Below are 123494 nucleotides of genomic sequence, written 5' to 3' on the forward strand. Positions count from 1 at the left end.
CTTTATCTGTTTGTCTTTATACAGTGTTTCTAATTCTATAAGGTTCAGGGTTCAAAGTGAGGGGAGGTGGAAGAGCAAGGCTTATTTGGTGGTAGGGAGCCCGTAGCATGTGCTGGTACTGTACCATCAAGCCCATGCAGATTAGTCAGAGCCCACCTTTGGAGTTAAGTAGAAAAACCAAAATGGATTTTTGTTTTAGGAGATTTATCATAGGGTTCAGACATCATAGGAATATTAGGAGTTGCCTCCCTGTGGAGGTATTGATTTATAGTCTTGTTTTCCTTTAAAAAAAAAAAAAAAAAAAAGGCTGGGCTGGCTTTTTGGGATATAAACATGTTTTCAGATGCAGTAAGGTTTAATGTGGTACAGCCTCCCTGACCCAGTGGCATGAAAACCATTACAGAATTATTAGTTCTCCTATTTCCACAATGTGCCAAAAGTCCACATCCCAGCATTTTGTTTGTTGGAGAACTGATGCCATTCCTGAGAGCTGGGCTCCTTGTTTCTCTTTATCACAAGGAGAAGGAGTCCAGACTTTAATCACTCCACTGTATGCTCCCTTAGATAAAACAGTAAAAAATTTGCAGCCATAGTTCACTTAAAACAATTTCAAGCTCACTTGAAAGTAATGGGGGCCTGGAATGCTAGGTGGGCATGAAGATAAACCCTTGCTACTATGTAGCAACAAAATTGGACCTTTTTGGAGGAATAGGTCTGAGTCTGGATTCTGGGGGACATCAATAAGAAGCCCTTCTCATAAATATAGAAATCCAGGAGACCACTTGAGTGCAACACAAGTTCTCAGTATTTGGAGGGTCCTCTCAAAATTCTGCGGCCTTACTTTGATTTTGACACCTGCACTGTGCCATTCCTGATGATTCCATTCAGGATCTGTATCAGCAGGACGGGGCACGGTCCCCAGCACAACTCTTCTGGATTAAAAAAAAAAAAAGCCAGGTGATTCATTTGTGTGTGTGTGTGATAAATGGAGTGACTTCATCAGATATTGAAGAAGATTTCTATATTCAGCTCTTTCTGCAGGTTGGAGTTAGCATAGAGTTGGAAAATCAGCTTTGGCGTTCTTTCCTGACTGTCTCTGATTTCCTCTAGTGTTCTCCCTTTTCTGGTCATCAGCTCTCAACAACTCTGCCACTTTTGTGTCCCAAGGTAATAAGAAGTAGGAAACGAAACATTGCAAAGTGGAGCAAGAAAAGTTATCGGTTACCGTATCAGAGTCAAATGTCTTGGGTGACACTAAGGAGGACATGGGCAAGGTGATACCAGAGTGCTTTATCTTGTGATGCTGATACAGTAGCAGCCTCTCAGACATATAACCAGGTTGGATTTCTCACAAGTTTCTCACCTAGTTTTGAATCCTATCCCATTGGTTTCTGCAGAGAAAAAAAAAAAGTTACATGGTTTTTAAGTTTGTTCTGGGTGGGGAAAATCTTACAGGGAATGTACTACTTATCAGGGGCTCAGCTTCCCCAAGCAGAGCCAAAAGATACCAAAATGAGTAAACTGGGAAGCTTTTTCTCTCTTTCTGTCTTCATCCCAGATCAAAGAATCCCGAGTTAGGATCTGGATGAAGGATAAGCCCCTGAATTGTCGATGGGCACACCCCACACACTGACCCAGCATCTGAACTTGCTTAACAGGGAGCCGGGGCTAACCTGCTTCACCCTGCCTGAGAACCAGGGAGCACTGCATTTCTTCACAGGGTGGAGGAGAAGAGGCAGAATAAACCAAGCCTGGGACACCTCCCTCCTGTCTAGGTGTACTCATTCTCCTGTTTCAAAAGACTGCAAGGACATGAAGTCAACTTCCACCTATCTTCTGCTGCTGGTGTCTTGTGTATTCTTAGTTTGACTTGATTCCTCTTTGTCTTTTGGCTCCATGTTAGGGGTTTTTGGTCAAAACCTGCTCTGATGTACATGAAGATTTCAGGTTCAAAATCCTTGTGTTTTAAAACGTATTTTAAAGAAGGGGGGAGAAATGAAGCAGGACATAATTGCCAAAACTGGCCTTGAGGTTGGTGACTCTTGGGAATATTTTCCTTAAGGCTAAGGTCTGAAAACTTAGTGCAGCAGTACCATGAATTCTCAGAAGCAACCCTTTCAAGGGAGCCAGTGAGTCATACAGTATCCAGTCGAGTCACTTGAAGCAGATGCCAGTATAGGAAACTCATTCACAATCCCTGGGCAATCTCATTTTCCTTTTTTTTTTTTCCCCCCCCCTTTTCAATCTCCCTGCCCCCTTATTTCTACCCTTGAGTTAGTTTTTTGAGGGGTAGGAAGTACTTAACATCTCAGAAGCTAGGTTGGGAAACATGGTCAGCTGTAAAAGCTGGGCTTTATAAATTTTGTGTTCTAGAAATGTACATCAGGAGCAGCTGGGGAGGGTCTTTTCTAAAAAAAAAGAATCAAATTTGATTTTCTCTGTGTATGGCCGTTCTGTAAATACTTTGGGGTTTTTCATTTTTTTGAAAGTAGACAAAATCTGTGGGATTTTTTCCCCCAAAACATTACAAAAAAACCTGTTTATTACATTAAAATAAACTTCTTTGATAAAAAGTAATATACCTTTGTGTGGTGATTTTTTTTTTTTTTAATGTATGTTTATTTTGCTAGAGAGCAGGGGAGGAGCGGGGACGTGGGACAGGATCCAAAGCGGGCTCTGTTGATAGGAGAGAGCCTGGTGCTGGGCTCAAACCCATAAACCAAGAGATCATGACCTGAGCCAAAGTCTGATGCCCAACCGGCTGAGCCTCCCAGGACCCCTGTACAGTTAATTTCAAACCTTTTGAGTGATTTTCATTCAGCTTTTTAAAAATACACCACTCAGGGAAAAAAAATGGAAGATGTAAAAGTCTTCCCTGATTATTACTCAAATAGGTTAACTGGAAAAGATAATTGAAAAAGGGAAACAGACCTGTGAAAGTTTTCTTCATTTATCTGTTTGAGCCAGTTTTACTCTCTTTTGCAGGCCGTAGTCATCAAATTCATTAATAGTAAAGTCAAAACTGCTCTTAGATCAGACAGAACTAAAAAGCTGTTTTTATATGGCTGAAGTGAAGTAATAACATTAAAAGTGTCAGGTAGGAGAGAATATAACCTCTAGACCACTGAGTTTGTGGGCCTGAGAATGAGGTTCCGTAGCTAGGTTCCTTGCTCAGTAAGCCCTTTCTAGGATAAACACGAGAAAGTTTATTAAAAAAAAAAAGTTGGGTAATAAAGCTTCAAACATGAATATCCCCATTATAAAAAGATCTCCAGCATAAGTTTTTAAATAAGTTCCTCTCTTAAATCACATAACAAGCCAGTCACTAAAACTGCGATTTAAAAACGGTATGAAGACAAACACAAACTTTGTAATGGAATTAGGAGCGATGATGTTGCCAGGACTGCTCGAATTCATGATAGTTTCTAATATTTCATCTTCGGTACATGATTCTGCCGTCTGTCGCTCTAAAAGAGTAAACGTTTTTCTTAATTCACATAAATTCGATCATAAATTTCGAGACCTTGAGGACTGGTGTTGCTAAAGTATAATAATATGATGACACAAACTAGCTTTTATAGAAGGAGCCAAGGAGTCAGCTGAATGTCGTAATTTCCACTCCGCCAGCGCCTCCGCCTACTCGTTAAGACACGCTTGTTTCTCCCGCCAAAGTGGCGTCAGGATCAGGTTCTCACCAAACAGAGCCCTGATTGGAGGACGGGCAGGCACTAGAGCCCATTGGGTGCCAGCGGCGGTCTGGTGGCAGAGGGGCGGGGGAAGCCAAAGGCCCTTCAGCCTCGCCAGGCACCCCCCCACCACCAAAGCTCGCCCCTCCCCCAGCTAAAAGGAAGGGTCGCCCAGCTCCTGCACTGCACCCCCTGACCCCAAGGGGCGAGGTGGGGCCTCGCTGCATATTCCAGGAGCAGAGGGTAGCGCGATTACCCACTCCCCACCCGCGTCCTCCCGATCACGCACAGGGAGACCCACGCCCTGCGGCGGCCCCCCAAGCCTCCCTGCAACACCCGGTAATGCAATCCACGGGGGCGGGGGAGGCGGCGGCAGCGACAGCAACAGCGGCGGCGGCGGCAGCGGCAGAAGCAGCACTGCCTCAATCTAGAGACAACCAGAAAGAGGAGGAAAATGGCTCCGAGCAGGGACCGCCTGCTGCACTTTGGGTTCAAGGCGACAGTGAGTGATAGGGGAAGGGAGTTGGGTGGCCGGGAAGGACATGTGTGGCTGCACAGGCTACTGGGGAAGAAGCGACAAGACTTAGGATACTGGGAGGACTCGACAGAAAGCTCAAGTGCTTGCTGGGTTGGTGCGTGCTGTTTGCCCGCGAAGGGGATTAGACGGGCTCCGGTGCTGTCTGCAGTTGTTCTGCTTTCCTCACTCGCGGGTCCGCGAGCACGCGCGCACTCGCACCCTCCCCACAGCCCCTCCCATACACAAATACACAGACAGATAGGCACTTCCCTGCCTCTCCTTCTCGCGGTGGACTTGCGTGCCTTGGAGGCAAGAGCGGGCTTGCGCCGCCGTCGCGCTCCAGCTGCTCCCGGGCGGACTGTCGCGGGCTGCGCCCGGGAGTGGGGGAGGGGTGGTCCCGCGCCGCCGCCGCCGCCGCCGCCGCGCGCTCCTCCTCCTCCCCTCCCCACGCCGTTCCGAGGCCCGGGCGGCTCTGCCCAATGAGGAGCGGCGTTGCTGGCAGGTGGGGAGTGTTTTTGTTTTGGGTTGAAGTTGAGGCTGTGGGGAGAGAAGAGCTAGCGACGAGCAGTCGTCGCAGCCACCGGCTCTGCGGGAGGTGGAGGAGGCCCCGCCGGAGCCGAGAGGTTTCCGCTCCCCGCTGACCGCCCCTGCCCGCCGCTCCCCCACCTCCTCCCGGTCCCGGAACTCCCGGGCCTGCCTGGGGCCCCCAGTCTTTGCACTCCGCACGCCGCAGCACCCGGCCCCGGCCGCACCCGCCGACCCCATGAGGAGGGACGTAAACGGAGTGACCAAGAGCAGGTTTGAGGTGTGAGCCTGGGGAGGGGGCTGGGGCGGCGTGAGCAAGGCGATTCCCGCTCCTGTGTCCCGAAAATTTCGCTCCGCTCAGAGCCTCCTCCCTTGCCTGGCGCCGTCACCCACCGACCGCTGGGGCTGCCAGACTTCTTCCCCCTTTTTCTCGACCCGAAAGCCCAGTGCAGCCCAGCTTCTCTAGTGCTCCCGGCTGGTCGCCTCCAGCCTGTTCCACCAGCGGGCCCCGGCAAGGGATTAGCTCTGGCGCCCTAATTCCCCCCTCCCCCCAGTATCACTCAGCTTTCCATTCTTTACACAACCCTTGGCTTGCCTCCCTCCACCCGGCAGAAAAAGCATCACAGCTCCGATCTGCCGGGGCGTGCTCGCTTCTTTCCTTTCTGCCACTTTCTTCGTGAAGCGAGAGGGAAATTATGGGCCAGGGGGCCATTTCTCCGAGTTTGAGAGACCCCGGTTACACTAGGGAAGTGGGGGCGGTAGACTGGGACGATAGAGACGAACACGGGTTTTCGGTGCTGTGTTTGGTTTGGGTATTGTTCTGATACTTCCTCTTCTTTCCCGTTTAGTCTGTACTTTTGTAGCTCATTGTTTCTGGGAACTCTCAGATGTGTGCAGGCTTTGAGGTCGGGATGAAGGTCTGAGAGACTTCAGAAAATCCGTTCTTTAAGAACTTTTCCTCCTCTGGCAAGAGGTGTATGGCTGTGAAATTGAGGACTGGGATGAGGAAATAGGAAAACCTCTAAAAGCGTCTTTAGTGAGTAGTCCGTGTTAGGGAAGGGATTTCTTTGGAAGTGAAGTCTAACTATAGACAAATTGCAGTAGTGTGGTAGTATACCACAAGGTTTATTGAGGCTTATTGATAAGAGAAAGAAACCTCAACAGCAAGAAGAGTAAATGTTACCTGGCCCTTTCTGGCAGAGAATCAACCTGACCTGGGATCACTCGGAGCTCAGTGTCCGTCTCACTTGGTGTTTTTCTTCATTTCCATTTGAAGGATGAAATTGTAAGACGGTGAGACAAAAGTTTCAGGAAACTTGCCAGCGAGGTGCAGAGGGTGAAATTGTTACCTGAGGGTCTTCAGTTTAGTCTGTTCCTTGGTTTCTTTTTGTGATTGTGGGGAAAATATTTTAATTTACTCACAGAGACGTAGGGAGGAGGTGTTTGGGTGAAGTTTAAATTCAGAGCAGGTGACTATTACTGTTGCAGGTGAGGGGTGGAGAAAATCAAGGAATTGGCCTCCTTAGAATGTTCATACTTAATCGTAGGAAGGAAATATCATAGTAGATATGATTTGGTGTTTAATAGAACTTTAGCTCGTCTTAATGTAGAGAGACCCAGTAAGCTTCATTTTTGGTGATTTGCCATTCAGCACTACTGTAAAAGTCAAGGCCATCCTTAAAATTACTGAATAGAGTTTTAGCAGTTAACAGGAATCTTGAAAGAGAAACCCAAATACTGAAGATCTGAGAGGAGAATAGCCTTTTGCCATTGAAGTCTGCTCTTTATCATTTTGCTCTTTTCTTCTAGATTGCATGAGTTATTGTTGGAAGGAGTTCTTTTGTATTGTGTGTTTTAAAATTACATTGCTACATCCTATTTTTATAATTATCTTATATTTTAATTTGTAGTTTACCTTTAGTCGTGGTACTATAGTAATAAAAAACGTGTTGCCTTATTAAGTATATCTATTACCTTAAACTAAAGCAACTGAAGCTTTCTAAAGGTGTCTGATAAGATTAAAAAGCGGGGGGAGGCGGTGCCTGGGTGGCTCAGTTGGTTAAGCATCAGACTTCAGCTGAGGTAGTGATCTCACAGTTCACCGATTCCAGCCTTGTGTGGGGCTCTGTGCTGACAGCTCAGAGCCTGGAGCCTGTTTTGGTTTCTGTGTCTCCCTCTCTCTCTGTACCTTCTCCACCCCATGTGCTAGCATGTGTGCTCTCTCTCTCCCTCTCTCAAAAATAAACATAAATTTAAAAAATAATAAGGGATAAAAAACCCTCCTTGTACAGTATTTGTGATTAGCTTTTGGTTTATAAATAAACATTTTAGTCCTTTATTATGATGTGAAGTGGTCCTTGCCAGAATACAAATAGGAAGGGGTGGAAATGATATGTGTTAATGAATTTCATTATCTGAATATTTCTTAAAGTCATTTGCCTCTTTTTTTTCCCCTCCCATCTACCTCTTTACTAACCTAATTTATAAGCAGTAAAACAAACTGGTCTCTTCAGAAGTAGTAAACTTATTGCTATGTCATTGAAAACATTTTAATATTTAGTTCCAATGGATAAAAGATAATAGACAAGGTAAAACAATCTCTTCGTATCTAAAATATGTACATCAAATTACTTTTAGTGTTTAAAAAATTTTTTTTTTATTTTTTGAGAGAGAGAGAGAGACAGAGCACAAGTGGGGGAGGAGCAGAGAGAGAGGAAGACACAGAATCCAGAGCAGGCTCCAGACTCTGAGCTGTCAGCACAGAACCCCACACGAGGCTTGAACCTGTGAACTAGATCATGGCCTGAGCAGAAGTCTGATGCTTAACTGACTGAGGCACCCAGGCACCCCTCAAATTATTTTTTTTAATTCTCAAAATTACAGAATGGTTTTTAAAGGACTGATAATTTTATGATTCTAAGCAGATAGCCAATCTCTGAAGAAATTTTTGTAGCAAATAATAACTAATCTCAGATTAATTATGGTTAATACAGAAAGTGAAAGATTGTTTTCTTTTTCTTAGCCACGTTGTTTTCTGGGTGAAAGATTAAGTTTATCCTTTTATAGTTGATTCATTAAAATCTTTCTATAAGGAATATTCCGTGTATTATTCTTTTGGGTGTTGTAACTGTAAGCCACACACTTTAAATCTGACGCTCAGGGCTATAGCTGTAGAAAAAAAATTTAAGTTAAAACGAAGGGATAAGAGTACTTGTTAGCCAGATATGTAGCTGTAAAACAGCCAAGTAGATGACAGCTGGGTAAAAGTTAAAAAGATACAGAGATGTGAAAATTATTGTTGTTCTTTGATGTATCATTTTGGCATTAAATTTCTACAAAATAACCCTTATAAGCTAACATAGCTCTGAATGTGTCTCTCAGTTGAAATTCTTCATCCAAATACCTTTTATTACATAATTTACAGTGCACATTGTTTTGTGGGAAATTTTGATAAATTTTCTTTCAAACATAATACTAATTATTGAATCCTACATGCCAGACACTGAGATAGATGTTATACTTCAGTTACTCTTTTACTATTTTTTTATTTCTTAATTTTTATTTTAAGTAGGATCCATACCCACCATGAGGCTTGAACGCACAACCCTAAGATTAAGAGTCCCATGCTCTACTGACTGAGCCAGCTACATACCCCTACCTCAGTTACTTCCAATTCTCATGGTTCTGTTTCACAGTTGAGGAAAGCTAGGGCCTGAGAAGTGTTCAAGTTGCACAGCTAGTAAGTGGGGGAGCCAAGATTCCAATCTGCATTTTTTAAACTTCACTCTGTCATTCTGCTCTGTTTTTAGCATAACATAGCATCAAAGCCCATAAAAAGTGGAAAAGAGCTTTCCTAAATTTCTTCTCCCGGTATATTTTATTTTGTCTTTGCTATCAAGAATGGAGCTGTCCTTCATTTTACGTATTATAACGGGTTATCTTCACACTCAGTGAGATTAGTGATAGACGTGTGTAAATAAGCTAGCCCTTGAATCTAAGTTTAGATTTTTTTTCAGTAAAGCCTCTCCATTTTGTTGTTTCTCTTGGTAGCTCCGTTATAAGATTATAGTACTGTTAAAGGAAAAATTCTAACTTATTTGAGTTTATTAAAAAGTCTAGCATTATCTACATTGAAAACATTAACTGACATCACAGATACTATTTACAGTTTAATCAATGCCTGGAAATGTTAAGATTCACATAATTAGGAAATTATAAGCTCCACTTTGGGTACTTTGAATCCCTGTTCACTATTGTTTTTCATTATTCCTTACTGCTGCTTTGATAAATGTGTAATATTATAGTCTGTAAGATAGTACTTATTTGTCTGCTTCATTTTATCAAGTCATTTTATCCAAAATAAGAATAATCATAAAATGTGGTATGGCAGAAAGAACATACTGCGTTAGGAGTCGAGAGAACTGATGTTAAGTAATCTTCATGTTTGCCACCAGCTAATTATAACTTTGGTCATTTCTTTTCACTTCTCCAGTTTGGTCATTTCCCTCCTTTGCAAAACAAGGAAGTTAGAGTCCATTATTACGGTTCCTTTTGTTCCAGAATCCTATGAATCTGTAATTTTTTAATAAAAACAGAGGACACATTTCGTTGGCTGTATCTTCTAAAACAGCCACTCCAGTATATTGTTAAAGTTTGCAAACAGAGTTGCACAATGCTGGTAAGGCTGCAGTAATTACCTTTTTTCTCTCTTAAGGATTTGTCTTCTAATCTAAAGAACATTCTGGATAGTAAATAACCATATTTTCCAAATTGATAGATGTGGAAAATGTCACATATTTTTCCAGTGAGTGACAGCCATTTGTTTCATGCTATTTGAAAAGCCTTGCAGTGGGAAAGAGTACTAGTAATAGTAAGCAGTAAGGGATTTTTTTTTTTTTTTTTTTTACCACTTTAGAGATTGGTCTGACATTATACAAAGTCCAAATTAGAGGTCTAGGATTTGGGGCCCATTCAGACAATCTTTTTTTTTTTTTTTTTTTAAATAGTGTTATTGATGTTAGGGTGCCTGGGTGGCTCAGTTGGTTAACTGTCGACTTTGGCTCAGGTCATGATCTCACGGTTCATGGGTTCGAGCCCCCCATCAGGCTCTGTGCTGACAGCTAGCTCAGAGCCTGGAGCCTGTTTCAGACTCTGTTTCTCCCTCTCTCTCTGACCCTCCCCTGCTCATGCTGTCTTTCTCTCTCTCTCAGAAATAAATAAAACATTAAAAAAATTTTTAAATAGTGTTATTGATATTTATTGTATAATTATGTCCCTTTTACCTTTGAAACATGGCACATTGTTTCATGTATTTATATTGTAGTCATTCATTATTTAAAAATCAGCATGTCGCTTCATACAGTCTACATAAGCCATTACACTTTGAAAATTACGTTTTCCATTAAGTTGTTAAAAATATTTAGCTTTTCAAAAACTTTACAAAGTATTCCTTTTTTTTTTTTTTTTTTTTTTTAAGTTTATTTATTTACTTTGAGAGAGACCATCCCAAGTAGGCTCTGTACTGTCAGCATAGAGCCCTATGCGCGGCTCAAACTCCGGAGCCATGAGATCTCGACCTGAGCTACAGTCAGATGCTTAACCAACTGAGCCACCCAGGGGCCTCTGTAGACTGTATTCTTGGTATTTAAGTCAGACATTCTTAGATGTAATCTATTTCTACACTGAAGATTTTCATTCATTCAATCAGTATTAGAAGTGTTTAGAAGTATTTACACTTTTAAATTCTTACGTTCTTATGTTTTAGGTCATTTGTCAGTTTTAGCTGTTAGTGTTGTCACTTTTTAACCCTAATTTCTAAAATCCCTTCTATTTAAAACAATTTCTTTAATGTTTTATTTATTTCTGAGAGAGAGAGAGAGAGAGAGAGAGAGAGGGTGAGCAGGGGAAGATCAGAGAGAGAGGGAGATACAGAATCTGAGGCAGGCTCCAGGCTCTGAGCTAGCTGTCAGCACAGAGCCCGACGTGGGGCTCGAACCCACAAACCGTGAGATCATGACCTAAGCCAAAATCAGACACTTAACTGACTGAGCCACCCAGGTGCCCCAAATCCCTTCTATTTTTATCCCCTGAGTGTCTCTTTCCAAATCTTGGTTGAGTTTTTCTTGCGAATTATTAAGTACTTTTGTTACAGGCCAAGGATTCCATTCCCAGGCCTTGGATTACCATTTCCCAACTGGTGACAGACTGGGAACTGAATTAAAATTTTTAGTAATCTAACTAGTCCTGTGGTTTTGGAAGAGTATTTTTAGATGTTCAAAATAAAATATTCCGTTACACCAGGAAAATCCAACGGAGGGAGGAAGAAGAAAGAATGCCCTTAAACTGACCAAATTTAGCTGCTTGTGCGTAGTTGTCTTTACACTGTTTTCCTATTTGGTCTTCCAGGCTTGGTGAATTCTTAGATCAGACCCCTACTGAAAACTGACTCGGAAAAATAAAGGCATACAAGTTGGTTTTATAGTTTCATGTCTTAGTGCACTTGTACCGTTTGAAAAAGATTTTAACTTAATAGCAACTAACAATAGGTGGTGGTATTGAACTGTGCAATGGTATTTGTGCTTGATTCATCTTGCTTAATTATATAACTTTTAAAAACGAAGATATGTATTCAAATGGAAATAGATCCAAAATGTATTTGCATTAGCTTTTGAAGACTTTCTGTTAAAAGAATGACTTTGCTGGGTAGTTATTTTTAGCACACATCTAATAACTACTTAGCAGGCATATGAGTGATAGCTATAGGTTAAGTAACATCTATTCCCTAATCATTTTTCCTCCAATTTGATTTTATGGTATTCTCTTGGATTTAATAAGCCTCATATCTGACAGTTGTAATCAGATGGAAACGTCATTAATCTCAGTCATTGTTGCTCAGTCTTTTAAGTTGCTGTGAGGTTAAAGTCACCAATTAAATTATGTTGGATAAGAATTTAGCCAATTTTGAAGCATGTATTGGCAATGTCTTCTGTCATTTTTGTCCTTGATCCCAGGAATTTCTAGTAGAACCTTAAAAAGGGAAATAGAATACCGTGAATCAGTAACAAACTGATCTCTTTTTAAATTTATTTTTTATTGTTTATTTCTGAGGGAGAGACAGTGTGAGCAGAGGAGGGTCAGAGAGAGAGGGAGACACAGAATCTGAAACAGGCTCCAGGCTCTGAGCTGGCAGTCACCACAGAGCCTGACATGGGGCTCGAACCCATGAACCATGAGATTGTGACCTGAGCCGAAGTCGAATGCTCAACCGACTGAGCCTCCCAGGCGCCCCATAACAAACTGATCTTATATTACTGTGGTACTAACAGTAATCGTATCTAACAATATGGAGGTGAAGGTTAGCAACATATCAGATGCATGCCCAATTTTATATAATCATATATACCAGCTATTATGGTATTTATTGGTTACTGTGACTTTCTGATCAACTAGAAGATGTAGACAGATATAATTTCATAATCGTTTATAAGGGAAAAAGTGGAAAAGCATTTTCAGTTGTGCTTATAATTTGGAATAAGGTGAAGTCATAGGTGTACCTATTCTGGGTGCTTCAGTGTTTGCTTTACTATCTGCAGAATAAGATAATTTATGTGGCAGGAAAGACAGGCAAAAAGAAAACAGTGAAATTTCCAGATTAGGGCAGGTTTTTTAATATGGAGTACCTGTTCTTATGTATATGTCATACATACACCTTGGTTGACGGTTTAGGTCCTGGGAATGTCATTCCCAACCCTTGTATATACCGAATTGTATATACCGAATTGCATTTACCAGTTTAGGCCCTGGGAATGTCATTCCAACCCTTGTATATCCTGAATTGCATTTACCAAAAAAGAGCCTGTTTTGTTTGTTTCTTGTTTTCTTTTTTCCTCTTTCAAGGTGGGTGGAAGAAAACGATTTGCAGTCAGATTAACAATTTAATGTTAACTGTGTTAGCTGTAAAGCTTTCCTAAGTTCTCTGTTAGAATGTCATCCTTTTTTTGGTCAACTTATTTTTGTTTTTTTAAATCATTTTTTGTCCTTTTATTTCTTGAACCAGATCATTTATATATTTTAATGTTCTAATTTTGAAGTTAATTTGAGTAGAAAGAGAATGAAACTGTTAAGGTGATGTCTTAAGGATTTTACAAATAGAAATAATACAGTTCTGAACTATGAAATTAGTGCTCACATACATATATTTTATAAATATGTGTTATATGTATATATAATATATGTATAATATATGTTTGTTTACTGGTATCTGTGTGTCCTTTCTGGACCTCCATTGTTGCAACCATAGGGTTCTTTTTGGCATGGAAATTCTGTGATTCTCTGTAAATAAATCCCTCAACTTGCTCTAGGTTAGAGATTAGATATTCAGCTTATTGCCAGTGTTCTTACATTTGTTTGCTTCCAACTGTTAGTAAAGACAAAACAACTTGTGTGATTTTAACCCATATTCTGCTTTGTAGGTTTTCTCTTTGCTTTTTTTTTTAGATTTTTAAAGTTTTTAAATCTCTGTACCCAATATGGGGCTCAAACTCATGACCCAGAGATCAAGAGTCGCATGGTCTACCAACTGAGCCAGTCAGCTGCCCCACCCATATTCTACTTTGGATTCCTGCTTGTTTTTGCCCTGAATTCTGATGAAAGTGGAGGTAGACACTGGAGAGAAAACAAAACAAAACAAAAACTGGTGTATCTATCCAAATGAATACCTTTGCCAAGAGGGCAAGGAAGAATGGATATGATTGCGTGATATCCTAGAGTTTAGTGTGCCAGGATTCATTTTCTTAGGATGTATGGTGTTTGTATATTTCTATATCGAGAGAGAATCTAAGAGCATTAGCTTTGAAGGCTGAGTTTGAACCCTGCCTTTGCCCCTTACATTTATCTATGTGACCTTGGGAAAGTTACCTAATCTCTGTGAGTCTCAAATTTTCAGTATCTAAAATGTATATAATGCCTGCCTCACTGGATTGTAAGGATTTAATTCTGTAATGTTTACGTAGCACTTAGCAAGTTGTCTACCGAACAATAAGGGCTCAATGATGCCTATTATTATATTACTCTGTGGAGTCTACCACACAATAAGCACTCAGTAAGTAAATGACGACTCTTATTATATTACTTTGTGGAGTAGAGTGTTTTTAATTAAACTTTTTGTAAATCATCATTTTAAGTGCTTTAAAGGAATTCACTATTTAAAGGAAAAATTCTATTATAAAGGAAAGAGTGTAACTAATTATCTCTTTATTCACCTGATTCAGTTTTATATATTGGGTTTATTAAACAGGAACAGCTATGAATTTTAATCAATCTAGTTGAAGAGTAGTAATTTAGCAGTGTTTCAATCTGAAGTTGATACTGCAACCGTTATTGTATTCATTGTTAGGCAAATGTGGGTAAATGTCTCCTAAAATGAGAATCTGGCACCAAATTGCAAGTTGACATTTAAAACACTAGATCAGTCAGCTTTTACCCAGAAACTGGTCATTCTTTCTTCACTGATTTGTAGAAAATAAAGCTATGGTGTGACTGCACATGGACAAGTAGAGATGCATTTATTTTTGAAAAAGAACTCTGCATCGCTAATACCCTTTCCCCACACTCATCCTTATCAGCTTTTTGAAAATTGTTTACATGTCCTTTATGTAAAGAAGCCCATGTTGAAAAAAATCACATCATAACTGTTTCTGCAACGCATTCATGGGAAGGAAATCTGACATATATCCAAATTCTTCTTGGATAAGTTAACATTTATTTAATATTATAACTTTCATAACATGTTCAGAATGGTGACTTCAGGAAGATAACGGACTTAATATTCATTATTCTCAGTCACAGCTGACTGGAGTACACAAAAGAATTTTCCAAAATCTAGATCTCTACGACAAAAAAATGCAGTCTCACTGAGGTCAAAACATTCCTTAAGAAAGAATAATTGTATTTAGATCATATGTCTCAAAAGGTGGATTATAGGCCCTATGTGACTTAAATTTCACCTGAGCTCATCAGTCTCTGGTCCAGACAGAAAAATTTGGCCAAATATAGGAATCAAGATCTCAAGGGATCTAATGTTGACACTGTTGTGAACTCAGTGAGCCCTGGGAAAATCCACTTACCTCTCTTTGTCTTTAGAACTCTAGAATAAGATTTCCAATATGTATTTCCCTAACTTAATACAAATTAGATCAATGTTAAAGATGAAACCTAATATAATGTTGTATGTCAGTTATAGCTCAATTAAATAAAATTAAACCTAAAACTCTTTCTAATAGTATTCCTTTGAGTTAAATGGACATTATTAAGAAGGAATACGTGAAACTAAATTTCATTTATAACAACTGAATGTCACAGTAGAGCTAAATAAGGAACAACCTGAATGTCAGAACCACCAGTGAAGTTTTTGCCCAATAGTGATGCCTTGAAACTGTCATCTCTAGCATGCAAGTTTCCTAGGAATTCCTAAGAGACAATGATGTAAATTTCTGTTAAAGAAACACTGGGATGAGGGATTTCAAGGTAACTTGTATTTGCAACCTGAACTCTATGGAGAAATAGACTTAACCTACCATGAATTTGACATCTTAAAATCAATATACACCTTCTATCAGGTTTCTGTCCTATCCTAGATATTTTTAGCCCTAGAAACAAGATGTAGTATCTAATATATGGCACCTAAAATATAGTCATTTTATAATTTGTATGTTTTACGTGATCAGATATTCAGTTTCACAATGAAACCACCAGAACACACTATATAGCCTCTCAACCTATGAAGAACATCAGAGAGCTCAGGAAAGCTTATTTGACCTTGTCCAGGGCATAGAGAATCTCGGTATAGAAAAACCAAGGTATACTGTTGGAGTTTATTACTATTCAAAATTTACTTAGCTACCAACTGTGTGTCATATTAGAGGTACTGAGCAGCTCTAAAATATTGTCTCTGCCTCAGGGAGTTTAGAGTCTAATTAGGAAGAAAGATAATTAGTGGGTTCTGGTAAATGCAGTGTTAGAAGTATGGGAAAGTGATAAGAACCAATTTCATGAAAAGCATTCATAATGCTTTTTAAAAGAAAACAAAATCCATTGACCCTACCTTTTAAAAATATTAGCACTTTTAAAAATACTTATGCTGTCAGGTGTAAAATTTTAAACATACAACTACTTATCCTTCTCTGTGACATTCTCTCCATATTTACAAGAGGGGACCAAGGGAAAAGATAGGCAGGACTTTATCAGTAATTTCTTCAGGTTTGCTGATACGTCTTTAGGGAAACAAAACAGTAGCACCACTAAATGGTACAGCTAATCAGAGTAACTGCTTCTCTCTAAAGCCAGACATTCCTCAGAGATTTAAACAGAAATTAAACAAGGTTAGAAAAAGAGTAACAGGAAAGTAACTCTTTCACCAGTAGTTCCAGGAATTCATTATATAGTACGTAGTTATACAGTGGTGCTCCGTTTGTTTTTCAGGCAATAAATAAGTCTTGTTAAGGAATTTATGAATGATTCTGCGTAATGCCAACCCTTCTATGTGTAGGGCATCTTGCTCACCCCCCTTCAGTAAGAGATATTTGAACTTCTCAACAAATTAATATAGTGTTTTACATATTAAAGAACCTGTTCTTTAATTTGATCTCATATGAACTTAAAAAAAAATCTTCTGTGTTAGACGGAGACTGTTTCTCTGCTATTTTATAGATAAGAAAGCAGATGCTCTGAAAGGCTGTTATTTTCCCAACATTAAATAGCTAAGTATAAAAGCCAGAACTTGAATCCATTTGACTTGAAGTCTGTTATACTCGTCTCTAGCGTATGCTAAGAATGGGCTGTTTTGAACAATTTATTCATTATTCTTCTTTTGATCCATAACAGGCATTTATAAGATGTTGGTTAGAACTGATTTTTAACACTTGAGTTTATGGCCATAGAATTGAGCAAAGATAAATGTGTGGGGGATTGCCAAGAATGGGAATTGAACCTGTACTTTGGCTCATTAGCTGTACTTACTAGCCTCTTAGCCATATTCTCCTAAACAGCCATGAACAAATATTCTGTGTAAATAATACCAAGATACCTCTGTAATAAATTACAGTTGGACCAAAAACTGTTAGTGTACAACCCATACATCTAATAAGACTGATCTGGGGTGCCTGGGTGGCTCAGTTGGTTGAGTATCAGACTTCCGCTCAGGTCATGATCTCGCAGTTTGAGATCCACATTGGGCTCTCTCCTGTCAGTGCTGAGCGTGCTTCCAATCCTCTGTCCCCCCCCTCTCCTCTCCTCACGCACCTTCCCTCCCTCCTCACGCTTTCTCTCTCAAAAATAAGTAAAAACATTTTTAAAAAACCTGATTTGATTACTTTATTGTAATTCTTCACAAAGACTGGGAATGAGATATGAAAACAGTCTAATAAGTGTAGAACCTTGAAAATAAGTTCATAAAGCCTTTTGCAAGTTTTGTTCTTGGGTGTTTTGACTTAAAATGTCTGGGCAACATTTTACTCAATTTCATGTAATGAATTATTATAGATGAAAAGTAGCAAAACAAAAGTAGCAATATGCTACTATTGAGTTAAAATAAAAATTTTGGACATAGTATTTTATGAACAGGCATTTTTAGATAAAAGATCAAGTAGGTCTAGTATAATCAAACTATTAAAATTTTTTTTATTTTTTATTTATTTATTTTTTTAAAATTATTTTATTTATTTTTAGGAGAGAGAGAGAGACAGCATGAGCAGGGGAGGGTCAGAGAGAGAGGGAGTCACAGACTGAAACAGGCTCCAGGCTCTGAGCTGGCAGTCAGCACAGAGCCCGACGCGGGCTCGAACCCACGAACCGCGAGATCATGACCTAAGCGAAAGCCGGACACTTAACCGACTGAGCCACCCAGGCGCCCCTCAAACTATTTTTAATATCAGAAAGAGGACTAAGAAACTGTCATTTCCTAGAGCATTTACATTATTTCAGTAATGTAAAAAAAGTTGCATTAAAAATGATCCCATCCATAAAATACAAGCTGTTCTAGAATTATGGCCAAGATCTATCTGACCCTTCTAAGCGCTATCAAATATATGTTAAAATGAAATGTGTAATTAAGTCATTACAGTACCTTATTAGTCTTTTGGTGTTTGTTTAAGTAAACTCTACACCCAGCATGGGGCTTGAACTCCTGATCCTGTTGCATTATGGTCTAACTGATTGAGCCAGCCAGGCACCCCATCCCTTTTTAGTTTTGACAACACTACATCCCTACCTAGGATCCAGTTTTATTCTTTTATGTGTTTAACATGTTCTGGCTGTTGTCAGGTGGCTGGGGTTTTGTTGGTATTGCCATTAACAGTATCGTTTCGTGAAGAAATTCAGTGAATTTCTAATGTTAATCTAATGAATTAACATTAGAATGATCAACCGCTGGATTCAATGCAACATTAGGCTGGGAACTAGGGGAGAATAGCTGTGCTCCTCATTTTCTTAATTGGACTCAGTGTTTTTCTTCAGTGGAATTTAGCCTGGGTACACATTCAGGTTGAAGGTACAACCAGTCAAATAGTATTTGTAGGGAGTTATTATGCTTAATGGCAGTAGTGTTCTTAAAAAAGTAAATGATCAGATGTAAGTCTAAGTAAAACTTAACCAAAAGTAGCTCAGTAAAAACTTTCTTGTAGCTTTTATTTACTATGACTGAGTTGGACTATGGCTGATTAAGTGAAATGTGAAATGTTCCCATTATTTTAGCCAAGGGAAACTAATATCAACCACTTTGGCAGTCCTAAACTAACTTCAGGTCCCTGAGTTTAATGTGTTTCAGGGACAGGTCTTCTGCCCACTTCTGTCTTATAGGCCTATGGTCTAATTTGGGACTGGAAATGGAGGTTAAATTAAATTATTGCTTTAATATTTATTCTTGGAAGAAAAATCAAATTATAATATTCGATTTACCTTGAAGTGAGTTTTGAGTGAAAAGTAATTCCTCCATCCCCTTCCCCCAGTCTTCAGAGGTTAATCATTATTAACTGTTACATATGAATTATGAATCATGTATCTTTTTATATATGGTTATATTAATTTTTTTCTTTTTTTAATTTAAACTTTAGTTAACATACAGTACCATATTGATTTCAGAGGTGGAATTTGGTGATTCATCACTTACACACAACACCTAGTGCTCATCACAAGTGCCCTTTTTTTTTTTTTTTTACAAATAGTTTATTGTCAAATTAGTTTCCACATAACACCCAGTGCTCATCTCCACAAGTGCCCTCCTCCATGCCCATCCCCCCTCCCCCCCACATCCATCAGTCCTCAGTTTTTGTCAGCATTCAAGAGTCTCTCATGGTTTGCCTCTCTCCCTTTCCCCCACACAAATGCCCTTTTTTAATACCCATCTCCCATCTAGGCTATCTCCCACCCTCCTCCCTCCATCGGCCCTCAGTTTGTTCTTTATTGTTAAGAGTCTCTTGTGGTCCCTCTCTTCTCATCCCCCCCTTCCCATGTGTTCATCTATTTTATTTCTTAAATTCCACATATGAGTGAAATTATATGGTATTTGTCTTTCTCTGATTTATTTTGCTTAACATAATACATTCTAGCTTCATCCATGTCATTTGAATTGGCAAGATTTCATTCTTTTTGATGGCTGAGTAATAGTTACGTATATAAATATATATATATATACATATAAATTCATATATAAATATATATTTACATGTCATATTTACTGTATACACACGCACACATAAACCACATCTTTTTTTTAGGTTTAAGAGAGAGACAGGGAGGGAGAGTGTGAATGAGGAAGGGGCAGAGAAAGAGGGAAAGAGAGAAATGCTAAGCAGGCTCCACTCTGTGAGTACAGAGTAACATGGGGCTCAGACTCACCAACTTTGAGATCCTGATCTGATCTGAAATCAAGAGTCAGATGGTTAACTGACTGAGCCACCCAGGTGCCCTTCCCCACTGATTTTGAGATGCCATTTCTAACATTAAACTAATTAAATGAATTGAGAGGTCTGTTTTTGAACTGTATTCTGTTTCTTCCATCTATTCTTTATTGCCAGTACCACAATTTTAATTAATTGGCTTTACACATTAACTTGGGGGAATTCATAACTTTACAATATTTCCCTTCCCATTCATGAACATTATGTATATTTAACTTTTATTAGCAGATTTGTATAGAGTTCTTCCTTGAAGATCTTACACAGTTTTTCTTAGTTTGATTTCTACATACTTTATAGTTTTTCATATTACTACAAATGGGGGTCACATCTTCTAACCACCAATTCAGTCAGCAAATACTTGTTGAGTGCATTCTACACGCCTGATATTGCTGTTAATGCTGAGGGTATAAAAGTGGACAAAACAAAATCCTGCCGTAAGGTAGTTTAAAACTTAGTGAAGGGAACTTGGCATGATACAGATAAAAAAGTAATTACATAATATGTCTGATGCTGATAAGTACTGTGGACAAAAATGAAGGAAAGGAAAAAGAGGAAGAGAGCTGGGCATGGTTTATAATTTACATAGAATGGTTAAGGAAGACCTCACTGTTACAGTTAACATGTGAGCAGACTTAAAGAAATGATGGAGCAGTGTCACCGGGCTGATTTAGTCAGTGGAGCATACTACTCTTAATCTTGGGGTTGTAAGTTTGAGCTCCGTAATGAGTGTAGAGATTACTTAAAAAATAAAAATCTTTTTTAAAGAAGAAAAAGAATTGATGGAGCAAGGAAAGAAGACCAGTTCAGACAAAGGAATGCAAAAATGAAGGTGAGAATGTGTTTATATTCTATGAATGGCCACTAGGTAGGTTACTGTGGCCAGATAATGGTGAAGTTGGGTTGCTGTGGGAGGGAAGGAGAGGGGAGAGGTCAGAGTTAGGAGTGAAATGGGGAGGTGGTTGATGGAGAGCAGGGCAGATCATGAATGTCCTCATTTGCCATTTTAAGATCTGAATTTTATTCTGACAAGGGAAACCAGAAGGATTTGGGGGCAGACGAGGAACATGATATAATTCACATTTTGGAAGGATCATTGTTGCTTTGTGGAGAAGTAGTGTATAACTGGTGTTTAAGTTTCTTGCAGTAATTCAGAAAAGTAATAGTTGTATCTTGCAAGAAGTGGATTGTGGTGGAGGTATAAGAAGTAATTGGATTCCGGATGTATTCTGAAAGCAGAATTGATACGATTTACTGTCATTAGAAAGCTGTAAAGTTTGTTGATTTTTGTGTATTTATTTTTGTATCCAGTTAGAATGCTCTCAGCTACAAGGAATAGAAAACTTGTTTAGTAGCTTAAACAATAAGGTGATTGTTATCTCACATTATAAGTAATCCAAAGCAGAGCTTTTTCCAGGGTTAAGAACCATGGTTTAGAGAGAGGGGGTTTTCAGACTTCAGTTTGCTTAACAATCACCTGGAAAACTGGCGAATCACCGGGGCCCACAAAATTGCATTTCTAGGAAATAGTAAGGGTGATATCTAAATGAGTACTACACTTTAGATAACACTGGAGCATAATAATTTGAACAATAATTTAGTGTTCAGTGTTTGAGCAAAACTGTGGAATCAAACTACCTGGATTCATAGCTCTGCTATTTTCTGTCTGTATTTTAATTTTTTTAATATTTTATTTTTGAGAGAGAGAGACAGCATGAGTGGGAGAAGGGTAGAGAGAGAGGGAGACACAGAATCAGGCTTCAGGCTCTGAGCTGTCAGCACAGAGCCCTACGCGGGGCTCAAACCCGTGAACCATGTGTGAGATCATGACCTGAGCTGAGCTGAAGTCCATGACCTGACCTGAAGTCAGACACTTAACCGACTGAGCCACCTAGGAGCCCTCTTTGTCTGTATTTTAAAATTTCAAAAATATTGACCTTAGGGGACTGGTTATTGTTGTTTTTGTCATTTCTAATTGTATTATGCATCATATATGTGTATTAGTTACTTATAATAGGTGTTTGGAATTTCTTTGTGGCCAAGAACATCAATTTTTGTAAATATTCTGTGTTGGAAGAAAGTAGGATTTTCTGTTTATTGAATGCTTGGGTTTGATGTGGAAAAAAGATCACAGACACAAAATTTTACAGTGAGACTGCCTTTTTGAAGGACTGCATTGCAGAAAGGAAGAAGTGCTTACCAGTCAGAGGCTATTTTCTTAATATCTCAAAATTGCGATATTTCTGTTTATATCTCACTTTGAAATTGTGATGGATCAGCAGAAGAGGAAGGTCTCAGGACCCTTAAATGGAGGAAACAAAAGGCTTTTACGTGGAGGAAGAAAAGCCTACTGATTGCCCTCTCCTAGGGTAGGGGAAAGTAGACCTTGTATTTTGAACTTAGGAAAATTTTTTAAAGTCTATTTAAACTTAGAAAACCTCAAAAGGGCCGATCATAGTTTTGAAAGGGATAATAGTGTTTGTCCAACAAAACGTTAGGGATCCATTATTTTCTTAAGATCTTATTTTCTAATTAAAGACATGCAACACACTGTCTAATTATGGTAAAGTTTTTTCATCAGTTCATATTTTGGCTGAGGTCACTGTTTAATGTTGTGTGACCTTGGACTACATTTAATCTCTGCACCTCCATTTTCTTATTTATGAAATGCAGTTAGCCATAGAATCTTCTTTCCAGAGTTATTCTAAGAGTTAAATGATGTAACATATAAAAAGTGCTTACAAGGTTGCCGGGTACATAAAGTATATCAGTAAGTTTAAGTTGTTATTTGACTCAGTTCATTAAACCTCTTTTTGATCAAGCTTGTTATATATGTTATTTAAATCCTATAGGTCTTTATTAACTTTTTGCCTATTTGTCTCTTGGTTTTAAGAATATTAAAAGTTTTGGGGCACCTGAGTGGCTCAGTTGGTTAAGGTCCAACTCTTGATTTCAGCTCAGGTCACGAACTTACGGTTTAGGGGTTCAAGCCCTGAAGGGTCTCTGCACTGACATTGTGGCATCTGCTTGGGATTCTCTCTCTCCCTCTCTGCCCCTTCCCTGCTCTCACTCGCTCGCTCCCTCTCAAAATAAATAAACATTAAAAAAAAGAATATTAAAAATTTCCAGCCATGTCTAAATTTGTTTCTTTTTATACTACAGTTCTCCATATATTTTGAAGCTCTATTGTCAGACATATAAACTTTAATGAATGTTAATTTTCTTTGTGAATTGTTTCTATATCTAGAAGAAAAACTTTAAAATTAAAAAAGTTTTTTTTATTTGAAAAAGTTTTTTTTAACATTTATTCATTTTTGACAGCGCGCGAGTGGGCGAGGGGCAGAGAGAGAAGGAGACACAGAATCCAAAGCAGGCTTCAGGATCTGAGCTTTCTGCGCAGAGCCTCATGTAGGGGTGGAACCTACCAGCTGCAAGATCATGACCTGAGATCAATGACCCAAGCTGAAGTCAGTGCTTAACTGACTGAGCCACCCAGGTGCCCTTAGAAGAAAAACCTTTTTGACTCTTAATGATTTTGTCCCTGGGTTTATTTCTTTGGGCTCTCATGTTCTAGATTTTGGGTTGATAGTTCTTCATACTTTTTTTTTTTTTTGCTGATCCCTGCTTTTAAAACGTTTATTATTATTATTGTCATTTTTAATATTCCACCCAGCTTTTTATTTTTTATTTTATTTTGTTTTTAAAAATTTTTTACATTTATTTATTTTTGAGAGACAGAGCACAAATAGGGGAAGGGCAGAGAGAGAATGAGACCCAGAATCTGAAGCAGGCTCCAGGTTCTGAGCTGTCAGCACAGAGCCTGACATGGGGCTTGAACTCATAAACCGTGAGATCATGACCTGAGCCAAAGTCGGATGCTTAACTGACTGAGCCACCCAGGCGCCCCTCCACCCAACTTTTTAGTGGCCCTTAGTAGGAAGGTTCAGTGAAAATAATCTGGTCCATCATTCCTGTAAAAAGAAGCAGAAGTATTCTGGTATACTTTGCTGCTTCTAAAAGTAGCTCCTTTTAATGTTTATTTATTTTGAGAGAGAGCGCTTGTGCGTATGCACATGTACACATTGGGGAGGGACAGAAAGAGAGTGAGAGTGAGAGAGAGAGAGAGAGAGAGAGAGAGAGAATCCCAAGCAGGCTCCATGCTCAGCATAAAGCACATGAAGCCCTACATGAGGTTTGATCCCACAACTGAAAGATCATGACCAAAGCCAAAACCAAGAGTCCAGTGCTCAACTGACTGAGCCACCCAGGTGCCCCTGTAGGTAGATCTTTTTAAAAGTTCTTTTACTGTGGATTTATGGGTGATGAACTCTCCTAATTACTCTGTATGTGGGAACATCTTTCTTTTCTCCTCATTATTGGGGTCACCTTAGGTTACAGAATAGTTCTCAGTTATAGTTATTTTCCCTCAGCACCCTTAAGATATTCCTGTTACCTTCCTTTCCTTTTCCTTTTTTTCTTTTTTTTTAAGTTTATTTGAGAGAGAGAGTAAGCTCGAGAGAGACAAACAGAGTGGGGGAGCAGCAGAGAGAGAGGAGAGAGAGAATCCCAAGCAGGCTCCAAGCTGTCAGCACAGAGCCCAACAAGGGGCTTGAATCATGACCTGAGCCAAAATGAAGAGTCAGAGCTAAACAACTGAGTCACCCAGGCACCCCCACATTTTAATTTTTTATTGAGATATTCACATAAATATGTTTCCCTTTTTCTAGTATACAATGCAGTGGCTTTTAGTATATTCACGGATATGTACAAACCATCACCACAGTTAATTCTGAAACACCTTCTATACTTTAGGAAGAAACTTGTACCGTTTATTACCCACTATCCCCCCACAACCCCTTTTTCCTAAGCGGCCACTGATCTACTTTCTGTCTCTGTAGAGTTCTCTTTTCTGGACTTTCCAATGAATTGAATGATCTAGTATATAGTCTTGTGATTGGCTTCTTAGCCAGCAGCTTTCAAGGTTAATCCATATTGTAGCATGTATCAGTACTTCATTCCTTTTTATGACAGAATAATTAATTGTATTGATATACCACATTTTGCTTATCCATTCATGCGTTGGCAGATATTTGGGTTGTTTCTGCCTTTTGACTGTTGTAAAGTGCTCCTATGAATATTCATATGAACAAATATGTGTTTGAAACCTGTTGTCACTTCTTATGCATATAGATTTTAAGAGTGGAAGGTCATGTGGTAATGCTGTGTTTAACATCAATATTTGCTGCTGGACTGTTTTCTGCAGCAGCTTTATCATTTTCCATTCCCACCAACAGCATACAGTGGTTCAGATTTCTCTATGTCCTTACTAACAGTTGTTCCAGTTCTTTTCTTTTTCCTTTTTTTTTTTTTTTGTTAGCATCCTAGTGGGTATGAGGTGCTGTCTCATTGTATTTTTGTTTTGTATTTCCCAAATGACTAATGATGTTAAGCATCTCTTCATGTGCTTTTGACCATTTGTATATCATTGGAGAAACATCTATTCAAATTATTTGCGCATTTTAAAGTTTATTTATTTTGAGAGAGAGAGAGAGAGAGCAAGCTGGAGAGGTGCAGAGAGACAGGGGGAGAGGATCCGAAGCAGCCTCTTTGCTGACAGCAGAGAGCCCAGTGTGGGGCTCAAACTCATGAACTGTGAGATCATGACCTGAGCCAAAGTCAGACACTTAACCAACTGAACCACCCAAGTGCCCCTATTTGCACATTTTTTAATTGGGTTACTTATATTTTTATTGTAAAGAGCTGTAAGAGTTCTTTATTTTGGATGGACCTTTATCATCTATGTAATTTACAAATAACTTCTTTGCATGCTTTGTAGTTTTTGGTTGAAAACAGGACATTTTGAATATGAAAATGTGGCACCGTTAGAAATAACATTCTTTCCCCTCCAGGGCTTGTTGGTTTTGCTTATTCCTGTAGGATTGTTTGTTTAGGTCTTTTCTGAACTAATTCTGTAAAGTCTGTATTCTTTGTCGTGTGTAGCCATTAGTTTAGTAGTCAGATAATTATATGACAGAGATTTCCTTAAAATACCTGTAACCAAAAATTCTTAGTCTTTGCTGAGGGGCTGTTTTTACATGTTAGGACATGCCTTCAGCACTCAGCCAGACAATTTATGCTTATGCCTCAGCCTTCACTTCCTGCTTCTGCAGACCCTTAAGATCAGCCAGTGACAGCTTAGGAACTTCTCAGGTCTTTCCTGAGCACTTGTACAACACTGGGCATGCATGGGACCTTTAGATTTCCAGGAATATGTTGGGGCTTTCAACACCCTTTTGGACATCTCTTTCTCTGACCCTTTCCTCATTAGCTCTTTGGTTAGTCTGCTGTTTGCTCTGTTATATATCTCTTGGACAGCAGTGGCTAAAACATTTGCTTGTTAATGCTTTGGACAAAGTAGGGTAGTTTCTTTAGTACTAGGCTTCTTTTTTTAATGTATATATATTTTTAACGTTTTATTTTACTTCTGAGAGAGACAGCATGAACAGGGGAGGGTCAGAGAGAGAGGGAGACACAGAATCTGAAACAGGCTCCAGGCTCTGAGCTGTCAGTACGGAGCCCAACGTGGGCTCAAACTCAAGAAACTTAAGATCATGACTTTAGCTGAAGTCGGATGCTTAACCGACTGAACCACCCAGGTGTCCCAGTATTAGGCTTCTTTTGAGTCCAGCAAAATAAAGGCAAACCTTTTGAGCCAGTCTTTCAGGGAGCAACGAGACAGATCAAGACAAATGGTTACAACACACTGAAAATGAGGCCTCTTCTGGTTTTTCACTAACAAACAATGCAAACTGTTATTTTCAATGGTACTGCTGATCTGGGGATTGGGATAAGTTAAAATGACACAAAACTCTGTTCTTACTGAGATTCAGCCTTTTTTCTTAAATGTACACTCCTCGGGTTGTTGTATACCTTTAGTTAATTTCCAAAGTTCAAAAATGTTTGTTTTGCCAGTGTTTTTGGTTACATTTATGGAGAGATGGGACTTTTAAATTCTTTATTCACTATAGGCTCTGATGTTGTCTCTGAGTACACTTGTGATCTGAGGTTTTTTTTTTTTTTTCAATGATTATTTGTATTTGAGAGAGAGAGAAAGAGTGTAAGCTGAGAGGGGGGGGAGAGAGAGACACAGAATACTAAGCAAGCTCCAGGCTCTGAGCTGTCAGCACAGAGCCTGACATGGGCTCAAACTCCCAAACCATGAGATCATGACTTGAGCCGAAGTTGGACACTTAACTGATTAATCCACCCAGGTGCTCCTGATCTGAGGTTTTTAAAAGGACCCTGTCCTGGCTCCCTGAGTTTGAAATACACTCAATTATACTAAAAATGTGCTTTCTCAATTTCTAATTTTTATTCTGCAGAAGAGTGACTACAACCACTAGTTTGGCTATGTCTTCTCCTAATTATTAAAAAAAACCTTTTTTAAAAAAGTTTGTTTATTTTTGAGAGAGACAAAGAGGAGGGGCAGAGAGAGGGAGACCCAGAAGCTGAAGCAGGGTCCAAGCTCTGAGCTGTCAGCACAGGGCCTGATGTGGGGCTTGAACTCACAAACCGTGAGATCATGACCTGAGCCAAAGTTGGATGCTTAACTGAGATCCACCCCCCAGGAGCCCTTTCTCCTAATCATTTTTATGTACTACTCATTTTTTACCACTAAAGCCACTGGTGATGATATACATACAGTGAATACAGTGAATAAGACAGTGAATTCAGGTGATTATTGTCTTTCTCTTGTATTATAGAAAGGTAACTTGAGATAGAGGCTTAGATTCCATCCATTTCATTTGAATTTCTCTCTTTAATGTAAACTGAATTATTTTTTGTTTCAGGTGTGTAGAATGTATAATTAACTTTTAAAAATCCTAGAAAATACAGACAAAAAACCAGAAACAGTGATAATGAACCAACATATTGTAGAGGAAATTTGGCAAAGAAGAGCAAAATCTTTTAAGATTATTTATAATCTAGCAATACTGATATTTGTTAGCTATGACTTTAGAACGAATATAAACTGAAATAGCAAGAACCATAAAATAATCTTTACTTTTAATTAAAAAAACCATTTGCTGCTTTAGTCATTCAACAAATATTTATGTTCTGGCTTGTCATGTGTAAGGCAGTGTGGTTAATCTCCCTTCTAAAAGCTTACACAGCCTAGTGGGTTAGAAGACAGTCAATACAGGAAGCAAAATTTAAGCTCCATAGTAGTACTATAAGCAATGTGCTATGGATTATGGGGAAGCAAGATAATTTATCTATTAGAGAATATTGGGATTTCTGAAGAAGTCTCAAGTAAAGCATCCCCCTTATACTTGTCCCCTTATACTAGAAAACAGGAACGGCAGATAGGGCCCAAAATATTGCTTCTGTTGCTAACAGAGACAGGTTAGAGGATACAGCTTTCAGTGTGTGAGTCAAAATTTCCTTTTATTTTTTTTTTTAGGTTTATTTGAGAAAGAGAGAAGAGAAAGCAAGCATGAAAGGGGCAGACAGAGAGAGGGAGAGAGAGAGAATCCCATCCAGGCTCCATACTGTCAGCACAGAGCCTGATATGGGGGCTCAAACCCACAAACTATGAGGTCATGACTTCGGCTGAAATCAAGAGTTGGACGCTCAACTGACTGAGCCACACAGGCGCCTCTCAAATTTTGCCTTTTAACTTAAGTTCTTTAAGTAGACCCTCTTGGCTCCCAGTAGTGCTGTACTGGATTGAGCCTTCTGACACACAGAGAGTCTGACCCTAAAGAAGTTGAGGATGTTTGGTCCAGGCCTTAAAAAGGTAGAAACACAGAGAATGAGCTAAGTTTGCTCTCTGTTCTTCTAAGATTAACTAGTCAGGTAGATTCAGATAAATTACTCTGCCTCTATCAGTAAAGAAATATAGAGAAGCCAGGAGTGGATTTTGAAAAGTTCTTCCTCATGAAAATCTGAAGTGAGAGACATTTCTGTATAACAGAGATGATCAGAGTTAATTATCAAACATAAACATTTAGCCCTTGAACAGTAGTTGGCTCATTTTCAAGGTTATTTGAACTTGGAAGATTATAAAAGTCACCCCTTTCTGGTTTTAAGACAGCAAAGTAAAATTATTTCCACGTTCTTTCGGAAATCACATTAAAAACAGGAACATAAACTCTACCTTTTGAAACTATGAGATATCTGTAATCCTCCTTGTATGGAAGAAGAAAAAGCAGAAAAGAGTGACCTAGCAGAGGAGAGGAAGGTTAAACCCAAGTACCTATAGAGGAGAATACTGGCAAGAAGCAGATCATGATTTGTCTACAGAACACCTGCCTCAGAAACTCAGAGCGTGGAAGTACTGTATTCCACAGATGGAGGCTGAGAACAGGGGGTTTTATGAGTCTCTAATGGGAGATTGATCCCTCTCTGTTCCCTTCCCTTTTCCCACTACTTGCCCCCTTCACCCTGAGCAATTGGGCAACTGTCATCAGCCTTACAGAAGTCAGGAGATTATTCCTTGAAAGAGTTGAATGTGAGAAGTTCAGGACCTAGGACCCCAAGCCCAGAGGAGGATCGGGCTAATCTGCCACACTGAATTTTGGAGGTTCCCAGTCTCCTTTCCTCACCTAGTTCCAGAATTCTGTGAACTAGGTAAAGGTTTAGAGAATCTTCCTCCTATTAAAAGAATGGCTCCAAAGAAAAGATAGCTGAATTTTTTTTTTTTTTTTTTTTATTTCTAGGAGAGAGAGAGAGACAGCATGAGCAGGGGAGGGTCAGAGAGAGAGGGAGATACAGACTCAGAAACAGGCTCCAGGCTCTGAGCTGGCAGTCAGCACAGAGCCCGACGCGGGGCTCGAACCCACGAACCGCGAGATCATGACCTAAGCGAAAGTCGAACGCTTAACCGACTACGCCACCCAGGCGCCCCAAAGATAGCTGAATTTAATAATTTTGCTTATGTTATCAACAGGCTCATGTCTGTCAGTGTTGATTTAAAAAAAAAAAAGATCTGTAAGCCTGTTTTTGTTCTTTGTGGTTGATGGCAGGCAACCTCATAAAGTCATTCACGACCAGACTTTCTAGAACTGTTACATAGAGGGGCACCTGGGTGGTCCACACCAACAAAGTGGAACCTGCTGGGATTCTCTCTCTCTCTCTCTCTCTCTCTCTCTCTCCCCCTCTCTCTCTCTCCCTCTCCCCCCCCCCACTGTCTCTCTCAAAATAAATAAACTTAAAAAGAAATGTAAAAAGTATGAAGGCTAGCCCAACATTTAACAATGGAGTGCGTGTAGATATGTGGAAAATCTCATTGTCCTCACTTTTTTCAGTTTGCCTTGGAATCCCCACTGGTTTGGGGAGATAGGATCAAGCATACTGCCAGAGAACAGAGTTATCAAGCTTATGATCTAGGTTAAGTCCTACTTTGATCATGCATACAGTAATGACACTGGTCTGTTTCTTTCCTTGGTCTGTATTGATATTAATTTTGATTCTTCTTTTATACTTAGGAAAAATAACTGTAAATGTAAACCTATATTTTAGTACATTCTGTAATCCTTAGGTAAATTACATTTATTTCTGTTGGTTCTCTTTTTGGTTTCTTTATTTTTTTTTTTAATTTCCAGCTTTATTGAGATAAAGTTGACATATAAATGTGTTTCAGGCATACAGTGTGATGATTTGATATATGTATATTTTGCAGAATGATTGCCACAATAAGGTTGATTAACACATCCATCACCTCACAGAGTTAATGTTTGTGTGTGGTGAAAACATTTAAGAATTACTCTCTTAACAACCTTCATGTAAAAAAAAAAAAAAACAAAACAACCTTCATGTATACAGGACAGTACTGTTAACTATATAACATGCTATACATTAGATTCACAGAACTTACTCATTTTGTAAGGAAATTTGTAACCCTTGATCACCTTCACCAATTTCCCCCAGTCTTCAAGACCCTGGCAACCACCACATATAAGCAGATTATATAGTATTTATCTTTCTCTGACTCGTTTTACTTACCATGTTGCCCTCATCCATGTTGTTGCAAAAGCAGGGTTTCCTTTTTATGGCTGAATAATATTCCATTGTGTGTGTGTGTGCACTCACCCAGAAGTAGGATTGCTCCATTATAGGGTAGTTCCATTTTTAAGTTTTTGAAGAACTTCCGTACTGTTTTCCACAGTGGCTGTACCAATTTACATTCCCACCAAGAGCACACAAGGATTTCCTTTTTTCTACACCCTCACCAGCACTTAACTGTCTCATGTGTTTTTAATAACTGCCATTGTAACAAGTATGAGAGAGATCTCATTGTGGTTTTGATTTGCATTTCCTTGATGATTAATGATGTTGAACACCTTTTAATGTACCTGCTAGGCATTATAGATCTTCTTTGGAAAAATGTCTGTTTGGGTCCTTTGCCCATTTTTTAATTGGGTTACTTGGTTTTTGGCTATTGTATATGTTTTAGATATTAACCCTCTTATCAAATAAATGGTTTGCAAAAATTTTTCCTATTCTGTTGGTTGCCTTTTCATTTTGGTGATCATTTCCTTTGCCATACAGAAACTCTTTTTTATTTAAAAAGTTTTCATTTATTTATTTTTTTATTAAGTAAGCTCTATGCTAGCCCAAGGTGGGGCTTGAACTCATGACCCTGAGATCAAGAGTCATGTGCTCTACTGACTGAACTAGCTGGGTGCCCTTGGAAGCTTTTTAGTTTGATGTAGTCCCACTTGTTAATTTTTACTTTCCTTACTTGTACTTTTGGTGTCATAAAAAAAAATCATAGCCAAAATCCAATGTCAGGGAATGTTTTCACTATATTTTCTTCTAGGAGTTTCATAGTTTTGGGTCTTACCATTTATTCAGTCTTTAGTCCATTTTGAGTTAATTTTTCTCATGGGTGTAAGATAGATGTCTAGCTTCATTCTTTTGCATGTGAATATCCAGTTTTCCCAGCACCATTAATTAAAGAGACTACCTGTCCCCCAAGTATTTCTAGGTACATTTTCAGATATTAATTGACTGTATATGCATGGGTTTATTTCTGGGCTCTTGATATGTTCTGTTGGTGTATGTGTCTGATTTTTTTTTTAATTTTTTTTAATGTTTTATTTATTTCTAGGAGAGAGAGAGAGAGAGAGACAGCGTGAGCAGGGGAGGGTCAGAGAGAGAGGGAGTCACAGACTGAAACAGGCTCCAGGCTCTGAGCTGGCAGTCAGCACAGAGCCCGACGCGGGGCTTGAACCCACAAACTGCGAGATCATGACCTAAGCGAAAGTCGGATGCTTAACCGACTAAGCCACCCAGGCGCCCCTCTATGTGTCTGTTTTTATGCCAGTGGCCTGCTGTTTTGATTACTGTAACTTTGTAATGCAGTTGCAAATCCAGAAGTATGATGACTCCAGCTTTGTTCTTTCTCAAAATTGCTTTGGCTGTTTGAGGTCTTTTGTAGTTCCATATGAATTTTAGGATTAATTTTTTCTAGTTCTGTGAGAGAATGCCATTGGAATTTTGATAGGGATTGTATCGAATCTATAGATCACTTTGGGTAGTATGGACATTTTAATACGATTAATTCTTACAGTCCATGAACATGAGATATCTTTCTATTTGTGGCTTCAATTTTTTTTCATCAATGTCTTGTAATTTTTAGTGTATAGATCATTTACCTCCTTGATTAAATTTATTGCTGAGTATTATTTTTGATGTTGTAAATGGGGTTGTTTTCTTTATTTTTCAGTTAGTATGTTGTTGGTGTATAGAAAATCAATTGAGGAACACCTGGGTGGCTTAGTCAGTTAAGCATCCAACTCTTGGTTTTGGCTCAGGTCATGATTTCATGATTTGTGAGATCAAGCCCCAAGTCCGGGCTCCGTACTGACAGCATGGAGCCTACTTTTTCTTGCTTAATTGCTCTAGTTAGGACTTCTAATACTGTGTTGAATAGGAGTGGTCACCCTTGTCTAGTTTTTTATTTTATTATTTGTTTAAAGTTGTATTTATTTATTTCAAGAGAGAAAACAAACAGGAGGGGGGAATAGAGAATCCAAAGTGGGCTCTGTGCTGACAACAGATGTGGGGATTGAACCCACAAACTGTGAGTTGAAGACCTGAAACAAAGTCACATGCTTAACTGACAGCCACCCAGGCACCCCTTGTTTTTTATTTTAGAGGAAAAGCTTTCAGTTGTTCACTGTTGAGTGTGATATTAGCTCTTGGCTTGTAATATATGACCTTTATTATGTTGAAGTGTATTTCTTCTATATCCAATTTGTTGACAGTTTTTATCATGAAAGAATGTTGAATTTTGTCAAATATTTTTTATTTGCTGAGATTGATCATATTTTGTCTATTAATGTGACATATTAATGTGGTATCTCACATTGACTGATGGTGTGCTAAACTATCATTGCATCCCAAGGATAAATCCCACTTGATCATTGTATATGATTCTTTTAATGTGCTGTTGAATTTGGTTTACTATTATTTTGTTGAGAATTTTTGTATCTACATTCATCAGGTATATTGGCCTATAGTTTTCTGGCTGTGGTAACAAGGTAGTACTGACTTCATGAAATGGTTTGGGAAATTCTTTTTTCCTCTTCAATTTGTTGGGAAGAGTTTGAGAAAGATTGGCATTGATTCTTCTTTAAATGCTTCCTGGAATATAACAGTGAAACTTTCTGGTCTTGGGCTTTTATTTTGGAGGAGGTTTTTAGTTACTGATGCAGTCTTTTCAGTAGTTAGTAGTATGTTCAGATGTTCTACTTTGTCGCAATTCAGTCATGGAAGTGTTAAAAAAAATAAACTGATGCACATTAAAATTTTGAATAATTTCTTTGAGCACACATTGCTTCAAATCGCACAGTGCCAACCCAGATCATGTTTTAGGTGTGCTCCACCCACAGGACCAGGGGCAAAGTTTTTATAGATAAGATTCAGAAGAAAATTAAAGAAGTTGTTTGGCTATCTCTTAAATGGTTGCCTTATTTGAAATTGTTCTTATGTTTGATTTTTTTTTTTCCCAGATTCCAATGCATTAACTCTGGCTTCAGTTTTGGTTTGCATACGGAGGCTACAGAGACATTTTGATTTCCATACCAAGGCATTAGAGCCACCTCAGTCTAATGGCCTTGTTGTTTAATTACTTTAACAGTAGCTTGTCATGTTTCTAGAAATTTATCCATTTCTTTTACGTAGTCCAGTTTGTCAGGATATAATTGTTCATAGTGGTCTCTTATGGTCCTTTGTATTCCTTTGTTATCATTTGTAATGTTTCCTCTTTCATTTATAATTTTATCTATTTGAGTACTCTTTTTTCTCTTGGTTAGTCTAGGTTTGTCAGTTTTGTTTATCCTTTCAAAGAATGAGCTCTTAGTATTGTTTATCTTTTTTTTTTTTTTTGAGTATCTTGCAAGCAGGGGAGGGGCAAAGAGGGGGTGGGGGAGACAGAATCCTAAGAAGGCTCTGTGCTGTCATTAGAGCCCGATGCAGGGTTCAAGCTCACAAACGGTGAGATCGTGACCTGAGCAGAAATAGAGTCAGAAGCTTAACCGACTGAGCCACCCAGGCACCCTTCTATTGGTTTCTTTTATTTTGTGTATTTCTTCTGTAATCTTTATTATTTCCATCTACTAACTTTAGGCTTAGTTTTTTCTTTTTCTGGTTTCTGCAGGTATAATGTTTGCTTGTTTATTTGAGACCTTTTTTGTTTTTAATGTTAATTTTTTTGAGAGAGAAAGAGCAAGCTAGGGAGGGCAGAGAGAGAGAGGGAAAGAGAGAGAATCCCAAGCAAGTTCCACACTGTCAGCACAGCCCAGTGTGGGGCTTGAACTCAAAACTGTGAGAGAACGATTTGATCCAAAACCAAGAGTTGGATGTTTAACCAACTAAGCCACCCAGTCACCCCTCTTTTTTCTTAAACTTTCTATAACTTTTCTTATAGTTATAACTATAAGCTTTCATCTTAGAACTGTTTGTACTATGTTCCATACTTTTGTTATGTTGTGTTTCCATTTCTGTTTGTCTCAAAATATTTTTTGACTTCCCTTTTGATCTCTTCTTTGATCCATTGGTTGTTCAATAGTGTGTTTAATTTGCATGCATTTGTGAATTTTCCAATTCTCCTCCTGTGACTGATTTTTAGTTTCATTCTTGTTATATTATGATTTATAATGAATAAGTGTTTTGATCTTTGCCCACAATTCCTGGCTCACAACTCCCCAACCCCTTGGAATTTCCTAAATTATAAGAGCAATAGAAACATCTTCTGTTACAATATTTTATTTTTTGTCCTCAGTTTAGAGCCATAAAGGAGAAATAGCATGTTGTTATTCATAACAAGCCCCTTTCAACCACACCTGAGTTTATGTTAATAAGGGGACTTAAAAAAATTTTTTTAATGTTTTATTTATTTCTGAGAGAGAGAGAGAGAGAGACAGCGTGAGCAGGGGAGGGTCAGAGAGAGAGGGAGACACAGACTCTGAAACAGGCTCCAGGCTCTGAGCTGGGAGTCAGCACAGAGCCCGATGCGGGGTTCGAAGCCACGAACCATGAGATCATGACCTGAGCCGAAGTCGGACACTGGACGCTTAACCAACTGAGCCACCCAGGCGTCCCAATAAGGTGATTTTGGAAAGCCTCTAGTAAGCCTTTAAGGGTGGAGGCTAGTTGCCAAGGAAACCAATCATAACTGGAAGGTTGGAACTTTCAGTCCCATACTTCTATTCCCCTAGCCCCACCTATGGGGAGGAGAGGGGGACTGGGAGTTGAATCACTCACAGATGGCCAGTGATGTAATCAGTCATGCCCGTGTAATGAAGCTTCCATAAAAATTCAAAACTGATGAGGTTTAGACAGAGTTGCACACCCCACTTCTTATGGGGACAGTAGCACCGGTGCTCGGAACCCTTTTGGACCTCATCCTATATACTTCTTCATCTGGCTCTTCATCTGTGTCCTTTATAATAAATTGGAAAATTTAAGTTAATGTTTCTTTGGGTTCTGTGAGCCTTTCTAGCAAATTGATTGAACCTAAAGAGGGGATCATGGGAACCACCAATTTATAGCCAGTTGATCAGACACACAGGTAACAACCTAGGTCTGCAACTGGCATCTGAAATGGGGAGTCTTGTGGGACTAAGCCCTTGACCTGTGGGATATGATGCTATTTCCTGATTGATAGTGTCAGAATTGAGTTAAATTTGTAGGATACCCAGTTAGTGTTTGCTAGGATTGGAGAATTGCTTGATGATGTTGGAAAACACACATCAGAATACAATTGTGGTCAAGGAAGATACTTGATATGATGTCTTTATTATTGAATTTGTTGAGATTTGTATTGTGCTGTAACACGTTCTGTCCTGGATAATGTTTTGTGGGCACTTGAGAATGTGTATTCTACTGCTGTTGGATAGAATGTTCTGTATATATGTTTAAGATTGATTTGGTCTGTGGCGTTGCTCACATCTTCTGTTTCCTTATAGACTCCCTGTCTTACAGTTCTGTCTGTTGTTGAGAGTAGAAATATTGCTGTTTATTGCTCCCTTTAGTTCTGTTACTATTTGCTTTATATATTTAGGTGCATAAAAATCTACAGTTATTATATCCTCTTAGTGAATTGACCCCTTTATCATTATATAATGACCTTCTTCATCTCTTGGTATCTGTTATTTCTACTGGTTCTTTTAGTGGTACAGAACTTAATTTCCTCTAGTTCAGGCTCCTTCTTAATGAGAGAATCTATTCTATGACATCCTTGAATTTGGGAAGGCTGGCTGACCAGTAATGGAGGGTGCTCATAGCTTTATAAGTTTACTTAAGCCTTGTTTGTCTTAATACAAATTGCCTTCATTCATCTAGGTTGGCTATCTGGAATACTATAGAACTACTTGATTCTAGGGGACTGTTCTTCAGATATTCGATAGCAATTATAAATCTTCCATTCAAGATTTTGAATGTTCATCTTTACCATTTTCCCTAAGACTTAGTTTTAGAACCTCTCAGTATCCTGGGATCCATCTTCTAAATGATGGATTTAGAATCCATCAGTTTTCTTTCTCGAATGTGACATTAGAGTTATTGATAACCATTTAAATTAAGAGTAAGATATTTTTCTAGCTTGATACAGTCCTTGTGCTTCCCCGTTAATGTCCTAAGACATAGTCTTTCTTTTAAAATTTGTCACAGTAAGTTACATAAATGACTCATAATAAACTGAAACAGAGTTTTTTTGTGAAACCAGGTTTCCTGTTTTGTATTTATGTAACTGGTAATTGCTTAATCTAAGTGCAAGATTTTTTTCCTTTACAATATTGTATAGATTCAGTGTTTATTTAGACTTTTTAAAATAGTTTATTGTCAAATTGGTTTCCATATAACACCCAGTGCTCATCCCCACAAGTGCCCTCCTCCATGCCCATCTCCCCCCTTCCCCTCCCTCCCACACCCATCAGTCCTCAGTTTGTTCTCAGCATGCAAGAGTCTTTCATGGTTTGCCTCCCTCTCTCTCCCCAACTATTTTTCCCCTTCTCCCCTATGGTCCTCTGTTAAGTTCCTCCTAATCCACCTATACGTGCAAACATATGGTATATGTCCTTCTCTGCCTAACTTATTTCGCTCAGCATAACACCCTCAAGTTCCATCCATGTTGCTACACATGGCCAGATTTCATTCTTTCTCATTGCCATGTAGTATTCCATTGTATTGATAAACCACATCTTCTTGATCCATTCGTCCATTGATGGACATTTAGGCTCTTTCCATGTTTTGGCTATTCTTGAGAGTGCTGCTATGAACATTGGGGTACGTGTGCCCCTATGCATCAGCACTCCTGTATCCCTTGGGTAAATTCCTTGCTGGGTCATAGGGGAGTTCTATTGTTAATTTTTTGAGGAACTTCCACACTGTTTTCCAGAGGGGCTGTAAGTGCAAGATTTTTTAACTTATCCCTATTTAATTTCCTCTTGACACTGTCCTTTAGAAATCATATTGAATCCTAATTCTAAGATATTATTTATCCTGATGGGTTTTGTGGACTCTACAATTTTAGTAAATGTGCTTAATGATTTTATCCTAGACATCCAAAACTAGAATTTTTATCAAACATGGTGATTTGATTGAGAACATGTATTTCCTTTCCTCTTCAAAGAGTACTAAAATTACAATAAAGGAATAAAAAGAGGCATAAGACCTCAGGGACAAAAATGAGTGGAAGACAAAGAAACCACCATAGTTGAGAAATTTCATCTACTTTTTAGAAGATACAAAATGGATAGAAGAGTGTTAAGTAATTTGGCCAAATGGAAGAAGTTACACCCTGGGTTTTCTGCAGAGACAACCAAGTGAGTTTACCTAGGACAGCCTTCCCAGAGACTCAGCATTGGTAGCAAAATGTCTCTGAAAAGACCAGGATGAGGCTTGAGGTTAAAAATAGGTAATGTTAAAAAAAAAAGTAGGTGATATTTGAAAGTTTTATATGAAGTGGTTGAATCATGCAAACTACTTCTTCCCCCTCTAGGAAACTGGGGATTTTTTTCTCCAAGAAAATGGAAGCTGAGGGTTCTGGACCCAGGAACATCAGATGCATGAAGAGGATAGGGGTTTGGAGCCAAGGAATTAAATGAAAATCTGCATACAGACTGGTGGGTCTACGAAATCACAATGAGCTTCCATTTAGCTTCTTAATGCCATTAATAGGAATGTACAGCCAAGGAATAACCAGATTGTTGAGGAAAGCATCTAAAATGAGAGGCCAAACAAATAGACAAGGCAGAGATCAAAGGGGAAAAAACTGGGGTGGAGGGGGAAAAGGGTTTTAATCTCTAAGATTTAAATGTTGCATCTTCAGAAGAATAGGATGTTATTTTGAAAATCTTTCAACAAGAAATAACCTTTAAAAATGAAAAGTAGGGGTGCCTCAGTGGCTCAGTCGGTTAAGCGTCCGACTTCAGCTCAGGTCATCATCTCACGGTTCATGGGTTTGAGCCCCTTGTCAGGCTCTGGGCTGACAGCTAGCTCAGAGCCTGGAGCCTGTTGCGGATTCTGTGTCTCCCTCTCTCTCTGACCCTTCCCTGCTCTCGCTGTCTCTCTCTGTCTCAGAAATAAATAAAACATTAAAGAAGTTTTAAAAATCAAAAGTATTCTAATTTCCCCTCCCCCAACAGCATAAGGATTGTAGGTAAAATTCAAGCAATTTCCTAGGAATTAGAACAAAAAGATTAAATGAGGGAAATAGGAGAAAACTAATTTTTAAAAAAAATATTTTTATTTATTTCTAGGAGAGAGAGAGAGAGACAGCGTGAGCAGGGGAGGGTCAGAGAGAGAGGGAGTCACAGACTCCGAAACAGACTCCAGACTCTGAGCTGGCAGTCAGCACAGAGCCCGACGCGGGGCTCGAACCCACGAACTGCGAGATCATGACCTAAGCGAAAGTCGGAGGCTTAACCGACTAAGCCACCCAGGCGCCCCTGAGAAAACTAATTTTTAAAATTAAAGATAGACCAGGAGTTTCAGTGTTAGACTAACAGAAATATAAATATGAGAGGACAGAGAAAATAGTGAGAAATGATACCCAAAATATATCCAAACCGTTTTCTAAGTCCTAGGTTTGCAAATTGAAAAAGCTGAAAGAATGGTAAAAAAGACAAAGACCAAGAGGCTTGATTATGAAATTTCGGTAAACTTAGAATACAGAGACTTTACTAAAAGCTTCTGGAAAGAGTATCTAGAGATTGCATTCAGAGGACCAATCAGATGGCATTACATATCACAGTAGTGATATAGACAGATAGAAATGCATAAAACTGTGTCTTCATGTCCTCAGTGGGAAAGATTTCCTACCTGTAATTTTATTCCCAGCCAAATTATCAATCAAATGGGAGTCTAGGATACAGATATTTTTAGACATGCAAGTGACTTAAAAATTTCATTTTTTTTTTAAAAAAGTGTTTATTTATTTATTTTGAGAGAATGAGAGCATGCATGCATGGGGGAGGATCAGAGAGAAGAGGAGAAAGAGAATCCCAAGCAGGTTTCACACTGTTCAAACTCATGAACCATGAGATCATGACCTGAGTTGAAGTCAAGAGTTGGATGCTTAACCTGAGCCACCCAAAACTTCAGTTCTCATGAGCTGCTTTTGTTTGCTTGTCTATAAGTTGCCCTTACGTACCAAGGGAAAAGAAACCAGATTAAAGAAGCAGAATTCAAAGAGAAGAGCTAAGGAAGAGCCCAAGGTGACAAGTGTGTAGCCAGTCCAAAGAATCAACAGAGTGAAAGAGAAGAAAGAACAAAGGGTTTGGGGAAGGTACAGCTGCAGTAAAAAACAGTATCTGATATGTCTGAGCTTATATTGATAGACATGTGACAGATGTTGGAGCTTTTGAGGAAAAGTTAAACATCTATAGAGGGGTACCTGGATTGCTCGACTCTGATCTCAGCATAGGTCATGATCTCACGGTTCGAGAGATCAAACCCCACCTTAGGTTCTGCACTGACAGCATGGAATTCTGTCTCCCTCTCTCTGTGCCCCTCCCCCACTCATTCTTTCTCTCTCTCTGAAAATAAATAAACATTAAAAAAATAGAGAAAATAGAAAAAAATGAGGTAGACATTAATTTGTAGAAAAAAAGTACATTGCATTGTCTTGTTTTACCTGGCTTAGCACTGACTAGTATCTCTCTAATCATAGCCACACTGACTCTTCATTTAAACAAAGACTGCATTAAAATTACAGTGGATATGGAGGGTGGGGGTAGAAGTTGAAGCTAGATACTTATATTTTATGGCTAAATAAAAAGGATGCAGGGATAGGGAAGATTCTGCTGTTTTTCCAAAGTCCTTTTGGCTTGGTTGATTTTTTTATGTAAAAATTCAATGGGGGCACCTGGGTGGCTCAGTTGGTTAAGCATCGACTTCACCTCAGGTCATGATCTTGCAGTTCCTGAGTTCAAACCCTGCGTAGGGTTCTGTGCTGACAGCTCAGAGCCTAGAGCCTGCTTCAGATTCTGGGTTTCCCTCTCTCTCTCCCGCTCCCCTGCTCGCTCACATACTCTCTCTCTCTCAAAAATAAACACTAAAAAATATTTTAAATAAAAAATTCAGTGAAATTCTATGGCATATTGTAGAGACCTCTTTTCAGATATTTATCAGTTAATTAATCCCAGCCAAATATCTAGCTATATCATACATCCTTTGTTTAGCTGTCTTGTTCATAATAGGGCCATTGTCTTGCTCATATCATGGCCTAAGAAGTCTAATAGGTCTCCTTGGTCTATTAACTTGGTATCACTTTCCCTTAATGCCTTTCTTGCAAAATTATTTCTTCACTTCTGCTTTAAAGAATCTTTGTTCTAATTTAACATTGTTTCTCTTGTTTCTCTTGGTTCTTTTTAAATTTAAATATAATTTCTGGCATGCAGTTAGGATATCTAGGGTGCTGTGTACTTTGTTTGTTTCTTATGTTATCTAAAACAGGGGAATACTTTTTCTACAAATATATACCATGGCTATGTTAAAATACTATTGCTTTGGAAATATTTCCATAACAGTAAGATGATTTAGAATGTGTGTTTGTCAGTGAATTGTAAAATTACTATCTGACATATGTCTTGGAAAATTCCACAGCTTCTGCCAGTTTTCAATTGTTGGCACATTGACTAGAATTTGTACATGAGGAAATCAAACTCTACTTTCCTTTGATTTACCAACCCCTGTGTGGTTTTGGAATATGAGATTAGAGGTTAAATACTTGGTAATCCTGCGTCAAATCCCATATTGCCTGCCTGTGTCTACTCTTAGTTCTCTAGTGTGTATACAGATGAGGTGGGGCTAGAGGAAGTGAAGGAGGAGGAGGAAGAGGGACAAGTAATTATATTGCTACTTTGAATTTTCCGTTCTTTCCTTTCCAGTCATGACCTTGAAAGAGGTTTTCAGTAGGGCATGGAAGATTTCCTGGATTTAGCAGCACCCAAAATGAGTTCCAGTCATACCCAGTAGTCCATCAAAGTTCACGAAGTCCTCAGGACCCTAGAATGTTGCTGGGGATAGTTAAAACTGAGTAAGTGAAAGAAATAATCAACAGGAAACAGAATGAAAATGTTTACTTATTTTATACTGAGAGCAATGAATAGTGGAGCAATGGTAGTGGATATAGATTTTGGTTAGTAAACAGGACAGAACTCAGGATGAAAGAAGGCTTAGAATGTTGAGTCAGATGTTAGAAGGTGTCCAAAGCAGAAAGTTTGACCTATTAAGTAATGTGTCTGTTTTCTAAGTGTATCCCTTCTGTGGTATTTTTAATCTAGGAATTTTTCTTATGATAAATTTACTCATGAAATGGTAATGTACTGGCAGTAGTTTTCTTTTAAAGTGCAATTAAATGTCTACCAAGAACAAGATGTTAGGCAGAGAAATTACAAACTTACTTTGTTTTAGGTTTATTTAGCCATTCAAAAATGTTTTTCCTCTTAGATTCTGGCAAGAAAATCAGCCAATCGGAAAAACATCTGGTGTTAGTTGAATGAAGGAATGTCATAATCAGTAAAAATTACTTATAGGAAAAAAATAGTAAAAAGCTTATGTAGTTTTAACTCTTGGTTTCTTTATAAAAATTATTTTATTTACTTAAGACAATTTTTAAAGTTTATTATTTTTTTTAATGTTTATTTTTGAGAAAGAGAGAGAAAGTACAAGCAGGAGAGGGGCAGAGAGAGAGGAAGATACAGAATCTGAAGTAGGCTCCAGCGTCTAAACTATTAGCACAGAGCCCAACGCAGGGCTCAAACTCACAAACCATGAGATCATAGCCTGAGCCAAAGTCGGTCGCCCAACTGACTGACCCCACCTACGCACCCCTATTTTTAAATTTTTTTTAAAAATCTGTTTATTTTTGAGAGAATGAGACAGAGCATGAGTGGAGGAGGGGCAGAGAGAGAGGGAGGCACAGAATCAGAAGCAGGATTCAGGGTCTGAGCCTGACACAGGGTTCAAAGTCACCAATCGCAGGATCATGACCTGAGCTGAAGTCAGACACTTAACAGGCTGAGCCACCCAGGCACCCATGAAAATTAATTTTTTTTAAGGAGAGGAAGAGTTCTTTATTTTCTTTTAATTAATTTATTTTTAAGTAATCTCCACACCCAACATAGGGCTCAAACTCATGACCCTGAGATCAGGAGTCACATGCTCTACTGACTGAGCCAGCCAGGCATCCTAAAATATTCTTTTTTTTTTTAAACATGAAGGACCCTTATTTTTTATTTTTTTCAAGTTTGTGTATTAATTTTGAGAGAGACCGAGCACGTGTGTGCATGGAACAGGCAGAGAGAGGGGGGAGAGAGAGAATTCCAAGCAGGTTCTACATGTCATTGTAGAGCCCGATGTGGGGCTCAGTCTCACAAGTGGTGAGATCATGACCTGAGCCAAGATCAAGAGTTGGTCACTTAACTGATCCACCCAGGTGCCCCCTGAAATTTCATTCTTAATCTTTTACTGAAATTTTCCTCCCACCAATATATTTGACCCATGTTGGACTACCCTTGTGTGTTTCAAGTTTTACTCAAATAAATGCTCATGAGCCTAAGCTTTAAACATAGTACCTGTTTTTTTTGTGAGTTGTTTTTTTTTTTTATAGTTTTTGCTGTTAACAACCACTCTAAAACTTAGTGTCTTAAAACAATTAATTATGTCAGGCAGGACTTTACATTGGTCGCTGGAAAAGTCACTCATGAAGCTGCATTTATCTAGTGACTTGACTGGGGCTTGCATCGTCTAAGACAGCTTCACTTAACAGTCTGACACCTGGGTGTCACTGTCAGCTGGTACTCTTTTCCACATGGCCTCTCATCATTCAGAAAATTGGTCTGGGCTTTTTCTTACATGGTGGCATGAGTGTTTCAAGAAGGTAAAGCTTCAGTGGTTTTTAAGGCTTAGCCTTGGAAGTAAACAGTGTTACTTCCATCACATTGTTTTGGTTAGATCAAGTCACCATGTCAACTCAGATATAGAGAGTGGGGAAACAGACTCCACCTTGTGAACGGAGGTGCAGTAAAATCCCATTGCAAAGAGGCATTGCCACAAGGAAATAAGATTTATTGAAAGCTGTTATTAAGAGTTTCTACAATGGTCTCCCTCTGGCTCCAATGCTTCACATTCTTTTTTTTTTTTTTTTTAATCTTTATTTTTGGGAGAGTACAAGCAGGGGAGTGGCAGAGAGATGGGGACAGAGGATCTGAAGCAGGCTCTGCACTGACAGGCTGACAGCAGTGAGCCTGATGTGGGGCTTGAACTCACAAACCGTGAGATCATGACCTGAGCCGAAGGAAGGTGGATGGACGCTCAGCCTACTGAGCCACCCAGGGTGCCCCTCCAGTGCTTCACATTCTTATCACATGCAGAATATCCCCTCCCAGCGCTCATGTGCAGTTCTTCTTGATCCAGAGATCTATGAACTAAAAAGACAATTTATCTGCCCCATATACACAATATACACTGTTGTCACAGGAATAGAATAATGGCAATAGACATTCTCCTTAAAAGGGGGACATAACACCTAGCACATGGCACATAACAGTTGTTGGTTTATATCGGTTCTGAAATCTAGCTGGGCACATGTTGTCAGGGTCATCTACTCCAGGAGCAGGAAATGTGACTGACTAAGGAACTTCATGGGAGTGGGTCCCTAATCCATTGTTCTCTGTGATTCTTGGTACCACGTTCTGGACTCTTAATGATGCTTTCTAAGAAGTCTCTCCTTCTACATAAGAAATATCTTATGAAGCTGAATAGCTTTCTCAGCATACTTCTTGCCTATAGAAAATTGGGATCCCATAGGCCTTTTTTCATTTTGAATAGTCTTTGTCCCTTTTAATCTAGCTGGTACATCTTTCTTTAAAATCTCTGGGATTTTTATGAATCCGATTTGTGTTATACTGTGTCCTCCCAAACTACAGCATTTTAGTTCATTTTAAGACAGGCCTCTCTCTACTTTGGTTGTGTCAGACTGTTGTAGCATAATTCCCTTAAGCTTCTTAGAGGACTTTTTGTCTAGTTGAGAGAGTCAAGTAGGCATAGCTTTAAATTTTTCTGAGGTTTGGGGTTTCTGGTTGGCTCAGTTAAGCGTCTGACTCTTGGTTTCAGCTCAGGTCGTGATCTCCTGGTTCTAGGAGTTGGAGACCTGCACTGGGTTCTGCACTGGCAGCACAGAGAGTGCTTGGGACTCTGTCTCCCTCTCTCTCTGCCCTTACCCCAGTTGCACTCTCAGTCTCTCTCAAATAAAAGAATTAAAAAAATTCTATAATGAAGTAAGATTTTCTGAGGTTTTTAAAAGGTACTTACAGCCACATCTTTGATCTAATATTATCCTGTTATTATCCTGTGGGTAGTTCTCATTTTGAGACTTTTAGGGCTTGAGAGACAGAAGATGAAGAATAGTTTTATTTTCCAGTGTAGTAAGTTCTAGATCCTCTATGTTTCTTCTATTTTTTTTTTTTTTAACAAGCTCTACAATTCTCTCTTTGGTGTATTTCTCACCATCCTTTATCATATGCAGCTAAAAGAGATGAATTACCACTTTGAAAGCAGCTGATATAAACATGTTTAATGACGAAAGAAAATCAGGTTTAAATAAGTTAAGAGGAATATGATGACAGTGGTTTAAATAGAGAATGTCAATAAATAGAAATTATAAAAAAAAAGAACCAAATGGAAATTCTGAAGTTGAAAAGCAGAACAACTGAAAAAGTTACTAGAGGAGGAACTCAGAATCCATACATAGAGAATCCATGAACTTGAAGACAGAGCAATAGAAATTATCAAATTTGAAGAAAAGAATGAAACAATTTGAGCAGAACTCAGAAATCTGTGGGACATCAGCTGTAACAACAATACATACAGTAAAGTCTCAGATGGAGGTGGTAGAAAGAGAAAAAAATATTCGAAGAAATAATAGCTGAAATTTCCTAAGTTTGATGAAAAACGTATATCTACACATACAAACATATGAGTGAGTAGGATTAACACAAAGCCATCTATACCTGGGTACATTTTTACTGAATTGTTTAAATCCCAATACAAAGAAAAAATATGGAAAGCAAGACAAAAAGAATTCATGATGTGCAATATAATTGACAGCTGACTTTTCACCAGAAACAATAGAAGCCAGAAAGCACTTGGAAGACCGTTAAATTGTAGAAAGTAAAAATTGTTACTTAAGAATTCTATATTCACACATCAAGAAAATGAAAAAACAACCTAAAGAGTGGGAGAAATTACTTGTCAATAATATAAGCGTCTTATATCCTGAATATTAAAAAAAAAACTTATAAATCAGTTAAAACAACCCAATTTTATATAGGGCAAAGGACTTGAATAGACGTTTCCTCAAAGAGATATACAACAGGCCAACAAACACATATGCTCAACATCATTAGTCATTAGGGAAAGGCAAATCAAAACCATAATGAAATAGCACGTATTCACTAGGATGGGTACAATTAAAAATAGAAAAAAAAAGAAAGGAAAATAAGAACTATTGGCTATGATGTGGAGAAATTTGGTTTGTTTGTTTTTTTAAGTAAACTCTGCCCAACTGACTCAAACTCAATGCCTCGAGATCAAGAATTGCATGTTCTGGGGCGCCAGAGTGGCTCAGTCTGTTAAGTGTCCAACTTTAGCTCAGGTCATGATCTCACAGTTTGTGGGTTCGAGCCACGGGCTCTGTGATGACAGCTAGCTCAGAGCCTGGAGCCTGTTTAAGATTCTGTGTACTCTCTCTGACCCTCCCCTGCTCACGTTCTCTCTCTCTCTCTCTCTCTCTCTCTCTCTCTCTCTTTCTCTCTCTCTCTCTCAGAAATAAATAAAACATTAAAAAAAAAAAAGTTAATTGTTTTCACTGCCTAGCCATCCAGGTGCCCCTGATGTGGAGAAATTTAAAACTTTTTACCTTGTTGGTGGCAATGTAAATTGCTGCAGTTACTGTGAAAAACAGGTTGACAGTTCATTTACAAGCTAGACATACCATACTACCCAGAAATTCCACTCCTAGATACCAAAAGAATTGAAAGCAAATATTCATAAAAGTACTTGTGCACAAATAATGTTCACAGCAGCAGTATTCGCAAGGCCAAAAGGTTGAAACAATCTAACTGTCCATTGACAGATGAATGAATAAGCAACATTTGGTATACCCATAAGATGGAATATTGTTCGGCCATAAAATGATTGGATCACTGTGATATAGTTCTATATAGATAGACCTCAAAAATGTTATAAAAATGAAATAAGCCGGATATCAAAGGTCACATATTGAATGATGCCATTTATGTGAAATATCTAGAATAGGGAAATCTATAGTGATAGGAGAGTAGTGGTTGGTTAGGCCCTGGGAGTGGGAGAATATGGGGTGGTAAGTCTTGGGAGTGATTACTTAATGAGAACTGGGTGTCCTCGAGGAATGAAAACTTTGAAATTAGAGAGATGTGGTAGTTGCACAACATTGTAAACACTCAATGCCATTGAATTGTGTATTCTATGTGAATTTTCTTTCAGAAATAATTTAAGTGAATTCCTTATCCAGCAGAGCTATTATTGAAAAATACAGACAAAATAAAGACATTCCCAGAATAGCGAACACAGAGAATTTGTTGTTAACAGACATGAAATACTGCTTTACATGAAATACTAAAGGAAGTCCTTCAAACTGAAAGGATATGATTCCAGATGGTAACTTGAAGGAAAAGTACTGTAAAAGTTAATTACAGGAATAAATATAGAAGGCTATAAATAGTTTTTCTCTTATATTCAACGGAATTAAAAGACAGTTGTGTAACACAATAATTATAAAACTGAGTTATTGGGATTTTAAGATAAATATGTAACATGTGATAATAGCGAAAAGCAGGAGGGAGAAATGGATTTCTGTTGGAGCAAAGTTTCTATATTTTACTAGAATTAAATTAGTAACAATCTAAAATTGTGATAAGATACTTTTTTTCAATAACAAAAAAATAACAATGATACTCTAGAAAATACCTGCGTAAAAGAAAATCATAAAAGAGGAACAGAAGAACAAAAGACACAGACATATAGAAAACAAATAGCAAAATGAGAGACACACCAAACTAAATCAGATAATTACATTAAATGTGAATGAGTTACATACTTAAAAGGCATAGATTGTCAGACTGGATTTTAAAAAAACAAACACAAGATTCAACTTTATGCTGTGCAGAAGAGGCACACTTTAGATTCAAAGCCTCAGATAGGTTGAACTTATATGAATAGAAGATATACTACATACTAGCCTTAAACAATCTTAGAATGAAATTAAGAGTACAGTTTGATTCACAGTAGCGTCAAGAAGCATACAATACTTGGCAATAAATATAATAAATGACTTAATACACTGAAAATTATAATTAAGTAGACTTCAAGCCCAGAGTGGGGCTTGAATTCCTGACCCTGACATCAAGATTCCATGCTCTACCAACTGAGCCAGCCAGGTGCCCTAACATTGAAAATTATAAAATATTGCCAAGAAAAATTAAAGAAGACCTGAAAACAAAAGCATAAGAAACCAACCAGACTTTCCAAGTTCATGGTTTAGAAGACTCAGTATATTTAAGATGGCAGTTTTCTCCAAATTGATCCATAGAATCAGTGTAGTCTCTATCAAAATCTCAGCAGGCTTTTTTGCAGAAATTGGCAAGCAGGTTCTAAAATTTTTATGGAAATGCAAAATGAAGAACACAATAAGAGGAGTTATAGTTTCTGATTTCAAAATAATATAAAGCTATGGTATTCAAGGCAGTGAGTTATTGGCATAAAGATAGACCTATAGATTAATGTAACAGTATTGAGAATTTTAATGTAACTGTATTGAGAATCTAAAAATAAGTGTTTACATTTGTGGTCAGTTGATTATTTTTTTTTTAACGTTTTATTTATTTCTTAGAGACAGCATGAGAAGGGAAGGGTCAGAGAGAGAGGAAGGGTCAGAGAGGGAGGCACAGAATCAGAAGCAGGCTCCAGGCTCTGAGCTAGCTGTCAGCACAGAGCCCGATGCAGGGCTTGAACCCGAACCGTGAGATCATGACCTGAGCCGAAGTCGGCTGCCCAACTGACTGAGCCACCCAGGGGCCCCAGTTGATTTTCTTTTTCTTTTTTTCTTTTTAAACATTTTCTTTATTTCTGAGAGAGAGAGAGGGAGATACAGCATGAGCACGGGAGGGTCAGAGAGAGAGGGAGACACAGAATCTGAAACAGGCTCCAGGCTCTGAGCTGGCAGTCAACACAGCCCAATGCGGGGCTCAAACCCACGAACTGTGAGATCACGACCTGAGCCAAAGTCGGCCACCCAACCGACTGAGCCACCCAGGTGCCCCCCTAGTTGATTTTCAATAAAGGCAATTTAGTGGGAGAAGAATAGTGTTTTAAACAAATAGTGTTGAAACAATTGGATATCTGCATGATAAAAGATATACAACTGCACCTCCAACCATATACCAGAAATAACTCAAAGTGGATCATACATTTGAATGTAAAAACTAAAACTATACAACTTCTAGAATAAAACATAGCAGATAATAATTATGACCTTTGGTTAGTCAGTTTGGTTAGTCGTATACAGTTTTCCTCTGCCATCTGAAAGTAGAGCGTTCCTGTGAAATCTTTTGTATGCTGAAATGGTGCAAAGTAAAGAAGCAGTTATCATTAATCTATATGGGAAATTTGTTGAGTGTTCTAGACCCCCCAAAAAAATAACATCTCTTCAGCTTTTCTGATTCTTAGGATACATCTTGCTAATGGATGCACAAAATAAATCAAGATAAAGTACAGAGGCTCAAAGACACAGTTCAAGGTAGCAGCTTGATACTGAGATGCTGACTGTAGCTCTTGGAGAACCTGAGCTCATCCCAGCAAGTGCCCCCTCAGTGCCCATCACCATTTCTTTAAAAGTTTAAAATAAACCGAGGCACTTGGCTGGCTCAGTTGGTGAGCATGTGACTGTTGATCTCGGGGTTGTGAGTTTGAGCCCCATGTTGGGTGTAGAGATTACTTTAAAAAATTTTTTTAGTTTAATTTTGAGAAAGAGTGTGAGTGAGAGAAGGGGAAAAAATCTTAAGGGGCCCCTTAATGGCTTAGTCAATTGACCATTCAGCTCTTGATTTTGACTCAGGATATGATCCCAGGGTCCTGGGATCGAGCCCTGCATCAGGTTCCACATTGAGCATGGAGCCTACTTGGGATTCTCATTCTCTCTTTCTCTCTCTCTTCCCCTCTTACTCCCTCTCTCTTTCCGTTTCTTCCCCTCCAGCTCTCCCCTACTTACATGCTCTCTCTCAAAAAAAAAAAAAAAAAAAAAAATCTAAAAAAATTTAAAAGTTTAAAATAAACTTGGGGCACTGGGTGACTCAGTTGGTTAAGCATCTGACTTTGGCTCAGGTCATGATCTCACAGTTCGTGGGTTCGAGCCCTGCATGGGGCTCTGTGCTGACAGCTCAGCCTGGAGCCTGTTTCAGATTCTGTGTCTCCTCTTTCTGCTTCTCCCCCACCCATGCTCTGTCTCTCAAAAATAAATAAAGTTAAAAAAAAATTTTTAATAAACAACATACACTACAGCCCAGCAGTTCTCCATCTTAGATCCTATATATAAGAAATTAAAACATATTTAAACCCAAAGACTTAGAATAATCATAGGAACATTCATGAGGGCCGCCTGGAGGGCTCAGTCGGTTAAGCGTCTCACTTTGGCTCAGGTCATGATCTCACGGTTAGTTGGTTTGATCCCTGCGTCGGGCACTGTGCTGACAGCTAGCTCAGAGCCTGGAGCCTGTTTCAGATTCTGTGTCTCCCTCTCTCTCTGACCCTCCCCTGCTCATGCTGACTCTGTCTGTCAGAAATTAAAAAAAGAAAGAAAGAAAGAAAGAAAGAAACATTATTCATGCGAGTTAAAAAAAAATTGTAGCAGGGGTACCTGTGTGATGGCTCAGTTGGTTAAGTGTCCCACTTCAGCTTGGGTCATGATCTCCTGGTTTGTGAGTTCGAGCCCCACATGGAGCTCTGTACTGCTAGTGCAGAGCCTGCTTGGGATTCATTCTCTCCCTCTCTCCCTCCCTCTCTCTCCCACTCCCTCTCCCTCTCCCTCCCTCCCCCCCAACTCCTCTGTCCCTTCCCCACTTGCACTCTCTCTCAAAATAAACTTTTTAAAAAAAAAATTGTAACAATCTCAGTGTTTGTGAGTTGAGAATGGATAAACAAAATGTGGAATTCACAAACTGAAGTAGTATTCAACAGGATAGAAGGAATGAACTATTGGTGCATGCTGCAACATGGATTAGCTTCAGAAATTAGGTGCAGAATAAAAGAAGCCAGATGCAAAAGATGACATGTTTTATGTTCCCATTGTTTTTGAATGCCCAGAAAAGGAAAATCTATAGAGACAGCCAATTAGTGGTTGCTTGAGGTTGGATATCAGCAGTTGGGTGGATTGCAGACAAGCATGAGGGATATTTTGGGGGATGATGGTAATCCATGGAAAATGTGATGGTTACACAGCTTTACAGATTTACTAAAAATTATTGAATGTACACTTAAAACCAGTGAATTTTATGATATGAATTATTTAAAGCTGTTAATAAATACTATATGCATATAAATTGCATGATGATAAAAACTTAGTAATTAACAACTTTTTTTTAACAAGAAATTTTTTAAAAATTTATTTCTGAGAGAGAGAGAGAGAGAGAGAGACGATGTGAGCAAGGGAGAGTCCGAGAGAGAGGGAGACACAGAATCCGAAACAGACTCCAGGCTCTGAGCTAGCTGTCAGCGCAGAGCCCGACACGAGGCTCAAACCCCTGAACCATGAGATCATGACCTGAGCCGAAGTCGGACACCCAACTGACTGAGCCACCCAGGTGCCCCTTAACAAGAAATTTAATGTAGCTCATATTCCTTGAAATAAATGGGCCATAAGTGGAGTCTCCAGACATTTTGTTTCTTCAGATATTTTTCCCCCAGATATTTCAGTTCTTAAGTCTTTTTTTTTTTTTTTTTTTTTTTTAATAATTATCAGTCTGTTACTGTGCTGATGTTATATGTGTCTTAATCACCAAATTTAGGGTCACATTCAATTTATTATTTTTATTTTAAAAATTTGGGGCAAGGCACTCTACTGTAGAGATACAAAGTGATAGAGTCATGGAAACCTGCCGGGAATTTATAGTCGGGAGTATTACCAGATCCCTACAGTATAAATAGCATCCACTGGCTCACCTATTTCTAGGCACTGTGTGTTGGTTGCTGACTATACAGTGGCCCCTGTATAGAGGAAAGGCCTCTTTCCTCTTAGATCTTATAGTCTGATATAAGGAGTTCTACACTAGCTCAGAACTGGTATTCTGAACTTTGGAGTGCTTTGTGGCTTCGTAGGGAAAGAAACAGTTACATTCTGTTAGGGAGATTGGGAAAGGCTTCATGGCTTATGCATGTCCAGTGGACGTCAGTCCATTTCTGCTGATAGAATGGGCAAATTTGGTTGCACAGGTGCTTTAGAGAAAATAGTATAGACAGAAGCACAGAGTCTGCTTGAGGAGAAGCACATGGTCCTTAAGTTCTCTTTTATTTCTGTTTTCCTCCATTGGTTATACATTACTATATATAGTTAAAACTTGCTTTGAATTATAAAATGTATCATTATTTTATAAAGCACAAAAGATGCTTTAGATTTAATAGTAAATTAAAAATTAGTGATGGGGCGCCTGGGTGGCTTAGTCGGTTGATCGTCCGAATTTCGCTTAGGTCATGATCTCGCGGTTCGTGGGTTCGAGCCCCACGTCGGGCTCTGTGCTGACAGCCAGCTCAGAGCCTGGAGCCTGTTTCGGAGTCTGTGTCTCCCTCTCTCTCTGACCCTCCCCTGCTCGCGCTGTCTCTCTCTCTCCTAGAAATAAAAAAAAAAAAAAAAAAAAAAAAAGTGGTGCTTGGGTGTCTCAGTCAGTTGAGTGTACAACTTCAGCTCAGGTCATGATCTCATGGCTCGTGGGTTTGAGCCCCCATTGGCCTTTGTGCTGACAGTTCAGAGCCAGGAGTCTGCTTCAGATTCTGTGTCTCTTTCTCTCTCTGCCCTTCCCCTGCTCATGCTCTGTCTCTCAAAAATAAATAAACATTAATTTAAAAAATTGAAATCATTTTTAACTGTCCTAACTAAATTCAGAAATGTTAAAATTTTAGATTTAAAAAAACCTTAATTTTTTTAATTGGAAAAATACATATTGCTTAAAATTTGCCATCTTACTCATTTTTAAGTGTACAGTACCCTCACAGTGTTTGTGTCCTAGGTCTCCAGGACTCTTCATTTTGCAGAACAAAGAGATGCCATTTGTTTGTTTGTATTTAGTAGGCTTCATGTGCAGCACAGAGCCCATCATGGGGCTTGAACTCATAACCCTGAGATCAAAACCTGAGCTGAGATCGAGAGCTGGACACTTTAACTGAACCACCCAGGCACCCCAAAAGACGTCTTTTAAAAATCTAAAATAAGTAGGGGTGCCTGGGTGGCTCAGTCAGTTAAACGTCCAGCTTAGGCTCAGGTCATGATCTCTTGGTGAATTCAAGCCCTGCATCTGATTCTGTACTGATAGCTCAGAGCCTGGAGCCTGCTTTGGATTCTAGGTCTCCTCCTCTCTCTGCCCCTCCGCCGCTCATACTCTGTCTCTCTGTCTCTCAAAAATAAATAAATGTAATTTAAAAAATTAAAATCTAAAATAAGTAAGTTTAGCTGTATGTATCAGAGACCCAAATTAAAAGTGGCCTAAATATGATAGAAGTTTATTTTTCTGTCATATAAAGTCCAGACGCATGGTGTCTCTGCAGTCATTTACAGGCTTTTTCTCGTTTTCTGCTTGTCCTTTAAACTGTGGCCTTCAACTTCGTGATACAAGATGGAGTTCAGTCGTCATAACCAGATTCCAAGCAGGAGAATTAAGGAAAGAGTGAGAAGGGGCATACTTTCTCTCTTTTAAGGACACTTGAAATTGCACACCTCACTTTTTCTTCTACCTATTGGCCAGAATTTAGTAGCCTGGCTTTATCTAGCTAAAATCTTCTTTCCATATAGCCATATACTAGCTAAAAATTGGGAATTCTGTTACTCTATAAGAGAAGAATGGATAACTAATATTCTTTACCAAAATAGTCATTAAATTTTGTATTTCTTCTGTAAAGCTGAGTCAGATCTTTAGAAATCTAAAAAGATTTTCTTTTTTGGAGTTAGTAACCATACTCTGATATAATCAGCAGGGGTCACTGTTAAGCAAGTAGTTTCTTTACTATTCCCTTTGCTAAACCTATCTGCCATTGTATTTCTCAGCTATATAATTTATAGAAAAATAATTATAGTTGTATACAAAGCAACAATAAATGACAGTGTATGACAAACCACGCCACTTAGATTTTTTTAAACCTGAATATTTAAGAATGTCCTATATCTAGATAAATGTTTTTGCAGTGTCTGTTCAGGGGATGATGTCCTGCCTTAAGGCAATTAATGGAGAACAATCTAGTTGTTTTCATATTTTCCCCATGACCACATCCTTGTAATTGTGGATAGCTTAGAAAAATCCATAATGATCTATTCCTATGTTAAAAATGCATAATGATCTATTCCCATGTTAAAACCAGGTTACCCAGGAGTGTCAAATACTTGTACAGTCACTTCCCCTACAACAATTATATCTACATAAATTTGTTGTAATTCCTTATACCCTGGATCTAATTTGTTTTGAAAACCTTTATATTTTACATGAGAAACCTAAAGGTTAGATTCAGCTAATAGTAAAATATCTAAAACATAGATTCTGTCACTTCTGTGAAACATTTTACCAGCAATGCCATGAACTGGAGGAAAAGACATTTGGGTTTCCTAGAAAACATCTAAAATTATCGTGTCTACCTCTTGGATTGTTTTCTAAGCTCCTGCTATGTCACTGCAAATATTAAAATATTCTGATTATGTTATATAGATCTTATAGAATTATGATTTTTTAAATCCTGAGATCAGTAAGCTGCTTCATCTGGTCCATTGGTTCTCATACTTTAGAGAGCATTGGTGTCACCTGAAGGGCTTTTAAAATATGAATTGCCCTGGGGTGCCTGACTGGCTCAGTCAGTTAAACCTCTAGAACTCTTGGTTTATGCTCAGGTCATGATCTCATGGTTTGTGAGTTTGTGTTGACAGCTCAGAGCCTGGAGCCTGCTTGGGATCCTCCCTCTTTCTCTGTCTGTCTGTCTGTCTGTCTAAAAATAAACAAACTTAAAAAAAATTGTAATAAAAAATACAGCTCGCCCTTGTTTCTCTCCACCTCCTCCTCATCCCATTTCTGATATTATAGGTCTGGGGTACAGTGTAAGAATTTGCCTTTCTAACAAAGTCCTAGTTGATGCTGATGCTACTGGTCAGATGACCACAGATTTGAACCACTGATCTTATCCTTTCTTGTAAGCTTGGGGTAGAATATATATGTACAGAAGGAAAAGGAGAGATATGGAAATCTGGACAGATTTCCTATAACCTGGTTTCCCAAATCCTCCCAGGACCCTGTCTGTTCTTTTCTCCCCTTGCTTACCTTCATGCTCCCACAGAGACCACACCATTCAGTTACTTCAGGAAAGAAATTAGTTTCTGGGTGTGATTTTTGTTCCTTTTTATATCTAGAGTTCTAGAAATCCTGTGAACAACATATGGCAGGTTTATGGGGTTTTTAAAAATCAATTTAATTATTGTGTATATTCAAGAGAGCAAAATGCCTTACTAGGTGAGATATGTATCATTTAATAAACACTTTGAGTATATAGTATAAAGAGGTTAGCATTTTGGGGGCTCCTGGGTGGCTCAGTCGGTTAAGCATTCGACTTCAGCTCAGGTCATGATCTCACGGTTCGTGGGTTCGAGCCCCATATGTCCGGCTCTGTGCTGACAACTCGGATCCTGGAGCCTGCTTCAGATTCTGTATCTCCCTTTCTCTCTGACCCTCCCCTACTCACGCTCTCTCTCTCTCTCTCAGAAATTAAAAAGAAGTTTAGCACTTTTAATATATAAATAATTATCTTCTTGTGGATTTGAGTTGGGCAAAGTCTAGTAGATTGGGTGTTTAGTGAGTCTATTTTGTACTTAAAAACTTTTTTTTTCCAAAGATCTCAAGTTTAAGATCTATTTTGTGTGCTAACTCTGAAAAGGCTTCCAGGTCTCCATTTCTTATATTTTAGTTTTCTTTGCAAGACATTTTTATTTATGTCATCAACCCTTGATTATTCATTCCACTTTTTAAATGCATTATAGGGGCGCCTGGGTGGCTTAGTCGGTTAAGCGTCCGACTTTCGCTTAGGTCATGATCTCATGGTTCGTGGGTTTGAGCCCCGTGTCGGGCTCTGTGCTGACTGCCAGCTCAGAGCTTGGAGCCTGCCTCGGATTCTGTGTCTCCCTCTCTCTCTGACCCTCCCCTGCTCGCGCTGTCTCTCTCTCTCCTAGAAATAAATAAAACATTAAAAAAAATTTAAAAAATAAATGCATTATAACTCCTTCATGCATTCTTTTCTCTAAGAGTACCCAGAGAGGACTGATCATAATGACATAGCATTTTAGAAGCCATATCATAGCATTTTAGAAGAACTTAAAGTTGTTTAGGAGGTGGGGCACCTGGGTGGCTTAGTCGGTTAAGCGTCCGACTTTCGCTTAGGTCATGATCTCGCGGTTCGTGGGTTGGAGCCCCACGTCGGGCCCTGTGCTGACTGCCAGCTCGGAGCCTGGAGCCTGTTTCGGTCTGTGACTCCTTCTCTCTCTGACCCTCCCCTGCTCACGCTGTCTCTCTCTCTCTCTCCTAGAAATAAATAAAACATTAAAAAAAAAAAGTTGTTTAGGAGGAAATATGATGGCTTCATTTTCAAACATTGCATTCTAGGAGGAGGGTATGAATTTTTAATAGCTGCCATTAATGGGTAGAAATTATGGGGAAGTAGATTATTGTTTGATGTCAGATAATTTCCTAAAACATGTTATTGTCAGTTAATAGCATTACTTTTATTATAACATTGTCTGTTACACTGAAACTTGATAGATAGTCCAACTTTCCACCACCAAGTCCTTTTGCTTCTTCAAAAATCCTTTTTTCCAGTTTCTTTTTTTTAAATTTCCACCAGCCTTGTAATCTCACAGAGACCTTCATCATCTTTTACTTGAACTATAATTTCAATATACTGTTAGTTTAAGTCCTTGCCACCAATCCAAAGTTTAATTTCCTAAAGTTTTTCTTCTCTGCCAGATTGTTTCAGATTTCTAGCTTGACGTACAAGTTTCCTTCATGACCAAACTCCACTATCCACGTAACAGTTCATTCATTAGATTTATTAAGTTCCTACCATGTATCAGGCTCTGTGCTCAGTCCGGGAAATAGCATGAGCAAACATGAAAGCCATGGTCCTTGCCCTCACAGAGCTTTCCATTTAACTGGAAGATAGGTTGTTAGAGTTACCAGAAAATACTTATTGTAATTTCTCTGAATGTCTGAGATTCTGTCCACTACTTTACCCTACTCTTTATTTCCCTTCCATTACTTTTTCTACTTTGAATCATGAAATGCTAAGGCCTTCATGTATGACTTCATGCTTTCATACATCTTATCTCCCCCTTTTTTCCTAGTTAATTAATTTCTGGCCTTCCTTTAAGAGTCAGTTTAGATGTCAGCTATGGGCAGAATTAGTTATTTCTTCCCTTGCTCTTGCATACCTCTTGTCATTTATCTCTAATGATAAAGTATTTACTTACTTCTGTGTTCACTGTAGAGCAAGAGCTCCTGAGTAATAGAGATAACATCTCCTTTTCTTTGTATCTCATTGCCCTGAAAAGTGCCTGATTTGACAGAGTGTTCAGTAAATGTTCATTGCCTCAAGACAAGAGGCATCTATGTAATACTTAACAGCAGGGACTGTACATATTTCTTTCAGCTTCAGTGATGTGTGTTTGCTGTTTTTACTCTGCTTTTTATTGAGTATCGGTATTTGTTTTTTTATGTGGCTTACTGGATAAGCTTACAGTCTTGATCTCCTTTGTAGAAGAAATGGTAGCTCTGTTTAAAAGTGCCCGTTGTGGAAGGCGCCTGGATGGCTCAGTTGGTTGAGCATCTGACTTCGGTTCAGGTCATGATCTCATGGTTTGTGAGTTTGAGCTCTACATCAGGCTCAGTGCTCTGGCTCTTCTGTCTCCCTCTCTCTGCCTCTCCTCTGCTCTCTCTTTCTCTCTCTCAAAATTAAATAAAACATAAAAAAAAGTATCCATTTGGATTATTTGATTAATTTGTTAAATGATCAGTTTGTGCATCAATATTGCATATGGTTGTGAAGCCTTACTCGTTCTCTGCATGTTCCATAAAACTCAGAAGAGAATATTCCCTATCCCAGTTTCTGGCCATTTGCTTAAACAAGTAAATGTGACTTAGATTTAGAGAATCACCTTGTCTTATTTATTTTTGAGAGAGACAGAGTCTGAACGGGGGAGGGGCAGAGAGAGAGGGAAACAGAATCTGAAGCAGGCTCCAGGCTCTGAGCTGTCAGCACAGAGCCTGACATGGGGTTTGAACTCACAGACTGAGAGATAATGACCTGAGCTGAAGTCAGATGTCCAACCGACTGAGCTACCCAGGCGCCCTTCTTAATGACACTTTTAAATGGTCACTGTGCAGTGATGTGATTTTAAGCAAGCAAACCTTTTGCAATTCAGTTTCCTTACATAGAAAATGAAGATTATGGATAATGTGAAGATTCAGTACATTAATACATGAAAAACACTTAAAACAATACTACCATGTAATGTCATCCCTCTGATTGCTATTAGTTAATTTTTTCTAAAGCCAGGGGAAAAGTTAAATGTCTCAGATGTTTTTCAGGCTAAAGAGGCTTTGAAAATATGACTTTGCTTATAATACCCACTATACTTATTCACTCCTCTCTTTAGAGGATTGCCTCTAAACTTTGAGTTGAACGTAATAAAATGTTAAGTAACACTAAATGATTTTGTTTTTGCAGATGTTCTCAAATAGTGATGAGGCTGTAATCAATAAAAAACTTCCCAAAGAACTCCTATTACGGTAAGTCTGCTGATTTTAGTTTGGTTGTGTGTGTGTGTATCATATTTGTCTGTTAAAAAATTTTTAGACTTGTTGAGAATTTTCATGTATGTATAGGATCTGGATTATCTGAATTTGTAAATTTATTGATTTGTTAAACAGCATTAACTCTGTATTTTCTAGATATGAATCAAAAATTTAAATGTTTAATTACAATTCTTTCCTCTCTGATTTGAACTTATATCTGATTTTGTTTGCTTGTTTTCTTTTGCCCTCTTCTTAGATAGAATGTGAAAGAGATGATACATTTTATTTTATTGTAGTTTTGATCTTTTTAAAATGTTTGTTTATTTTTGAGAGAGATACACAGAGAGAGAGATAGGGCATGAGTGGGGGAGGGGCAGAGAGTGAGGGAGACACAGACTCTGAAGCAGGCTGCAGGCTCTGAGTTGTCAGCGCAGAGTCTGATGCGGAGCTGGAACCCACCAACTGTGAGATGGTGACCTGAGCCAAAGTCAGATGCTTAACCAACTGAGCCACCCAGGTACCCCAGTGCTGATTTGTTTGAAGTGATTCTAATCCATCTCTTGTCCCCACTTCCCATTCCTAATATCAAATATGACCATGGAGTAACTTGTATTTGCAACAAAATATTACATATATTGAGGTACTGTAAAGAAGAGTTATAGCCCTTGATTTTTAAAGATAAAAAGGTAAAAGTGATTTGAAACTCTTTCCTCTATTACAGTTATAATTTTACCCTCCTTATTTTTAATTCTTTAGAATTATATCTGGGGGGCACCTGAGTGGCTCAGTCGGTTAAGCGTCCAACTTCGGCTCAGGTCATGACCTCACGGTTTGGGGGTTCGAGCCCCACATCGGGTTCTGTGCTGACAGCTAGCTCAGAGCCTGGAGCCTGCTTCAGATTATGTGTCTCCCTCTCCCTCTGTCCCTCCCCAGCTCTCGTTGTCTCTCTCTCTCTCTCTCTCAGAAATAAATAAAACATTTTTTAAAAAATTAAAAAAAAAAAAAGAAATTATATTTGGGATCACCCACACCATAAAACACAAAGCTCCCAGTTTACATGCATCTGACCTAGGGAAAAAAACTAGGAGAGTTGTTTTCAGTGCCCATTATTTCAGTACTTAGTCATCCCATTCTTTGTTCACTTATAAAGAATATCATGATTTGGAAAGAAAGGTACATTCTCTTTTGCAAATGTTAGAAGATAACAAGTTATACCAGGACATCTGCTTCTTGCTTTTAGCTGCTACCACAGTGTAGCCCATAACCAGCCCAGCCCATGCTCATGGTAGAAAATCTTGCCCTGTTGCTGGTAAAGAAGAGTATTCCTGGCATTTCAAAGGATTTGCACATCTGACTCCTTCACTACATTGCAAGTACCTTGCAAGCAGGGACTGTCTTCTTCTAAATCTTTGTGTAATACTTTATACAATAGAGATACTAAGAAAAAATAACTGAATTGAACTTGGAATGGATTTTTCCATGGAGGCAATGCATTCATACATGCTGTATAGCTGAAATAATAGCAGTGTACCCTAGGCTACCCACAACTATTGGAGATGCATCCTGGATATCTTGAGTATCCCTCAGATTTTGGCAAAAATTTAATGGCACCATCTTAAAGAGAAATTTTTTAATTTTATTTTTAATTGTTATATTCTTCTTATTCTTCTTCTTCTTCTTTTTTAACATTTATTCAGTTTTGAGAGACAGAGAGTGAGCAGGAAAGGGGCAGACAAAGAGGAGACACAGAATCAGAAGCAGGCTCCAGGCTCTACGCTGTCAGCATAGAGCCTGACAAGGGCTTGAACTCACAAACTGTGAGATCCTGACTTGAGCTGAAGTTGGCCACTTAACCAACTGATCCACCCAGGTGCCCCTAATGGATTATATTCTTTATTGTTATTATGAACCGAGTACACTAAGACATACTTCAATTTTTTAAATAATGGCATTATTTTGTACTATAGTAGTTAAAAACTCACTAAGATTCAGGGAAATTAATTCTTTGGTAATTGGCTGCAACCTCTTTTGGTTTACATTTTTTTAATTGGAGTTTTTTCTCCATGGAAGACAGACATAAAGGCCTCATACTATATAATTCCACTTATATGAAATATCCAAGATAGGACCATGGAGATAGAAGTTGCCAGGGGCTGTGGTGAGGGCTGATGGGGAGTGACTGCTAATGGGCATAGGGTTTCTTTTGGGAATGATGAAGTGTTCTGAAATTAGTGATCATGGCTGCACAACACTGTGGACATACTAAAAACCACTGAATTGTGCACGTAAAAAAAAATTTTTTTAAGTTTATTTATTTACGTTGAGAGTGAGAGAGCATGCAAGCAGGGGAGGGCACCTGGCAGGCTCAGTCAGTCGAGCATGGGACTCATGATCTGGGAATTGTGAGTTCAAGCCCCATGTTGGGCATAAAGCCTACTTTAAAAAATATATAAATTCCTTGAGATAAATGGAGATACTAGTATGTTACAAAATGGAGGTCAAGAAGCACTAATTTGTTAAGAAAACAAAATTTTGTTGTTTAGTGATTAGAGGCTATCTGTCACATAACTTGGAATAAACTGAGTTAATTACATCAGACAAAAAGTAATTCGCATTTTATATTTTGTTTTTTAAAACTCTGTTTTACTTGGGTAAAATATACATAAAATTTACCGTTTTAATCATTCTTTATTTTGTTAAAAAAATTTTTAACGTTTTATTTATATTTGAGAGAGAAACAGAGACAGTGTGGAGCAGGGGAGGGGCTAAGAGAGACAGAGACAGAATATGAAGCAGCCTCCAGGCTCTGAGCTGTCAGCACAGAGCTCAACATGGGGCTTGAACTCATAAACTGTGTGATCATGACCTGACCCGAAGTCGGACACTTAACCAACTGAGCCACCCAGGTGCCCCCAGAAACTCTGTACTCCTTAAACAATAACTCCTCATTCTCCTTTCCCCTGTTGCATAATATTCCACTGTTTGTATATACCACATTTCGTACATCTGTCCATAGAGAGAAAGGGTGGATACCTTTCTTGTTGCATTGAGGGAACTTCCATGATGGCTGTTCTTTATAGAATAAATTTCCCATCTTCTTCAATACAGATTACTAACCACTCCCAAATAAATATAGATACCCCCAACTTCTGTGGCTCAGTTCCTAAAACAATAAGTTTAATGCAACAAACATTCTTGAATTGCTAAAATGCCCCTGCTTTTTCCTGTCATCTACTATATAGTACCTTTATGTGGAGTTTCATAATCTAAGGATCCTGTTTCTACAAACACATCACTAATCTCTGAGCAGTTTGTATAAATATAATATTACACCTAGGGGGACACAGGTGAGAAGCTTTACAGCTAATGATCCTAGTTAGACTTTAGTAACCTTTTCTCCACAAAAGAAAGCACTGTAGACAGACATGGCTGGAGGCCAAATTCAGACTTAGAAGACTCTGAAGCATGTGTCTCAACAATCCTAATTCCATTGTTAAAATGTACTGACTGGGGTTCTGAATATCAAGATCCCAAACGAGTTAGCTTTTCACCTGGATTTTGACATAAATGACAGTACATTTAAAAGAAAGAAAGAGAGAAGACAAATATAAGAGCTTGGTCCTTAAAGTCCTGATTTGGCTCCTTAGTAAGATGAATGTGATATGTATCAGTGCTTAAATCCCTTCTTCCACTCCATATGCAGTCTGTCCAAATATCTGCTATTATTTTGTAAACCTTGACTTCTATTTATTCTACATACTTGACAATGATGATAATTATCTTTAGAAACCCAACATAAGGATTGATGGGATAGGGTGCCAGGGTTTTAGCGAGAGCAGTGTTTTTTTTTATTGCTGGGTGAGCTCACAATGAACATTTATTCTTCCAAATATCATAACATTAACTTAAATTCAAAAAATGCCAGGGAGCCTGGGTGGCTCAGTCACTTGGGCATCTAGCTCTTGATTTCAGCTCAGGTCATGAGCTCATGGTTGATGATGGGTTCAGGGTTCGAGCTCTGTGTCTGACTCCACATTGACAATGCAGAGCCTGCTTGGGATTCTCTTTCCTTCTCTCTGCCCCTCTCTTGCTCTCACTCTCTCCCCCCTCTCAAAATAAATAACTTGAAAAAAATCAGTAGAGTTATAAATATATATCTGTAGCATAAATCAAGGGGAAATTAAATTGTTATGTCTATAATAAGCCAGAATAATAAACTACATATATTTAGCGCCTTCCTGCTTTTCGTCATCTTCAAGGTAAGTACCTAAGATCATGTTGACAGTGGTCCTTTTCTCCACACTATAACCCTTTAAATAATTCCTTCTAAAATACCCAAGTCCATAACCAGAATGGTTAAGTAACACATGATAACAACACTTACTGTGGTGAGCATTTCATAATGTATACAAATCACTATGTTGCTCTCTCTCTCTTTTTTTTTTTTTTTTAAGTAGACTCCACCCCTAGTGTGGGGCTGGAACTCACAACCCTGAGATCAAGAGTTGCATGCTATACAGAGTGGGCCAGCCAGCTGCCCTGATAGCCAGAATGGTTAAGATCAAAGATAGGAAAACTGAGATGGAATGAAGGGTCTGCTGTTGTCTAAGGATATTCTTGCTTGCTTCAATAAAAGTCTTTCCCCATTTCTTATCAATAGACTATTGAAAAACTTGGGGCGACTGGGTGGCTCAGTCGGTTGGGCTTCCGACTTTGGCTCAGGTCATGATTTCACAGTTTACAAGTTCAAGCACCCCGTGTCGGGCTCTGTGCTGGCAGCTCAGAGCCTGAAGCCTGTCGCGGATTCTGTGTCTCCCTCTCTGCCCCTCCTCCCGCTCATGCTCTGTCTACTCACCTTCCTCATTCTTGATAAAGAATACTGGGAGGCAAAATGACATTGAGACATCATGTGGAAGAAGATAGGATCTAATTATAAATAAAACTCATTATGGTGCAAAAAAAGAAAGGAAAAAAATAAAGCCCAAATCCTTAATACTAAATCCCTGGAAGGGAACATGGGGCCGATTGTTAAAATCAATACTGAAAGCAGATTTGGGGATATGGTTACCTATAGTATGGTTCTGTAAAAAGGATTTATTTCTAATTTCCTTTGGCTTCAGGGTCTTATAACAAAGATCCCAAACCTTCTTGAAGAGCACCTCTTAATATAATTCTTATTTAAAAAGCACAGAGTGGTCCTGGAGAGGGTATAACTGGATAATTCCAGTCATATAATGGGCATATTTGTAGTTACAACTTTTTTGGAGAGTAATTTGATAGTGTACTTTAAAATAAGAGGTACACATGGGGCACCTGGGTGGCTCAGTCAGTTAAGCGGCCTACTTCACCTCAGGTCATGATCTCACAGTTTGTGAGTTCGAGCCCTGCATCAGGCTCTGTTCTGACAGCTCAGAGCCTACAGCCTGCTTCGGATTCTATGTCTCCCTCTCTTTCTGCCCCTCCCCTGCTCACACTCTGTTTCTCTCTCTCTCTCAAAACTAAATAAACATTTAAAAAAACTAAAAAATAAGAAGTACACATATTATAACCTGTAGAAGCAAACATATGAGTAAAAATGGATTACAGAATGTTCATGACCACGTTATTTGAAATTATGAAAAGTTAGACGCAGTTTTAATATATATAAATAAAAATGCTTAAATAAATTATGGTACATTCAGTCAGTCATTGGGCTATTTATTGTACTTAGCTGCCTTTTAAAAGAATGAGGTTAACGGGGCTCCTGGGTGGCTCAGTCGGTTAAGCTTCCGACTTGGGGTTAGGACATGATCTTACCACTTATGAGTTCAAGCCCCGAGTCAGGCTCTGTGCTGACAGCTCAGAGCCTGGAGACTATAGCCTGCTTCAGATCCTGTGTCTCCCTCTCTCTCTCTCTGCCTGTCCCCCATTTACACTCTGTCTCTCTCTCAAAAGTAAACAAACATTAAAATTTAAAAATAATAAAAGAATGAGGTAGAACTACATGAACTGACCTAAAAAGATGTCATTGATCATATTTTAAGTTTATTTATCTTGAGAGAGAGCACGCGCGTGAGTGCAAGTGGGTAAGGGGCAGTTAGAGAATCCAAAGGAAGCTCCACACTATCAGACCCCAACCTGGGGTTTGAACCCATGAACCAAACCATGACCTGAGCCAAAATCAAGAGTCAGATGCTCAAACAACTGAGCCACCTAGGTGCCCCAAGATGTCAAATTATTAAATGACAGAAACAAAAACAAGTTGAAAAATAAAAAATACGCATACATGAAGACATGCTAAGTACTGTACCTATTATATTTCTAGATATAAGTGGTTATATCTGCTACTTTGGAGGGAAGAATAGGGTTTTTTAGGGGGAGATACTAAGAGAAGGGGTAAGGAGGCCATTTGTTTACCACTTTGTATTTTTCTAAGTGTTGTATTTCAATGTTTTAAATGTATTATTTATTTTGAGAGAGAGGAAGAGAGAATCATAAGCAGGCTCCGTGCTGTCAGCTCAGAGCCCGACGTGGCACTCTATATTCACGGACCAGAAGATCATGACCTGAGGTGATATCAAGAGTCGGTCAGTCAACCATCTGAGCCACCCAGGCACCCCTTGTTAAAAAAAAATTTTAGGGGCTCCTGGGTGGCTCAGTGGGTTAAGCATCTGCCTTCAGCCCAGGTCATGATCTCACGGTTCATGAGTTCAAGGTTGAAACCCCACAACAGGCTCTCTGCTGTGTTTACAGAGCCCACTTTATGTCCTCTGTCCCCCCAACCCCCCGCCCATCCCTGGCTGCGTCTCTCTCTCCCTCTCTCTCTCTCACAATAAATAAATAAACTTGAAAAAAATGTTTTTAAGAGACTAGATGAAGATCTTTGGCCGCATGATGTGTTAAGGCCTGCTTTGAATTTAGGGTTCTGATATTTGTCTACTGTCTGGCAGAAACTACACCACATTTTCAAAATTACAGACTTCTTATTCCTCCTTACAAGAGACCATCAGTTTGCAGGAACTGTTCATTAGAGCTGTATGCTAGTTTCTTTTATTATCAAACTACAGGTGTAGGTTTACTAGGCCCCTGTTTTAAGTGAGAGGACTTGAGGTATAATTACGATGTTCTGGTTATTATCCACGATCTTGTGGAGAATTCTACTAAAAGCAATGTATGTTACCTGTAGCTATCATGGACAAAAGATTTGACTCTTTAGACAAGATTCTGTTACAGATTAAATAATAAGAGCTCTCTATACATATTTCGTTATTAATGTACACATAAAGACCATACCATACGTTCCATATTAGTAAGTGGGTCAGAGTTGGCAGACAGCCTCCACAGGATCAGGTCATCTTCAGCATCTGAAATTAGGGCTGTGCTTTTTGGCTCCTTTTTAACTTGAATCTCAGTGCAAAACTGCTCTTAATTAAACCAGATGCATACCCCTGGCCGTAAAGCATAGAAAAAGAAGTGTCCCATGTGTTTTTTTTGTTTTTTTTTTTTTTTTTTTTTTTTTATTTATTTCTAGGAGAGAGAGAGATAGCGTGAACAGGGGAGGGTCAGAGAGAGAGGGAGACACAGACTCTGAAACAGGCTCCAGGCTCTGAGCTGGCAGTCAGCACAGAGCCCGATGCGGGGCTCGAACCCACGATCCGCGAGATCATGACCTAAGCGAAAGTCGGACGCTTAACCGACTAAGCCACCCAGGCGCCCCGTGTCCCATGTGTTTTTGAAATGATCTTACTGTTACAGATCTGGAGAGGACACATCAGACAACTGGTCTTTTATCCAGCTACTTACAGTTACCTAACCAAGATTATACTGATCAGAAATTATGCAAACCTAATCTCTTCATATCTGGAAATCCCATGTAGCACACTAAATCATTGAGTTCCTCAGGTATACAAGTAACAACTGCTTAATTATTAACTAGACCAAGTTGGCCAGGGAAGTTCTATCTCTCTAAATCAAAAGTTCTATAGACATGTTAATGAAGCCAATTTTTTTTACCGTGTTAAGCAACTGGCTGTATCACCTTCTATGAACATTTTCCAAACGAAAGTCATCTTAGCTATGCTCTGTGGTATAGAATTTTGAGCAATTCATTAACCATTTATTGACATGCTGGAAATAACTTATAATTTTGTCTTGAGGAAATAAAACACAATGCAGAAGGAGGGTGGTGCTTTATTGGGGTGAAGTCATGGTTAGGCCCGTTATTTTCCATCAAAGGATGACAGATGTAGTTGTTCACTGGTTTGAAGTATAGGGATCAATCATTAATCCACAACTAAGGATATTTCAACTGTAGGACTTCATAAGAAATATAATCCTTGCAGTACCCTAATCTTATAAAAACTTCAGCTAAGAGAAGTGATATTTATAGAAGAGTGTCTGAAGACATTCATGATTCCTTTAAGTATGCTATATTCTGTCTGTGGTGGGCACTGTAATTTCCAGCATCCACTTCAGGCCAGTTAATTAGTCTAAACTTGTCACAGTGATTGGTTAAGGCCTAAGCCAATTTAGGCTAATGAGATCTGAGAAGAGGCTTTATTGCAGTATAAATGCCTACCTATCTCTCCCCTCAGAATGAACAAAGACACATGTTGATCCAGTATTTGCTGGCATCCATCCTGTGACTATAAAGAAAAGAGCTCTTCGGACCAAGCTGATGCTGTTCCTAGCAGAATCAACAGAAAATTGCTGATGACATTGTAGATCCCCTAAATCAATTAACCTTGAGATGCAGGCAGCCTGGTCTTTGTATTTCCTTTTGTCTGAAATAACCTCCCTTACTGTTTAAGCCCATGCCAGTTAGAGTTTCTGTTACTTGCCAAAAGCAACCTTGGATCAACTGGACTGTCAGAAGCTTGCATTTTCGTATGTTATTTTGTTTTTTTAACTATCAGAAAGGTGCTACAGGATGTGACCATATGAAATCTGTGAATGAATTTACTATGGGACTTTATCTACCAAATCTAAGTAGACTCTCCTTTTTTTTTTTTTTAAATTTTTTTTTAATGTTTTATTTATTTCTAGGAGAGAGAGAGAGACAGCGTGAGCAGGGGAGGGTCAGAGAGAGAGGGAGTCACAGACTGAAACAGGCTCCAGGCTCTGAGCTGGCAGTCAGCACAGAGCCCGACGCGGGGCTCGAACCCACGAACCGCGAGATCATGACCTAAGCGAAAGTCGGACGCTTAACCGACTAAGCCACCCAGGCGCCCCTAGACTCTCCTTTGAGAAATTTCTCTTAGTAGTGCTAGAAAGAGCTCTGATTTTGTGGTATAATGTATATGTTTCTTCTTTTCTGTTGAGAATATTTTGTTTATGCTACCAAGAAATTTAAAGCTAAATGTGAGACTCCTTTCTAGCAACTGTGTAGGCTTTTACAAGGGTACATCTGTTTCCTTTCTGGTTTTAGTTTGCTACTTTAAAAAATATTTTTCATGTTCCTCATAGTTTATTTGTATTTATTATTATTTGCTTCTGATCCGGGCCATCTCAAGTACTCTGGAGACAAATTTAATAAATAAAAATGAAATAGATTCCAGAGTTACAGCTGACATACTGATTTACATATATATCAGATTAAGATATGCATGAAATTTTGCTAACTGACTGAGCCACCCAGGTGCCCTTAGAATTTATAAAATTCTTAAAGCAAAATTAACTTTAATTTACTTAAACCTTTAAAGCCTATGCTATACTACACTTGTTGCCACTTGCAGAAGAGTTTAGCTTATTACTTAGCAAAATGACCTTTACGGGTGCTCATGAGTAAGGAGGGCTTTAAAAAGACATGACCCCTGCACTTATTGCCAGGATGCCCTGACCTGTTTTTACAAGTGGCTTATAGTGTTGTGTAGGGAGTCATCACACTTTAAGCAAATCAGTTATTTCCAGTAACAATGCTTCAAAATAAATATTTAATCTCTGTAAGACTACGTAAATTCTAGGCAGTGTTTCCTGACATTAATGTGTTAAATGAGATTTATAATTTCCTAAATTAGAATTAAATACTGATTTAACATTTTATAGTTAATAATTTTCAGGTGTTACTCTATTATTTAATCTTTTTTCCTTCATAACCGTAAAATTCTTTATAAAGTTATCTCTCCCCTAGCCATCTTTTTGATAACTAGAAGTGTAAAAATTATTTTTTTACTTTTAACAAATTGTATCAGAAATATTTTATCATCCCTTGATGTAAGTAACTGAACTTGTATGGTACTTTTACATACATTCTCAAGTAAAAGATTGCCCAGTGTTTCATATGGGCAATATTAAGTTGTAAGTTGCTCCAGCTTTTGTGTTTGTTCAAAAGAACTTCTCTCTTTTTGTGCATGTGTTAACATAGCCAACTTATTTATAGGTAAAAGTCAAGAGAAACTACTTTATCATGTAATAAAGCTTGTCTCCCTCTCTTTTTAGGATATTTTCTTTTCTGGATGTTGTTACCTTGTGTCGCTGTGCTCAGGTCTCCAGGGTAAGAATGGTTGATATGACTATAGGGGGTGCCTTCTGGATACTGATGATATCAGCCTCTTTAGTAGGCAGATAATTTACTTCAAATGTTAGTTGTATGTTATGTTTCAGAGAGTGTTATTTCATCCATGGCATTTCCAAACCCATGTAATTCTACAGTAAGATTCTACTATATGTCTCTATCAAATTTTTGGGACTTTTTTTTTTTTTTCTTTAATTCTGGGAGAGACGGGCAGGAGGGCAAAGGGAGAGAAGGAGAGAGACTCTCAAGCAGGCTCTGCGCTGCTATCATAGAGCCCAGTTCAGGGCTTGAACTCACTAACCATGAGATCATGACCTGAGCTAAAGTCAAGAGTCGGACACTTAACCAGGTGAGTCACCCAAGCTCCCCAGGTTTTTGGAACTCTTGACTATCTGTGTGATGTAAATAGAGGAAACATATTTAAGGAAAAAGTATTATGCATGCAAATCAAAAGGTTAGGCTCTCCTCAGAATTATAACAACATAGTGTTTCATTATGTTTTCTTAATTCATTCTGTATGCACACACATACACACATACCACATACAGAAGACTCTTAAGAATCTAATTCTCATGTTATTTCCCATATTGCTTTCAATTGTCAATTGTTTTCAGTTTCCCATATTATCAAAAGATAATAGCTAGAAATTAATTTATTAAAAAAACTATAGGGCATTCTCTATGTTAGTTTTTTATTTCACTTAATTATCTAGTTTTGTTAATTGACATTGTTTGACAAAACTGAAACATTATAATCTTATTGGCTGCCACTAATATAAAGAATGGATTCTGTAATGCTGATGCATAGGAGCACATACACCCCAATGTTCATAGCCGCACTCTCAACAATAGCTAAAACATGGAAAGAGCCTAAGTGTCCATCAATGGACGAATGGATCAAGAAGATGTGGTTTATCTATACCATGGAATACTACATGGCAATGAGAAACAATGAAATCTGGCCATTGTAGCAACATGGATGGACCTTGAGGGTGTTATGCTGAGCGAAATAAGTCAGGCAGAGAAGGACAAATATCACATGTTTGCACGTATAGGAGGATTAGGAGGAACAAGGGGGAGAAGAAGGGGGGAAATGGTGGGGGAAAGGGAGAGAGGCAAACCATGAGAGACTCTTGAATGCTGACAAAAACCGAGGACTGATGGATGTGGGCGGGAGGGGGGGATGGGCATGGAGGAGGGCACTTGTGGGGATGAGCACTGGGTGTTATGTGGAAACTAATTTGACAATAAACTATTTGTAAAAAAAAAAAAAAAAAAAAAAAAGAATGGATTCTGTGTTGCGTTATAGAAAAATTGCTTTATGGGTCATTCTACTCTCTTTTGTAACACAGATATATAATGATTAACTTAAAATGAATGAGCACCTGCAGTCATCTTTTTTTATAAGCTGGGTAATGACTTTTTGCTTTTTCGTTTAGTAAATATTGATTGAGAAACTACTGTGTATCAGATACAGTTCTAGGTGCTGGATATGTAACACAGTTCTATTATAAAATATGGTGTTTATCTTTGTAGGTGTGTACAGGTTTTCAAATATCCAACACTACTCCCCTCAAAATAAACCACAAAACTTGCCATAGAAAATTCACCGTGTCTTGATAACTTTAATGTAATTCTGCATCATAAAATCCATACTAAATCTGTGTATTAGCTACTTTGGAAACAAGCAGCATTTTGATGATTTCTCTTCATGACTTTTTTGTCCCCTATACTTGAGTGGTTGCTTTAGACATGCCTGGTACAAATGAATAGGGTTTCTTTAATATCTCCATATGAAGCTGAGGTCATCATTGAGCAACAAAATACCCCAACCAATGTCTAAACTGTTTAGTTGCAGAGTCTCATCTCATGAATGTTGATTTAAGTGAATTTTAATTGTTTTCGTTTGCAGGTTTCTCTTCCCTTTTAATATGTTTTAACTTAAAGGAAAGCACAACACCAGTTTTCATTAATTGGAGAGTTGGTACATCAGTAGTTATCCTGTTCTCTGTAATTTAACTAGTTAATGAATTTGTTCTTTTAAAAACAGATTCTAGGGGCACCTGGGTGGCTCATTCAGTTAAGCTTCTGACTTTGGCTCAGGTCGTGATATCATGGTTCATGAGTTCAAGCCCTGCATCTGGCTCTGCTGTCACTGCAGAGGCTGCTTCAAATCCTCTGTCCCCCTCTCCATCCCCACCCCTCACCCCATCATGGGATCTAGCCATGCATAGGCCCTATGCTAGCAGCACTGGGCCTGCTTGGGAGTCTCTCTCTCCCTCTCTTTGCCCCTCCCCTGCTCACTTGCTCTGTCAAAATAAATAAATGAACTTTAAAAAAAAAAAAAAAAGGACTCTAGAAAGGAACCTCTCATTCCTAATTCTAGTGTCTGTTTGGTAGATTTCCTGTTTACTGGAGAAAGTAGTATAAGGAAATGAGAAATATCAAAAATCAGAAGTGTACTTAGCCTAAGAATCTAATAAACATATGATCTTTAAAAGTTTTATTGGGGCATCTGGGTGGCTCAGTTGGTGAAGCGTCTGACTTTGGCTTAGGTCACGATCTCCTGATTTGTGGGTTCGAGCCCTGCATCGAGCTCTGTGCTGACAGCTAGCTCAGAGCCTGGAGCCTGTTTCAGATTCTGTGTCTCCTTCTCTCTCTTACCCTCCCCTGCTCATGCTGTCTCTCTCTCAGAAATAAATAAAATGTTAAAAAATTTTAAAAACAAAAAAATAAAAATAAAAGTTTTATCTTTTGTCTCCCATGGCTAGCCATTTAAGAAACCATGAGACCACAAAAAAAAGCAACATTGACCTTCTGAGAAAACCTTAAAGATTTCCAGAATAACTTTATTTATTGTGTGACATTTAACCTGTGCTTATAAGTATATCCACAATTTCCTTTCTTGTATCTCAGTATTGACTGTTTCAGTGTGATGCAGTAAGACATGATATGCTAAGTTTATAACTCAACAATACTAAGACTTTTGTTTCCACTTTAATAAGGAAAACTTTTAAAGACTTTCTCATTAAAATACAAAATGATCCACACAAATTAGAAACTAAATCTTCCAGTTAGAAAAGAGTTTCTGACTAGGATACTATCACAACTTGTCTTTTCCCAACTCCCCCCACCTCCTACCCCAGCTGCTAATTTCTATACCCATTTATTTATGAGATAATCTAATTGGGTAAAGTATGAATCAGAAATAAGGCAGACCTTTTGGGAGTTAATGGGGGGAGGGGAGAGCTGAGAAATTTTTTGGTCAGTTTCAATCTTTAGTTTGAATTGTGAACTTGCACATTGTTGATTTTCCCCCTTGAGCTTCTGCTCATTTTGTCTCTTTTTTCAAAACAGGCCTGGAATGTTCTGGCCCTGGATGGCAGTAACTGGCAGCGAATTGACCTGTTTGATTTCCAGAGGGATATTGAGGTATAATTATGTGGTGTGTGGCCCCATTTCTCATGTTAGAATGTAATTACAGCATGGAACAGATTAGCCTGAACCATATAAATCTCCTTTCCCTGGAGAGAGAAACTATTAATTTCACTGCATCTGAACTTCATGGGAACTGCAATGTTCCCAACAGCTTGCTCATTTTTTGAGAATAAGCAGAACTATTTTACTGATAGAATACTAAATTATTTAGTATTAATAGGACTACCATTTTTTGCTTTTATTTTTGTGGTGGAATTGTGAACATGTTGCTCATTGTAAGGCAGTCTTTCTATATTTGCTTATTGAAGTATGAGTATACTTAACAGTTTGTTGGGGGATATTTGCATAAATTCTTCTTGAGATGAGCATTTTGGTTTTTTGGGAGCCTACAGACAGTTTTTATGCAGAACGAAAAAAGAATAAAGCCAAGTCATTTAATGAATTACTTTGCTCGGGAGAGATTTTTTTTCACTTCTCACTTTTCTGCTGTATTTCATCTTAGTATATAGCCTATTATCTCTAAGCCAGAGAAGGATAATAATGGCTTAAGCTTAAAATTATTTTAACATGAACCTGAGCTCTGTGATGGTTGGTTTTCTTGTTGGGAGAAATAATAGCTTCCTCATTTGTTATAAGGATAAAATGAGATTTAGATTTAAAACATTTTATTTTAAGTTCCAGTGGAGCTTGTCTTGTGGATCCATATAAGAAGTTTTTAGGGGCACCTGAGTGACTCAGTTAACTGTCCTGCTCTTGCTTTGAGCTCAGGTCATGATCTCACAGTTTGTTGATTGAGTTCCACACTCTACGCTGACAGCATAAGGGATTCTGTCTCTCCCTCTTTCTCTACCCCTCTCCTGTTCAGGCTCTCTCTCTCTCTTAAAATAAATAAATAAACATAAAAAAAAAAAAAAAAAAAGAATGGGTAAAAGGGGCTCTGGGAGGCTCTGTAAGTTAAGCGTCCAACTTCAGCTCAGGTCATGATCTCACAGCTTGTGAGTTCAAGCCCCATGTCGGGCTCTGTGCTGACAGCTCAGAGTCTGGACCTTCCTTCAAATTCTGTGTCCTCTCTCTCTCTCTTCCTCCCCCACTCACTCCCTGTCTCTCAAAAATAAATAAACATTAAAAATGGAAAAATAGAAAAGAAAGTTTTTTAAAAAAGCCTCACATGAACTTACCATTATACATAGAACGTTCCATTTCTACAGAAGGCACTTTTAAAATAATAGCCACTGACATTATGCAGGATTCTTATATTTTCCACAGTTGTCTAATCTTCATGGATATGAACATTTAAAGCAACGTGGCCCACAAAATCATTCAGCAAGGTTTTGTTAAAGTGTCCATTGAGTCTCTGCTGTATTGAGAGTACTATAGTAACACTTTGGAGAGGATTCAGAAATAATAAAGGAATCTAATGTCCTCCAGTAGCTGCAGTTTAACCAGGAGAGCAGCTTACATTAACATAGTGCATAAAAACTGCAGAGCACCATTTCCTCAACTAGAGAGTACCTTACAAATTGAACAAAATTAGCAAATAGGGTTTAACCTTGTTTTGGGTAGATAAGTTAATCAGGAAAGCAGTCTCAAATAAGTTGACATTTCTTTATTGAATTTACTACGTTTTTAAATCAAGTCAAAGCCTCTGCTTATAGATTATTAAAAATGAGGATGTGTTCTCTTCAAAAACAATGTGGTGGCTTAGTTTTTTTCGGTTTGTGTACCTGTTTTTTCTTTACAGGGTCGGGTAGTGGAGAATATTTCAAAACGATGTGGGGGCTTTTTACGAAAATTAAGTCTTCGTGGGTGTCTTGGAGTAGGAGACAATGCATTAAGGTAAGAACATAACTATTGATCAACTGATCTTCTTGGCTAAAGAAAAGAGCAGCACCATCTCATCCAGGAAAAGTTACAATAATTTTGTATATTCTTAAGGTATTCTGAAGCCAAATACACATATATTGCTTATAACACAAAAACATCCAGTACTGGGATGTATGGTTTTGAGAATAAAACAAGAACAAGTACTCCCTGCCAAAAGCCAGATTTCTCATATCCTAAATGGTCCTTTTGGAGTCGAGTAAAAATTGTTCTTAGTTTGTTAACTCAAAGTTAGGGTAGTTATAACCTTGGTTAACAAAAAGATCAATGTTTAAAAGTTTGTGGTTGAAAATGAATTTATTTGTAAATGTGAGATACTTTTGTACCAACATCCAGTATTACCAATAATATCTTTTATTATTTTATGTAATGCCTAGAATTGTGCCTATTTTGTTTCAAACCTTTAAATTTCTTCCCTGTAAAGGACCTTTGCACAAAATTGTAGGAACATTGAAGTACTGAATCTAAATGGGTGTACGAAGACTACAGATGCGTAAGTATTTTATGTTTTAGAAGCGTAGTCATAGCCCCTTGTGTCCTCTCTATGCTAGCTTTATATGTGGGCTATTAAGTATATTTAGCAAATTTCATTTTGATTTTACAGAAGGAAGATATTTTGAAAGGAGGAAACATTAAAGTAGAAATGGCATAAGAAACTTGTTTTGGAATCTGGCCCAAATCCTATCTTGATATTTAAAGTAAAACTTAAAAATTAGAGTCCGTGGATATGTGGTAGGGATACTAATACTAGACATTACTAGGACCACTTGTATTTCAAGAAGATACTAGTAGCTTTCATTCAAAAGGCAGAATACACAGATAATTCTATTAAAAATATAAAATCTTAAGTACATACTAAACAACTTTGATCATCAATACTGAGAGCTTTTGTTAAATGACCCTTTAAATGTACTATGTCTGTGTCAGTTACAGTATAAATGGAATAAAACAGTCGTTCGTCCTTGAGAGCTTACTGTCAAAGATCTAATAGACAATAAATTACCTGTTTATTGTTTTATTTTGAATACTTAATATTATTGAGATTGGGAATTTGACCACTTTGGTAAATACAAAAGTGACATAATTTACACGAAGAATAATTTTCTAAGAATCTATTCTACTACCAATAATAAGCTGACAAAAATATAGTATAATTTATGTACAAAGCTATTCATTTTTACTATTTGTAATAACAAATACTGCATTATTTTTAATAGCAAAAGACAGGAACAACCCAAATATCAATTAGTAGAGGACTGTTAAAGGAATGAGGAGAGTGTATAGTATTCTGGAGTGATCTCTAGGACATACTGTTTAAGTTAAGAGAGCAAACTGCAGGGGCACCTGGGTGGCTCAGTCAGTTAAGCGTCTGACTTCAGCTCAGGTCATCATCTCACGGTTCGTGGGCTCGAGCCCTGTGTCGGGCTCTGTGTTGACAGCTAGCTCAGAGCCTGGAGCCTGTTTCAGATTCTGTGTCTCCCTCTCTCTCTGACCCTCCCCTGCTCATGCTGTCTCTCTCTCTCTCTCAGAAATAAATAAAACAGTTAAAAAAGAGAAAAGAAAAGAAAGCAACTGCAGAGGAATTTGTATAAGATACTTTTCGTAGAGCCAGGAGGTATCCATGTTTATTTATATTTTCAAAAAGAAACAGTTTAAAGATTATAAAAATGAGTAAAAATGGTGATTTGTGGGTAAGAGAGTACAGAGACAGGGATGAAAAGGAGACTCTCAAGTATCAGGTTTTGTAGTTTTCCTTTAATAGATATGTAAGTGTTTTATATATAATTAAGATATGAATTAAGTCAAAAAGAAATGAAAGCAGTCCCTAAATGAAAACAAAACACATGAACTCATATCAAGTTGGAGTTGTAACCATACAGAGAGAAATTACTTCTACTGACTTTGATTTAAGCTTTTTTTTTTTTTTTTTTACTCTTTATCTTAACCAAAAGGCCAAGAAGCAATAAGTTTTAGGTGTTTTTTTTTTAATGTTTGTTTATTTTTGAGAGAGAGCACAAGCTGGGGAGGGGCAGAGAAAGAGGGAGACAGATGGTCTCCGTGTTGACAGTGGCACTTGAACTTACAAACCATGAGATGACCTGAGCTGAAGTTGGACGCTTAACTGACTGAGCCACCCAGGTGTCCCTCTTATTTTTGTGTGTGTAAGTTTTATTTATTTATTTATCTATTTTTGAGAGTGAGACAGAGCACAGTGTGGGAGAGGGACAGAGAGAGAGAGAGAAAGAGAGAGAATCCCAGGCAGGCCCCACACTCCATACAGAGCCCGACGCAGAGCTCAAACCCACACACTGAACTGTACGATCATGACCTGAACAAAAATCAAGAGTCAGATAAATGCTTAACCGACTAAGCTACCCCGGCGCTCTGACCGGCTTTTGATTTCTTATGAAGAAGAGTTTTAAATATATGCCAAAGTAGACAAAACAGTGTAATTGAACACATCACCCAGTTACAAATTGATAATTGAGAAATTACCACTTTTTGATCAGTCTTGTTTCTTCTATATCCCTAAATTTTTCTTATTTTGGAAAAAGTCCTAGACATCATATTATTTAATCTGTAAGTATACATTTCTAAAAGATAAAAGCTTTTAACATAAGCGTGTTAATTTTATCACTCCTATTAAAAAACTTAATATCTTAAAATCGTCAAATAACCACTGGCCAGTTCAGATTTTTGCTTCTTCTAGTAACTTTAAAAACATAATATTTTAAGCATAATATATAAGAAAAAAGACACAAACTTTAAAAAGCAAAAATGGAGACTTATTCTGCCATAAACAACTATAAAACTATACAAAACATATCAAAGAACGAGTTTCAGATGTTGGACAGTATGCAGCACAGGACTGAGAATCAGGTGAGCCCTGTGACCACCTTGGCTTTCTGCCTGGTGGTGTTTTCCAGATGATGGTATAAGGAGAAGGAACCTAAACCAAGAACAAGGTTCTGGCTGATTGAAAGAATAAGAGATCAGAGCTCAGGGAGACAGAAGTGGCTGTAATTTTTGTCTCGAGATGGGGGAACTACTCAAAGACTACAGAAATCTATATTGATTTGGCTGAATAGTAAGCTATAAATGGACATATTGAGACCCCACAAAGCTGGGCAAAGAACATTTAATAAGCAAGGAGCAATTACCAGGAAACTGTAAACTGAAAAATTGCCAGAACTTAAATAAGGCTGGGAGAACTTCGGACTACTCAAAATGAATGTTCATTAAATACCTTGAGGCATTTAATAGAGACTTCAGAAAGGTCACACCTTCATAGTAAAGCTAGACTGGACCTGTCCCAATAAAGGTTAAAAAAAAAATCACGGTCAAATTGATCCATAACTAATTGAGCTGCCTGTCAAGTTGACACTCTTTTAAAGAAGACAACAAAGCATGGGGTGCCTGGGTAGGTAATTGTTTAAGTGTCCAGTTCTTGATTTTGGCTCAAGTCATGATCACATGGTTGTGAGATCGAGCCCTGAGATGGAATGCTTTCTCCGTCTCTCCCTCTTTCTCTCTCAAAAATAAGGACAACAAAGCCTAAACACTCAGCATACAGAAATCCCAGCATTCAGTGAAAATTACAAAACATGCAAAAAAGCATGAAGTGATACCAGAAGAAAAACCAGTAAGTAGTAATAGGCCCAGAAATGACAGAAATTATAAAATTGACCAATAAAAAAAGTTTAAAAATAGCAAGTACAAACATTCTCAAGAATTTACACAAAAACTGAAAGATAATATGGAGATTGAAGTAAAAGGATGAGAAAGGAGGATATACTATTACAATCACTAATCATAGGAAACTTGGAATGGTTAATGATATGAAATGATGTAAACTTCAGGAAAAGTGTAGGTGGGAAAGATATTAGAAAGTAAATGACAAATCAAGTAGACCAAAAAAAAAAAAAAAAAAAAAAAAGGAAAGCTCTAGAAGACTTGAGCAACACTGTCAATGAAGTTGTCCTAATTGACACTTAACAGAATGCTATACCAGAAAGCATCAGAATAAGCGTTTTTTTCAAGTGCACTTAGAATATTCAGTGAGACACACCAAATAATGGACCATAAAAAAAATTTCAGTGAATTTACATTTGAAATTATACCGAGTGTACTGCCATGTCCTCAACAGAAAGTAGAAAATCAGGATTTTTGAAAGTTAAATATTATCCTTCAGAGTAACCTGGGTCCAAGAATTGATTACAAAGAAAACTAGAAAATATGTTTTGCTGTGTGATAATGAAAACACAACATTTGAAACTTGTAGACTAGGCAATACTTTAGAGAAAAATGTAGTTTCAAATACTTATGTTAGAAAAGAAAGGCTTAAAATCAAGGATCTAGGGGTTTGTGGCTAGCTCCATTGGGAGAACAGAGGTGGTGACCTCGGTGTGGTGAGTTCAAGCCCCATGTTGAATATAGAGATTACTTTTAAAAATTAGATTGGATATCGGGGCGCCTGGGTGGCTTAGTCGGTTAAGCGTCCGACTTTCGCTTAGGTCATGATCTCGCAGTTTGTGGGTTCAAGCCCCGCGTCGGGCTCTGTGCTGGCTGCCAGCTCAGAGCCTGGAGCCTGTTTCAGTCTGTGACTCCCTCTCTCTCTGACCCTCCCCTGCTCACGCTGTCTCTCTCTCTCCTAGAAATAAATAAAACATTAAAAAAAAAGTTAGATTGGATATCAATAAAATAAGAAATAGAAAAACAGCAATAAAACCAAAAGCTGGTTTTTTGGGGAAAAAAGGAAAACCAAAGTTGACAAAAGCAGAAATGAAGGAGAACACTAAATATTTTACCCAAAAGATTAAGACAATCTGAATAGATCATTAACAAGTAAGTTCACTCAATTATTCAGAAGAATCCCATAAAGAGAAGCCCAGTCCCAGATGTCTTCAATGGTGAATTCCATCAATTATTTAAAGAAGAGGGGCAGCTAGATGGCTCAGTTGGTTAGGCATCTGATTCTTAATTTCAGCTTAGATCATGATCTCACAGTGGTGAGATCAAGTCCCACATTGGGCTCCATGCTGAGCGTAGAGACCACCTGGGATTTTTTCTCTCTCTCTTGCTCTCTCTCTCCCCCTCCCCCCTTCCTCTACCCCCTAAATTAAATAAACATTTAAAAATATTTAAAGAAATAATAGCAATTTTCAAACTGACTCATAAAATGAAATAGGAAACATTTCATAACTCATTCTATGAGGCCGATATTTTTCTGATACCAAAGACATCACAATAAAAGAAAACCTACTAATTGTTATTCCTCAGAAACAGAACTGCAAAAATACTTGACAGAATTTTAGAAAACTAAATCCAGCAACATAAGAAAGGATTTTGGATCATAACCAAGTGGGATTTATCCCAGAAATGCAAATGTGATTTCATATCTGAAAATAAAATATAATATCTCATAATAATTAGACTAAAGTAGAGGTCAGTAGACTTTCTGTATGGGACCAGATAAGTAAATATTTTTAGGGCTGCATTTGCCGTACAGTCTCTGTCACAGCACTCAACCCTGCCAGCATGTTTTACAAAGACAGCTATGGAGTATATAAACAATTAAGCATAACTGTCCTCTAATAAAGCTTTATTTCTGGGCAGTGAGATTCGAGTTTCATGTAAGTTTCACATGTCACAAGATAGATCTTTATAAAAATTTTTTCAACCATTTGAAAACATCAAAACCATTCTTGACTTGTGAACCATATAAAAACAGTCAGCTGGTGAGATTTACTGCCCCCTGGAATAAAGGACAAAAACTACATGATCATCTCAGTATGATTATTGGCCTCTGAAATGGCCCCCAAATAACCCCTGACTCCTAGTACTCACACCCTTGTGTAATCTTTTCCCCATGAACATGGACTGGGTCTAGTGACTCATTTCTAACAATAGAATACTGCAAAAGAGATTGGATGTCACTTTGGAGATTAAGTCACCATAAGACTGTGATTCTGTCTTGTTCTGCTTTCTCTCAGGGCTATGGCTCTGGAGGAAGCAGCCTGCTCTGTTGTGAGTAGCTCTGTGGAGAGGTCCATGTAGCAAGGAACTTAAGGTGTGGCCAACAGCCAGCAAGGACCTGAAACCTATCCAAAACCAAATGAGTGAGCTTGGAATTGGATCTGCCGAGGTCTGCCAACAGCCACCTAAAATAAGCTTGGAAGGGAATCTGCACCCAGTTAACCTTTGAGATAAATGCAACTGTGACCAAGACCTTGATTGCAGCCTGTGAGACATCCTGAGTCAGAGGCACCCTGCTAAAATTGCCTATGCCTGTGTTCCTGACCCACAAAAACCATGCGATAATAAATATCTGTTGTTTTAACCTGTTCAGTTAAGTAATAGTAGATAATTAATACATCATCAGATACAGAAAAAAAGCCACATGATAAATCCAACACCTATTCATAATAAAATAAATTCTCAACAAACTAGAAACAGAAGGGAATTTACTCAATCTGATCAAAAGCATCTATGAACATGCTACTGCTAACATCATACCTAATGGTAAAAGACTAAATACCCTAAGGTCAAGAGCAAGGTAAGGATGTTAAATGTCACCGTTTCTGTCAACATTCTGTTGGAGATTCTAGCCAATGAAAGAAGCTTTAAAAAAAAAAAAAACTGACAGGAAAGAAGTAAAACCATGTTTATTCACAGATAACATAATTCTAAAAGAAGTGCTTGAAAACAACAAAACATTACTGAAAGAAATTAAAAGTATGTAGAGAACTCTTGCAGTCAGTAATAAGGCAATCCAGTTAAAAATTGGGCTAAACACTTGGATAGACGTTTCACAAGGAAAGAGATGAATGGCTAATAAGCACAAGAAAGAGTTTTTGTTACAGAATTGCAAATAAAACCACAGTAGGATTACAATCCATACCCACTAACATGACTATAATGAAAAAGACAGTGCCAAGTATTGGCAAAGATATGGACAGACTGGGGCCTTCGTGCATTGCTGGTAGGAATGTAAAATAGGACAGCCACTTAAGAAAAATAGTTTGGTGGTTTCTTAAAAAGTCAAACATAAACATAGTATAGGACTTAGCACTGCTAATCCTAGGCATCTACCCAGAAGAAATGGAAACATAGGTCCACACAAAGACCTAAGACACGTATCTGCCAAATAGAATGTATAACTCTTACTTGGGTCCTAATTTGAACAAGTCAACTTGACAAAGGCATTTATAAGGCAGTTGGGGAAAGTTGGAGACAGATGGGCTGTTAGATATTAAGGAGGAAAGATGTCCTGAAATATTTACAAGTGAAATAGTATGTCTGGGATTTGCTTCAAAGTACTGAAACAAAAACCAGAGGAAAATAGATGAAATAGAAATAGAATATTAATAAATGTCAAACCTTAATAGTAGTACAAGTGCATTTTATATTATTCACTCTTGTGTATATTTGAAATTTTCCATAATAAGTTACAAAAATTAAACTGAGAACTTGACCACTGTGGAAAAAGAGCCTTTAAGAAATTCATAAACGGGCACCTGGCTGGCTGGTCAGTCAGTAGAACATGTGACTCTTGATCTCAGGGTCATGAGGTGAAGCCCTGCATTGAGGGGCTTTTTTTAAAAAAAAAAGTCATGAAAGCAAGTAGGTAGTAATATTACATAACTTAGCTTGTTTGAGCCCAAAACTGGTCCTTTCCGGTTGCAAAAATCCAACCACTTAATTACTGCCACGCAAAAGGTTATCTTGAGCAGAGATTTAAGTGAAAGAGCAGAGACAGAGCTTTCAGTCTTCAAGTTGCACCACTTGCTAGCAAGTACTAGCTAGTTTCTGGTATTTCTGTATTTGCAAAATGCATATAGGTCTCTTATCAGCACATAGTGGTTTGCTGTTAAACATTTCCAGGTAAGAATCAGGTACCGTGATCCCTCATGCAAACGCTCATACACAGCACAGCCTTTCTTTGTGAGTGGCACCTGCCTCTTCCTCAGCATGACAGATCCCACAGGATTTACTGCTGCTTTTATTTTGGCTATGGAAATTTTATAGTTCTTATGTACAGACACCTGTTTAATGAGAATCGTGCATGATTTACTAAAGATGCATTCCTATTTGTTGATTCATTATTTTCTCCTTTTTCCATTTTTCAGTACATGTACTAGCCTTAGCAAGTTCTGTTCCAAACTCAGGCACCTTGACTTGGCTTCCTGTACATCAATAACAAACATGTCTCTTAAAGCTCTGAGGTAAATTTCTTCTAACAAGAATGTCCAGTAATCAGAACAAATATACGTATTTTTTATTTCAAGTAACTGAATTAAAGTTGGAATTGAAGGAAACTATGTTTTATAGATATGTACTATATTTCAGAGTAGATCTTTTGTTTTATCACTTGCCCAAGTTACAGGACACATCCAGGTGAAATGACAAGAGGTAACTAGGATTTCTGAACAGACTGGCACTCTACATGGATGATTATATTTTTATGAGGTCTTGATCCCCCCCCCCCCCCCCCCCCCGCCACCACCAGAAGGCCACATATCATTATAGCTTAGTGATTAAAGAAGCACTCTGGAGCCAGGTGATTAGCCAAGTACCTTGTACAAATATAACCCTCCTGAGTTCTTCCTTTCTATCTCATAGTGCTTTTGTTAGGATTAAACAGTATTATCATTATTTGATGATAGTATTAGGCCAAACCATGTAAAGTTGCCAGTATTTAACAACTTTTGTCTTAATGAAAATGATAGCGTCATATAGTTCAACCTAATATATATAAAGTGCTTAGCAAAGCACTAGTAAGCTCTTGATAAGTTTTGTTTTAATATTAATGTATTTTTAAAGTACATTACAGAAGATGTATCTTAAAAGGAAGGTGAAATGCCCATTTTCTTTGTGACTTTACTTTTTTATCAACCTTTTGTAAATATAGTTCCATGTATTGGTTATGTTCATGAACAGTAATAATTATGCTATTAAAAGAAATGTAGATTTAGTTGAGTGTAAGTAATCTAAAAATATGGCTTCTTCTAGACTTTCCTTATGATTATTGAGTACTATCCATCTAAGGCTATTTGCCATGTAGGATAATAAATAGGATACTATAACGACATTTATAGTTTATAAAATATTTTCACATAAATGATTTCATTTATTTCAAAACCTTGTGGAGAAGATAGGACAGACACTTTATAGTTAAGAAAGTCTAAAACATTTTTTAATGCCAGGTACCATGATTTAACCATAAAATGTAACTAAATAAGGTATTGTTGCTGCTCTTAAGCTGTCCAGAGCCTAGTGGGAGAAAAAATACACAGTATGATAAGTGCTGTTATAGAATTGAGTGCATCCATTTGAGAACATAGGAGGGAGGGGCTATGGCTGATTTAGATTAAGAGAAGTTCAGGCAGGTTTCCTAAAGTGACTTGCCTGAAGTCACACTATTAATGCTGAAGAATGGACTTGAACCAAGATCTCCTGCCTTCATTTTATAAAACAATTAAAGCAATATTTTCCAAAGAATGTCATAGAACTTGAGATTCTTCCATAGTTCAAATGTGAAGTCAGAGATGAAACTAATATTCTATAGAAGGCAGAGATCAAACACAATATATCTTAAATTCATCCTATGGAAGCAGTACTCCAGATCCTTCATAGATACAGAATATTTATAGATCCTTTGTAATTTTTACTTAAAAATTCAAATTTTTACTCATTATTACTTTGATAAGTAATAGAATTATTTAATAAAGAATCTGAATCTAAACTCTTCACTAATTACTCTGTTAACTTGAACAGATCACTAAATTCCTATTTGCTTTCCAGAGATCTTTTAAACATGTGATAAGTGCAAAAAGAGTATGTTTGAAAAGGATAAACCTCCATAACAATCTAACATATCTGAAAAATATTATTGTGCTTTGTGCTTATTAGTTTAGCTGGATTTGAGCTAGCTTTCCCAGTGATAGAGTCCCACGTGAACACCACAAGTATTGATAAATACACTTTGTTGTTGTTGCTGTTGTTGGATTGACTATATTCTAAATCTGTGTTATGAAAATATATTCTTAGAGGAGAACATGGGACTGTAGCCATTCCCTGATTAAGTAGACAGTAAAATGAGACTTTGGTGCCTTTGGAATTGGGTTTAGTCATGTTTGTTTCATTTTGTTTTGTCCTAAGTGAGGGATGTCCACTGTTGGAGCAATTAAACATTTCCTGGTGTGACCAAGTAACCAAGGATGGCATCCAAGCACTAGTGAGAGGCTGTGGGGGTCTCAAGGCCTTGTTCTTAAAAGGCTGCACACAGGTAATACTCCATGTAGTGCTTGTGAATGTTAGAAGAGCCATGGACTTTGTAGGGAGCCCAAAGATGTTGGCTTAAGGAACATGTAGTTGTATATCACTGGCCAAAGATACATACTTACCAAAATTAAAGTGTCTTCCTTAGAGTAAAAAAACCTAAGAAGAATGAATCAACATCTGACCAAAGAAATTTTTGAGGGGAGGCAAGATGGGGAGGCAAAAATCACACTAAGCATCCACCTCAGGCAAGAAAGGTCTCTTGCAATTTAATCTGAAAAGGAAACTTGCCATGTTGTCATTGTCTTAGACTTTAAACTGGAGTGGCAAGGAAGGCAGCCTTAGTTAGCAATTTCACTGGTTGTTTAACTACCAGGTTAAATGTGCCACATATACAGAACGTACATTTTATAGTGTTAATGTTTACTTCCTGCCAGTCACATTACAAATCCCAACATTTTCTGTAATTAAAAATTTTTGCTATCTTCCTGTTTTACTGTGGGAAAAAAAAAATAAGGAATTGACATGGCAGTGTCTGGAAGGAAATAATCAAAAGTGAGTTTAGAAGTGACTGACAAAGTAGGGCTAGGCTCTTAAGAAATTAGTTTACTAATGCTTATTGAAACCATGCCTTGGATGCCGTTAAAAGTGCCCTTACTCTTTCACCATGGTGGGACGAGTTCCATTGTTTAGAACAGAGCTTTGGAAGTACGCCTGCCTTAAAACAACAGCTTGAGCTTCTGGTTATTTATGGAATCCTGGAAAATATTGATTCGAATGCACCATTATACATTATAATCAATTACTTGCCATCTGTTCTCAGTACTGTACACATGGCACTGATCTTCCTTCCAGAGCAGATAAACCGGATTCCTTTCTCAGCTCCTGCTCCCAAAAAGTTTGTTTTTAAAAAACTTTGTATAGGAAGCATAAAAGTGTGAAAATTATTTTAGCTTCATAATCCCTGAGCAAAATGCTGTGAGGCATATTTAATTTATCAGAAGAAAAATCCATAAACATTAGGCAGTGTTTATCTTTTCCTCGATTTGGTGATCGTATGAATTTGATGTGGTTAAAACTGATGAAAAATACTGATAAGCCGTATTAATAATAGGAAGTACACCTTTATGTGATCACAAGTCATTGTTTCTGGTTCATTGTTCCTTTGAAATTTTGTTGGCTATATTTAGAATGTATTAATGAATGTATACACTGCTAAATCTTTATCCCTTGAAACAATATTAGTAATCATTTTTTTCTCTTTTTAATCTTTCTAGCTAGAAGATGAAGCCCTCAAGTACATAGGTGCACACTGTCCTGAACTGGTGACTTTGAACTTGCAGACTTGTTTAGTAAGCAGTCCTTCCCACAACTCTTTTGTATTAGTAATTCTTATCAGTAATATTATTGTAAGAGCTTTAGTCATCAAGACCAGTGGTTTCTCCATTCAATTCTGGGGACACTGTAAATACACAGAGGATTCTTTGCATGTTTAACGATAGTCATTCCTGAGGGTTTTAATATAGATAATATAGAAGGTAGCTCTTGCAGAATTCCAAATAAGCTAACTAATTCCATCCCTTTTCTGCTTTTCAAAGTGAATTATTCACAAACTTTAGTACTTAAAATATTTTTAGTAAATTAAATGCAGTCACGTCAATTAAGATCTGTCATTGGGTCACAGCTATTGGGAACCACTGATCTAAACAGATGACAAGCAAAATGTACACTTTAAATTATTTCCAATTAGTATCTATAGTTCACATTTGGCTTGTTTAAACTATCAACTTTTTTTGTGTCTATCCCCAGAAGCCAGCATTTTGCTCAGAGAATTTGCTGAAACTATTCAGGGTCCTACAACATCGACAGTATACTTTTAGCTTTTCTCTCTTGCCTTGAAAATTACATATATGTGTTGCCTTGGAATGAGAGCCTCTCGTAGCAATAAAAAAGAGTTGGTGAGGGCTTTCCTTGTTTTTGCTAAAACTTCTGCTCATTATACCCTTCCCTTGTTTGATTACCTGAAACTTGAGAGCATAGTAGTCATCTAGTTTAAAGGTGACATATAAAGGGCCATATTTTGTGCAATTGAAGCAACCTCTCCTTCTAAGCCCTTAGGGGATGGTGCTGATAATGATCTGCTCAGGAGGCTCCTAAAGACTTGAGTTAAAGGAATAACATTCCTTTTGATTCTGATCATCTCTTCCTTTTAATTCTGACTGTCATAGTTGCTAACTATCAGAATTTGCCTAATTTCATTTATGGAACCAAAATATTTGGCCTGCCAGGAAGAGCTTATACAACTGTTGTAAACACGAAACCATTACTTTACGGTGATAGGAAGAAACTGTTCTTGGGCATCTTCAGGTTCTATTTGTATACACAGACACATGGAGATAACACTCCGTATATATTTATATGGATATATATTACACAAACATTCACACAACCATATAAATATATACCCTACCTACCATTTGCTGTTTACTTTCACTTCCTTTATCCTTCCAGCAGACAGAAACTGCAGGTGGAAAGTGTAAAGAACCAGTTCTGTCATCAGTTTATTTTACTCTTTCCCTTCACCCAGATCTTAGGGCTAAGTCATCCCTTAGAATGTGATGAAATGATTCTTATTCCTAAGACTTCCTGTTTCTCCCCAAAACTGTTGATGTGACCAAAGTACTTTCTTGAGCCATTCTGTTTTTCTGGACTAATTTGAAAACATAAGAGTTTCATAAATTTTATTCTTTCTAAAATTTGAAGCATTGGTACATATGACTTTCCTCAACTTTCTTCCTCAGTAATCTCTTATAGACTTTAAAACATTAAGAAGGAAAAGGCAGCACAGCCCTATAATATTTTCCTAATATTATATGACATAAGTTTTCATTGGCCTGGTAAATATGCATGTTTATTGGTTGCTGTTTCCCCCTTTACATTTCAATTATCCTTGTTTAGTAATAACTGTATATCACACTTGTATGGCACTTTTTTAGTTACTTCACATGTGTTGATCCTCATTAATTATCCTCAAGATAAATCATCTATCTGCCTTAGCATCCATTTTTTTTATCTGTATCTTATTTCAGTTATGCAATATTGAGAATATATTTATTTAAGCAGTGAATATTTAAAGTTTGATTTTTTTTTTTCAGTTGTCCTGGCAACCTAAGGACACTGACTGAACAAAGATTGCAGGAGAGCTTTATTCTAAGGCTTACACAAAATTTGTGAATCTAACAGGACAAATTGAAGTGCTAATCATATCCTTCATGTTAAGATGTTTATACGTGGCATCTTTTTTTTTTCCGTTTTTTTAGTGTAACATCTTGCTTGCTGTGTCCTTTTTTATTTTAGAATAATTTAAAACTACAGAATTACATTTGAGTTAGTCACAGCTGTTTATCTCCATGAATAGTATGTTCTTTATATTATACAACTAAAATAAAGAAATAAATGGATCTGTGGTTGATAGGAAGTTGCAACTGTTGCCCATAGTTTGTTTTATTTTTTTTTTAGTAACTTAATATTAGTGTCAATTTTGAACTTACAAATATGTTTATACTGCTATGCTTACCTGTTTTCTAGGCTTTAAAGTCATTTAATTGAAATCTACCCCATCGTGCACCTCATGCTGTTCCCAGTCCCATTGGGTTACAAGAATCCCATTATAGCTTCCTCCCTTTACACCAAAACTGAGCACTGGGGCGCCTAGCTGGGTCACTTGGTAGAGCATACAATTCTTGATCTCAGGGATATGAGTTCAAGCCCCATGTTGGGCATGGAGCCTATATAAAATAAATTAAAATGAAAAAAATGAGCACAGATTCTCTCACAAGCTAAATCAAAAAACTGAAAAGGAGAAACAAAGTGTATTCATTTTCATTTAGGTCTGCTACCTAATTAATATTAAATCTATTTTATTTCTTTTTGGTGCTAATTTTCACAGGTAACATTTTTTCCTTTTCTTCTGCTAAGTTACTAATATCTATGGGTTTTTTTGCTCTTTTTTAAATTTTTTTTATTTTTTAGCAAATCACAGATGAAGGTCTCATTACTATATGCAGAGGGTGCCATAAGTTACAGTCCCTTTGTGCCTCCGGCTGCTCCAACATCACAGATGCCATCCTGAATGCTCTAGGTCAGAACTGTCCACGGCTTAGGTAAACATTTCTTGTTTAGCTCAAAAAATCAGGGGAAAGGAACAAAGGTCTTCTTCACCCAAATTTATTCCTTTGGAACTTTTGAGATTTTTAAGGTAGACACTACAAGGCTACCCTTTAGATGCCCAGCTACTTGCTTTGTACCTCATTTGATTACATGTAATTGGCCTAAACCAAAGGGTAATAGTTCCCATTTCCTACTTTCTTTCTATCTAGACTAGGGGGAAAAATTTTAACATTTTATTTCATTACTTGAGAAAAATAAGGACATTTTGTCTTATTAATACTTTCATATAACTCATTTCTGAAGAAAGTTTTTGAAGGCCTACCCTGTGGTTATTTGTATTGTGGTAATGATGCCAGGTATATAGCAGGAAGTATTTAAAAAGAAAAAACAGCCCTACAGGAAAACTTCCTTTGTGCTCATGATCTTTTAGAGCAAGACTTATTTCTGTATGGTTCCTCCTCTCTGCCAAAATATAGGATTGGCTGAATATTTACTAAAAATGCTGTGTTAGCATACACATGGTTTCAGACCCATACTGATGTTGTAAAAGCGCACAACACACTATTTTGTAATGAATAAGGATTATCCCCATATTCCTGGTTTGTTTTTAAAACAAAACTTTTATTGTACTTCTATGTTAGACATGTTGACCATTGTTTTAAGGGATTTACAAATGTTATTCATTTAATCTGCATAATACCATATAAGCACTGTTACTATCTCCATATTATAGATGAGAAAACTGAAGCACAGAGAGATCAGATAACCTGATCAAGGTCTCATAGCTTAGTGAGTTCAGGAGCAAGACTCAGACCCAGGCAGCCTGGCTTGAAAACCCAGGAAACCGCTTGTCTTACATATAATAATCATTGTAAACCAACATAAATTTATTAAAGCTTTTTGTAGTCACCTGGCCAGGAGTCTAACCATAATTTTTGAAATTTTGCCTAGATTATCAAAATTCCTTAATAGATCATAGACTTGGTCAGAATTAATAATGTCAGAGGCCCTGGAGCTAAGGAGGTAGCCAAATTCCTCCCTAAAGATCTTACACATTTTTTTCTCTTTTGATGAAAGGAGTGTTCAGTTCCTTATTCTTCCATGGCTTACCTTATTGTTCAAATAGAAAAGCTCTCAAATATGATAATCAAAAGTTAGGTTCAGTCGGATCATGTTTTCCCATTAGATATATATAACATTCATTTCTTATTGATTGTTGATAATGATTTCTTATACCGTGGCTTTATTTGTTTCAACTTATATAGTAAATAATTTGTAAGCAAACGTAAGAACATGTTTTGGTACTGTCACAGAGACGCCACCAAACTTTTCACAGAAAAGAGCTACTTTTGATTCCCCAGTCCTGTGGTTGGTATTTAGGTTGGTGTTTAGCAGTTCCTGAGTAGGAGAGTCTCTGCCAACTCAGTTCCCCTCTCCTCTCGGCCTCCCTGGGAGCCTGTGGGAGGAGGCAAGAAGCTTAAGGGTATTTTTTCATAAGTATGGAATTTCATACTTGGTACAGGCCTGTAATTAACCAGTCCCTTCATAGCATTTTTAAAAGCTATTTAAATCTGACTGAATCTACATGTAAAATAGGGAAAGAGAATAATTTATTTGAGGAACAGATTAATTGAAACAGAGTATTTATCTCCATTTCCTTTGTTTTCTAGGAGCAGGCTGCCCTCTGGGGGTAAGCAGTATGCCATCAAGAAGGCTTTTAAATGCATTTTTCATGCATTTTGGCATTAACTACAGGCTTCTATTATATTCTTCTGATTGCATCACCCTGAAATGTATTTACAGGACCACTTTATGATGACTCCATGAAAATGAATGGCAAGATCTGTATACAGACTTGCTTGGCTGTTAATGTCAATATAGTATGCAGTGCTTAGGGAATAGGAGGTTGTTTTCTTAAATTCTTGCTGTTTTTAATAAACCCAGTTTTCAGGGAACAAGGGCTTGACTTTCACTTTTTTCTTTAACAGAATATTAGAAGTGGCAAGGTGTTCTCAATTAACAGACGTAGGCTTTACCACTCTGGCTAGGGTAAGTATCCTCTCCAGGTTCTCTTGGTTTGGTTTGCAGTTTTTCTTTCAGAGGAGTAAGCAATGAGGGAAAAGTAGAATGGCAGCAGAACTGAGGATGTGGGATGTGAGGGAGCTTCTCTGTGGCTGGTGTTCCTGAGCATTCTCGTGCTGCAGCCCTAGGCCTGTAGAATACAGACTGCTCTGGAAATACAGACATGCATTGGAGAACATGATGCTCCTTCATGAGACTGATTTGCCACATTTTCATTAGATGGTGAACTAAGCAGGGACTTTCTCATGCTTCATGAAAGAAACTCTTGGTTACTTGGTATGCGACTGGTGGGTGAGAGTGTTGTTGAAAAAAATGTATGAGGCCAGTTTTAAATGGAGGTGGTTTAAGAGATTTTTTGTATTCTCCAGAATATGTTAATCCTTGGAATGGTTTATAAATCACTGTATAATATTTAAAATTACACTCTTTAGCCAGTATAATGGAACATGGGAAAGGACATTTGCTTTCAGGCAGATTGATGGAACGCTAATTGGTGGGGGGCAACACATGGCATAACTAAATGGGGACATAAAGCTTACCTTTCATTCTTCCAAAGAAATAATTTTCATCAAATTATTTATGGTTGAAAGGCTCTGTATTAACTTGGTATTAATGTTCAGAGAATTTATTCCCATGGACTTGTAAGAAGTTAGATAGTTTAAATGTACTATAATTGAGAAATTTCACTGTGATGGAGGCCTTTTAAAATGTGTAATTAATGGAATAAGGCAGAAAGTGTCATTAGAATGCACCAACTCTGAAACTTAAGATTTTGTCGTGAGTTTAATACCACTCCTGAGTCTTCTGGCCTTAAATTTTCCCATGTTTTAAGTGTTTGGGCTATAATTTTTGGGTTTTGTATTCTGTAGAATTGCCATGAGCTCGAAAAGATGGACCTGGAAGAGTGTGTTCAGGTAAGAGTATGAATTTTTACTCAGAAATGCAGTATGATAGAAACTTACCTAATGTGTGCCCATTAAAACTTTCAGCTCCTTACCCTAATGTCATACAGTGCCTGCAGCAGTGCTGACTCTCCATTTATTGTGATGTCCTCCAGGCATACCAGGCAGAGGTACTCGTGGTATACGTAGTAAGGAACTAGGAAAATACATGCCATCAGTATGGTTACCAGTGGAAAAAAAGAAGGCCCAAGCATTCAGGCCATAAAGATGTTAAAATGTTTCCTTAGACCTACAGAGTTATAATACTAGTAAATCATTAAAGCCCCATCACATTGGCAATATAGCACTGCCCTTTTTTTTTTTTTTGAGCTTAATGAGACCCTGGACCCCTTATTGCATCATTAGCCCTGGAGATCTGACTCTACCCTTTGGGCAGACAGACTGACCAGATATGGCCTTATGAACAATTTATTACCAATTTTAAGAGCTTTGAGATTATTGGTTGATGGGGAGAAATTTTGAAGGGAGACTCCTAAAAAGAAGATAGAGTAATAAATTTTTTAATGGCAAAAATAAAGGTAAGATACTCCAGTAACTATAGAAGTCAGTTTTTTCTAAAACGCTTGTTATCCAGACACTACTTAACAGCTATTTTTACTAAACTGAAACGTGTTCACATCCGTTACTTGCACATGCGTGAGTGTCCAGCGTGTCCTCCCCAGTGTTGCTCTTTCTGAGTGATGTGCACATGGCTATCCTCCCCAGCCCTTCACCCCCCACCATTTCTTAGCCCCTGTGAAGCTCTGTATGTTATAATCATCATCATTTCAGAGTGGGAGGGACATTTGAAAAAAAATACTGATTTACTTTCCAGACCGAAAGAACTCTAACAGACTGTTCTTCCTTCAAGAGTCCTACTTCTTGAATGTTCATAGTTAACCCAAGCCCAGCAGCCCCTTTCCACCACCTTTGGGAAAATACTTGACACCAAGGTTATCAGTCCAGAGTTATGGCATGGCTTATAAAATACAGGCCAAGTATATATTCTTAAAAATTTGAGGATATTCCCACATTAAATTTTTTTTTCTGGAGCAGTATCTTCATTTTCTTTTTTGTGGTGGTTCTGAGGTAGAACAAAGTCCGATGGGTAGAAACTACAAAAGGACAGATTTTCATTTCAGGAACAAAGAATTTTCAACAGACCTATTCAGAGATGAAGATTAGAGGTGACTGGATGTGTTCAAACCCTCCTGGATAGATTCCCAAAGAATGGGTTCAGGTAGCTGATGGGATTTCAACCTTAGGATTCTCTTATTTGATGATTAATATCAGGATAATCAGTCTAGAGGCGTCTGGCTGGCTCAGTCAATAGAGAATGCAACTCTTAATCTCAGGGTCACAAGTTCAAGCCCGGCGTTAGGCATGGAGCCTACTTTAAAAAAAAAAAAAAAAAGAGGGGGTATCAGTCCAGATCAATCTAGAATACAAGTGTAGTCAAGAATGAGGTATAGCCATGAGGCTTTTTTGGAATTAGACCTATAATATAAACTTATGTGTTTCTTTCAGATAACAGATAGCACATTAATCCAACTTTCTATACACTGTCCTCGACTTCAAGTATTGGTGAGTTTGACTTTTTGAAAGTTTTGCATTCGTTGGATTTAATCAAAACCCAGCTCTTAACTTTCCTCTTGGTGTCTGGCTACCATTTGGGGAAAGCATTTTTCTCCAAATTGCCAGCTTACAGAGGACCAAGGGATTATGTTATCAGTACTTAGAGATTGAAAAGGACATGGAGAGTATGAGTTCTCCCTCCCACCTGAATTATACTTCAGCCTAAATGGTGGTTACATTTTAGACAACATGGCCCAAAATTCAATTTGCTTCACTTGAGACTAATAGGTCCTGTCAATCAAGGCTTTAAGGGTGTTCTGTGCTACTGTTTCCAGTAATACTGTGGGAAAGCATTCTGTTTGACAAGTTTGTGTCCAGGCTCATTTTTTTGTGTGTATTTGGTGGGATATTACTGTCCAAAATTGGGAAAAAGGGTTCTGAGTTTCACATGGAGGAACCAGGAATTTAAGGAAAATTGATAAAGAGACTTATGTGACGAGATGACCACACCTGACGGGTGTTAAGAATCATCTTTAGTTGATTAGCTGCTTGGGCCTTCCCCTGTATCAGGTATTCAGCATTTAATCCAAATTCCAGAAAATTTTATTCAAGAAAAGCTTGAGCCCCCTTTGTCCCTGTAAAAAAGTGTTCATTTGTAGATGGGGGTGCATATGTTATTTTGTTCATGAACTGTTTCATCGTCGTCGCATTCACACAGTGTATTGAGAGTCACACACAGAAATGTCAGTTATTGATTGTGAAAAGCACAACCCCAGCAGCTCTAGCTTGCTCTCATTTTACCACATGGATCTAGTGATGGCTCCATATACGCCAAAATCCAACCCAGAAGGTTTCGTTTCCAGCCGTGCACAGGCCAGTGGTTAGAAGAACGCCATCAGATGTTTCAGTGACCTTCCTTGCTCTATTTGGCTGCAGAGTCTGTCTCACTGTGAGCTGATCACAGACGATGGAATTCGCCACCTGGGGAACGGGGCCTGCGCCCATGACCAGCTGGAGGTGATTGAACTGGACAACTGCCCACTAATCACAGATGCTTCCCTGGAGCACTTGAAGAGCTGTCACAGCCTTGAGCGGATAGAACTCTATGACTGCCAGCAAATCACACGGGCTGGGATCAAGAGACTCAGGGTAAAGATGTCTGCACACTCTCCAGCTCTAGTGCTCTCAGCACCCTTTCCTTCTTATGTTGTTTTTTTCTTTTTCCCTCCTTCATTTCCTTTTCTGTTTTTGTTTTAGATTTAGATTTCTGTGGTTTTTATATTTACTTGGACATTTAGCAAAAAGAGGAGAAAATGGAGAGCAAACCCAAAGATAGTTTTACTCGTTGTTCTAGATGGAAATTTAGTAGGAAAATACCCACTGAGGGGGAAAAAGTAGGTCTCCTTCCAGCAGAGTCTCTCCAATAATGTCTAGGGCTTAATAACATGCATAGAGTCAAAAACACATGCCAGAGTCAGGAAAGAAAGGAATAACAAAGAAAATATTTAGTTAAATGGGATTTAAGAATTTAATTTGCATTTTTCTTTCACATCAAACCCTTTTGCTGGGGTTCTTATTTCTTAAGACAACAAATGGATTTAAGGGTTTTGTTTGGTTGGTTTTTTTACCTCTTCTTTTAGCCCCATCCTCCATAATAAAGAGACCCATGTATAGCCACACAACTGAAAGACAGGTTGCCAGCAAGGAGGTTATAAAAGGCTAGATGAATCTGTATGTTAGATTATTCAGCTCAACAGACATTTATTGGAACATCTGCTTCACACCTGCTATGGGAAAGGCATTGAGCTTAGTTAGGCCCTTACAGCCGATGTCTAAAAACATTCATGTTGGCCATATGGCATCTTGAGTTCATGAAGACCAGACCTTATCTTGAGCTCCAGTCAGCCTTAGTTCCTCCTCTCCCTTCAGACCTAGAGGACTGAGAGCATAACCGCAACGGGAGGTCTTGGCAGCCATATTCCTTCTACACCAAAAGAGGAGAGTCACAGACCTACCAGAGCCTCTGCTATGGCCTCCTTACTATAGGTTTCCTAGACCTGCCTGGCTGTCCAGAATCTCTTCCACCTCTGAGTTCTCAAGGCTTTTTTAAATCTATTCTTCAGATCCTCACTTAGCACTTTTGTACTTGAATTTAGCTATTTAAGACTGTTAAGTTCCTTAGGAGCAGCATCTCCACGTTGACCACCTTTGTACCCCTCTTATGTTAACTAGCACAGTGCTTGAAAATGGTAGCAATTCAAAACCTTTATGTAATAGAAACTGGAAGTGTGTTGTTGAAAGAGGATAGTGAGGTTTTTAAACATCTCAGAAGAAGCATCATCAACAATGACTTTTAAGATTTTTTTTTAATGTCTTATTTATTTCTGAGAGAGAGAGAGAGAAAGAGATAGCATGAGCAGGGGAGGGTCAGAGAAAGAGTGAGACATAGAATCTGAAACAGGCTCCAGGCTCTGAGCTGGCTGTCAGCACAGAACCCGACGCAGGTCTTGAACCCATGAACCGTGAAATCTTGACCTGAGCCAAAGTCGGACGCCCAACCGACTGAGCCACCCAGGCGCCCTAACAATGACTTTTAGTGTTTATTTTTGAGAGAGAAAAGAGAGATGGAGTGTGAGTAAGGGAGGGGCAGAGAGAGAGGGGGAGACAAAGAATCAGAAGCAGGCTCCAGGCTCCGAGCTGCCAGCACAGAGCCTGACACAGGGCTCGAACTCACAAACCGCAAGATCATGACCCGAGCCAAAGTCAGATGCTTAACCAACTGAGCCACCCAGGCACCCTGGAAAAAATTATTTTAAGCTTATATAGTTTCTTTCAACTTTGGGAATCCAAGTAGGAATCCCTTTGAAACAGGTTAAGAGGTTAGTATGAAGTTTTTCCCCAGTTTTATTATTATGGAAATAGGTACCAAGGTTATGTGAGCTATTTACTCGTTTAGAATAATGTGGAGTACTACAAAGCAGAACCCAGGCCTCTCAGCATCCTGACTGGTACTCAGCCTCTGCCTTGCTTTCATGTTCACTCAGCCCCTCTGTGTTTTTTCTGAAAAGCAACATTGCTCTTTCTGTTTAAGCCCTCTCTCTTAGTAATGTTTCTGTCTTGTTTCAGACCCATTTGCCCAATATTAAAGTCCACGCCTACTTCGCACCTGTCACTCCACCCCCATCAGTAGGGGGCAGCAGACAGCGATTCTGCAGATGCTGCATCATCCTATGACAATGGAGGTGGTCAACCTTGGTGAACTGAGTATTTAATGACACTTCTAGAGTTACAGTGGAGTCTCCAATGGAAGCAACCCCAGTGTTCTGAGCAAGGGTTACAAAGTGAGGGCAGCGTCCAGATCCCCGAGGCACACATAACATGTATACCCATCCTCACCCTCACCCACTCTAGTTCTGTGACCAGGGGACTGAAGCCCATGCTGGCTTTATCAAGTGGATTGGTAAAACTTAACCATTCCTGTTGTACATGCCAAGAAGAAAATCACAGGCAAGGCAGAGGGAAGGGGCATTCCAGCAAACCCAGTGTTACTGCTACTGCAGTTTCTTCATTTTGTTAAGGGGTTTCTTTGGTGATTTTGGAACAGCAATTGCAGTCCTCCAGGGTCAGAGAAAGCATAGAAAAACAATATATGTTATATCCAGGGACCAGAAAGAAAATTTCTTTGCATCCTATAAATGATAGCCATCCAGTGTGAGATGACTACAGAGCTTCTGTGCTTCCTTGTTCCCATGCCAACATGCTGAGCATGCTCACAAAGAAGGCTCATCCATTCCTCCTCCTGTGTTTAAGTATTTGGCCCAGAGGTTTCCTAAATGGTTGCACTGAAATCGCTGTGGTCCAGATGTGGTTACTTACTCGCTCAAATTGTCACTCTTTGTAGCACACTTGTGCACCTGTCTTTCCTTCTTTGTTGCTCCCTTCTGCACTCTTGCTCAGTCTGTCACCTGTTCATAGTCTGCTTACTCACACTCAGTTGTTACTCTTTTGCTGTTGTGTTTACAGTGTGCATTTTGGATGATTAGTTGGGGTTACCAAACATTTTTAAAAGAGACATTATCAATAAATATTTTTTTAATTCTAAGTTTTATCATTAGGGGACCCTGCCTGAATCTTTGCCAGCCTGAAGGGAAACTATAACAAAAATAAGAACTGTTATGAGAAGAAATTGAGCTAAAACTATTTTGATGAAAACAAACTTTGCCTTTTGGTTTCTGTTATACCTTGTGATATATAATAATACGCATGATATACCCAGTATTCCCCCTGCACATTTTTCCTTCCATCAAATTCTACTAACTTAATAAGGAGAGAGAAATGCGTTATTAGTAAAGAATGGAATGGTGAATCCCAAAACTGAGCCTGAAGGCCCCCCTACCCAAGCGCAGACATGTCATATGTTCACCAGAATCTAGGGATAAGCAGTACCATCCCTGATTTGTGTCTGCGAGGTTGTTTTGTGTTAGTAGGAATGCTGCTGCCGTTGCTGTGCAGTCTAGCTGGTCAGTTTCTCCCTTGTTTACCCCCTTATTCCAGAATATCAGGGAGACAAGAATGACCCTAGAATGACACAGGTCAACTCTGTGTCAGTGTTGGTGGTATGTCTCAAATGTTGGTGCCTCAAAGGATCAGAACCACTTCAGAACCTGTCAACCATCTCTCTCCAGACTTCTGTTGCTCCAGACTTCCTGTGAATGAAATATGGGGGAAACCAGGTGAAGGCTTTGGGGCAGGAGAAAGAAAACATTGAGAGGAAGTAGGGGGGTGAGTGTCTCTGTCCCCCCATGGTCACCAGAGCTAAAGGCAGGTATTCAGTGCCCATGACTCTGAGTCAAAGAAGAGGCTTCCTTCCTTTTTCCTTCCTTCCCCTCCCCCCAAAGTCATAAAGGATGAGGAAAGTAAGATGAGTTTCTCAAGTATAATAAGTAGATTTCTAAACCCCAAGGTTGAACATCTTGTGTGATTTTTAATAGGAATTTTTTTTTTTTTTTTTTTTTTTTGGTCTTTTAGGACATTACCGTGCAGTCTGCCATGATCTTAGATCATCTTGTGTTTGACCCAGACTGTTAAAGCTCATTGTAATGCCGCAGGTGCTGGCTCTACCAGCATAAGTAAGAATAAAGTAGAACTTCTTTCTCCAAAAGCAGTTAGGTGAAAGGGTCCTAGAAATCTGTATGCTCCACCATTATTTTGCATGTTAAATTTATTTTATGTAAAAAAAATTTTTTAATGTTTATTTATTTTGAAAGAGAGAGAGTGGGAGAGGGGCAGAGAAGAATCCCAAGCAGGTTCCGTGCTATCCCCACAGAGCCCAACCCGGGGCCCAGTCTCATGAATCATGAGATCATGACCTCAGCCAAAATCAAGAGTTGGACACTTAACTGACTGAGCCATCTGGGCACCCCCTGCATGTTAATAAATTTATTTAAATCCTGTTTTGTTATACCCTTTTAAAGGCTCAGATTTCTTTTTCATTCACCTTTCCCTTTGTCTTCTTTTCAAATTATCATATGAGGAATATACTTTAAAAAATCTTTTTGAGCATAGTCGACATAGGAATATACTTTTTAAAATGAGACTCATTGTCCTGGTTATACTCCACCATACAAATATACACAATGCACACACACTTCCAGATGTGGTTAATAATATTCAAATCCCCAGGTCACTCATTCAAAACAAAACTAAAAAGAGAAATATTTAGAGGCCATCTGCTCTAACATATTAAGGGTTTTTTTAGTATTACCTGAACAAATTGACCATAAAATACTGATTGATTAGTGAGTATGGATTTAAATTGCCCACTAGTTGAGGCTATTAAGGTACTTCTTTACTTAAAAAGTACATAAGTTTAAGACACCGTATTCACCAGGACATGAACAGCTTAGAAATGCCATTTCTCAACCCAAAAAGTATATCCACGTGCAAGTCCCTGTGGATTTGATTGAGCGATCCCTACCCATCTGGGCCAAGAACAGTCAAGTGAGAGAAAAAAGGAGTGTGCAGCACTGGCTTGTATGCGGTCAGGCCATGTTCCTTTCTCAAGAAAACTTCAGGCCCATCAAGGTTGGAAGGAAATATATTTCCTATGCCAGTCTGCAACCTACACCAGCTGATGCAATGTACCAGGACTTTGAGAATCCAGAACATGGTAAGTTTTGGTCAAGTGGAAAGGGTCCTGCCATCTGAACATAGTGTTTCCTGTCTCAGTATCAGGGACACTTCTGAAAAGTTAGTAAGGCTTCAGAGGTATAGGAAAAACTCTCCCTAGGAAAAGCTTTTTGGTCCATTCATCTGAATCCTGAGTCCCTGAACTTTATGCCTTCTATGATGAAAAAATACAGAGTGAATGGAGAGATTTGGGATAAGTCGGAAGGCACCCTCAAAGCTATTGCATAAACCTACAGGTAGCCAGGTGGAATTATTGCTTTGTGTGTGTGGAGAACATTATTAAACACCCAGATCATCTCTTTTTTAAGCAGCCTTTTCCCCTTACTTTTTCTACCATTATTTGCTGCATCAGTATCTTTTATAGCCTCTACATTGGCTCCATCAAGGTGATCCCAGCTTTTTTTTTTTTTTTTTTTGTGCTTTGATTTCTCCCATTTTCTTCATATACCCATCCTTGCCTTCTATTTAAAGCCTCCATCTTATTTCCACTGATGCTGCTGATTTATTCTTAGTTGTCTCCAGTCTAGCTTCCTCTTTGCGTCCTTGTCCTGATCTAGCAAAATTTCCTGGGCAGCCTGGAATTCAGTAACTGTTGTGTGGCTCAGACCATTTTTCACTAGGTTATCTCAGACATTTGCTCACCAAATTTGAAATCAAGCTGTTGGATATGAGGAATAAGGAGATCTGGCTTCATCCTTTTTTTTTTTTCCTTCCAATATTTGGAATACAAAAACACATTGTGCTCTGTGTAAAAGATGTTTTCTCCTCCTATTCTGCTCTTTAGTGGACATAAAAGTATTTCTTAAATGGTCTTTGTAAATTTCCATATCCTTTATGTTGATTTAGTGAACCTGTAAGTCAGAAATTCTACATATTCCTTATATTGCATATTTTAGAGGGAAACCTGACAAATGTTTTTATGATGCTTTATTTGGGCTTTCCAAACCATTTGAACCATTCAGTACAGCTATAATACTACAGCAGTCAAGTTCTTTTATTTCTCCTAATTGTCTTGTAAAATGCACTGTTACCAGTTTGATAGCCCACTAATGCCCTTGGTAGGTAGGGGGTAAACAAGGTGTACGGTGGAACTTGTCCAGGGCTGAAATTGTAGGGGAGTATGAGAGTAGCATTGGAAGAAGAGGAGGCTCATGCCTGCCTGTGTGGGCAGCATATCCTTGGGTGGCTGTGGTTTTGGAGAAGAGGAATGCTTGTGGATCATGGCCATTTAATATTTATTGTTCTGAAAGTTACAGACTGCTTATGACAGTTGCTACCAGTGAGAGAAGAGGGGTTTAAAGGAAATGGGTCTGTTCTGCCATTCCCTCCTTGTGTGCATGGTTTAAGATTAGGTTTCTAGCCCCATTGTGCATCCTGGCTGACAGATTCTTTCAGTGGTATGTTTTGAGCTTCCAGAACATTTTTTTTTAAGAGATTGCCTTCCTATCTGCCCTCCAGTTCTAGGATCTTTAAAAAAAAATTTTTTTTTTAATTTATTTTTGAGAGAGAGAAAGACAGTGTGGGCAGGGGAGGGTCAGAGAGAGGGAGACACAGAGTCCGAAACAGGCTCCAGGCTCTGAGCTGGCTGTCAGCACAGAGCCTGACGTGGGGCTCGAACCCACGAACCGTGAGATCATGACCTGAGCCACCCAGGCGCCCCTCTAGGATCTTTAACCACCTCAAACCCAGGCAGTGTGAATTAGCAGAGTCTTGTTTGAGAAGAGGTAGAGGATGTTTGGTTGGAGGTCTGGAGGCAACCCTCCCCCTTACAATGATCTTGGACCAAAGAACCTCAAAGCAATATGAGGGTGAGAGGAAGTATGGAGTCTAAGCCTCTCATCACCTTTATTTCTATCATAAATTTTAATTGTAGTATTGGAAGATACAGAAAACTGTCTAAGACCATGTCAGTAGGTATAATAACGCAGGTAATTTAGGAATAACATTTGGCTGTATTTGCTGTATTCAGATGCCCTAACTTAACATCTGGTTCTCCAGCAAAAAACATGCTGCTCTAAGCTTGCTCTCTCCCTTCAGACAAACTCTACCTGCCAGGAACTACCGTTAGAGGCAACTGAGTTTTCTGCAAGAAGGGCTTCTGCAGCTCCCCTCACAAGGCAAGTCTACCTGTCTGTCCATTTTTATTCTTAGGACTCCAGCTCTGCATCTCTGAAGGCTTTGACCCTTCTTAGGAAAGTCAGTAAGAACCTCTCTCCTGAGTCTGAGTGAATCTTTGGAGCCCAGCAGAGTTACACTTAATTTTCAGCAGGAAAAAAATCTGTCAGACAAGCTCACGTGTGAGATATTAAGAGAAATTCCATAATGTGCTTCTTCCATCTCTGCCTTATGTGTTTTTTAAATAAGCCCTTGGGGGGAGTTTGGTTCAAAAATGTTGAGTCTCTGTGCTTCCTCAACCAAGGTGTTTCACTGCCCTTTTAGGAAAAAGAACCATGGACAACCAAAACTATCAGTTGACTCTTTCTATTTTCTGTGTTTTTCAAAAAGTATCTTATTTGAATTGGGGTGGGAAAATGGTAGATGAGATTCAAAGTAAAGGAGAGAATTCAGTCTGGAACTGGGGCACTTTGCTTCAGGGACAAGCATCTATCCTGCCTCGCACATGTGAGTAGATTTACTTTCCTCTCCATTTAATGAACTCCATGCCCTTCTTACTGGCAAGGAGGGCTTCTGTTTTTCACACACCTACCTAACCAAAGCCCTCCAGATGGGGACTGGCATCCCCAAAAGGACTTCCAGTGCTTCTGGGCACGGTTTGTTTTTGTTTTTGTTTTTGTTTTTTTAAATGTTTTTATTCATTTCTAGGAGAGAGAGAGACAGCGTGAGCAGGGGAGGGTCAGAGAGAGAGGGAGTCACAGACTGAAACAGGCTCCAGGCTCTGAGCTGGCAGTCAGCACAGAGCCCGATGCGGGGCTCGAACCCATGAACCGCGAGATCATGACCCAAGCAAAAGTCGGACAGTTAACCGACTAAGCCACCCAGGCACGCCTCTGGGCATGGTTTTTACCAGGGCGAGAGCGGGGAGCGAGTAATTGAGAATCCCCACCCCAAGAAGTGATGGGAGAAGAGAGGTGTACACACACACACACACCTCCCTCCCCCCCCAGAAACCCAGGGAAATCTTTGAAGTAACATGTTATTAAAGTGGAAGAAGAAAACTTTGCCCCACTCAGTTTCACTTGTCACTGTTGCTTACTACTTACTTTTACTAATTGAAATCTGCATCACACTGCTGCTCACACACGTGTTTCCTACCTTAGCCTAACACCTGATGTCATTGTTCTCTTTTTCTTTTTCTCCTGGCACGGCACTAGCAAACGACAACCGAAAGTCTTAGAAAATCTTAACTTGAAAAGGAGTCTCTAACTGGCATGGTTTGATTCGTTACTTTACCTTCCCCTACCCCCACCCCCAAAGACTTGAATGATTTTCTTTCCTAGTACTATATAATAGATCTGTAATAAGTGAAACTTTTGCTGCTACTTTTCTGGGTTTACATGTTTTTTCCTTCCCTTAAGAATAATTTCTTACCTGTGCTTCTCTGATGACTGTTAATTTCTAATAAGTGCAGGAAGAGGTGAGCCTGAGATTTCTTCTCTTACTCCCCTCCTCACCTTACCCTCAAACTACATGCTAACCTCTAACATGCATAAGGTCTGTGGGGTGGGGCTCAGCAGAAGCTACTAGTGTGTTCTCTCACCATGCTGCAGCTCTTGGAGCTGGCCTCTGAGATCCGTGACTGCCCAGTCGCAAGGGTTACTGGAGGGGAAGAAAGGCCTTCTGCATTTTGCCTTTTCTCCATGGTTTAGGACTCAACCTTCAGCTGCCTCCCACCCTGGCCGCCTCCTTTTTCCTACCAGGAATTGTTTCCAGGTAACCTGCCTCAGGCGTTTCCCAGCTGCTCTCCTCACCCTTGCCCACCTCCTGGTGACCCTGAGAGCACAGATCTGTGCAGAGCTCAGAGAGCTGTGAGGACTACCCCTGCCTGTCACACTCTGCCTGAGGACAGAGATGGGTGGGTAAATGGTGCTGCGGGAGAAATTTTTACCTTCAAACCAGGCTGTTCCATCTCTGCACCATGACCCCCTCTGACCCCTCTCTCCCTGAGGGGACAAAAGGCAAAGGATGGTGGACTGGCAGGGTCTGATCCCAAACGTTGCTGTGGCCTAAGCCTCGGGCAGCCATTCGGCCTACCCTGGAGCGCCTCAGTGTGCTGGAGCTGCTATGGTCTCCACCGGGCCTGCCCCAGTGCGGCTGCCACAGTTCCCTGCTTGCTGACTTCACACCGGGTGTCATTAGCTGTCCACGTGACTGTTTCCACCCAATACTTTTGGCGCTTGAGGATGGGGGGAGGATGGGTTATTTAAAATAAAACCTGAGGTGGCAGTAGAGGATTCCTTTTGCTTTAAAATCTTTGGACTAAAAGAAAAATGTTTTTTATATATAAATATATAAAGTAAATTGTTATGTAACTATTATTGTTTCCTGTATGTTCTAATTTTGTTTTATGATGTAATTAAAGGAAATAAGCTGTGAAGACTTTTCATTTTGCTGCGGAAATAGCCTGACTTGGAGCTGCAATTCTTAACTTCTTGAACCCTAGAATGATAAAGGCTCCTGAGGCTGAATGAAGGGGCATCTTTTTGGCTTTATTTTATATATATATATTTTTTTTTTTTTTAATATTCTTCGGTACCTATTATTTATTATTTTATAGGCTTAATACCTTTTTAATAGCCTTTATTTAATACCCTGAACTCCACTTGTCTCTAAGAAAAACAGAAGGCATTAGAAAAAAGAAAAACAGAAGACGTAATATAAATCAGTTTCTAAAAACCTTTGTTTTAACTCCTTTGACAGCAATAATCCAACCTGACTCCCCTATCTGTGCAGAGCATTGCCCTTGCCTTGACAAGGACGGAATGATGGTAGAGTAGTACCATGGTTAAACAAACAAGCTCCAAGTCATATTGCCTGACTTTCACCTGAATGACCTCTGCCAGTTGACCATTCCGTCTCAGTTCTTCATTCGTGAAGTGGGGATAACAGTAGCTACTTTATAGAGTGTGAAGATTAAAGAGATAATAATGGTACACAGTAAATACTTGTTAACCTCTTTTATTCCCTTCATGTCAACAAATACTTCAGTATCTAGTCGGTGCTAGAGGCTCCTAGGTTGAGAGATAGATACACAAAAGTTAATGCAGTTGGGGGCACCTGAGTGTCCGACTTCAGCGCAGGTCATGATCTCACGGTTTGGGAGTTTGACTGGTGTCAGCACAAAGCAGGCTTTGGATCCTCCACCCGCCCCCCTTCCCTCTGCACCTCCTCCACTCACACTCTCTCTCTCTGTCAAAACTAAAATTAAAACAAATGTTGCAAAGGGGCCCCTGTCCTGGTGGAGATGAGCAATGGAGCCAAACCAGCAACCTGAATTTCAATCTCAAGGTATCTACCCTGCCATGAAACACTTTTGGGGGAGCTTCTTGGAATTTTAGGCCCCACATGATCAGTGATAACTGAGGTAGATGATCAATAAGGAATTAAGTAGATATCTTTAAGAGGGCACTTTGGCCTATCTTCCAATCTCTTCATATGGGTTTTCTCTTTACATTGTTTTAGATTTCTTTCTTAATGCTTATTTATTTTTGAGAGAGAAAGAGAACACGAGCAGGGGAGGGGCAGAGAAAGAGGGAGACAGAATCCAAAGCAGGCTCAGGCTCTGAGCTGTCAGCACAGAGCCAGACGCAGGGTTCGAACCCATCAACAGTGAGATCATGACCTGAGCCAAAGTTGCCCACTTAACTGATTCACCCAGGTACCCCAGACAGTGTCTTGAGATTTTTAATAATATTCTGAGGGAAGGGAATGAAAAAAAAAATAAGCAAAATAATGTACAGCCCATTATTTAAGATTTTATTTTCTTAAGTAAACTCTACAACCCATTGTGGGGCTTGAATTTACAACCCCGAGATAGAGTTGCACACTCTACTGAGCGAGCCAGCCAGGCATCTGTCCCCCTTCCCCCCAACCCCACCAGTATCATTTTTTTTTAATTCCCTTTTCCTAAGTTTGTTTATCTTGAGAGAGAGCAGGAGCAAGGGAGGGACAGAGAGAGAGAGAGAGAGAGGATCCCAAGGAGGCTTCATGCTGTCAGCACAGAGCCCGACACAGGGCTCAAATCCACGACATGAGATCATGACCTGAGCTGAAATCAAGAGTCGCTGCTTGACCGTCTGAGTCACCCTGGCACCCCATTAAAAGTGATACACTTTTTTACACTTAAATTGATTTTCTACATGAAAAAGATACACACAAAAAAATAGTTTAAGGTCAATTTTAAATCTAAAAGTGAAATGCAAAATTAAAACTTTAATTTTGAAAAATGTGCATAGGAAAGGGAGAGATTTCTTAAAACCTAAAAATTAAAAGATTAAGATTAAATACAGCTACATTTTTTAAAGAAAAATAAGGATAAAGCCCCATAGCCTCTATGTTAAAGAATAATTACAGCATATCACAAATCTCTAAAATTTTTACATCTTTAGACATTTTAAATAAGCAGTGATTTGATAGTTCAGTGGTCTTCTGGAGGCTTTCGTGTTTATTTTTTGGAAGAAAGAAGAAAAAGCCCAGACATATTTGTTTATTCCTCTGTCTCCGACTCCATCCCTTCCCCTACTCTCTATAAAGAGAGGACATTTCCCCCAAGAGGACCAAAACACCTGGAAAATTGAACAACACATAAAAATACGTACCCTTAAATTAGCTTTAATTTTAAGAAAAGGAAACAGTGAATACAATTTTAAATAAAAATGGATCGATGCACCCTGTGATCAGGCAGTTCTGCCTGGAGCAAGAGCGCCTTATCCATACGGGCAAGTTCTGTGCGTCACAGGCTTGGCCAGCCAAGCTGGGCTTGGGAGGCCGCGCCCAGGGTCCAACCACTGCTGCGGAGCAGGAAGAGCTGTGAGCCTGGGGGCTGCTAGCCTCCTCCCTAGGGGTGGGACAAGACACTTCACCTGGAGGCAGCTGAGGATTGAACAAGACCTCTGGTGGACACGGGCCTCCAGAGAACCAGGCCAGCATCTGTGTCCAGCTCTTGCAGTGGGATGTCCCTGGGCCTAGGTCAGAACCAGGTAGTAGCCATCTGGATTCTGCACTGAAAGCAGCGAAAAGGGCACCTCTGGGATGAGGCACGCCAACAGCCACTTCTGCTCCAAAACCAAGCAGCCTGCAGCACATCTGTCACACACAAGTGTTCTTCCTACCCCAACTGGAATCCACCTCTTGAGCAAGCCTCCCTCCCTCTGTAGTGTAGGAGGGATAGAGGGCAGGCATCTGAATAACCAGAAGCCAGCTGGTCAGAGGTGCTCTGCACCAGGTGATGTCTGGCAAGCATCTTCTGCCTTCTAGGACGGTGGGTGTGGGGCAGAAGAGGGCGGGGCCTTACCTTACCCTTTAATAAATTCCCTGACATAGAAACTGGGACATTTTTTCCCTTGTGAAAATGCATTTATCCAGTCCCATTTTTTCCTGAGCAGTAAACAGCTGTCTTGTAGTTACATGAATCTGTCCCTTGGACATAAAGGTGGCCTTCAGATGTTTACCAGTTGATTGGGACATAGCACACACCCTACCCCATCCCCAGCATACACACACCTTCAGGGAATCTTTTAATCTAATTTAGGAGATAATATAAACCCAATCTTACCCTTTCTAGAGCCTGTCAGACACACTCCTCTCCCTCTAAAACTCCTACCTTTTTTCACCACAGCCACAAAGTATGATTCATCCTTAAGATTCTGAACCACCTACAAGGGAGAAGGGGTCACTAAGACAATTCTGTTCTTAGAGGCAAACAGAATAAGCCAGGACAGGGAAACTGGGCCTGAGGTGGGAGAGTGTTCAAGGCCCTTGTGGGGCCTGGCAGAAAACCAGAGCTACTTTACCTGGTCACCAAGGAGAATGAGGAGGCCCCCCGGGCCCTGGTGGAAGAGGCGGTGGATCTGATTGGCTGGGAGGGCCAAGAGCTCAGCCAGTTTCCCCTTCAGCTCTACAACACTGAGTTCATCTAGAGAGATCTCTTGATAAAAGCCTGGGGGTGTGGGCAGCACAGGGCAGGGATCAGTTGGGGTCTGAGGTAGGAGGAAGGAGAGGGCAAAGTGACAGCCTCATTAGGGGGCTGGGGGAGGAAGGCATAAGGAAGGCAAGAAAAAGCGTATAAATCCACTTATTCCTCAGCTTTGGGAAAGTCTCAGGCTGAGGGGAGCCTTCAATTTAAAAAGGAGGGGGTGCCCGAGTGGCTCAGTTGGTTGAGCGTCCGACTTTGGCTCAGGTCATGATCTCATGGTTTGTGCGTTCAAGCCCCAAATTGGGCTCTGCTGAGATCTCAGAGCCTAGAGCCTGCTTCAGATTCTGTGTCTCCTTTTCTGCCCCTCCCCCTCTGGCGCTCTGTGTGTGTGTGTGTGTCTCTCTCCCTCTCAAAAATAAGTAACATAAAAAAAATTTTTTTAAAGGGGGAGGGAGACCTACATATGAATGAAACCCAAATACAATAACAAGATCATAATGTTCTAACCCCACACACTACCAATGACAAAATCAGACGGGGTTGGGAATTAGAACGTGGAGAAATAAACCCAGGAGACATTATGGAAGGAGAGAACTAATCTGGTCATGAAGACAGGAATGCCAAGGAGGGCATCTTGGGTCCCAGGAGTGATGAAGCATCGCCCTCTCCCCAGGCCAGAAGAGGTTTCATGTAGCCACACCTGAATTTCTTGCCTTCTGGAGAGAGGTCAGAACCTCACCTGAGTCAGGGTTCTTAGGAACCTCGTTCTCTTGCCTAGAGGCCTCCTGGGCCACATACAAAGTCAGCCGGTGACGGATGGGCCTGGGCCAGGAAAACAGTGTACGTATCAGCACTTCATACCTAAAGTAACAGGCCCCCCCCTGGGGGGACCCCACCACCTCCCAGGTCTCCAGGGAGGGAGGTCACCAAACGTTTCCTAGGCATTTAATGAATGCTGGACCCTGAGAGGAGAGAAGATGAGAAAAATCCATCTCTGTCCTCAGAAATTGACTGATGCAGATGGGATGGCGGCAGAAAAAGGAAGTCCCAGGAGCCTAACTTTTTAGCCCATCCCTACCAGTCTTCCTCTGTGACCTCAGGTAGGTAGGTCACTGTCTTTGGGCCTGAGTATCTTCCTCTGTAAAAAGAGGGTGTGGGACTAAGTGGTCTTCAGGGACCTTCCAGCTTGAACAGTCCATGAGACACAACCACAAGCTGAACTTGGTAAATGCCACTACAGAGGGAAAGAGATCCTGGTTGGCAGGGCCCAGCACCTGGCTCTAAGAATATTGAAAAGGCGGATCCCATCGGCAGCCCCGCATATCTGGATAAGGTCCCGGCGGGTAAGCTTCAGCAGATCAGTGCCTGCAGAGTCAGACAGGGCCAGATTGAGAGAAGAGTCCCAGGATCAGGGATGGCAAGGGACACAGTCCAACATTAGTCTACAAATAGCCCTAGTATGTTCAGACATGGGGGTCAAACTTGGATTCAAATCCCAGTTCTGCTACTTGCTTGTTAGCTATGTGTCTTTGGGCAAGTTATTTAACCTCTCTGAGCCCTCTCCTCATAGGTAGTTTATAAATTATATGGGATAATACATGGGAAGAGACCCTAGCAGACATAGTGCCTGGCAACTCTTAGTCCTAACTAAAAGTTAGCTGAAGAGCACACAGCAAGCCAGGACCATAGGCAGGCTCCCTGCCTGAGTGTCCTGCCCCCAGGCCCCCACAGGTATGGTCCCTGCCAGACGCCAGCCTCACCAGTGAAATTGGCCAGCATCCGGCAGTAGCTGGAGAACCGGTGCCGGTGCAGCCACTGCTGTGTCTCTAGGATGGAGGCTCCAGGGTTCAGATCCTGAGGCATAAAGAGGGCCATCCGGGTATCACCGTGGACCCATGAACTTGAGCAAGGGGCAGGAGAAACACAGCCCTTGCCCTTGGGGGCCCCCGGTCTGAAAGCCTAGGCTGGCTCATCCTGTGCGTGGCAAGAGCCCAGTCCTATCAGGAAGTTTTGCCATCTGTGGCCATACAGCCTCTGTCCACCAGGGGGCAGAGCCACCCTATTCTGGAGGGTGCGCTAAAGCTCTGGGAAGGGTTTGAGAGAGAGGTTGGGGGACTGGAAAGCGAAGACGCACCTCAGCGGAGCTGCCCCCCAAGGTGTCCAAGGCGAACGGCGGCGAGGAGCAGGGCCTGTGGGGGAGCAGAGGGACAGCAGTGCAGCCCGTCCCCAGCCCCACCCACCCTTCCCTGGCGTGCAGAGCTTGCTGGCGTTACCCCAAAGGGCACAGAGCTGAGCCTCTTCCCCTCAGCTGCGCCCTCAATCCTGCCCCTCCCCGGATGCCCGGGCTGAGGAGCCCTTCTCTGCACGCTCGCCCCAAAGGGCCGAGAGGTGCCCATCCCGCCTCACCTCTCCGGGGACAGGCGCTTGCAGGAGTGGGGAGAGGTCAGGGCAAGAGGGCTGAGAGGCGGGTGGGGCCCTGCGCTGGGATCCGGCCACGGTGAACACTGCGGGCCAAACAAGCAGCAAGGTGCAGCTCATACATTCCGAGGGCGCTGGGGGCTGCTCCCTCACCCCTGCCGGTTGAGAGCTGACCAGAGGCCTGCCCGGGGCCAGACTCGGTCCCTGCCCGAGGAGTCCCCGACGGGTAGACCAGATTCCACTCAGAGGAAGAGCGTGAACTAGCCTGCAGGTGTGGCTGGGGGAGCTGGGGAAGGCTTCCAGGAGCCGAGGCAGGGGGGGAAGTGCTCCAGGCGGAGGGGGCAGAAGTGAGGTGGGGCGATGGCGAGTGCTGGGGAGGCAGCCTGGAAGAAGCTAAGCGCCTGGGTCTTGAACAACAAAGGTGCAGCGTGTCCTTGCAGAAAACAGGTGGAATCCCTGGGGGACGGGATGATCCTGGAGCAGCCACCGCCCTCAGGCCTCAAGGGCCCCATGTGTACAGTGAGGATCCTTCCTCCCAATCCACGTTCCTACCCCCACCGCCGGAGCACACACCTCCAGGAAGACCGTAGTCTCACTGGCAGCCTGATACTTGTCTCTCTCGTGCAGGGGCTGTTTCTCAATCTTCTCCCGGTCGGTTTTCAGTTTCCGGTCAGCTCCTTTGGGCTACCGGAGAGTGACAAGGGAAGCGCAGAGCACCGCCCCCTTTACCCGCCCACTTCCCGTTGCGGATGGGGCTCTAAGAAAGAGATCAAGCCCCATCCCTCTGTCGTACGGAGAGGGGAACTGCTAGCTTAGGGGACGCCACAAAGCAGGACTGGCACCCACACAGCCAGGCAGGCAGGGTGACAGCCCCGAGAGGGAGGGGGCAGAAACCTGCCTGTACCTTGAACACCTTGATGAGGCAGCCAGCGGAGTGCAGGTGCTCAGGCGGCAGCTCCTTGTCACTGGGCTTGAAAGTGTCAATCTGGAGGCGGAAGGGAACACCTTTCTCCCCACCTTTTTTCCGAGGAGTGAACTCGGTGCTGATGCAGTGAACCTGAGGCGAAGAAGCAAAGAGAAAGCAAGGTGATTAGAGGTGCTACCCAATCCAAGAAAGCCCACCTAACACCTGTTACCTGCCTGTCACCTGTCAGCCTCTTCTACTAGAAAGTCCTTTATCTGAAATTCAAATTTAATTGAATGTCCTGTATTTTACTTGCTAACTCTAACAGCCTACTCCAGGAAGCCTTCCTGGCTTGCACCATACACAGGCCGCAGCCTCTGTGTTCTGCCTGATACCAGGATTTCAAGGGCAAGCAGGGTCTTCCCCTCTGTTCACCCCTACTGCCCACGATAGCCCTCCCACACAGCAACTTGCCATCCCCAACCAGAGTTTATTTCTTTTGTGTGTGTGTGTGTGTGTGTGTGTATTTATTTTTGAGAGAGAGACAGAGAGAGTGAGTGCAAGTGGGGAGGGACACAGAGAGAGGGAGGCACAGAATCCAAAGCAGGCTCCAGGCTCTGAGCTGTCAGCACAGAGCCCAATGTGGGGCTCGAACCCACAAACCATGAGATTATGACCCGAGTCAAAGTCAGACGCTTAACTGACTGAGCCACTCAGGCACTCCCAGAGTTTATTTCTTAAAGCATAATTTTATTAGGTTCTTTCCCTTGTTCAAAATCCTTCAGTAGCTCGCCGTGGTTATGGGTTGAGAAGCAAAGTTCCTAACCCTCACATTTGAACACCTGAAAGAGTCAAGTCAAGCCTTTCTGCATGGCTGCTGTCTCTCACCCATCGAACACACTGCCCCACCTAGCCAGCCTAATCATGACGCCCAACACGCTTGCATAGTTCTCCCTATAATCTTCTACCTGGAAAGCTCTGCCCGCTCACATATAAGCCAAGAGGTCTCATTACAGGGTAGAGTTGCCAGTTAAAATACAGATGCCCAGTTAAATTTGAATTTCAGATAAACAACAGGTAAATTTTTTTATGGTATAAATATGTCCCAAATATTTCATGGGACATTCTTCTGCTAAAAAGTTCTTGGGACGCCTGGGTGGCTCAGTAGGTTAAGCGTCCAACATCAGCTCAGGTCATGATCTCGCAGTTTGTGAGTTTGAGCCCCGCATCAGGCTCTGTGCTGACAGCTCAGAGCCTGGAACCTGCTTCAGATTCTGTGTGTGTCTCTCTCTCTGCCCCTGCCCTGCTCATGCTCTGTCCCTCTCAAGAATAAACATTAAAAAAAAAACTCCTTTATCTGAAATTCAAATTTAACTGAGTGTCCTGTATTTTATTTGCTAACTCTAACAGCCTACTCCAGGAAGCCTTCCTGGCTTGCACCACACACAGGCTGCAGCCTCTGTGTTCTGCCCGATACCAGGATTCCAAGCGCAAGTGGGGTCTTCCCCGTTCACCCCCACTGCCCATTATAGCCCTCCCACAATCCTGCGAAGAACAGTTAAAGGGTCTAACTTTATAGGCGCAGAAATGAAGGCTCCCAGAGATCATGTGACCTGAAGAAGGCCACATGAGGGAGTGGTGGGAGAGAAATTGTGCCACATCTGCCTGACTTCCCAGTCCAGGAGCTTAGACCATAGCGAGCACTCAAAAAAGTGACATACAGGTGACTTTTGACAGTATTGTTGGATTGTAAAGGGAATCTATTCAAGACAATGTAGAGAACACCGCAGTGGTGTAAAGAAGGGTACAGGCAACCCCCCCGCACCGCCTCTCAGAGGCAGACTGTTAACGGGCAAGGATTGTTTCTTCCTCTCCTCTGGGGAAGAAAAAAGGAAAAAGAGAAACAACTTGGGTTTACACACACATGTTTTTATTTTTATAAAATGGAATTCAAACCTTAAATAGAAGTTTGTCTTCTACATTCTCTTTCCTTCTAGGAAAGCCAGTTTCTCTTGTTATTACACATCATTTTACTGGCTACGTAATTTCCATTGTAAGCCTGCACTAACACTTATGTAAAAATCAATCCTCTTCCTAAAAAAAAACAATTATCTTCCAATGGGCAATTAAGATCTTTTAATAGGAGAAAGAGAGGTTTCCTAGGAAGAGCCGGTCAATATATCTTCGTGTACTTATTGAACACTGCTATAGGATAAGTTTTTGAAATGGAACAGCTGGGTAAAAGGGTAGAAACATAAGATTTAATAAATTTTGCCCAAGTGCCACTCTACCCACAGAATGAGTGCACTAATTAAGTCTGCCAGTCATACATATACATAAACATTTAAATTAGCATTTTCTTTTTTATATAATTTTATTCTTTTAAGTTCATTTTGAGAGAGCGAGAGAGAGCACAGGTGAGTGGGAGAGAGGCAGAGAGAAGTGGAGAGAGAGAATCCCAAACAGGCTCTGTGCTGGCAGCACACGGGCCTCCGACCCACAAGCTGTGTGCGATCATGACCTGAGCCGAAATCAACAGTCAGATGCTTAACCTACTGACCCACCCAGGCGCCCCTAATTAGCATTTTCTGAAGTTCTGTCTACATGTATTGGCAATTTGCATCCTTGTGTAAATTGTCTGCTTGTAACCCTTTGCCTATTTTTCTAGTGAACCTTCATCTCTTTTTTTCTTATTGATATATGAGAACTTTTTATCTATTGAGGATATAACACATTATATGTAATTTATGGCAACTATGGTTCTCACTTCTCCTTTTAATTTTCCCTCTGTATTGCAGACCATTACTTTTTATGAAGCTAAATTCTATCCTGAGTTCTGTAGCTTCTTCCATTGCTTTAAGGTTTCACAAGGCTTTTCCTGTGGTAAGAGTCCATACACAGTCAGGCATATTTATCCTCAGGGTGCTTTCTGGAAGTGGCCTCTTAGTGTTCCCTCACCCCCACCCAAACTCACCTTCCTTTCCCACCTCGGCTGCTGCCGCTCCCATCTGACCTCGGGACTCACCTGCAGGAAGAGGGAGGTCCTCTTGGTCGGGTCCCAGTGAAACTCCACCGTGTTGAGTTGTGAGGGCAGCACTTGGGGTTCTATCACCCCCACGGACAGTGGCACATCTGCAGGCACCGGGTGGCAGACAAGGAGCAAGCCTCAGCCATCCCCGTCCACAAAGCCTTCCAAGCCAGAAAGCGGCCCCGAAGGGTCCCCCGTCCGTCCCCATTCACCGATGTCCAGGATGCGGTCCCCGGGCCGGCTCCACCTCCACCCGTCCAGCTGCTGCTGCTCCATGTACTGCAGGCGCCGGTCGTGGAAAACCACCCGCACCACGCTCTGTGAGCACAGGCAGGCACAGCTCACAAGTCAGGGGGTGCCTGGGCATCTGGGGACCAGTTCCCACAGCTGGGGTAGGCTACCCATCCCACCCTCAGCCCCACCTTGCGTCCCAGCCTTGGGGTTCATAAGCACTGAGATCACCGGGTCTGTGTCCAGATGCCCCCCTCCCTGCCACTCTCAAACTGTGAGACCACGGAAGTAATCCAGAGACCCTGAGCCTGAGTTTCCTTATCTGTAAAATGGGTGAGTTACTCCCTTTCTGCTCTTCGTCACTCTGTTTCTTTTCTTGCAGCACTTTTCAATTTGCAGTTGGTAAATGAGTTTGTAATTGCATATAGTTTGTGTGCTTACATGCTCCTCTCAGTAGAATGCAAGCCCCTGAGGAAGGGATCTACATTTGTCTCTTTACTGTTGAATCTCTAGCTCCTAGAACAGTTTCTGGCAATGAATGGGGGCTAAATATACACTTTTTTTTTGAGAGAGAGAGAGAAGCATGCATGCATGTGAATAATGCTATGTAAATATATTTCTAAATCCCGGATCTGCTACTTTGTGCCCTTGAAAAAATAGTTAACCTCTCTGTGCCTCTTTCCTCAACAAGTCCTGCCCACCAATGTGCTGCTGCGAAGGTAAAATGAAAAGGTGGACTTGAGAGGGCTCTGCTTGACAGTGACATCACAGTGATGACATTGGCTTCCTGCCCAGATGGACAGTCATACCCAACCCTTGCCCGTTCTGGGTGGGGAATGCACTTACCTTCAACAGCCGGGCCCACTGGGTACTATCACCCGGCTTGGGGTGGCAGAGCATCTGCACCTCGTAGGACTGGCCTGGGAGAGATCGAGGGGATGCGTGAGCCCCATCTCTGCCAGGCAGAGATGGCTCCTGCCATTCCCGTCTCACACTGGCCCGGTCTCCAGAGCTTACTGCCCCACGGAGCCCTTCCCTTCCCCGGGCCCGGCGTACCCTGGTTCAGGTAGGTGAGGGTCTCTTCCTGCTGCTTCACTGCTGGCGAGGTGGCTGCGCAGAGCACATACTGGAAGGCTGGGCCTGGAGGCTCCGAGCTGGGGATGCTGTGCAGTTCTTCCTGCTTCAGGTAGGGCAAGGGCAGGGGCTCCCTGCGAGGGAGAGGAGAGCCCCACCGGCTTTCTGCCCTGCCCATCCCCCACTCCCCTACGGGGACTTGACTCTCCTGCTATATCCTCCCGGGAGCCAAAGGTTCTGCAGCAAGCACCCCAGCAGCAGCCAGGGCCCAGAGTCCCCCATTCAACTCCTCTGGCTTCTGGGAAATCTAAGGTACCCATTTCAGATACTACCAAACATCTACAAAAATCTGCCATCGGGGCGTCTGGGTGGCTCAGTCGGTTAAGCATCCAACTCTTGATTTCAGCTCAGGTCAGGATCTCACAGCTCATGGGATTAAACCCAGAGTTGGCTTTGTGCTGGCAGAACCTGCTTGGGATTCCCTCTCTCTCTCTCTGCTCTTCCCCTGCTCATGCCCTAATGTTTAAAAAAACAAACAAACAAAAAAATCTGCCATCACTTACTTGTTTGCAGTCTCAGACTTGCCTGATACCAAGTAAATGCCCTGAGAGGGTGGGTGGCCGGGGTGTTTTGAGATGTCCCAGGACCCACTCAACACCACATGTCCCAGGATCCACGTCTCCACCCCCAAAGGAGCCCAAGAGCAGGACACCCATCCCCCTTGGCTTGACACAGATGGCTCTACCTGTCACTGCAGCTCAGACCAGGGCCTTCCTTGGAAGCTGGGGGGAAGGATTCAGGCCCTTACCTGAGCAAGCCACTTGGAGGCCCGGGGTACAGTTCCCCAGGACTGGGCCACAGGTGCTCTGGCTGGTTGTGCCAAAATAGCATCTTGGAAAGGGAGCAGGGCCAGCTGTGTGACCGAGACCTCAACACCGGGTTGGGTGGGTCCCACCGGACTGTCCACCTTTATACACACAAGCAAACCCACAAAAGGGTGGGGCAGGGCTGGGAGCCTCTTACTGGCTGAGCACCAAGGGCTCTAGGAAACATGGGAGCTTTCAGGCAGCCCAAGCTGGGGGCAATCGAGAAATGGTCTGCCCAGGGCTCAAAGGGGAGATGGTGGCACAGCCAAACAACACCTCAGGGATGGATGTCCACGCCCCACTGTCTCCCAAGAGGCTTGGGAGCCATGAGGGGCACCTGCAACCTCAAGATTGGTCCCAGATCCATAAAACATGTAGAGTCCTGGAGACTTGTGGGCCCGGACCCCTCACACAACCCCGTGAGAGGAGCCTGACCACTCGAGGGGTCAGGAGAAGCGGACACACAGCATCGTGTGGACCTACAAAGGGCCTTTATCCCCAATGCACCCCCCCACCCTACTCTCCCCCTGACACACACACACACACACACACAGCTGCAGCAATGGCAGGACACCTGTCCTTTTGCTGGGGGCTGCCTGGCTAGCGGACTGCAGTTTACAGAACATAGTCCAGCTTGCTGTGGAAACAACTCGGGTGGCGCTAGGAGGGAGAGCCTGTATGTGGGGAGGCAGGGGGCTGTGCCTGGGAGTGCCCCCTCCCAGCGCAGTAGAAGGAAAGGAGTCCCAGTCAAGCTGGTGGCTTGCCCTCCTCTGCCCTGGGGGCATGGGGTGGACTATGTTTATGGACAAATAAGGTCTGCCTGGGGGACAGCTTCCTTCCCCACACTCAGTCCCTGTTGTCACTGTACACAGGCCCCTGTGCCCACCCCCCACTACTGTGTTTCGTATACACAGATGACGGCTTTGCAAAGAGCAGAGACAGCACTCTAAAGATGTGGCCTGACCTCATGTGACTCTAGCTATCCAGGTTTTGTGATTCTGGGGGGTCTACCTGAGAGAGAGAGAAAAGCAAAGAGTCCCCCCTCCAACACCAGGCAGGGCGCCTCCACACATGCTTTCTCCTCCCATGAAGCCAGACAAAAATGGAAGTGGAGAGAAAAGGGGGTGGGAACATTTCCTGCCAACAGGGACCAAAGAAGCCTGGGTCCCCAAGATCCCCATGACAAGATCCCCAAGACTTTGAGAACCCATCCATTGCCCAAAGTTGGGTTCAAGACCAGAGTCCCCACAAAACCCAAGGTTGGACAGAGCAGGATTCCAGGAAGGCCAGGGGAAGGGGAATAGGAGGGGACACAGCCAGGCTTGGCTCTGGCCTGAGCAGATCAGGGTGGAGGGGTGACGGTGGGGGGAGGGCAGAGGACATGAGCAGGTGGGTGGAGGCTTGTTATAGGGGCGGAGGTAGAGAAGGTAGAGGCTGGTGTGGGCCCCTTTCCAGGATGCCGTGAGGAACTGGTAAGGGGAGGCGGACTCCAATCCCAGGACCCAATTCCCTGCCACTCAGCTTCTACCTCCAAAGCCGCCTGTATCCTGGCCCTTCCCCCCTGAGGCTGCCTCTCCCCAGCTCTCTTGGCTACTCCCTGCTTCCACCCATCTCAGAGTGTGCTCTGTCCCCATCCAGATGGTGCTGGGTGTATTCCTGGTTTTCCTTGGCTCTCCCTCTAAGGAAAAGAGCGGGACTTGCGGAAGATGGAGGCTGGCCAGTCACAACCCCCACCTCACTCTCACTGTGCCCCCTGAGCCAGCACAGCACAGGATCAGAATAGTCCATCCTTGGGCCCAGAGAGTACTGAAGAATCTTCTGGTCCAGGTCCCCTGCTCTGAGAGGAGTCTCATGCCCTGGCCAGAGCACTGTAGGTACTTTACCTTCCTGAACCCCCTTTCCTCCTTAGTAAAGTAGGGACAAGGTCTCCCTCCCATTCAGGGGGGTAGTGAGGACTGAAAGGAATTCTATGCAGTTGAATCTCAATCCAGAGTTTAATCTTCATGAGTCCCCGTTAGGGTGGTGGCAGACACCACCAAGGACCCTCAGTTGTCCCCACCACAGCCCAGTCCTGGGAGGTACATGCATAACTGGCCCAGAAAGTTCCCCACATACAGATAATTTCAGGGACAATTTTTGGGTGAGACTTTTTTTTTCTTTAATTTTTTTTAATGTTTTATTTATTTCTAGGAGAGAGAGAGAGAGACAGCGTGAGCAGGGGAGGGTCAGAGAGAGAGGGAGTCACAGATTGAAACAGGCTCCAGGCTCTGAGCTGGCAGTCAGCACAGAGCCCGACGTGGGGCTCGAACCCACGAACCGCGAGATCATGACCTAAGCGAAAGTCGGATGCTTAACCGACTAAGCCACCCAGGCGCCCCGCGAGACTTTTTTTTTAATGGATTCCCCCCACCCCCACCCCAAATGCTCTGTCATTTTGTAGCCCATGATTTAACCCAATCCTAACAGTGCTCCTTGGGTTCCCTAAACCACGGAAGTAACTTCTTATCTGTAAAAAATTGCTGAAAAATAACAATTCGGTGTCCTCTTCTGACCAAAATGTTCTGTTCTGTTTTGTTTTCTATCCCCAGGCAACATTCCAACCTGGAGAATTGGAGAGTTAGGTCTACCCCTCTCTCAAAGAAAGAGGGGCTGGGAGAAGTGTTCCTCATTCATTCATTCATTCAACAAAATATTATTGCGTACCTACAAGGTAAGAGGTTCTCTCTCTCTCTCTCTCTCCCTCCCTCACACTAGTGTGTGGGGCCTCCAGCAGGGTATGTAGGTGGGTGGAATCCTGCCCTACCCCAGGGCTCAGGCACCCCCTGCTTCCCCCACATTGGTGGGCAAAAGTTCTGGGTACTGAGTTACTGGCAAAAGGATTTTAAAAAGGAACATGGCAATCTCTGTGTGGTCTGTGTGCCTGTGTACACAAACGCCCCACCCCAGGGATGGCCCCACCTCCCTACTCGTCTCTGCCTCCTCTGGGTGCACTGCTCTGCACCAAAGTTAGACAGCGCCCCCGCCCGCCCTGAGTTAGACAGCAAGCCGGCATGGCTCTAAGCACCCGACACTTTGTTCCGAGTCCCTCTGAACCACCAGCAAGTCTCCCCTTGGAAACATACTCTGTTCACACTTCAAACACACTGCCTGCTTCTTAGCTTTCTTGCAGCCCAGCCACTTGGTGCTTATGTTCCCCATGTCCTGTCTCTGCCCTGCACAAAATCCTTCACGACAGTCATCTGACATGCTGTTTATTCTTTGTGTACTTTGTCCAATGCCTGTTTTCCCATCAGAGTGGAAGCCCTTTGAGGGTGGGGACTAAGAGAGGTGCACCCGCGTTGGGGTTAAGAGTATGTATCTCGAGATCGACTCTGAGTTCAAGCATAGTCGTATGGCTTTGGGCAATTAACAGCCTTTCTGGGTCTCATGCCGCAATTATGAAAGGGGCATGATGAGAGTTTTTCCCCCATAGGGCTAGAGTACAAACTGAATGAGATAATAATTAAGTCCTTACTAAATGTAGGTGTCTCTTTCTCTAGGTATCCCCGGTGCCTAGTACATCATATGAGTTTATTTATTTAGCATTTGGAAGTGGAGAAGGTCTGTTTATTTGATAAATAGTATTCCATGCTCAGGACAACTAGAGTGCTTTTCTTTTTTATTTAAAAACAATTTTTAAACCTTATTTATTTTTGAGACACAGAGAGACAGAGCATGAGTGGAGATGGGGCAGACAGAGAGGGAGACACAGAATCTGAAACAGGCTCCAGGCTCTCAGCTGTCAGCACAGAACATGATGCAGGGCTCGAGCCCACAAACCGCAAGATCATGACCTGAGCCAAAGTTGGACGCTTAACCGACTGAGCCACCCAGGTGCCCCACTAGAGTGCTTTACAACCGGATCTACCTTCTAATGTTGATGCTGGTTTTTTCTATTATTTTTTTATCACCTACCTCCCATTATACAGATGGAAATACTGAGGATCAGAGAGGTTAAGTAGCTAGGTCAAAGTCACATAGGTAAGAGAAGATAGAGCCAGAGTTTGAACCTAGGCCATCTGGGTCACAGTCCCTGCTCTTAATCACTGTACTATGCCCCCACTCTGCCTGGTAAATATGTATGGAATTTTAAAATTAATCTCTAAGCAACATTCCAACCTGGAGAGCCAAAGAATGAGGTCTACCACTCCTCCAAAGAAGGAGGGCTGATGGGCAAAGTGTTCCTCACTTATGCAATCATTCATTCATTCAACAACTCCCAAAGAAGTATCAGACCCAGGTTCCTGGGTTTGATTCTAGTGATGGCAGTGACCTGAGGCTTTTCTGAGCTCTGGCTCTCCAGATGTAAGATGGAGATAAAATATTTTCCATTCCACTGCTGCGCTGTGAGCCCTGAGGATGAGTAATATGAATGAGAGTAGCTGGGCTGCTGTGGTTTTAATAGATGGAGGGCAGGGTGCTAATGATGCAGTGGGAGGGCCAGGAAGCAGGATTTGTGGCCTCAGCAGGTGTGGCAATGATAGGGGTCCTGCCTGGCTTGGGAATTCCCTTGGGACTAGCAGCATGTGAAGGCTGCAGCAGGGAGGAAAGGCATTATAGACAAGGGAAGCAGCTTTAGGTTTGTATGATCCAGGGGGAGGGGACCCCGACCCACTACCCACCACAACCACCCCATGAGATATGACGATTCCCACTTACAGACTAAGAAACAGAGGGATGCAAGTTGTCCAGGCTTATGAGCTAGGAAGGAATGCGCCTGAACCTGAGTCACCTCACTGTCCTGCACACCTGCCATCCACCGGGGCCAAGACACAGGAATGCGTCCTGTCCATCCCCATAGTGGAACCTTTGGCCAGAAGACCCCAAAAGCTCACTACTCCAGCTCCCTGTTTCCATGCCGCTGCCTTTGGGAGCCAGAGCGATCTCCCTAAGGCATACGAATGATTCCACCACCGCTCAGCAGTGAACCCCCATGGCCTCTAGCCTCCACTGCGCTCAGCACCATTGCATTTCTCAAGCTGGGCTATGGAAACCCCTGGGTAACCATGGTCCATCTTGCAAGGCACCAATGGCACACGCTGGTTAGTGCTTCAAATCAGTTTGCCTGGCAGGAAAACCAATATGAATATTCTTGGAGTCGAATAAATGCAAGGCTTGCAGGAACATTTAATATAGAGCCATGTATCTAAATTCCTTTCAAGTTCTGACTGAACTACTTTGCCTACCCTCCTTCCCCCAACCCCGTGCCTCCACGGCGCTGCTGGATCACTCAGCTGGGCTCCAGGGAGCGAGTTTGAGAACCCACTTCGCGCTGGAAGACCCAGCTTCCAGGCTCAGCACTCAGGGCCGTCGGTCCATTTTCGTCTGCCTTTCCTGCTCACCTCTTCCCACTTGCATACTTGCAGCGTCCACAACAGGCTGTTCTGTTCCACCCCTCTCTGCCTTTGCCCAGGCTGTTCCCTCTGCTGGAATACCCTGGGCTTCCACCTTCTGGTCCACTTCACAGCCTCTATCATCTCAGCTTGCAGCTCTGTCTCCACTGCTCTGTACCCCAAGTCGGCTCAGAGAAACCAATCCTTTGCATTATTGTTCTCTCTGGGTCAGGATGCACAAGAAGGCGTTGGGTGCAAGGATCAGGCACCCCTGGTGCCCAGAGCCACTGGAGGCACCTCATAGGACCTCATGATTTAGATCTGTCAAATATAGACATTCAAAGACGGCCACCTAGACGCCCCTCCCTGAAGGACACCGGGTGCTGCTTTCCGTGCAGTCCCCAGCCTCCCCCAGCCAGAGTGCCCCTCCCTAGGACGAGTTAAGCACCCGGACCTCGAGGGAGGTGTTAAAGGCAGGGTCCTCTGTCCCTGCTTCAACTTCTCCTTGGCATTGTCACCCTCATGTTTCTCTAGCACAGTCAGCTGGAATCGCCCTCACCTGTAACACCAGGATCCAGCGACCTCCAGACCTCACCTTCCCTCTTTTCCACCAGCTCTTGGTAACCATCCGCCCCGGTCTGCGCCCAGGGCGCCCCTCTCCGGCAAAACATCTTCCTTGAGAGTTTGGGGGCCCTTCAGTATTCATCCATCTAAAATTCTAACCCTTAACAGCAGGCCCTCTACCAGTCCGCTGGGCTCCACCCCCTTGCTCACCCCAAAGTGATGACATTGCTGTTACCATGGTAACACGTGCTTTGTGGGTGGGTAGGGGGGAATGGACTAGAGAAAGAAGGCAGTGGCTTCGGGACACGATCAGAGGCATGGGAGGTGGGGGTGGGGGGTGGCAAACTGGCACAGGGCCCCGGGAAGGGTGAAGCCAGGGGCTGTGACTTCTGACCCCATGACTACCGTCAGCCCTATGTCCTCGGCCTCAAGGAGAAAAGAAACAGAATAGAAAGGGACATCTTTCAGGAAGGAGAGGTTTTCTTCATAGAGGAGAGCGAACTAACCCCAACAGGTCCTCTGGACAGCCTCCGCTTGGCTGGGGAGGGGAGGACGGACCGCACACACCAGAGCCTGTGCTGCTCCCCTCCAGGGAGCCTGGGGCACAGAGAGAGGGAACAGCTCACCCAGAGTGTGTTGGGGACAGTGCCACAGGCAGTGGGAGGGCGGCTTCATGCCAGTGTCCTGAGCTCCAGGGGTTGGTGGCAGCAGGGGGTGGGAGGGCTCTCCTCCAGCCCCTGGGGACCTGGCTGTCCCAGATGCCACAGCCAGGAAGTGTGTCAGGCACTTGCGTAAGAGCCTTCTATATTTCCATAAAATCATAATTACTGATGCCTGCCACGGGCCTGAGCTCATTAGAGCGGTATCCGCCTCTGGGGCCCCAGTGGGCCAGCAGCGGGAGGTAGGGGAGACAGGGCAAGGCAGGGCCCCTCGCTGTGTCCTCTTTGTCCCCAGCGCCACTGGGCTGGACCCTCTTCCTCTCCGCAGCTGGAAGGTGAGAACCAGACTTGACCTCAACCATGACAGACTCCCCACCCTAGTAACTCCAATTCTAAAGCTGGAGAAAAAGACCAGCCAGTCATGTTTC

The 123494-nt window shown here is 40.5% G+C and overlaps 2 protein-coding genes across 6 annotated transcripts; one reads left to right on the forward strand and one right to left on the reverse strand.

The window, feature by feature from the left end:
- The first annotated feature begins 4005 nt into the window (after positions 1-4005).
- FBXL20 (F-box and leucine rich repeat protein 20) lies at positions 4006-97885 on the forward strand. Of its 5 annotated transcripts, none has more exons than XM_039227815.1 (15): positions 4007-4188; positions 58743-58804; positions 69227-69281; positions 72659-72733; positions 74481-74575; positions 75045-75113; positions 82750-82845; positions 84782-84908; positions 86179-86253; positions 88934-89064; positions 91060-91120; positions 92023-92067; positions 93622-93678; positions 94606-94818; positions 96796-97885. In XM_039227815.1, the coding sequence occupies exons 1-15, from the start codon at positions 4141-4143 to the stop codon at positions 96901-96903; spliced, it is 1317 nt and encodes a 438-aa protein (XP_039083746.1). In that variant the 5' UTR covers positions 4007-4140; the 3' UTR covers positions 96904-97885. The 5 variants fall into 5 exon arrangements, with proteins under 5 accessions (XP_039083750.1, XP_039083746.1, XP_039083747.1 ...); XM_039227816.1 differs by lacking the exon at positions 4007-4188 and adding an exon at positions 4723-5008; XM_039227818.1 differs by lacking the exon at positions 4007-4188 and adding an exon at positions 4723-5001.
- Positions 97886-106914: 9029 nt separating this feature from the next.
- On the reverse strand, positions 106915-115431 carry LOC120229045 (transcription factor CP2-like protein 1). Its single transcript, XM_039227784.1, has 13 exons — positions 115378-115431; positions 114513-114618; positions 114298-114404; positions 111273-111425; positions 110942-111052; positions 110357-110454; positions 110085-110139; positions 109711-109804; positions 109225-109315; positions 108690-108772; positions 107829-107974; positions 107639-107690; positions 106915-107038 (listed from the first exon to the last, which is right to left on the reverse strand). Exons 1-13 carry the CDS (start codon positions 115429-115431, stop codon positions 107001-107003), a joined length of 1188 nt encoding a protein of 395 aa, XP_039083715.1. The 3' UTR covers positions 106915-107000.
- Positions 115432-123494: the final 8063 nt, after the last annotated feature.

The sequence above is a fragment of the Hyaena hyaena genome, unplaced genomic scaffold (assembly GCF_003009895.1).
Source record: "Hyaena hyaena isolate Hyena2069 unplaced genomic scaffold, ASM300989v1 scaffold_29, whole genome shotgun sequence".
NCBI classification, from domain to species: Eukaryota; Metazoa; Chordata; class Mammalia; order Carnivora; family Hyaenidae; genus Hyaena; species Hyaena hyaena.

Bases quoted from the DNA above. Each gene is read 5' to 3' on its own strand.
- FBXL20 (XM_039227815.1), top strand. From the start codon at position 4,141: ATGGCTCCGAGCAGGGACCGCCTGCTGCACTTTGGGTTCAAGGCGACA. The intron at 72,734-74,480 runs GTATAATTATGT...TTTTCTTTACAG, and splicing joins ATTTCCAGAGGGATATTGAG to GGTCGGGTAGTGGAGAATAT. The intron at 94,819-96,795 runs GTAAAGATGTCT...GTCTTGTTTCAG, and splicing joins CTGGGATCAAGAGACTCAGG to ACCCATTTGCCCAATATTAA.
- LOC120229045 (XM_039227784.1), bottom strand. From the start codon at position 115,431: ATGCTCTGCCACCCCAAGCCGGGTGATAGTACCCAGTGGGCCCGGCTG. The intron at 109,805-110,084 runs GTGCGTCTTCGC...TTTATGCCTCAG, and splicing joins TGGGGGGCAGCTCCGCTGAG to GATCTGAACCCTGGAGCCTC. The intron at 107,039-107,638 runs GTAGGAGTTTTA...CGCTGCTTTCAG, and splicing joins TGTGGCTGTGGTGAAAAAAG to TGCAGAATCCAGATGGCTAC.